At 52.9% G+C, this 141,671-nt stretch overlaps 3 protein-coding genes across 4 annotated transcripts; all 3 read right to left on the bottom strand.

The window, feature by feature from the left end:
- Positions 1 to 10,168: 10,168 nt before the first annotated feature.
- Positions 10,169 to 22,036, bottom strand: Tas1r2 (taste 1 receptor member 2). Its single transcript, XM_070037011.1, has 6 exons — positions 21,855 to 22,036; positions 18,758 to 19,058; positions 14,818 to 15,585; positions 12,916 to 13,125; positions 12,285 to 12,408; positions 10,169 to 11,100 (listed from the first exon to the last, which is right to left on the bottom strand). Exons 1-6 carry the CDS (start codon positions 22,034 to 22,036, stop codon positions 10,169 to 10,171), a joined length of 2,517 nt encoding a protein of 838 aa, XP_069893112.1.
- Positions 22,037 to 26,316: 4,280 nt separating this feature from the next.
- On the bottom strand, positions 26,317 to 48,997 carry Aldh4a1 (aldehyde dehydrogenase 4 family member A1). The gene is made up of 15 exons (XM_070037818.1): positions 48,895 to 48,997; positions 41,674 to 41,767; positions 41,214 to 41,306; positions 40,275 to 40,322; positions 39,313 to 39,468; positions 37,928 to 38,077; positions 37,777 to 37,851; positions 36,858 to 37,045; positions 35,229 to 35,302; positions 34,228 to 34,424; positions 34,084 to 34,131; positions 33,754 to 33,906; positions 33,298 to 33,419; positions 32,515 to 32,633; positions 26,317 to 27,507 (listed from the first exon to the last, which is right to left on the bottom strand). Exons 1-15 carry the CDS (start codon positions 48,960 to 48,962, stop codon positions 27,395 to 27,397), a joined length of 1,698 nt encoding a protein of 565 aa, XP_069893919.1. The 5' UTR covers positions 48,963 to 48,997; the 3' UTR covers positions 26,317 to 27,394.
- Positions 48,998 to 51,097: 2,100 nt separating this feature from the next.
- On the bottom strand, positions 51,098 to 99,425 carry Iffo2 (intermediate filament family orphan 2). 2 transcript variants are annotated; one of them, XM_070037816.1, is made up of 9 exons: positions 98,515 to 99,425; positions 67,728 to 67,788; positions 66,010 to 66,105; positions 64,768 to 64,908; positions 63,341 to 63,480; positions 58,706 to 58,826; positions 58,492 to 58,584; positions 57,166 to 57,296; positions 51,098 to 55,425 (listed from the first exon to the last, which is right to left on the bottom strand). In XM_070037816.1, the coding sequence occupies exons 1-9, from the start codon at positions 99,168 to 99,170 to the stop codon at positions 55,320 to 55,322; spliced, it is 1,545 nt and encodes a 514-aa protein (XP_069893917.1). In that variant the 5' UTR covers positions 99,171 to 99,425; the 3' UTR covers positions 51,098 to 55,319. The 2 variants fall into 2 exon arrangements, with proteins under 2 accessions (XP_069893917.1, XP_069893918.1); XM_070037817.1 differs by lacking the exon at positions 64,768 to 64,908.
- Between the last annotated feature and the right edge of the window lie 42,246 nt (positions 99,426 to 141,671).

Here is a 141,671-nt window from a genome sequence, read left to right as displayed (position 1 = left end):
CAGGACACTCAGGATCTCGTCTACACCCGTGCAAGGCCGCAGGAGAGGCGATACGAAATGACATGCACTGACATTGCCCGACCTTTGAGACTCGGTGATTCCCACCTCCCTGGGCTGCTCCCCATCTCTGCGGCCCCCACCCTGCAGGAAAAGCGTGGGGTGCAGGCGGGGGGGGGGGGCGTAAGGGAGGCAACCCGCACAGCTGTCTCCCCACATCCAGGATTAGCGTTCTCCCAGGGCCGGGAGGAAGCAAATCACATTCTTGAGGGCCTTATGTCAGGCTCCCTGTGCCAGCCCTCCCCTCCTCCCTCCCCTCCCCTCTCCAGGGCATGGAGCCGGCCAGGCTGGGCCGCTGCCTCCTCCTCCTCCTCCCTCTCTGCACAGTGGGGCCACAAGATGCACCCCAGGGCCCACCACTGCCTCAGCTCCACCTCCCAAGATCCCCTGGGGACGCCGTCCTGTCACTGTCCCCCCCTCCTCAGCAGCTGGGCCAGGGGAGGTCCAGAGAGGCTGAGAAGGTCACCTAAGGTCACACAGCAACCATGTGACCGAGCTGGGATTCAAACCCAGGCCTCCCAGCATGCGGCGTTTCTGGGCTTAACGGCACTGACGCGTCCCGTGGATGAGCGTCAGCCCCGCGGTCACCCCTCCCGTGACGCAGCGCAGGGTGAGGGTCACAGCATGGCTTTCACCAGGGCTCCGTGGTGTGGAGCGGAGGCAGGGGCTGGAGGACGGGCAGTGGAGGCATCAGGTGGCCCCACGCTGAGATGTGGGCCTGGGGGAGCCAGGGGCCCCCAAGTGCACCTGCCAGTGTGCTATGAGCCCCGCATGGGAGGACGGGCTGGATGCGGATGTTAAAACCACAGCTGGAAGCCGGCGCCGGTGGCTCACGCCTGTCATCCTAGCTACTCAGGAGGCTGAGATCTGAGGATCACGGTTCAAAGCCAGCCCAGACAGGAAAGTCCGTGAGACTCTTATGTCCGATAAAACACTAGAAAAGCAGAAGTGGTGCTGTGGCTCAAGTGGTAGAGCGCTTGCCTTGAGCTGAAGAGCTGAGGGACAGTGCTCAGGCCCAGGGTTCAAGCCCCAGGACTGACAAAAAAAATGTGGGAGAGAACCCGAAGCCCCTGGAGACGTGGGGACCCCAAGCCCAGGATTCTTGTGGGTCTTGAACTCAGGACGTGGAGCTGACCGGATTCGAAAAAGTTATCGCTTTGTTTGGAGTTCGTTCCCTTAGCGAGCGTTGGAGTGGCGCGGCCGCTGTGGGCCGTGGGAGCGGCTGGGTTAGAGGAGCCGGGCAGAGAGAGAGTCCGCTCAAATGGAGTAAGAAATCATCCCAGAGGGGACACGGTAGCCACAGCCATGGGCTGGATGCCAACACCCCGTGCAGCTGGACAACCTCGCCTCCCCAGAAGACGCCAGGAGGACTTCCCGGAGGAAGCAACAGTCAGCCCACACCGAATGCTAAGTAGCACCGGGCTTTAGCCAAGAGAAGGCTCCTGGGAAGTGCTGGTGGAGGCCATGGCAGGTGCAAAGGCCTTGGGACAGGAATGTTGCCCCCTCCTGGAAGATCCAGAGGGCACACCAGTGCAGCTGGGGCAGGACTTCACAACACAGGGGGAAAGGTGGCTCTGGGAGGAGCGGCGGGAGCATGGGAGTGGGGCAGGGCTCTGTCCCCCCAGGATCCTGGCTGGAAGAGAGGGCTCGGGCATGGTGAGCTACCGCAGCAGGAGGCCGGCGAAGCAGCCCGAGCGCCGATGGGTCCGATGCAGTGTGCAGTGAACACCGGGAGCGGGGATTGCGCAGGGCGACTCCGCTGCTCGGCCTGGTGTCTGCCTGGCACAGGGACGCAGACACCTCCCTGCCAGCTCGTCATGGGCATGCGCCACCCGCAGCCGCTGCACCAGGGCCAGCCCAGCCCCGGGGGCAGGCAGGGAGCCGGGGAAGGAGAAGAGACGCCACCTCCACTCCTGGACAGGACCCGGGGCCAGGGCATCTGGGGCGGGAGGGGGGGCAGGTGATGGCCTGGGGTCACCCAGGGTTTGCTTTTCGGGGCTCCTGTGTGTGCTACCAGCTCAGCACCCTGAGTCCGGACACCTGCTGACAGACAGATGCAAACCAGGACGGCCAGGGGCAGGATGGGGGCTGGCGGGGGGGGAGGGGCTGCATGAGGGTCCCGGGTACCCCCTCGGTGTCCCCCACGATGCCGCCTCCCCTCAGATCGCATGGCTCTGTCTTCCAAGCGGGCCCTGAGCTCATCCTCGGGGCGTCCTGGGGGTGACGTCACATCTCAGGGTGTTCTGGGGGTGACGTCACCATCGGAAAACGGGGTCCACGCACAGGCATGTTTCATCCAGTGCCACCAGCCACGGCCTGAGGCTCTGAGACGCTCCCGATCTACTGTCACGCAGAGGGAAACTGAGGCCCCAGCAGGCAGCCCCGATGGGGGAGGGCAGCACGGCAGGGGGCGGGCGATGCTGTTGGGCAGCCCCTGCTCCCCACGCCCTCCCCCCGGAGGCCCGGCGCTCTGCCCCTGGTCCTGGGGTGCCGGCAGTGTGCAATTAGCACCCAAACACGGCCAGACACGCGTGCACACGGGCACACTGTGCCCTCTGCCCAGAGGGACGTGGTGCTGGTGTTCCTACACACCGAGTCCGCCCGTGTGTGCCCACAGGGGCCACGCGCACCTGTCCAGTCTCCACACCACACCTGGGCCTGGCGGCCCACACCACAGAGCTGCTCCCACGCCAGGCCACACGTCGGAAGAGCTCAGAACGATGGACGGCCTGCTGGCCCCTCTGTGTCTTTTTGTCTGTCTGTGTCTGTCTGTGTGTCTGTATCCTCTCTCTGTTTCTGGCTCTGTGTGTCTCTGGCTCTGTCTGTGTGTCTATGTGTCTTTCTACATGTCTGTGTCTGTGTCTGTCTGTCTGTGTGTCTATGTCTGTCTCTGTTTCTGGCTCTGTGTCTGTGTTTATCTCTGTGTGCCCATCTACATGTCTGTCTGTGTGTCTGTGTATGTGTCTGTGTGTCTATGTGTCTGTGTATGTCTGTATATCTGTGTCTACATGTCTGTGTGTCTGTCTGTGTATGTGTCTGTGCCTCTATGTGTTGTCTGTCTGTGTGTCTGTCTGTGTGTCTGTCTCCGTGTCTGTCTGTGTGTCTTGTTCAAGCTCCACCAGAGCATTTCCATAAACTGGGACTGGGATCCTGGCAGGCCCGGGAATGGGGACAGCGGCGCCATCTGCTGCCGGCTTCTGGAACTGCCCTCCGGAGAACGCACCCCTGGCCGTGGGGCTGCCCGCGTTCGGTGCCTGCACCGCACAGGGAGAGCTGCACCCAGGCGCTCCCCGCTTTTGTGGGCGGGGAAACCGAGGCCCGGAGTCAGAGTGTGCAGAAGCCCGTTGGCTACCCTGAGAAAGAGGGTCACGGGATTTCACAGATACCTCCTCCTTCTGCCTCACAGCTCAGGATCTGAGGGGACAGCGACGGAGGCAGCGGGGAGACGGAGGCCAGGGGACAGAGACGGTTCAGTGGCCCCGCAGGGAGGCCCTCCAGGCCCTGGTTCCCAGCCCAGAGCTCTGGCCTCCAGCAGCACTGCCTCACCAGCCCCCCGCGGGGAGGTGAGCACCCTCTGGGGTGTTTTGTTACGGCTCCAGAGCTGACTGAGACACCTGACCCCGGGCCCTGCCCGTCCAGAGCAGATGGTGGCGCCTCCCCCAGGACCGCCCCTCCCCTCCCACTGCCTGCAGCCGCACGGCCCCGCTGAGCACTGCACCACCGGTCAGCCTGGGCCGCCCGGCTGGGCACCCCCCCTTGGATCCTGGGGAGTCCCAGAGATCAAGAGTGTGGTGGGAGGAGGGCAGCCACGCCCCCTCCCCACAAGCTCTGCGCTGGCCCCGTCACAAGAACTTCCAGCGGGAGGGGCTGTCCCCCCTTCCCGACAGCCTCCCCGGGACCCCGGGGCTGGGCGGGAGTGGACGCAGGCCTGGCTGTGGTTCTGTGGGCAGCGCGTGTGCCGGGGGGGGGGGGCAGAGGGAGACGCTGGGCTGCGGGGCCCCCAGCCCCGGCCCGGGCGTCTGAAGATGGGATGGCTCTCCACGGCTCCCCGTGACACTTGAAGGTCCCGCCTGGCAGGCCCCTGCCATCTTGCAGGACAAGGCACATGGCCAGAGCTGGGCAGTGGGATGTGGTCTCCCAGGCAGCCCGGAAAGGCACGGTGGCATCTCCCTTCCCCACTCTCGGTCTCCTGGCTGGAATGCAGAGGTGATGCTGCGGGCAGGTGCAGCCAGTTTGGACCCAGGGATGGAGGGTCTTCCAGGGGCTGGCAGAGTGACTCACCTTACGCAGCAGGGAGCAACGTCTGTGAGCATTTGGGGGTGTCCCCTTGACCCTTATTGGACAACTCCTCTGCACTGTCCCCAACACCAAACGATCACCCCCCGGTTCCGCCCTGGCTGTGCTGCCCCAGACAAGTCACTACCCCTTTCTGAGCCTCGGTTTTCTCTGTGGGAAAATGTCATTTTGTTTTGCCAGGTGGGTTGGTGAGGCTCGATCAAATGCCCCCCCCCCCCCACCTCGCCACCCTGTAGTCTGAACACAGAACCGTCTCCTCCCACGGTGACAGTCGGTGGGCTCTTGGCTCCCTCCGGGCTGCTGCGGCCTCCTACAATGGCTGGGACAAGGTCATCCCTGGGCCCGGCTCCAAGGGTTGAAGAAGAAATAACAAATGAACAGGGCTCTCCGGAGCCTCGGTCTTTGGATTAAAACACCCCCCAGGTGGGCAGCCATGAGGCGTCAGTGGGGGACTGTGTGAAAGGCCCACACAGCCTGCGTGTCGGGCGCTCCATACTTGGCACCCATGGAGTCTGTAGTAATGGCTCCTTGTCTGTGGAAAACACCTTCATCTCACTCACCAGACCCGAGCACGAGCCCTGTCTGGACCGAGAGACGTGTGGGGTGCGGTGGGCAATCGCCCCGTTCCTGGGGGGCCGGCCATGTGTTTCAGACACCTGCCAGCACCGTGCTAGGCACAGCCTGGCGTGCTGGGAGAAGGGGCAGGGACGGCGCAGCCTGGCAGCCTCTCTCAGGAGCCGGGGTTTCCGGGCGTGGGCTCGGGGCTGTGGTCACTCAGGTCGACAGCAGAGGCCACTCTGAAAGGCAGGCCTGGAGCTGACCCCGACTATGAATCAGGGAAGGAGTTGTGCACTCTTCTGTGAAGTCTTTTCCCTGAGGCAGGGGCTCAGAATGGCTGGAACAAGACTCTGAAAAACCAGGTGTGAATGGGAGAAGAAAAGAAGGAGGAAAGAGGAACAGAAGGACAGCACGAATACAGTACAGAGGAATAGAACGGCAGTACTTGTCCATTCAGACAACTTAAACTGGTCAATGACAAGACCAGGCACTGGTGTCCCTCCCTACGGGGGCTTTGCCTGCCTGACTCACCAGGCTCAAGGTCACTTGAAAGGCAATGTGGGCAGGGGTGTCACATCCCATCTCCTAGCAGAAGAGAGAATTCAGTCTTTGAAAGTATGAGACTTGGGGATGTTTGTCACAAGAGCATAAGCTATCTCCACTGACTGATACACTGGGCCATGTGTGAGTATTTCATCCCAAAGCAGCCCTGACCAGGCACAGCTGTCCACCCCTGTCCAGGATGAATGCTCTCTGAGACCCCAGTGGATGCTTGAAAACCCACATCACTTAGAACCTCCCAAGACCATTTTCTTATTTGTCCTCCCCCACAGAGCTTGGCCACCCCAGCACGAGGGCTTTCTTAAGTCAAAAATGTTGACAGCCGGCGCCGGTGGCTCACGCCTGTATCCTAGCTACTCAGGAGGCTGAGATCTGAGGATTGCAGTTCAAAGCCAGCCCGGGCAGGTAAGTTCGTGAGACTCTAATCTCCAATACATCACTAGAAAACCAGAAGTGGTGCTGTGGCTCAAGCGGTAGAGTGCTCGCCTGGAGCTGAAGAGCACAGGGACAGCACCCCAAGCCCAGAGTTCAAGCCCCACGACCGACAAAAAAGAAAAAAAAATGTCAGTTGCTGGTGGTTCACGCCTGTCATTCTCCTAGCTACTTAGGAGGCTCTGAGGATCGAGGCTCAAAGGCAGACGGAGCAGAAAAATGCACAAGACCCTTAGCGCCAATTAACAGGCAAAAACAAAACCAAAAACTGAAGTGGAGGTATGGTTCAAGAGGTAGAAGTCCATCTTGAGAAAGAAAGAAAAAAAAGCCAAGTAGAAGCACAGGGAAGTCAGTTCAGTTCAAGACCCAGTAGCAGAGAGAGAGAGAGATGGGGAGGGGAGGAGGAGGAGGAGGAGGAGGAAGAGGAGGAAGAAGAAGAGGAGGGAAAAGAGGAGAGGGAAGGAGGGAAGGAGAGAAGGGAAGGAGGGAGGGAGGGAAGGAGGCGCAGGCTGGAACAGAAGGAGAGCCTTGGAACTCTATCTTACAGATGAGGTTAGCCAAGTGCTGACAGCTTAAAGAACCGTGTCCAAAGCAGTTGTAAGCTAGCGACGTTGGGACGTGAGCCAAACCTGTGGCTGGGTGGGGCAGGCTCACGTTCCCACTTCACAGACCGGGAAGCTGAGGCTCCAAGCGGAAAAACCGCCGGCCAAAGCAAGCCACGGAGTACTGGCCCTTTGTGTCTTCTCCTCCCCCTCCCCCCCTCCTCTCCCCCCCCCCCCCCGCCCCTTCCCCAGAACATGAGTCCGGCCCCTGGGTGGCGGCAGGAGGCCCTCCCCCTGCCCAGCGGGGCTCAGGAACCCCCTCGGAGAGCTCCAAGCGTAGGAGCCCTGCCCGCTGCATCTGCCCAGGCGCTGCTCCAAGCTCTTCGCCACTTGTCGCTATCTCCCGCTTCTGGGCGGGAGGCTCTGGTTGGCATTAGCACCCCGCGCCCCGCAGTGGTCCCAGGCAGGCCCTGGGCTCCATCCAAAAAGTGTCAGACTCCGCCAGGCCGTCCTGACGACTTATCTAACGTGGAACATCAAATGGTTTGATCTGCCAATTAGGCGCCCCCGGAGCTGCTAACTGGAAGCAGATGGCTCTGTCCATCACGGGCTGGGAAATGTGTGCTCCCCACGTCCCCGCCGCACGGGGCCCGCCCCGGGCACCCCGAGACCAGCCTCCTCCTGGGATGGCAGGCTCAGCCTTGTCCCCTGCACTGGAGGACTGCCAGGGGGGGTATGTAGGCCTCAGTGGCTCAACCCAGGGACCCCCAACTCCCCCTGGGTCACAAGCTCTGCTAACCGCCCCCCTGGGGTCTCCCTGCGTTCACAAACCGGGTTGTTCCTGCCACTGAGCTTACATCCAGGCCTGCAGAGGCGCAGGGTTCGGGGGAGGGGGACACAAACCACCTGAGGGTGTCCTTTTGCCCCTTTGGTGGCCAAACCCACCCAACGTCTTCAGAGGCTGCTCCCCCACCGAAGCCAGGGCTCCCCCTCCTCCTCCTCCTCTCACCTGCAAAGCTGAGGTCCCCAGGTCCCAGGCCCTGAGGCAGAGTCCTGGCCTAACTCAACGTCCACTCAGTCCCCCTGATACACACACCTTGAGCCCCCCCAAATCCACATCCTTATACTCATGCCAGGTGGCCTGCCCCTCACCCCCGCTGGGTGGCCGAACCCAGAGAAGGGGCAGAGCAATGGCCACTGGCTGATTCACGGGGTGCACCGGGGTGGATGAATGATTGGAGGCCTGGATGGGGGAATACCAGCCCCCGATGCCCAGACCTGAGCCCCGCCCCGTGGGGTCTTCCCGTTCCCACCCCACAGCCCATTCCTGCGTGCGTCCTTCTCTAGAAAGCGCCTGCGCTGGGCCCGGGGCCCCCCTCGCTGCATGGCCATCTTCATGGAGCAGGTGGACAGAAGCCCCCCCCCATATTGTTTCCCATCTCCAGAGAGAGGGAAACAAGGCAATCCACGCATGGCACATTGCCTGGGATCCGTGTGAGGCAGAAAAGGAAAATGAGGGACGAAGCCTCAAGAAGATCCCGGAAGAGCACTTTAATCAGAGGGAGCTGTCTGTGCAAAGGTCCTGAGACAGACACATGGCTTCCCCACCCCTGCGTCCTCCCGCCAGCTCCCTGAAGCGTGGGTCCCCCGGGCTGGGAGATGTCCTCCCACTGCGTACTGCAGCTTCCAGGCCGGCCACTGGGCTTATTCCACAGAGCGGTGATTTCTGTGTAGGCTGGGGGTGGGACTCACATCAGTCAGGTGACCTGGACGGGAGAACCCCCAGACCTGTTGCCTCCCTTCTGTCCACACGGGGTAAGGAGGGGTCACAGCAGTGGTGGTACCTGGCATGGCCGGTCCCCTGCTGCCCTCGTCCTGAGCCATGGGGCGGTGTGGGGCCTGCCCACAGGAGACGGGTCTTGTGATCATCTTGGGTCTCTGAATTCCCCAGGCACTGATTTGAAAGAACGGGCTGGGGAGGGGGGAGGCGGGGGGGGGGGGGACAGCACAGAGCATCCACGGACTCTGGGCCGTTGCATTGGCATTGGTAGGAAAACTGCTCTGCACACCAGGTTCTAACGTGGCTCAGGGAGAGGAGCTGGCCCACCCGTCGGGATGGAAAAGCAGCCTAAAAGTAGGAAGTCCAGCCCCCAAGGAGCAGGTACTGTAGGCCAAGACCCCACGGGCCCCCCACACCCTGAGAGTGACGGGTACACTGAGGCCCGGGCAGCAGCAGGCCTGTCCGCTCAGGGCCACTCGGCTTGTGGTAAGCCACCCTGCCAGGGGCCGTCCAGGCTGCTCCTGTCACACCGTGGACACTCTGACCCGTTGCCCGCCTGCCGGAAGGGTGCCCGCGCGTCCCTGTGGCAGTGCCGGCTCCCTGGTGAGCTGTGAGGGGCCCCACTGGGCGTCTGGGCACAGGGAGCTCAGGGCCACCCCTTCCCCGGAGGAAGCCGCTCCTCCCGGCACCCTGACTGAGCTCCCGAGACCTGAGCACCCAAGGCCAAAGCCAGAGCATGCCAGGGTGGGGGCGGCCTGGAAGGAGGCCCTGTTTCCTAGAGATTGGTGCCATGGGGTATGGCGTAGAATCCAGACATGAAAAACAAAAGGAGGCCCCGTACCATGGCTCACGCCTGTCATCCTAGCTACTCAGGAAGCTGAGATCTGAGGATCGTGGTTCAAAGCCAGCCCTGGCAGGAAAGGCTGTGAGACTCTTATCTCCAAGGAACCACCAGCAAACCAGAAGTGGCGCTGTGGCTCAAAGCGACAGAGCGCCTAGCCTTGAATGGAAAAAGCTCAGGGACAGCGCGCAGGCCCCAAGTTCAAGCCCCACAACCTACCCAAGATACAAAACCAAAACCAAGAGGGAAGGAGGCTTTCCTTACAGGCTCCCTCGTGGTTGGGGCCGTGTGTACCCGCAGGGATCACTGTAAGAGAGTCTCACACGCCCAGCAGACAGCCAGGCCACACTGCCTGGAAGGAGCAGAGCCGGGGCTGAAGCCAAGGTCCCCCTGAATCCTCATGTCCTTTCTCTGAAAGCATCCCTTCCCAAGATCCCAGAAGCCGCCTCTGTCTGAGCTACTCAGAATCAGAAGCAGTGAGGTGAGGAGCAGCAGACAGCTCAGGAGAAGCCCACAGCCCCGCCCCCATTCCCCTCTGCCTTGACCATGAGACCTGCCTGAGCCTGCAGGCGCCCAGCATGGCCACCAGATGGCGACTGCAGGCTACTAAATCAGACTTTATCCTGGAGACCACTAGGTACCCGTGGGTGGATTTTTTTTTTCTGGCAATTGAAAGGGCTCAAGGGAGAGAATCAATGTGTGTGTGTGTGTGTGTGTGTGTGTGTGTGTGTGTGTGTGTGTGTGTGTGTGTGTGTGTGTGTGTGTGTGTGTGTGTGTGTGCGCGCGTGTGCATGCGTGCGTGCAAGCTTGCCCATCCTGGTGTTTGCACTCAGGGCCTGGATGCTGTTTCTTAGGCTTTTTTAACTGGGACTCTTAGATCTCAATCTCCTGAGTAGCTAACATTACAGGTGTGAGCCACGGGCACCCAGGGGATATTTTAAACACAAAGTGGGTAAAATGGCTAGGCTGCAGAGAATCTCGGATGAGAGAGCAAGGTTGGGGTGGGAAGGCGGGATGGGAGGGGAATGGGGGGGGACCGCTGGCATTCCTGGGCCCCACCCCCACCCCCCAGGCCTGGGACCCCAGGGCCCGCAGGCGGGGCTAGTCCATCCTCATGGTGTAGTCCTGGATCATGCTGTTGAAGTAGGCGGGTGTGTTGCGTTCTGGGTAGAAGAGGATCAGGTAGCATTTGGGGCCGAAGTACCCCAGGCTGATGGCCAGGAAGTTGAGTACGGTCACCAGGAGGTCCAGGATGGTGACCAGCACCCCGTTGTGGACAGCCATGAAGGTGCAGAGCGAGACGGAGGTGGTGAAGGAGAAGGCCATGCAGAAGGTGATGAACTTGGCTTCGTTGTAGCTCATGGGCAGCCCCTTGCCCATGTAGGCGAAGCTGAAGCCCGCCACAGAGAGAAGCACATCCATGCTGGTGTTCAACAGAAGGCCCAGGCGGTAGTTGGGGTGACAGGAGACGATGGTGACGCTGGGGTCGTCGGGATCGGTGTGGCTCGTGGGGTCGACGGTGGGGGCTGCCAGCATATTGCCCGCCACCAGGGCCGCCTTGATGGCCGTCATGAATGCCACAGACACATAGGCCCCGTGGCAGCGGACCCAGAGGCCGTAGGCCCGAGGGAGGCGGCTGGCCATCTGGAAGATACAGACGATCTGGAAGGAGCGCACGGCGACGCAGGAGATGCAGACGGTGAAGCAGAGGGTGAAGAAGGCCTGGCGCCAGAGGCACGTGAAGACGGTGGGCGGCCCCACGTACACGGGCACCATGCCAAAGGCCAGCAGCAGCGGCGCCAGCATCACGAAGCACATGGGGCCCCCTGCCGAGCGCACCATGGGCGTCCGGAAGTGCCTCCAGAACACCACCAGGATGGCCAGCGTGCTGAAGAAGCCCAGGGCGGCCAGCACCGCCACGATGATGGTGGATGCCTCGTGCCACTGCAGGAAAGCCAGCCGCCGCCTGAAGCAGGAGGCGGTGTTCCCGTGAGACCACATGGTGCTCGGGCAGGGCTGGCAGTCAAATTCATCTGCAAAAGACCACACAGAACTCCCGTCGGCGCTGCCCCATCTCATGGAGGACACACGCAGCTAGGTGAACTCATCGGCCCAAGTCCCAACACCAGTGGGATACAGAGCGGGACTGGAACCCAGATCTCTGAAGATTACCATTTGTCATTCCTTCCTCTCTGGGAAGAGACATTCAACCACTCCCTCAGGAGTCCATTTAATGAGCAACGCTCTGAGCACGGGCTCTCACGGCAAAGGTGGAAGGTGATGGAGAAATGGTTGAAACCCTGGCCCCCGACCAGCTAGGGAAGAACAAACCTTCTATAATCCTGCCCAGCCCCAACCTCACGCTCAGGGCTCTGCCAGGCACAAGGCCGGGGCTCTCATCAGCAGATGAAACCATGCACTTAACCACTCAGCTCTGAACTGCACTGAGCACCAGCCTGGAGGTGATGCTGTCCCTGCCTTCCTGGCGTGTGTGTTGTTGGGGACAGATGGTGTTTCTCCCATTAAGGAGACATTGCATGCACACACACGCGCATGCATGCACGCACGCTGGTGTGATGATCAGCCATTCTGTGCTCCAACTGCACGGGGCACTTGGGTAGGCAGATCCAGGCCTGTCCCTGTCCCTGTCCCTCAGAGCTGGGATTGCTGCTTGCCTGTGTCAGCCAGTGGACAGACATTCATTCTGTGACCTGGCACACAGGCCCAGGCTGTATGTGTGGGGGGAGGACCAGGGAAGGTCCTGTAGCAAGGGTCTGAGGTCCCTCCTTCCTCTGGCCCCCAACCAGCCAGGGGCTTTTACTCCACACCAGCTACCGGGCAGCTACAGGACTTCCCCGACACTGACAGTCCCTCGGAGAGACCCCAGAGACCCTGCCAAAGGGAGGAGACTCCGGGAGAGCCCAGGGCGGGTGGGCACAGTGCACCTGCAGGCTCAGGGGGAGGAGAAAGGAATGGGCGAAGCAGGAGACAGGATGGGGGGAAGGGAATGGTGAGGAGGGGTGGAGGGAATGAGGCCCGAGGTTGGCAGTGTGGGGCAGAGCACACGGGTGGGGCATGGCAGGGGGTGGGAGGTGGCAGGGTTGAACATAGGTGTGGTCACGGCCTGGGAGGGCAGGAGTAGGGATGGGTGTGGCTGGGGCGGGGCCTGGGCGGGGGTGTGGCCTGGGCGGGGCAGGGGCGGGGCCAGGAGCCATACCTGCTGTTTGGTTGTAAAAGGTGCCCGGCGGGCAGTCGTGGCACTCGAAGCAGCAGGGGTGGAGGCCTATGGCCTTCTTCTTCTGCCCAGGCAGGCAGCTTTTGGAACACATAGACACGGGGACCTGGCGGGAGGGGAGGAAGACAAGAGACTCTGAGCCCCATGCCCCGTCTCCGGGGAGCCCTGCCTGCTGGCCCCAGCAGACTGCTGTAGGAAGTTTCGCCAGCACCTCCATTTTCCTCTGGCGAAAGCACCCGGATATTAAGGGAGGAACTGCCCAAAGCTGTGAGAGGACAAACTGAGAGGATCACATGACCAACCTGTACCTCCAGGGCCTAACCCATGCGGAAAAGGGGGGTGGGGCAGCTCTTCCCCCTAGGCTGGATAGGGGACTGCAGCCTTAGCCAAGGGCCTGGCGCACAGACACAGGTCCAGTAAAGAACTATGTGGCACAGGCTCTGAACCCCTTGATCTCCCCCCACCCAGAGCCGCTAAAGCCTGAACTCCACAGTTTCCAAGGACCCAGGCTCTCCACCCCAAACGGAGACAGCCCAGCAGCTGTTGCTGGTGAGTCTCTGGGTGCGCCCTGGGGAGAAGGGTCCCACCCTCTGCCCTGCCCCTGGGAGCTGACACTATTGTCGCCTGTGTGCCAGGAGACGTTGCCGATGGGCACCAGCTGCCGCTGCCTGGGAGAGTACAAGGCCACGCTCTTGAAAGGATTCTGGCTCAGGTCCCATTGCCACTGGATGATGTCCAGGTACAGGGGCATGTCGCCTTGCTGGTCGAAGAAGATCTGGCTGTTCAGGAGGGTGAAGTTGACATCCCACAACTCTCTGAGGAGCTGGAGAGGAGAGGGGGGTCAAAGGGAAGGAAGCAGGCTGGCATCAGAGGTAGGGCCAGACCTGGACGGACGGCCACCACCCCACTAGCCTTGGTCTCCACACCTGCAAAAGGAGGACTTCCTAGTCCTGGGAAAACAGCCCAGTTCAGAGCCCCGTGGCTCAGAGCGCTGGCTCAGGGGCCCAGCCTCAGCTCTGCTGTGTGCCTTGGATCTATTTCTCACCCTCTCTGTACCTACCTGTTCCTTCTTCTGTCTTCTGGGCTCCAGAGCCGTACATGGGTTGAAATATTTTAGGAGTTGAGAACAACACCTGAGAAGTGCACTCCTGGCTCCTGAGTAGCTGGCACTCGCTCTGTTCCCCGGATATCAGCTGGGTCTCCCCACAGGACCCAGAGCTCACAGGTGCCCCGGAAAGCCAGCTGGGATGCTTGGCTCTCTGACTCTTTTCTGTCTCCCTACAGTTTCTTGTCTTTCTCCATTACCATTGCCACTGCTCAAAAAGAAAACCAGTGCTAACTAGGACACATACTGGCCTGGGCATCCGAATTCCAGGCCCAGCTGTGCCCTCCATTGACCATGTGACTGGGACAGTCACTGAAGCTACCTGGGCTGATGGGTCAAAAGGCTCCATTCTGCAAGCCCGTAGTCACTCGGCCATCTTAACTCTCCCTCCACACGCAGGAGAACCCGCTGGACTTTGCTTTGGGGACCCAGAGCTCATCGTGCTGCAGGGACTGAGAGAGACAGGTGTCCAGAGAGTTGGGACCTGCTCAGAGGGTGAGCAGAGCTCCACTCCAGAGGTCCCTGGACCTCACACAGGGTGCCGGGCCTGAGGGCACTGGTCCCAGAAACAAGAGGAGGGGATGCCATGCAGGTGGTCAGCCTGAAGATGGACAGCAGACTGGAGGCCCCTGGGCAGCATGCCCCACACAGACCAATGTACAGTGACCAGTGACCTGGCCAAATGCAGCAGAGCAACCTGGGACTCTGCTCCCAGGGGTCCAAAAGCACAGTCCCTGGGGTTCTTCTGCACATGTGGGGACTCGGGACCCCATTTCCCCTCCTTACCAAGCCCCATCCTCAGAGCTGTGAACATCCACCACCCAGCTCACCTCTCCAGCCTCCTTCTCCCCTCTCCTAAGGTAAGCGCTTGTCAGAAACAGGGAAGTCAGGCACCGGTGGTTCATGCCTGTCATCCTCTCTACTCAGGAGGCTGTGATCCGAGGATCATGGTTTGAACCCAGCCGAGACAGGAGAAAGTCCACGAGACTCTTATCTCCAGGGAACCACCAGAAAGCCGGAAGGGGAGCTGGAGCTCAAAAGATGGGACATCAGCTTTGGGCAAAATACCCCAGACCCTGAGTTCAAGCACATGCGTGTGCACGCGTGGACACACACATGCACACATACGCGTGCGCACACACACATGCACACGCACACGCATGCACACATGCACACATACACACGCACGCGCACAGGTGCGCGCACACGCACACACACACGCACACACACGCGCACACACACAGAGTGTGGACCCCAGGAAGGAGTTGCGGTTCTGGAGGTGGAGGCCCGGGCCTCCCTGCATCCAGGCCCCGCCCCGCTCCTGAGCCAGGGGGCGGGGCAGAGCAGGCCCCTGCGGTCTCCGTGGCAACGGCGACGCCCGGCCGCCCCGCGCAGGCGCACAGCCCTCACCTGCCAGGGGCGCACGGGCCCCGGGGCGCACGCGGTCCCGTTGCAGCCCAGCAGCCGGTGCAGGGCGTGGGCCACGGCGTAGACGGCGGCGTACACGCTGAACACCACGCGCTCCCCGGAGAGCGTGAGGAGGTCTCCGTAGGAGGCGGTCTTCCAGGGGCAGGTGTCGCACTCCTGGTTGCAGGTGCCCCGGCGGCGGGGGTCCGGCGGGGACGGCGGGGACGGCGGGGGCCCGGGCCGCCCCGCGCGCCCCGCGCGGAACTCGCTGAAGCCCGGCACCGGCACGCCGCGGATGGTGACGCCCAGGAAGGTGCCGCAGCGGCGCAGCCCGTCCAGGCCGTGCAGCTCCGGGTCGATGGCCCAGGACTCGGAGGCGATCCACACGGCCCCGGTGAGGCGGGCGCGCAGCACGGCCCGGAAGAAGTCGTGCAGGGCCACCTCGGGCGAGAAGACCACCACCACGCGCGCCGTGGACCGCCGCAGCTTGTCCAGGACGGCGTCCAGCCGCGGCGCGCGCGCGGGCGCGGGCAGCACCTCCTGGAAGGCCACGCAGATGTCGCCGCCGCGGGACAGCCGCTGGGTCAGCAGCTGGCTGTTCTCGCGCCCGTAGTCGTCGTTGCTCGTCAGCACCACGATCCAGTTCCAGCGGAAGTGGAGCATCAGCTGCACCATGGCCTCGATGTGGTGCGTGGCGCTGGGGACCGAGCGCAGCGAGGCCGGGTAGCGCGCCTTGTCCCGCAGCTCCTCCGTGATGGCGCTGTAGCTGACCTGCAGGGGAGGGGCTGCTGAGGGCCGCGGCCCAGGGGCAGGGGAGGGGCAGGGGAGGAGGGGGAAGGGAGGGGGAGGAGCAGGGGAGGGACTGGGGAGGGGGCAGAGGAGGGACAGAGACAGGAGAGGGAAGGGGAAGGGGAGGGTCAGGGGTAAGGAAGGGGGAGGGCAGGGGAAGAGGAGGGACAGGGACAGGAGAGGGAAGGGGAGGGTCAAGGGGAGGGAAAGGGGAGGGATGGGATGCTACCTACTGTGTGTGGGAGGGGGGCGGGGATACCTAGGGGACGTGGAGAGTCGAACCCAGGCTATGGGAACACATCCCCACCCTCCTTGTAGCAACTTCCTATGTACTGTCCAGCCAAGAGTTTAGCTTAGTCTTTCTTGCCTTGCCTGCCTGCCTTGCCTTCCTGTCTTCCCTCCTGTCTTCCTTCCTTCCTTCCTTCCTTCCTTCCTTCCTTCCTTCCTTCCTTCCTTCCTTCCTTCCCTCTCCCTTCCTTCCTTTTTTATGCCACAACTAGGGCTTTCATTCAGAGCCTTGAGCTCTTTCTTAGCTTTTTTTGCTCCAAGCCTGGCACTCTACCACTTGAGCCATAGCTCTACTTCCAGGTTTTTTTGATGGTTAGTTGGCAGTAAGTCTCACAGACTTTCCACCCAAGCTGACGTTGAACCTCAGTCCTCAGATCGCAGCCTCCCGAGGAGCTAGTATTACAGGCATGAGCCACCACTGGCACACCTTCCATGTCTTACTTATTGAGCACCTACTAGATGTCTCTGAACATGGTGGCTTTTCCCCCTCCCCACATCCTCATTTGAAGCCGCCTCATCTCTTCCTTCAGCCTCCCAGGCTCCACTCTCTTCCCCACGCTCTGGTTGTTCTACCTCTTCAGATGGAAGACCCCAGGACATTGTACCCCAGCCTTGCTTCTCTTCCCTCAACCCTCCTTCCTTTGGCCATGCCAAATTCCTACTTTAAGTAGCATTTCTGGCCAGCAAACCCTTGTTCAGCCCTAGCCCAGATCTCTCTCCTAAACTTCAGACTGCCTGCCTCACATCTCCAAATCCACTCCCACTGTCACTGAACCTATTCTCCCCCTCACCTGACCGTCTGATTGATAGTCAATCCAGTCTTCCTGTTCCTCAGGCCCAAACGCTTGACTATCACATCACCCCTGCCAAATTCCCTCATCCTCAGGTGGATTGGTCTTCAGCCTGTGCCCCTCTGGACCAACCACCTCCTCACCCTACCCTAGCCCAGCCACCACTACCCCTGGCCTGGCAGGCGACCCTGTCCTCCACCTCCCCGACCCCATAGTCATAGGTGGCTGCCAACCTGATGCTGGGTATCCACATTCCTGTCTGCTTCCACAACTCCTCTAAGCAGAATTTACCAACAATGAAAAAATCCTTCGGTGGCCCCCAGGGGGCTCCACCGTGCGCCCAGAGACCTTACTCTCCAATTTCCTCTCCTCCTGCCCCCCCCATCCCACCCCACCCCCACCAGGTCCCACCCACTAGTCCTAAGTACATCTGGTGCTTTGCACTTGTCGTACACTTCTTTTTGTCAGGTCCCCTCCTAGATGCCCACACAGCTCCCTTACTCCCTCACCCTCTTTTCAGTCTTTGTCCAGTTGCCAGAAAGCCCACCTAACTAGCCCATGAACAGTCACAATCTCCTGCCCCAACATGCCTGACCCCCTGCCCCACTCCACTTTGCCCTCGAAGCCATTGACTTCTAACGTACCATTATTTATTTGCATTCAATGTCTGTCTCTCCCTACACTGGTTCCCAGTTGTATCCCCCGTACCTACAATACTTCCTGGCACAACACGAGAGATGCTTAAGACATTTCATTACTTGCATGAAAGGATGAATCCAGCCCCTTGGCTAGATGTTTCACATAAAAATATTAAGTCAGGTGCAGGGCACTGGTGGCTCACGCCTATAATCCTAGCTACTCAGGAGGCTGAGATCTGAGGATCATGGATCAAAGCCAGCCCAGGCAGGAAACTCTGTGAGACTCTTATTTGCAACAAACCACCAGAAAACCAGAAGTGGTGCTGTGGCTCAATTGGTAGAGCACTCGCCTTGAACTGAAGAGCTGAGGGACAGCGCCCAAGCCAGAGTTCAAGCCCCACGACTGGCAAAAAAAAAAAAAAAAAAAAAAATCAGGTACTGGTGGTTCATACCTGTAATCCTAGCTACTCATGTGGCTGGGATCTAAGGAAAAATCTGTGAAACTTTTTTTTTTCTGGTCCAGTCATAGGGCCTGAACTCTGGGTCTGGGCACTGTCCCTCAGCTCTTCAGCTCAGGGTTAGCACTCTACCACTTTGAGCCACAGCGCCACTTCCGGCTTTTTTCTTTTTGCTTATGTGGTGCTGAGGAATTGAACCCAGGGCCTCAGGCATGCAAGGCAAGCGCTCTACCACTGAGCCCCCTTCCCAGCCCCTGAAACTCTTATCTCTAATTGACAACTAAAAAAACCAAAAGTAAAGCGGTGGCTCAAGTGGGAGAAGGCCAATGTGAACAAAAAAAGCTAAGGAACAGCATCCTGCCCTGAGTTTAAACCCCATTACTAGCAAACATATACTTAGAAAAAGAAAATTGTAACACATACTGAGCACCTACTGTCAGTCTCCACACTGAATACTTCAGCAACAAGTTCAGTTATTGTAGCAGCCTACTGTGTGCCGGGTCTTAATATGCTGGCTTCTCTTTAAATGAATACACTCCATGGGACTAGGCCCGTTCAGTCACGATGATGATCATAATTACAACCACAATAGCCATGCTACCAGAATATTCTTTGAGGACATCCTATGAGGCAGACCTGGGCAGGACAACTGAACACAGGAACACGGGGCCTTTCCTAGTTACCATTCACATGCAGAATGCTACATCATGGACCACCTACTGTGTGCTGGAAACTCATCCATCTGCAGACAGTCTGGGATGGATTCCCTCATCATCCTGCTTTTGGGTGGGGAAACTGAGGCTCAGAAGCGTTAAGAGACTTGTCAGAGGCTTCACAGTGGCTGAGAGGCATAAAATATCCCGAGTCCCTGCGTGTCCCTCCCAGCACCCTCATGGTTGGGGGGGGGGCGGTGCTCAGAGTCCCCTGGAGAACAGCCTGCCTCATGCCCTGCCCCTTCCTCCGGGACCCGGTGTCTCACATGGGGAAGGAGAAGCATGGAGAGGAAGTTAGCCACTGTCTTGGCAGCCTCAGAGTTGTCGGGGCCGATGATGGCCACCACGCGTGGGACGTAGCGGTCATAGTTCCTGAGGATGGGCAGGAAGTAGTCCTCCTGGGCCAGCAGGTAGAGCACAGGCTGGATGTTGTTGAACATGTAGCAGATGTCCACGATCTCGTAGCCCAGCCGCACACCGGGCAGCAGGCTGCTGCGGTTGTTGATCTCCTCCACCGCAAAGCGCATGGCCTGCATGAGGTTGTAGCCCAGCACCTTCATAGTAAACCTGGATGAGCCAAAGCCAGGACCGGGGCAGGGCCACAATGAGGACCAGTGGGGAGGGGAGAGCCCACGGCCCTCCTTCCTGACACAGGAAGGCCATCAAGAAGATTCTAGCACCGTCACCAGATTCTTTCACTACACCACACCTCTAGGCTCACTGTTTATGTGACCACATTGACACTGAGGTCACTACATCCTGTGATCTCTAATGCTGTCTGCCCGTGACCACTACCACCCACAGTGACCTCCATTATCCACCACACATGTCTGCCCATGACAACCACCATCCATAATGGCCTCCATCATCCACCACACTGATGGCTGCCCATGACCACCACCACCCACAGTGACCTCCATCATCCACCACACTGATGGCTGCCCATGACCACTACCACTCACAATGACCTCTATCATCTACCACACTGATGTCTGCCCATGAGTACCACCAGCCACAATGACCTCCCTCATCCACCACACTGATGTCTGCCCATGACCACCACTACTCACAATGACCTCCATCATCCATCACACTGATGTCTGCCCATCACCACCCACAGTGACCTCCATCATCCGTCACACTGATGGCTGCCCATGAGTACCACCACCCACAATGACCTCTATCATCTACCACACTGATGTCCGCCCATCACCACCCACAGTGACCTCCATTATCCGTCATACTGATGTCTGCTCATCACAACCACCATTCACAATGGCCTCCATCATCCACCACACTGATGTCTACCCATGACTACCACCACCCACAGTGACCTCCATCATCCACTACACTGATGTCTGCCCATGACCATCACCACCCACAGTGACCTCCATCATCCACACTGATGTCTGCCCATGACCATCACTACCCACAGTGACCTCCATCATCCACCACACTGATGTCTGCCCATGAGTACCACTACCCACAATGACCTCCATTATCCACCACACTGATGTCTGCCCATCACCACCCATAGTGACCTCCATCATTCACCACACTGATGTCAGCCCGTCACCACCACCACCCACAGTGATCTCCATCATCCATCACACTGATGTCTGCTCATCACCACCACCACCCACAGTGACCTCCATCATCCATCACACTGTCTGCTCATCACCACCAGCACTCACAATGGCCTCCATCATCCACCACACTGATGTCTGCCCATGACTACCACCACCCACAATGACCTCTATCATCTACCACACTGATGTCTACTCAGCATCACCACCACTCACAATGACCTCCCTCATCCACCACACTGATGTCTGCCCATCACCACCACCACCCACAGTGACCTCCATCATCCACCACACTGATGTCTGCCCATGACCATCACTACCCACAGTGACCTCCATCATCCACCACACTGATATCTGCCCATGACCATCACCACCCACAGTGACCTCCATCATCCACCACACTGATGTCTGCCCATCACCACCCACAGTGACCTCCATCATCCACCACACTGATGTCTGCCCATGACCATCACCACCCACAGTGACCTCCCTCATCCACCACACTGATGTCTGCCCATCACCACCACCACCCACAGTGACCTCCATCATCCACCACACTGATGTCTGCCCATGACCATCACTACCCACAGTGACCTCCATCATCCACCACACTGATGTCTGCCCATCACCACCCACAGTGACCTCCATCATCCACCACACTGATGTCTGCCCATGACCACCACCCCCCACAGTGACCTCCATCATCCACCACACTGATGTCTGCCCATGACCACCACCCCCCACAGTGACCTCCATCACCACTGTTCTCCCCACTACCATCATCAGCTGTTAGTCCTAACACCAACATCGCCCTTGTCACCACAACCACCTTCACTACTATCTTCCCTATCACCAATATCACTACCACCGCCATCACCACTACATCTATCACCATCACCACCATTATCATCACTATTACCATCAACACCCCCTTGCCACCATTACCACTAACACTAAATCACTAAAAACCATCCACCACCGTTACCAACATCATTATCACCATCACCAGCATACTTTTAGCCATTTTATTATCACCATTATTACTGACATCAAGACTATCTACATTGCTATTTCTGCCACAGCAGGACCATCATCATCACGGACATCAGAAAAGCCAACACCAGGCCTGGCGCCATTACTGGCACCGCCACCCACACCATAGTCAACCCTTAGTCAGCTTTTACTCTCACTTTCCTGCCCCTCCCCGCCCCCAGTGCTCTACCTCCTCTGAATAAGGTCACTATTTGCTAATCCCAGGCTGGCTCTGGGGGACTCAGTCTTCACAATTGCAAGAAGATGGGCCACTCCATCTCCAAGTGATACTGAGGGAGGGGTGGGAAAGGGAGTCCCTATAATCCCAGAATCGCCCCCTACCCACCCAACCAAGTCCTTGGAGAATGCAGAGCTCCCCTCCAGAACCTGCTTCAGAGAACCACATCCGGCCTTCCCAAAGGCTCGGCCTAGAGCCTCGACTGGCCTTGACAAGGGCTCACTGGGAGTCCCCCAGTTCCTGGAAGGGATGCGGGGGGGGGTCGATGGTCTCTAAGACCCCTCTCTCCTGGGAGATGTGGTACCAGGCTGGCCCAGGTCTTGGCGTTGTGGAACACCACCGCTAAGGATTTCAACACCCTTGACTCCTTGAGAACCCCTGGGGGCCAGCAGGCTGGTCCAGGATTAGGGGAGGGATGAGGGGTGAAGCGCATGCATCCTGGGCCTGGCCTCCTGGGGACCACCACACGGGCTGCAGCGCCCCTCCCATGCCCACACACAGACTCACTTCCTGCAGGTGGGCACCTGCAGGTTGTCAACATGGGAAGTGCTCTTCATGTTGGCGTGGAGGGTGAAGAGTCCACCCAGGAGGAAGTCCCCGGCCAGGTAGAAGTCCGAGTTCTCCATCGGCTCCCCCAGGACCCACAGCAGGAAGAGCAGCAGACACAGCCTCCTTACTTGGGGCCGCATGGCTGTGCACTGGCAGCATCAGGAGAGCCTGGGCTCACCGCAGAGCTCCACACCAGGCCATTTGCACAGACATTTACATAGTGACAACCCTGCCACTGGCCGCGGGGCACCCAGGACAGGTGAGGAGCTTTGAGGGCTCGGGGGGCAGGAAAGGAGGCCGGAACCAGGATGATTCATTGTGAGGGCCCAGTGGGGCCTGGGGAGAGCGCGATTCAGTGATGAGGCCATGCCCAGCCTCTGCACGGAGCCAGGAACGGGCTCCACCGCCCTGGCGTTTAGGCGTTTAACATTGCAGAAGTGAGCCACACAGGTCTTGCCAGGGGTCAAAGTAAGGTGGTAGAAGACCCCAGACTATAGAGCCTGACCAAGCTGGCCCCTGGTACAGGGTAATGGCCCACAGGGCATTCATTAAGCAAAAGCCACCATCACCCAGACTCAAGTGTCACCACAGCATTGGCCATCCATCATCTCCTGAGGCTCCCAGGACTGGAGACAACCACTAACCCCATTCCCCAGAGGAGAAAATGGAGTAACTGGGAAGATCAGGAGCTCAGTCTACATCGCACAGCTAGCAGAGCAGGCATCAAAACTACACAGGACAAGACAGTCATCCTAGCTACTCGGGGAGGCTGACATCAGAGGATCAAGGTTCAAAGCCAGCCCAGGCAGGAAAGTCATGAGACGCTGATCTCCAATTAATCACTAAAAAGCTGGGAATGGAGCTTTGGCTCAAGTGGGTAGAGTGCAGATGCCTTGAACACAAATTCCCAGAGACAGTGCCCAGACTGAGTTCATGCCTCAGGACACACACACACACACACACGCACGCACGCACGCACGCACGCACGCACGCACGCACGCACGCACGCATGCACGCGCGCGAAAAAGAAAATGAAAGCCCACAAAAACGATACAGGACACTCTCTGGTGGGTGAGGATGGGAGGAGAGCGCTCAGCTCTGGTCCCTCAGTCTCACCAACAAGCAGGGGCATGACAAAACAGAAGGTTGCCATCTTAACACCTGATCTGGGACCGGTAGCTCACTCCTGTAATCCTAGCTACTCAGGAGGCTGAGATCTGAGGATCGCGGTTCAGAGCCAGCCCAGGAAGGAAAACCTGTGAGACTCTTAGCTCCAATTAACCACCAGAAAACCAGAAATGGCACTGTGGCTCAAGTGGTAGAGCACTCACCTTGAGCTGAAGAGCTAAGGGACAGCACCCAGGCCCAGAGTTCAAGCCCCAAACCAAAAAAAAAAAAAAGTGACTACCCAAGGAAGTAGAAGGAGGGGAAGGAGATAGCTTCAGGAATTAGGGACCCACTCTAATCAGACACCTATGACTACAGAACTCTGCTTGGCTCATTTCCAGCCCTAACAATGCGTAGACCAGCTGGAGTCTCAGGGTCAAGCTGGACGGCATCACCAGTGGCCGTGTCTCTGGCCATCATTGCTGTGGCCCAGGGGCCGGGCTTGGGGAAGGGGCTGCAAGGATAAAGAGGTGGCAGAAGTCTCAAGACCACCCCCCATCCCTGCCCAGTGGTCCAGAGGACCTGCCATCAGGACCTTCTTTGCCGTGTGGTCCTTGACACACGTGTCCAGCTTCAGTTCCTGCTGAGGCATGTCTGGCACCCTGGAGGTACCTGAACATCCAGGCTCACTTGCAGGTCACATGGGCTCTGCTGTGTGACCACACGAGGGACCCCACCTCTCTGAAACCGTGTCTTCTCCACTGACACGAGACTGATGATAACTCCAGCCTCGTGGGCTTGGTGCAGTAATTAAATACCACACTCCATAGCAGACCACAGAGAGGAGGTGTGTCAAGTTCAAGATGGACCCTCGTACCAGGCTCCAGTGGTTCACACCTATAACCTTAGCTACTCAAGAGGCTGAGATCTGAGGATCGTGGTTCAAAGCCAGCCCAGGCAGGAAAGTCCTGGAGACTCTTCTCCAATTAACCAGCAAAAAGCCAGAAGTGAAGGTATGGCTCAAGTGATAGCATACCAGCCTTGAGTTTAAAAAAAAAAACAAACCCAAAGCCAAGTGAGAACATGAGGCCCTGAGTTCAAGCTCTCGTACCAGAGCCAAAATAATAATTAAAAAAGGTTCAATTGTCCCACGAACAGGGTCGTCACCAGCTCCCTGGCTGGCATGAAATACCTTCCTGTGTCATAAAATGTCCTGACATTGGGCTGGGAAGATGGTTCAGTGGTAGAGCGCTTGCCTTGCATGCCTGAGACCCTGGGTTTGATTCCTCAGCACCACATAAGCAAAAAGAAAAAAGCCAGAAGTGGCGCTGTGGCTCAAGTGGTAGAGCGCTAGCCTTGAGCTGAAGAGCTGAGGGACAGGGCCCAGGCCCAGAGTTCAGGCCCAATGACCGGACCCCCCCCCCAAAAAAAAAATGTCCTGACATTATCCTGAAGGATGCTAGATAAGCTACATCCCAAACTCAGACCCTCACAACCTCCTTCCTGAATTCTCCATCAGCCCCAGGCTGACTGCCCAATCTCCAGTTCTCCCCCCCTCCCCCTCCCCCCCAGCCCCCTGCTCCCTGCTGGCAGCTGAGAGCCAGGGTGCAGTCCTCGCCTAGATCCTGGTCCCCCAGCCAGGCTCTGCTCCCTCATCGTCCCTCACCAGCCCACTCTTTCCTGCTTCATGAGCCCCAAGCCACAGTCACGAGGCTCCTGTGGATTGGGGTTCCTGCAGGATCCATCTGGAGTGGCACCCAAGAAGACCATAGCCACTGGCTCCATGAACACCTAGGGGTGGCCTAGTCAGCCCTGCAGGGCCTCCCTGTCCCCATCTGTGAAATGGGTATCACTGGATACACTTCATGTCCTCACACAGTGTGGCGTGCACAGTGCCTGTGCCCAAGTCTAGGCAGGCCTCCAGGCAGATACAGGAGTGGGTGAGCTAATGAAAGCAGTATGATCATATATATATATATGAAGGTGAGTTTGTCCAGCTGGATCCTCTGACCTCTGCCCTGACCTCCACTGAAGCTCCAGTTGCCTAGTGACCCCTCATTTCCTTAGAGAGCATGCTTGACTTGACAGCCCAGGTCCAGCGGCAGCAGGGACGTCCGGCCACACGCAAATGGTCCAAATTCTAGGCCCAAGGCTGTGTCTGCGTCCCTGCCCACAGCAGGAAAATGAAGGGGCTCCATGGGCATTACAGGCACGGGGACTTGGCTCTGGTGACTATGCAAAGATGTCTCAGGTGCTCAGCAGGACACGGGGGTGGCAGAAGGAACAGAGACAGACAGCTTTGAAGCAGAAGTGTCCACTTACAGCAGCAGTTAAATGGCAGGGGCAGAGGGACTTGAGGTCAGGGTCCTGGCAGCAGAGAGCAAAGGGACACAGCCTGCAGCACTCAGACCTGGTTGAAACCCACCTTCCTAGAGCTGGGCACCGGGGCTCATGCCGTCACCCTAGCTACTCTGGAGGCTGAGATCTGAGGATTGCGGTTCAGAGCCAGCCCGGGCAGGAAAAGTCTGTGAGACTCTTATCTCCAATTAACCACCAGAAAACCAGAAGTGGAGCTGTGACTAAAGTGGTAGAGTGCTCACCTTGAGCTGAAGAGCTGAGGGACAGCGCCCAGGCCCAGAGTTCAAGCCCTAGGACCGACAAAACAAAACAAAAACAAAAACAAAACACCTTCCTACTTAACTAGCTGTGCAATCTTGGGTTACCTACTCCCCAGCTTCCATTAGCCCTGCCACAGATACAGAACAGCAGCCCTGTCACCAGCAGGCCTGCATGAGGGCTGAGGGTGTGCTCACGGCAGAGTGCTTGCCTCGCATATGTGAAGTCTGGGGTTCCGTTTCCCAGACACACAGACATACAGACACACCGTCCTACACCAGGGAGCTCATTCTTCCTATTCAAGCCTTCACCACCTTAGCAGAATGGTCTAGAATGTTTGAGCAAATACCAGGGCACTGGAGTCCAGCCGAACGAACACACAATGTGATAAGGGCTATTACAATGGGTAAATGAGCAATATTAACTCACTTCGTTGTGTGTGTGCACATGTGCAGGAATTGTTCTCATTTATAAATGATAAGACAGAGCTCTAAGATGGCCTGACATTTGGCTCCCTAGCCAGGGGCAGTTAGGTCCTGCCTGCCACTTCCCCGGGTGCAGCCCCTTTCCCATCCTGCAGAGGGCACTGTGCCCACCAACGGACTACACAGGGGCAATGCTATCAGGCAGGCCTGGAGGGAATGCAGCCAGCAGCCCCACCCGCCCCTCCTCTCCTCTAGGAAGACCACGGCTTGAATCAAGTGATAGACATTTTATTGGGTGGCACTGGGCGTCCCCCACTGTCGCCTCACAGTGTACATTCAGTAGTACCGGCACCTCTAGCCTGCACCCCAGCCCCCCCAGGTCAGAAGGAAGCCCAGCCTGGGCAGGCCCAGGCAACACTGGCCCTGCCCAACTGTGGGCTACGGTGAGAAGTGGGGCCATGGGAGGAAGGCACAACAGCTCTGCGGAGGCCCCATGCATTTGTCCTTGAGGGGAGCCCAGAATTCTCAGTCCCCTAAAAACCACCCTCAAAGGTCACGCCGTGGAGACCCCTGACCATCCAGAAGCCAGGCGGGAGGAGCTTGTCCCTGGGCACCACCGGACCGGCCATATCCAAAGAAAAAAACCGCTGAAGGACTGGTCCGTGCTGGGCAGGGAGGATCGCATTGGCCATGCGTCAGTCTGGAACAGAGGGGAAGTCCCGAGATGGGCTCTGGGAGGCGGGGCCCGAAGAGCTAAGAGGCAATTCCAACAGGATGGAGTCCCCCAGAGCTTTCCAGAGTCTCAGGCGGCATGGAAGGACAGCCCACGGCCACCCTGGGCAGGTGGTGGGGCATGGCAGGGCTCCGGCGGAGGGCAGGCCCCCTGTGGGAAGGCACGTGGGTCTAAGGCATATGGCTGGCGGGGCACCCTTGGCTGGGAGGGCTCTGTCCAGCGGTGGGTGGGCAGGCCGGCTGGCGCCACCTGTGTCCTGCAGCACAGGGTCACACCTCACTGGGGACACCCAGAGGGGCCTCTGTGGGCTGCCGGCAGGGTCCTGAGGACGGTCCCTCCCCACTCCCAGGTCCCGGAACCACTGGGCCCAGTGTAGGCGAGGGAAGGAGACAGGTGGGGAAGGGCCGGGCACCAAGGTGGCGGAAGGGGAGAATGAGTGGCCCCGTTCCGCCCAGCATGGCCTCAAACCCATTCCTGAACAGGAGCTGGTGGCGGGATGTGTAACAAACTCCACAAGGCGGCTTGTGACGAGCAAGAATGGGGGTGGAGGGGTTTCCGTGTGGTGAGGCCATCGGTCTGGACGGACAGCAGCAGGTGGTGGACGTGCCTGGCGAGGCTCACTGCATGTATGAGTAGCGCCAGTCCCCCAGGGGCTCGTGGGTCTCCTTGATGACCTGGGGTGATGTCCAGCGCAGGAGGTAGTGGGGGCCCCCTGGCTTGTCATTGGTTCCTGTGGAAAAGATGGTTCTGTTTGTTTGGGGAGATGCCATGGCTCTGAGCAGAAGGGCTGCCCACCACGGAGGTGGGAAGCCATATGAGGGGTGGACGTGAAGTCAGACCTGCGGGGACGCTGAGATGCAGTAAGGAAGGAGTCTGTCTCCTCTGCAAGCTCCTGAAGCCCTTGGAATTTATGCTAATGTACACTAATGAGCCACACCTAGAAGATGGGGGCTGGTTGCCAGGGAAACCACCCAGGTGGTTAGAGGAGCTGGCACTTTCAGTCCCAGGTCCACTGGGCAGTAGGGCTGGTGGCTGGATTACTCACCATGGCCAAATGATTTGACCAGCAGTGCCTTCACCATGAAGCCTCCCAAGTCCTCCAAGGGACTGGGTTCTCAGCACTTCCAGACAGATTATTAACCCACATGCAGGGACAGAAATCCTGTGCTTGGGAACCTCCCACACTTCGTTCTGTGTCCATCTTCATCATCTACACCCTTCAAAATACCCTGCACAAGGCCTTAGAGTCCCCAGAGGACTTGAGAACATCCACAGGACCAAAAGAGAAAACTTTCCCCACACCTAGAGTCTGCAAACTTCCACACAGGGCAGATCGAGTGGCCAGTCAGCGATCACTCACCCAAGTCTAGCCCAAGACACATTACAACCAAGTGCTCAAAGGTGAGACAAGGGGTTCTCAGGGCTGCAAAAGAAAACCACACAGAGGGGTGCCCGATCTGCCAGCCAGCAGCCAGCCAGCAGACTGCTCAGAGAGGCTGTACAGGCTCGGGGAGTGGCAACTGATGCTCACAGTGCAGAAGGAAACACGTCTGCCAGGAACACTGCCACCAGACACATCCTACAGGAAACACTAAAGGGAGTCTAGGCTTGGGGGCAGCGAGCTTGCCTCATACGCATGGGGTCCTGGATTCCATCCCAGTTCTAAAATGAAAAGAAAAAGTAAAAGGAAAGGTGAAAAGACCGATGAAAGAAAGAGACACTAATGAAGGAGAAGAAAACATGGCTGGGCATAATGTCACATACCTGCCACCTCACACTTGGCAGGACGAGGCAGGAGGATCAAGTGTTTGAAGGTAGACTGGTTACACACAGTGAGACCTTCTCTTGGATAACAGAAATGAAAGGAGAGGGGAAGGAAGGAGAGGATGGACAGGAAGAGAGGATGGATAGAAAAGAGAGACGAATGGAAGGGAGGAGAAATAGGGGGAGGAAGAGGATGAGAAGGAGAGGAGGAGGAGGAGAACAAAAGAGGAACTTCAATAAAACTAGAAAGCCAGTTACAAAATGGTCATAGTTTCTATGGTTTCCAGTTTCCAGTCTATCTGCAGATAATTATCTTGAATGTAAATGGATTAAATTCTCCCATTAAACATAGAGCAACTGAAGCAGGAGAAGTAACCAAGACCCAATCATATGTTGTTTTCAAGAAACTCACTTTACACGGACTGAAAGTGAAGATATTCTATGTAGGAACCAGAAGCATGGTAGAGCACCAGCTGTGAGCAAAAAAACGATGGAGAGCATGAGGTCCTGAGTTCAAGCCCCACTACCAGCACACACAGAGATATTCCACATGAGTGGAATCCAAAGGAAGCTGGAGTAGCCATACTTATATGAAACTCAAAACATAAAGCAGTCAAATGAGATCAGAAAGTCTTCATATAGTGATAAAGGGATCAAGTCAGCAAAAGGAAATATTAACTCTAAATATGTGTGTGTGTATATACACATGTGAACAATACTAGGGCACTCAAATATACAAAGCAAATATCTATAGAAATAAAGAACAGACTCCAGTAATGGATGGATCATCCAGAGAACTGGAAAACATTAGAATTAAACTGTGTCCTACACCAAATGGACCAAATGCAAACCTACAGAAAGAACATTCCATCACACCTTCTCACAAACACACAGAAGGGTCTCTAGTATAGATTGTATGTTAGGGACAAAACAAGCCTCCCCCTCGCCCGCCCCTCCCCAATACAAAAAGTGTTGTTGCTGGGGATCAAACCCAGGGACTTATGATCTGATCTGAGCTCCATTCTATTTAATTATTCACGTGCTTACATCTTTTCCCGGGACTTGGGTTTGGACACTGAGCCTTAAGCTTTGCTAAGAAGGTACTCTACCTCTGAGCCACACCAGCAGCTCAAAACAAATTAAAACAGCAGCAGCAGCAGCGACAACACCGAAATCACACTGCTTATCTCTGTTCTGGCCATGCCGCAATTGAAGTAGAAATCAATCACAAGTTAAAACTACAGACAGAAATCACATGACTCACTCCTGAACACCAAATGGATGGAGGGGAAAAAGCAAGCAAGAAACTGAAACATTTCTCTAAACAAACGAGAATAGACACAGAACACACCAAAACCTAGAGACAACAAAAGCAGTCCTAAAAGGGGATTTTATAGAAATCAACACCACATCAAAGACCATGAGAATGTCTCTAATGAAAAACCCACCACTGCAGTTCAAGGCAGTAGGAAAACAAGAACCAAACCCAAAATTAGTAGAAAGGAAGAAATAACAAAGATCAGAGTAGATATAAGTGAAATACACTAAAACATACATAAAATACCAACAAAGGAAAGAGTGTAGTCTTCAAAAGATAAAACTGACAAACCCTCAGACTAAGAACAAAAGGGGGATGAGGTAAATAAAGTCAGACTTGTAAACAAGACAAACTGACACCAGAAAAAATACAAAGACACTCACCTAACCAAGATTGAATCATTATGCAATGGAAAAACCTCATGAGACCAGTAACAAGTAATAAAATCAAATCAGATACTGTCTCTCATCAAAGAAAAGCCCAGGGCCAAACAGCTGAATTCTTTAGGATTTAAAGAATGAATACAGATTCTTCTTCAATTACCCTGGATAATGAAAAGAAAAGACTTGTGAACACATTCTCTGAGGCCAGCCTCCCACTGATACCTGAAGTCAAGCACTGTACCACAGCAGTAGCAGAAAGGAATTTGTAGACCAATGTCACAGGCGAGCACAGATACAAAAGGGTTCAAGACAATAGTAGCTGAGTCAGCCAGAAAGAGGAATTCACTCTAGGAATGCAAGGATGGCTCAACAATAACTCTCTCTCTCTCTCCTCTCTCTCTCTCTCTCTCTCTCTCTCTCTCTCTCACACACACACACACACACACAAACATGAAACACCACATCAACAGAATGAAGGACCAGAACCACATAATCATTTCAACAGGTGCATAAAAGGCATTTGATAAAATTCAATACAACCTTCATGACTAAAAACAAGTATTAAAGGAACACAGCTCAACATAACATAGGTCATTTACAACAAGCCAACAGCCAACATGGTATAGAATGGGTAGCATGAGGAACTTTTCTCTGGGGCCAGCAACAGAACAAGGTGCCCACTTCTGACACTTTTGTTCAATGCACTGATGCAAGTCCCAGGCAAGCAATCAGGCAAGACAGAGTGATAGAGGACACTCAGAGCAGAAAAGTGGAAGTCAGGCTGTTACTGTTTGCAGATGACAGAATCTCATATAGAGAAAACTCCAAAGACTCCATAAAACAACCCTTAGAGCAAATGAGCAAATTTAGCCAAGTTGCAAGATACAAAAGCAGCATATAAAAGTTAGTGGCACTGCTCTACACCAATAGTGAATTTTCTGAAATAGAATTTTAAAAAAGCAACCTTATTTATAATAACAACCAAAAATCCTAAGATACCTAGGAATAAATTAATGGTGGAGATTTAACCAAAATTTCAACAATGAAAGCTGAGAACTATTGCTGAAGAAACTGAAGGGGACACACAAAAGGAAAGATTTCTATGGACCAAAACAACCAATATTGTGAAATGTCCATTATTATTATTATTATCCAGAGCAATGTATAGATCCAATACAATCTCTATCAGAATGCCAATGATGTTATTCACAGAACTAGAATAAATGTCCTAAAATTTATACGGAACCAAAGAAAAAGGAAAAGAAAAGAAATAGCCAAAGCAATCTTGACTAGATGGGTAGGTGTAAGGCATTATAATTACCTGACTCTGAAACATAAAGTTGTCATCAAAACAGAATGATATTAGCATAAAACTGATCCAGATAAATGAGACAGGACAGAACCTAAAGTAAAGCCACAGATCTACAATCAACACTTTTTTTTTTTCAAGAATGTTAAGAACATCCTGTGTTCTAAACATTGGAATCAGTCTTTCCAATAAGTAGTACTGGGGAAATTGTGTATCCACGTGTGAAAGAATGAAGCTGGACATTTCTCATCAGTTGCAAACACCAATGAAAGACCCACAGCTACAAACGAAAATGCAGGGGAAATGAAAGGTGCCCTACAACCACTAAGAAAACATGAAGAAAATAACTCAAGACATTGGAATGAATGAGGATTTCTTTTAGACAAAACAAGGCAAATGCAAAGACATCAAACTATAAAAGCTTCTGCACTGCAAAGAAACCAATCACCAGACGACACACACGGTAGGGCCTGCAAGGAAATGGTGGTGCACTGTTGCTAGGGTTTGTTTGCACACTCAGCAAACATGGAACAATACGGAGTTTCCTCCAAAGGAGTGTCTACCCCACTGGGTAGACACTGGGTATTAGCCAAGGCCTGACGGGGTCTGTGTCCCTGCAGATTAGCAGAGGTCTGACTACTGTGGAGTCTGCTTCCTAGGCTTTAGCCCTGGCCCTGACACAAGAGCAGTGGCTCCTCTTAGCCTCAGTTTCCCCATTCACGAAGTGGAAGGCACCATACCTATGTGATGTTCAGCTAGGAAGTGTGGGTGCTGGGCCGCAATCTCCACACACACCCACACACCCACACCCCTCCACGCCCTCAGGAATGAGGGCGTGTATAATGGGAGAAGGGTCAGCTCCTCACTTCCTCAAAAAGATCCATGCGCAACAGGTCCCACTCCTCCAGCAGCGCTGATGCTAAAGGTCTAGGGTATCTCCACTGGGAAGGGGGACCCACTCACCAGAGGCCCGGGACCCCCCAAAGGGCTGCTGGCCCACTACTGCGCCAGTGGACTTGTCGTTGACGTAGAAGTTTCCGGCGGCGTTCCTCAGCACAGTTCTAGCCTCCTGGACGACATCCCTAGGAGGTAGGGCTGTGGTCAGAGCGTCCCCAGCCCCTCTGCCCCTCCAGCCCTGGGGCCCAGATCCAGCCTCTACCCCACTGCCCTTCCTGGCTTTCCAGTTCAGCTTGAGACCGCACCTGGGCAGGCTGCTGGCCATGCAACATGACCTCTGAGCCTCAGCATCCTCTGGGAAGGGCAAGCCTTGCTCCCCACAGGAGGCTGACTGAGGTCAGAATGTCTGAGCCAGCAGTCTGGCTTGGCCAGAACGACCCCCAGAACCCTTCTTCCTGGGTTCGAATCCCACCACTTCCTCTTTGTCCCTCAGACACAGTGGCTCCCGTGCTACAGAGGACAGAGGACACCCAGGGCTACACGGTGGCATCCAGCAGACCCGCCTCTCCCTGGCCTGCACACGCCACTTCTGCTCTGCACACGCGGCCCCATCGGGCCCAGGAAGCCAGCCACAAACTCTCCATGCCTGCGCTCTAGAGACTCGGGCAATGTGGGCTCCAGGGGGCCCAACATCTGTATTTGTACCGAAGAGCTGAGATGCCTATGCTGCTTGCCTGCCCATCACACAGGGGACAGGGGAAGGGAGGGAGAGCAGGCAGAGGGGACAGGGGAAGGAGAGCAGCCAGGGACGGACAGCGGGACCAAGGCTCCGGGGCTGCAGCCACTCACTTATCCTGGGCAAACACTGCCCCCGTGAGGCCATAGCTGGTGGTGCTGTCGACCAGCTGCAGGGTCTCCCTGAACTTGTCATCAGGGTAGACGTACACGGTCAGCACAGGCCCGAAGATCTCCTGGGGGAGAGGCTGGGTCAGGTCCTCCCCAGACCCCTCCCTGCCCCCCAGCAGCCACCTTGGGCCCGCGCAGAGGGCCAGGGCTGCTTCCTGGTTCCCTCGGGACAGCAGTGTGCCTGGCCATATTACTCTCATCCCACAGAACATCCCAGAATTTTCTGGTCTGTACAAGGGGCCAGGGCTGGGAATCGAGAGGCTCCTGTGCAGCTGGCACCAGTACCACCTGAGGAGGGCTTTCTTTCCTCAGGGCTCCTTGGCCTCCCAGAACCTCAGCCCTGTTCCCCAGGCCGGCCAGGGTCTCCGCCTGGTAAGATTCCACCCCCTCCCCCGTCACCTCCTTCATGATGGGGTCCTGCGGGTCCTTGCTCTCCACGACGCAGGGCTCCACGAAGTAGCCCACGGAGTCGTTGCACGCGCCCCCCGCCAGGACGGTGAGGTTGGGCGAGGAGCGGGCGTGTGCCAGCCACTTCTTGATGCGGGCAAAGGACTGGGGGGTGGAGGAGGGGGTGTCACAGACAGGCCGGGGTGCAGCCCCCAGGCTAAGAGGGAAGAAGGGGCGGGCTGGAGCTCCAGGGAGCCCTTTCCAAGGCTGCAGCAGTGCTGGGAGACCCCAAGCCAGAGACCCTCCCTGCTCCCCGCTGGCCCCTAGGCCCTGGTTCCACACCTTGGCGTCAATCACTGCAGAGAAGAAGGTTCTGAAGTCCTCTGCTGGCTGGAAGGGAGGGGGGAGAAGGGGGGAGGGTGAGACAAGGGGGCTCCCTCCCTGTGCCCCCCTGCGGAGCCTCCCGCTGGGCGGCAGCCGGCTCACATCGCCCACTTTGATCCCTCGGAGCTCCTCCAGCAGCCGCCCTTTGATCTGCGGCCACAGGGAGGCCGGCGCGTAGAGGCGGGAGCAGGCCGAGCACTTCTGGCCACCGTACTCGAAGGCCGAGCTCAGTGTCGCGCTCACCACGCTGTCCACATCCGCGGAGCGGTGCACCAGGTGGAAGTTCTTCCCGCCACACTCTACAGGGGACGGGAGCGGGCGAGATTCAGGACGTGACTAGGGTTGGGGGGGTCCTGCTGGCCCCAAACCCAGCCACAAACCCTGACCTGGAGAGACGGGAGGGGCAGAAATGGGGCGACGCCCCCCCGGGACCGCACCCCCAACCCACAGGTGGGAAAAGAGGCCGGGTGGGGGGCAGACACTGGAAGTCACCAGCTCCAGGTCATCGCATTACTCTTCCCATTTGAAAGACAGGGGTACCGTGGAGCTGGGGCTCCAGGCGCCCAGGCCCTGGCATCAGAGGCCTCGCTCTTGTCAGGGGGCCGGAGGGAGGGGCGCTGAGAACAGGGACCACCACCTCTGCAGAGGCTCCCGTCCACATCAAAGATGGGTCTGGAAGCCAAATAGCAGGGCCGGCCCCTGCGGACCGCGTTCCAGCCGGCTTAGGTACGGGTCTGGACCCCTCCACGGGCCCAGCCAGCTGCCAGTGGCTGGGCCTCACACAGCCCTTCCCCACACTTCCCCAAGACGTGCTCCATAGACGCTTGGTTCTTGCGGCCTGTACACATGGGTCCTACAGTTCTTTGGAAAACACGGCACGGCTATTTCCCACGAGTGTGCAGTGGTTAATCAGAGAGCATTAAAGGCTCTGAGAACTCCTGCAGAAGAATCTACTAGGCTTGAAGCAGATACTTGACATCTCTCGGTGAGGAGGTACAAACAGAGCCTGGCAGCCCCCCAACCCGCTTCATTTCTTCACACCCAAGCCCCTTCCCAACATCTGCTGCTTTCACACCTGGAAGAGGTGGGGGAGGGGGGCTTACCTCCGGCCAGGCGTGGGAAGGTGTGGAACCTGTCCAGGTTCTGGGCAACCTGCTTCCACAGGTGTTTGAAGGTCCTAGAACCAGAGGATCGGGCGGGGGGTCAGGAAGCCAGGCTTAGCCCATGGAGGATGGGGGCTGCCACCCCCTTGCAGGGCGGGGACTGGCCCTACCGGAGGCAGGGGCTGAAAAGCTCCAGGACCAACAAGCCAGAGGGAGGGCAGGGACCCAGTGGTGGAGGGCTGGGATGGAGACGCTGGTAGATACCCGAGGCTGTGTGATCTTGGGTTAATCTCTTAACCCCTCTGAGTCCCAATTCTGCACCTCACCTAGGAACTGAGGGACAAGCCCGTGTAGCAGGGCTGTTCTGCGGTGAGCCCCGATGAGGGTCAAGGACACATGCTACACCTCACGCCCCCCAGTGCTGGGGCCCTAGAGGCCAGAGGAGGAGGCTCCGGGGAGGGAGATGGTCCGCGAAGCTGAAGCCCCGGGGCGGGGACGGTCCGCAGAGCTGGCGCCCCAGGCCTCCTCCCAGGCTTGGACTGTGACCAACCTCAGCGCCACAAAACAATAAAAATGCTAATCACCCCGGAGCTGGCTTCACAGTCCCTAATACTAATTTATGACTTTCCCAGCTTTAAGCCCCACAGCTCATCAGAGCGTGGCAAATGGAGGCCGGCCGGCTAACAGGCAGGGACCCCAGGGGCCGCCCGCGGCTGGCAGAGCCGGCCTTCCGGGAAACAGCCCTGCTCAGCAATTCTGACACTGGCAGGTCTCCCCACTCCCCCTGCACCCCCCCCAACACTGAGCAGGGAAGGGGCCTGTAGAGCCCGAGGCCAGGCCGGGCAAGGGGGAACACTACACCCAACCCAAGCAAAGGCTCCTGGGACCAGCGGCCACCTTGGGCACTGCACTCAGAGGCTCGTCCAGCCTCAGCCAAGCCCCCTCGCCCTGTGTCCATCCTTGTGAGTGATGGCCCTTCGCTCAGAGCCTGCTGGCTCCCGTGGACCCCCAGACGCGCCTGGCCCCCACACAGGCGCTGCTCTGAGTCCTACCAGGTCCAGGCCACGCCCTCCCCTGGCTACTATGCACTAACCAGTCAGTACCAGGGACAGAGCATGGCGGGGTGGGCGGGGCCTGCGGTGGGGCGGAGTGGAGCCAGAGACACAGAGACAGAGTACTGCCGGTGACCAGCGGCTGGCCACAGGGAACGCAGGCCAGTGGCAGAGCGGCCAGGCGCTCGGGGAGGGTGGCATTTGCATTCTACGTGAACCGTCGCCACACACAGGGCTGCGGCATCACGGGCAGAGCGCCCAGGGCAGGCATGGCAGGGGCCACGCCAGGGCCACTGTGCACAGCATCGGCCGCTCCCTGCTGCTAAAGCCTTCTGCAGCCCCCGGTGCGTCCCCAATAAAGTCCAGACGCCTCTGTGGGGTCTGGGAATCCCATTGGCCTTGCCCCTCGCTCACTGCCAGTCTTAGCGGGATCAGGAAACTCCTGCTGAGTCAGTGGGGGTGCATGGGGAACCCCAGAACTCCAGCCACAGGGCTCAAGTGCACCCCAGAGCGCATCCCCGCTCCCCAGCTTCTTTCCTGCCTCCTCCCCCTGGCAGCCCATCCCCACGCGACTCACGGCACACTGCCTGTGAAGTTGATGCCACAGAGGTGCTCCGAGCTGGTCACGGTGTCCCCGAACACGGGGCCGTCCGCCGGCACAAACTGGATGATGTTTGGGGGCAGGCCGGCCTGGCGGAGCACGCGGTAGACAGCGTAGCTGGCCAGCATGGCGGTGTCGCTGGGCTTCCACAGGACCACGTTGCCCTGCAGGAGGAGGTGAGCGTCACGCACAGGCCCAGCCCATGGCGCGGGCATCCCTCACCGGGGAGCACCATCGCTGTCTCCCCGCCCCCCGCTGCAGGAACCCAGAGCCCTCGCCCTGAGGCCCTGGTTCTGCTCCTCGGCCCCGACTCTTTCTCGAGGAGCCTGTGCCCCATTCTCCATGCTCTGTGCACCCTCTGGGCAAGGCCAGTCGAGGGCTCGCAGGCCCTCGGGCACACGTCCCGGTTCATGAACACAGGGAGGGTGGTGCCCATCCGTGCATGCGGACACATGGCACCCACACTGCACACGTGGGCATCGGCCACCTTGGCTGGCCAGGGCTGAGGCCTTGCCCTCCTCCTGCCCAGGCTGTATGAGGGCCGGCCTGCGTGCGTGTGCCCCATTGGACTGGGCGCCTGGTGAGGACGGCCACTGCACTCCAACCGTGCTGGGGGAGCCCCTAGCCCTGAGCCACGTGACCTGCATGTTCACATCCCGTCCACGGTTCACCCTCCAGCGGCACACGGTGGGCGCTGCAGGTGAGCCACCGCCCTGCTGTCCTCGGCCACCAGACCTGCCTGGTAGACTGAGTCCTCACGACCCCGCCTCAGAGCTCAGAGCCTGTCTGGACCTCCCACAGAGACGACGCTAGGATTTGAACCAGGTATCTGAGCCTAATGCTCATCCCAGCCCGGCTGCCGCCACTGCACTTCCCAGCGTCCCACGGTCCTCACCATCAAGGCCGGCGCCCCGGCCAGGTTGCCACCGATGGCGGTAAAGTTGAAGGGTGAGATGGCGGCCACGAAACCCTGGGGAGGAAAGAGCCAATGAGGCCTGGCCGGCGATTTCCAGCACCCCACGGCCTCACCGCCTGCCAGCCGGTACCTCCAGCCCTCGGTACACCATGCTGTTGGTGCTGGGCGGTGTGCTGATGGGCTGCTCCCCCTCCAGCTCCATGGCGAACTTGGCATTGAATCGGAAGAAGTCGATGAGCTCAGCGGCGGCGTCTATCTCAGCCTGGATCACTGTCTTAGCCTGCAGCGCAGGGGAGGTGGCTCAGCCGCAAGACGGACACGGTCAGCCCTTCCCCCATCGCAGCACGAGCTGGGCTGGAAAGGACCCCAGTTCTCAGGCACCTGAACCTCAATCCCTAGCATGAGATCTCCTCTAACTGCTGGGACCCTCCTGGCCACCTGGGGTCCCCGGCGGGTGCACAAAGTTAGGAGTATTGGGCCAAGGAAGCCAAGCTAAGTAAGATGTGCACCTTACTTTCTGAAGCCCCAGAATTTCAAGCCAAATAAAGCGAGAACTCAATCTGACCACAGTTGGCCTGCAAACCTAGGCACCCAAACCCGGAGACAACAGCCAGTGTGGGGTGTGCAGCTGCCACCCCACCTCTACACAGCAGAGGGCGCCCCCGGCCTGGGCACAGGGGAGCAGGTAGGAGCCAACCATCAGACCCAGTTGGCAGAGATGGCACCCTAAACTAAGCTTCTAAATATAGCAAAACTAGCTGAGCGTCGGTAGCTCACGACTGTAATCCTAGCTACTCAGTACAAGAAGACTGAGATCTGAGGATCGCGGTTCAAAAGCCAGCCTAGGCAGGAGTCTATGAGACTCTTATCTCCAATAAACCACCAGAAAACTGAAAATGGCACTGTGGCTCAAGTGGTAGAGTGCTAGCCTTGAGCTGAAGAGATGAGGACAGCGCCCAGGCCCAGAATTCAAGCCCCACGACCGACCAAAAAAAAAAAAAAAAAAGGCAAAAAGGCAAAACTGACCCTTTCCTCCATTCCTTCCTCGCCATTAATGAAGAACTTCCAGGGCTGGAAGTGTGGTTCCGTTGGTAGAGAGCTAGTCAGTGAGGGAAAGCAACAGGTGCCAAGTTCAAGTTCTGGTCTCATACATTTTTTTTAAAATGGTGGAGGAGAGGCGAATAAAAATGTCCTAGGATTCTAAAAGACCTCATGGAAAGCCCAGAGAAAGCATCCCGAGGCCGGTGGGAGCTGCGGGATCCAGGAGGCAGGGTGCGGGCACAGGGCAACTGCCCGTCAAACCTGACAAAGGCCCTGATGGAGTGGAGCGAGGCAGAGCAGGGGAGGGACCGTTTACAGTCTGCCTCCTCTGGAAGTTTCCATTCCTGAATCCTAGCTCCTAGGCCTTGTCTCTGAGGACACCTCCAGGGCTCCAATAGCGCTAGCACCCAGAGCGTGATGGGACCCGGACATCTTCTAGTGCTGAGCCTGGGCCCTCCGCCCTCAGCCCCTCACCTGCCCCAACATGGTCTTGGCCAGGACCTCAGCCCTGCGGGGCCCGCTCAGGAGATCGGCTGCCTTCAGGAAGATCTGGGCCCGGTCTGCGAGGGGCTTCAGGTCCCACTCTTTCCTGGCAGCCAAGGCAGCCTGGATGGCTTTGTTGAGCAAGGCCTGAAGGGAGAGGCAGAGGTCAGGGCTGCCCCCGGCACAGGAAGGGCCCCGGAGGAAGGAGAGGGAGGAGAGAGGGAAGGCCACTCCACCATCACCCGGCCTGGGCCCACAGCTGCAGACAGCATGCCCGTCCACCACTGGCTGCTCCCCACGCACAGCCTGTCCTGCTGTCAGCCTGGGTTCTCAAGGACCTAGCCGGCTGACCAGCGTAAGGAGGCCTTGCCCCCTCGCTTATGGTCCAGGCGAGGGCTTATCTTATTCTTGGGCCCATCGGCCTGTGAATCTACTATCCACAGGTTCAACAGGCCCCGGCTTTGGGGGCATCTCTACACCCTGACACTCCTGCTGCAGATACCCCAGGTTTCCCTCCTTCCTTCCCTCCCTCCCTCCACATGACATCAGCTCCCAGATCCTGCTCAGGCCACTCAGCTCCGGCCCACAGGCGCCCCCGGGTGCCAATCCCTGCTTGCCTTTCCATCTCTGTCCCCAATTGCCCTGACTCAGCCTTCCGGCATCTTTCTCTTCCCCAAGCCAAGTTCTCCTCCATCACAGTGGGCATGTCTGGAGATGTCCCAACCCTGACCAAGGCAGCTCACACTTGGCATCAGTTAACCTGAGCATGTCCAGACCTGTCACAGACCCTGTCCAGGGACACCCTCAGTGCCAGTGGCCCCCAGCTCACCCCCACCCCCCTCTGTCAGTGGCCCCAGTCCACCCCCCAGGGCCGGGGAGCCACTGAGCTGTACCCTCACTTGAACAACTGGCAGCCCAGTTGCAAACAACCCCACCCAAGTCACCAGACTCACCTTGTCTGCATAGCAGAACTTGGCTACCTTGTGCCTGTGGTTAAAGGGCTGAAAACAAGAGAGAGGTGGGTTCATGTGGGCACTGCGCCTCTGCCCTGCCTGTCCCCTGAACAGCACTGGGCACTGCGCCCCTGCCCTGCCTGTCCCCTGAACAGCACTGGGCACTGGGCCCCTGCCCTGCCTGTCCCCTGAACAGCACTGCACCCCTGCCCTGCCTGTCCCCTGAACAGCACTGCACCCCTGCCCTGCCTGTCCCCTGAACAGCACTGCACCCCTGCCCTGCCTGTCCCCTGAACAGCACTGCACCCCTGCCCTGCCTGTCCCCTGAACAGCACTGGGCACTGCACCCCTGCCCTGCCTGTCCCCTGAACAGCACTGGGCACTGCACCCCTGCCCTGCCTGTCCCCTGAACAGCACTGGGCACTGCACCCCTGCCCTGCCTGTCCCCTGGTATCGGATGTGAGCACTGCGTGCTTGCCCCGGTTGGCATGGGGAGTAGGACCAGGGGATTACGGACAAGTTCTTCCAAGCCAGGTCCAGCATAGGTCCACCTGAGGTTTCATTCACCAAGGACCCAGGCTTTACTCTCCCCATTTAGACCTGGGAGATTCCTGGTCTGCCTGAAGTGTCTGCCCGCCTCTGAATGGACAAACTCCAAGCAGGGAAACGGGCCCAGCCCTCTGCGTCAGCCTCCACACCCCCATGAGCCCCAGCAGGCACAGGGGCAGATGTGGGGCTCTTCCTGGTCCTTCTCACCACAGACAGGACTTGGGGGCTGGACACGGCAGTTTTATAGGTTCATGGCTTTAGAATCCTGTGAGAGCCCTGGCCAGCAGAGCAGCAGAGGCAGAGTCCAAGGGCTCCATGGGGAGGGAGGGGAGAAGGGAGGGGGGGTAGAGGAAGTGGGGATGCTGGCCCGCTGTCAGACCTCAGACGTACCGACACCTGGTACTGGATGTCCGATGTCCACACCTCCTCGTCCCCTACCACACACGGGATGGCTTCTGTATGGCCCTTCAGGTCCTTCAAGGCCTGTGGAGGGAGGGACAGGAGTGTGGGTGGGTGGGAGGGCACTCTGGCCCCCTCCCCGAGGTGGGGAGTGTAAGCAGCACTGCCCAGGGGAGGGCCGGGGGAGGGAGCATGCCCCCCTCAGCCCCGGTCACAATGCAGGAAGGTGAGCCAGGGTCGCCAGCTCTTCCTATGCCAAAGATAAAGCCCTGCGTGTGAAATGTGCGCAAACTCTCACGACTGCTCAAAGCTGGGCAGTGACCTCTACAGGCTTAGTACTCAGCACCTGCTCAGCGTCTCCACGCAGGGCTGGGGCAGGGTCAGTATCTGGGGGCGGGGGCTGCCCCTGCCCCAGGCCTGCACCCTCCGAGCCCACCCATTCCCCAGTTACCTTCTGCAGTGCGTCTCGCTCAGGGCTGCCGGGCGTGAAGGCCAAGATGGGCTCATTGGCCACCTTCAGCGGGGAGGCATGCTTCCACCGCAGCCTGGACACAAAGGCAGAGCAGAGGACAGGTCAGCAACCACCACTACCACATGCCTCTTACAGAGTCCCAGGCTAGCTCAGAGGCCTGAAACCGAAGGAAAACACAGGGCCTGCAAGAGAGAAGGGGGCCCAGGGTCCAAGACGCAAGTCCTCCCTCTGCCACTGTGGCCCCTGGGGCATGTGACTTGCAGCTCTGAGCTGATTTCTACAGCTGTCACACAAGAACGATCCTACCAAACTCATACAGCGGTCTGTCGTTTAAATGTACAACTGCAAAACAATGCTGACGTGTACTCCACACACAGAGGGCTCCTCCGGCCCCCGTCACTCAGCGTGAGCCTCTGAGACTCTCATGGCAACACCAATGCACTGCAGGTGGTCAGGGCGTGCAAATGAGGAAGGCCACCGAGGCCCCCTCCCAGGGACAGGGAGGGTGGCTGGGGCGGGGGTCGGTCCGGAACCACTTACTTAACTTCTGCGGGATTTGAGTGCACTGACCAGGCACTGGAGCCGGATGATGGAGGCCGGGCTTTGTTCCAAGCAGGGTGCTGTTCTCCAGCGGGGGCAGCCAGCTCCCCCACCCCCCCCACTCCAACTCAGTGACAGTCCCGGGCACAGTGCGGGTGGCACAGTGACCCCAGTTTTATTTGCTGACCACATAAGGAAAGGACTCTGTGCTTCATTTTAGTGTGGTCTTGGAGCAGGCCGTTGGCTGGCGGTCTCTGAGCCTGCGTGTGCTCAACAGGACCAGGGCCTGGCCATGGGAGAAGGGGACCAGGAGAACTTACGCCAAAAGGGTTTCACCTTCCTAGAAAGGAGTCGGGGCTCACAGAGCCCCTCAGGAGGCCTGGAGAGAAGTGCAAAGCGGGGACCATGTGGGCAGACAGGCCCCAAGATCACTGCATGAGCACCCCCACCCCCGCTCCCCACTTTCCAGACTCCACAGAGGGGCAGTGTCCAAGACAGAAACACATGGGACAGTTACACAAGGGGCCCAAGGAGGGGACTGAAGGAGGGCGGTGGCAGAAGGGCTGTGCAGGAGGTGACTAGCAATGGACACTGGAAGGAAGCTGAGGCCAGACCTCAGGGAAAATGCATTCCAAGAAGAGGACAGGGAGGGCACCATGGCCCGGGAGGCACAGGCGCAGTCACAGGGGCCTGAGGCCGGCGAGACCTCAGAGCAGGACTCAGAGTGGGAAGGGAGCGCGGACCGCTTCCCCTCCACCGACACCCCAGGAGCCCAATTCCTCAGCCCCACCTTCCCCTGGCTGCGGTGGGAAGAGTGGACAGGGACAGATCGGTGCTGTGATCCAGCCCTGCCTCCCACCAGCTGGCAAATCACTGTCCCTCGTAAAAGGGTGAGGCCTGGCAGGCTGGCACCAGAGGTCTGACACAGCTAAGACCGAAAAGCATTCCCTTCCACCTGAGGAAGAATGAAGAGAAGTGGTCCTGAGTCTGAGAGCCTGCGGAAGCAAGTGTCTACCTCCTGGGACAATCTGGAAGGTTCCAGTTGGGCGCTAGGCAGATGAGTCCACTGCGGCCCTCTGTGGGACGGGGTTGCTAGTGAGTGGTGGGCAGGAAAAGCCAGGCTCCAAAGCAGACACACATGCACACGTGCTCAGGACCTGTTGGACAGCACTGTGTGCCAGACAGGGACGCTCTTTCAGATCGCTGGCCTTTCTCCCCTCTCAGGCCAGGAAAGCAGATACCCAGAGAACCCCACAGAGCCATCACACTGGCGGTGAGCGGGGGGGGGGGGGGGGGGGGGGGGAGGGAGGGGAGGATAGAGAGAACACTAGATTCCAACTGACTTCCCAGCTCTGCTTTCCCTGTTCCCAAATCTGTGGCCTTCTACTGAGAGGCCCCCTGTGACCCCAGGATCACATGAGCTCATGGTTTTCTCTGAGCCTTGGCCAGGTGTGTCCAACCATCAGAGTGTAGCTAGAATACACTAGTTCAAAGTTCAGCCTCAGCTGACATTAGCCAGAAATAAGCCGGGCAACCCAGGAAAACTCTGGCTCATGGGGCATTTAGTCATTTTTTTTGGGGGGGGTCCAGTCGTGGGCCTGAACTCTGGGCCTGGGCGCTGTCCCTCAGCTCTTCAGCTCAAGGCTAGCACTCTACCATTTGAGCCACAGCGCCACTTCCGGCTTTTTTCTTTTTGCTTATGTGGTGCTGAGGAATCGAACCCAGGGCCTCATGCATGCAAGGCAAGCGCTCTACCACCGAGCCACCTTCCCAGCCTGGGCCATTTGGTCTTAACATAAGCACAGCTCCCATCGGCTTAGGAAGGCCTGGAGATGATCATTCACCAGACTGGGCCTCTGGGCAGGACTGCATCCCTCATTTGTTCCTTCCTGCAGCCAGCTCTCATTTATCCACATGGCGGATGGAGATCAGTGGACAGAGTCCACCCACAGTGTCAGTACCACCCACCCATTGATGTCCCGCCCGTTCGCTGAGCTCAGGAGGGCCTGGCTCTGGGGTGCAGGCTTCAGTTCTCTGCTGTGGAGAGGAAACGCAGGACAGGATCTGAACCCAACCTAGATTCCCCTCAGACATTCCGCTCTCCTGGGGACCCCACTGCCGGGGGCCTGGGACTGACACTGCCCCTCCCACCCTCTGCAGATACTGGAGGGGAGGGGTGCTTGCAAAGGGTGGAGCAGTAGGAGATGGCAGGCGTGCTGGGAGCTGGGAACCTAGAGGGGAAACGCAGAAGAGAAAGCAAAGAGGCATCCTGCAGCCCCCTCTGCCCCGTCCCAGACAGCGGTGCTAAAGCAATAGCCCGCCCCGAGGCCACCATCCCTAAGCCACTCCACAGCCCCGCCACACGTAACAAGCAGGGTGCATTCTGGGAAACAGGTTAGGTGTGCCACGTCACTGGGGCGGCCTCTGCGTGCAGGGGGCTGTAACCACCTCGGAGGGGAGGGGGGTGCTGGCACCCTAGGCCGTGCTGCTTTATAATAAACTTCTTTTTCTTTTTGAGACAAGGTCACATCATGTTACCCAAGCTGGCATTGAATTCAAGACCCCCCTGCCTCCACCTTCCAAGTTCTGGAACACCCTTTCTGCTTATGTGGGGACCCCACAGCTATGGGCTGGGACACATCACCCTGTGGCCAGGGCGGTAACAGGTAGATACCACCACACCTGGCTAAACTAACTTCTTCTCTGTCTCCTTCCTTCCTTCCTTGCTTCCTTTTCTGTTTCTTTTCTCTTTCTTTCTTTCCTTCTTTCCTTCTTTCTTTCTTTCTTTCTTTCTTTCTTTCTTTCTTCCTTCCTTCCTTCCTCACCCCCCTCTCTCTTTCCTTGCCAGGCACTGGTGGCTCATACCTGTCATCCTAGCTACTCAGGAGGCTGAGATCTGAGGATTGAAGTTCAAAGCCAGCAAATCTATGAGATTTTTTTTTATCTCCAATTTAAAAAGCTGCAAGTGGAGCTGTGGCTCAAGTGGTAGAGCACCAACCTCAAGCAAAAAAAGCTAAGGAACAACACCCAGGCCTTGAGTTTAAGCTCCAGTACTGGCACGCGCACGCACGCACGCACGTGTGCACACACACACACACACACACACACGCATGCACATGCACACACGCACGCACACACACAAAGATTAAGAAAACACTAGAAGGAGAATAGCAGAAGATAGAAAATGTATAACACAGTAACCACACAGTGGCTTGTTACCACTACGGGGTGTGAGGCGCTGAGCATGGCTATGTCCTCTGCTCAGTCCCCTGGCAGTGGAGATGGGGGGGGGGGTTAACAGCAACTTACATCACAGACCTGAGGACTGCGTGACCAGCCCAGGTTACAACACTGCCAGGCAACTCCAGTTCCCAGCTCCGTCATAATCCCACAGGACCCTGGGGTGTGTGTGTCCCACTGCTGACCAATGCATCACCACATGTGACATGTAGACGTCACTGCGGGAGACAGCTCAAAACTATTTACTGGCTTCTCAACTCTCTAAAATAAAATGTCAGAGTCCTCACAAGACCATAAACTGGCTCCCCCCCATACCCCATTTGTCACAATCCAGCCACCCCATCTTTTCTGAGGCCCTCACCAGGCTGCCACACACAGCCTGAATGGGGCGCCTGTAGGGTCACAGCCTCAGCTGGGGACGACTGTCATTACAGAGCTGACTGATCTGGTGAGCTCCCACCAGGCCAAAGCTCCATGCAGCGGCCTGTGTCCACTCTGTCCACCGCCGACCACCCAGCCTCACGGTCTGCCTGCCTGGCCCACGGGACGGAGTACCTGAGAAAAAGCTCAGCAAGCTTGGGAGGCAGACATGGTGTCAGAGCCAGTGCCAGGCCCCCAGGACCGGACTTGCAGACCAGGGTTCTTTCAACATCACCAGGCTGAATGCAGGTCCCTGAGGTCCCCAGTGGCTGGGGAAAGGGGTGGTCAAGGAGAAGAGCTCTAGAAAGGAAATGCTGGGCAGGTGAGCCACCTGCTTCCCTGCTATCTGGGGCCTGATAAGACAAATCCTCCTTATCACTGTGATTAGAGGCCCAGCAGGCAGCCAGGGAAAGTGCGAAGTGCTGGCCCGGGTGGGCGGGGCACAGAGCTGGGGAAAGCAGCAAACACTGCCCAAGGAGCACAGTGAGGAGGGGACTGAGTGAGTAGTACTTGGACAAGCCACCAGGTTCGGGGACCACCTCACGAATGCACCCCGCAGATGTACAAGGGAGCTGCTCCTAGGACCTGCATTTTACAGATGAGTAAACAGGGCTTCTCAAACGATGCTCCCTATTCATTCTGTTCATTCGTGGCTCACGGTCACAGCATGTTAAGTGACCAGTCAGGATCGGAACCCAGGCCTTCCTCTCTCAGGAGACTCTGTCTGTATGTCCCGTCCCGCCCCCACCGCCCCAGGAGTGGTGGGTAGAAGCTCATTTCTCAGCTGGGGGGGGCCGAGATGGACACTGGCTTGGCTGATGCTGCTTGGCTGTCCTGCCACTCCGCCCAGGGGTCTTTCCCAGGCTATACTGTCAGGTCAGCTAGGAAAGGTCTGGGGACTGTGGAGTCCCCAGAAAGGCCAAGTGTCTGTCCCCTGTCCCCAGCAGAAGCTCTGAGTCTGCCAATGAATTAGAGAGGGGAGGGGCTCGGGGATCTGAGTTCTTTTGGTTGTTCCTCAGTGTTTGTACTCAGGGCTGACACCAGGCAGCCCACTTGGGGGCCGGGGTTGGGGGTAGTTCAAGGCGGGGGGCAGTACTCACAGTGCAGCATCACTTACTGAGCTCGTTTAATACCCATGACTACCCTGTGAAGTGGCCATTGTTATTTTCCACAAGACAACATAAGACAGCACAGAGAGGTTAAGTAACCTGCGCAGAGCCACAGAGCTGCTAGAGGTGTTTTTAGTGCATTCACACTACCACCTATCATGAGGTCAGATGTTGAATTTTCTTCCTGTGATGTCATGTCAGCCCTCAAGAAGCTTTGAATTTTGAAGTATTTCAGATTTGGGATGCTCAATCTATGCTGGCAGATCAACCCATTTTTATGTTGCTTAAAAGAAAAAGTTAAAAGGATAGAGTCATCAAATAGACAACAGAGGCTATTTCTTGGGATTTAAAAATAAGTTTTGTTGCTCTGGCCATATCTTCACAACGGACACATATTAAACAATTTTTTTAAAAAGACGTATTACCAAGCATTCTTAAAAAAAAAAACAAAAACGGTTGAGATTCCTGGCATTGAAGGCAAAAAAGGAAACACTACTACTGGTTCCTCAAAAGAGATGGTTTTTACACCTAGGACAATGAACTATCACCAAAAGTGATCTCCATGCATTCAGACATGGTACATGACAGATGTGTCAAATAAATGGACAAGTGAGCAAAACTCTTAGAATCCAGCTCTCAAATGAGGGTGAAGATGACAACTAGCCAATATCTGAACGCCTTTGTTATTGCCAGGATGCAGGGGTTAGGGTGCTACTAGCATCAGGTGGGCAGGGGCCAGGGACGCTGCTGGGCATCCTACAGAGGAGCCGCCCAACAAAGGACGGGCAGCCTGTCCCTCAAGTTCAAGATGCCAGGCTGAGGAGGCCTGGTGGGCTTCTCTGAGGCCAGCTGCACACTGTATTTGGAAGAGGTAACCTCACCTGGGGAACCTCTCCCTCCCCTCCACTCAGGAGGCCTCATAATCAAGAGCAGGAATCGGGAGGGGGACCCACTGTAACTAAGTCTCTGCAGCGCTGGGGATAGGGCGGACCCCTGCTTCTGCTGCAACTAGATGTCTATCAGCTGCAAGATGGGGTCAATCCGGTGCTTATCAGCTGTGCTTGGTAAATGTTATTTCCGACTTTGCTTTGAGAACATAAGATGGCTTTCTAGCACCTTTTCGAGGGTCTATGTCTGTGCCTTTCCCCCTAGGCTACCCCTGCACAGATAAGCTCAGCAAACCCCTGAACTTCCTAAGATGAATCCCACCTGATGGGGCTTCTCCGTGGGGTTTGCAAGAACGAACCTCAGAGTACAGGAAGAAGCCTCACACGGGGCTCAGCCCGCAAGCATGCGGAGCCCCGGTCTGTGTGGGTCCATTTCGGTTAGGAGAGGGGTCCTCACCCCCCCCAACCCCTCCACGTTCTCTTCCCGGGTTCCTCCCCATCCCCCCCCCCCACTGGGGACGTACAGAGGTGCAACTCACCCACGCCATCCCATGGGGGCAGGGAGAGGGCCACTGATTAACTCAGAAGCCGCCACGGGCGGGCCAAGGGGCGGCCAACAAAGCTGGACGGGGCGGGGTTCGGGGTGGGGGGACAGGGGCCGCCGGACCTCGAAGCGAGGCCCGCAGAAACCCCCGTGCGCGCGCGCCTCCCGCAGGCCCACCGCCCGGGAGCCCCCCGACGCAGGGCCTCCGTGCGGCCGGGGTCGGGACGCCCGGCCCGGGCCCTTCGGGCACTTGTCACCGTGAGAGTGGGCTGAGCCCACCGAGGAGGCCGCTGTCCCAGCGCGGGACGCGGGTCCGGGGCGCGTCCCCTCCGTGTAGGGCACGGGAGGCCGCGACCCGGCGCGGAGCGCAGCCCCGGGGCCGCACCGGGGACCCCAGCGCCCCGAGGTCCCGCAGGGTTGAGCTTGCGGGCCGCGCCGACCCGGCCCGGAACGCACTCACCCAGCCCCGGTCCAGGCACCGGCCAGGCGGCAGCAGCGCAGGAGGAACGGGCGCGGCGGAGGCAGCATCGCGGCGGGTGCGCGGCGCGGCCGCAGCGTCGGCCCGGCGCGGTTTGACGGCGTGACCCCGCCCGGAGCGTACCACTCCGCGGGAGGGGGCTCCCGCCCCGCCCGCCCTCGACCTCGGTTGCTCCTCCGTCATCGCTCTGCCGCCCCTCAGTCATAGTGCAGTGACACGGTTTATGACAAGGGCCTTGCGTGTCACGCGACACAACGGACTCTGGGAGAGAAGTCCTAAACGACACGCATTCTCTCCCCCTCTCCTTATGGTATAACCCAGGGGGGGGAGAGGGCGTGAGCATGATTGACCAATCAGAGTCAGGGATTGAGGCCCCCGGGCCAATCAGAGGAGCAGTCTGGTTGCAGGCTACTGGAGCCGGGAAAAGAGGTCTGTTGGAGCCGGTGAGAAAGCAGACGCGGGACGCGAGCCCAGGCCGGGTGTAGGGTCCGCGGCTTCGAACCGGCTGATCCGCACCAGCGGTGCCCGGCGGGTTCGCGGCCCTCCTCTCCCGCTGCTTCTCGGCGGGCGGAAGGCTGGAAACCCGCCATCCTCCTAGACGGCTCGACTCAGCAGGCCACGCCCCGGCCAACTTCTGGCCCCAGTCCGAGGCCACAGGCCTGGCCTGAGCCTGCCTGGCCTGCAGCTTTCGGGCCGGAGCGCTGCGGGCCTCCACCGCCCAGCCTGGCGCAGGCCCAGCCCCCGGTCCAGGGGCTGCGACCTTCCATGATCTGGTTAATACAAGACCAAACCGTAGCTCGTCCGAGCTTGTTTGTCTCTGGCTACAAAGCGATTGCACCGCTCACCCAGGTTAAAGTTTGTGTTCTGCACGAGTTGTTTGATGTACAATCGAACACACTTGTAACTTGGATTCTGGTCTTATCTGATAAGGACGTCTTAGGCACCCACTGTAATCCTAAAATACCGTTAGGATTTCTCTCCTTCGGTTCTAATCATGTGCTTCTGTTTCCTCCAGCAAGGGTGAAAATGAACCTGTCTTGGAGTCCCTCCATATGCTAATTCTGGCTAGAACACTGAGCCAATTACATAGGCTCTTTGGATCTGTTTCCTCTTCTGTAAAATGGGGGTAGAGGCCCCGCCCAGGGCCCACCAATCTGCTGCAGAAGCTCAAATGTCATCATCTAAGGCCTATGTGTGTACCTGTGTGTGTGTGTGTGTGTGTGTGTGCGCGCGCGCGCGCGCAGGTCCTAGGCCTTGAACTTGGGACCCGAGCTTTTGTGCTAAAAGCTGGCACTCTACTACTCGAGCCACAGTTCCACTTCTGGATTTTGTTGTTGTAGTTGTTAATTGGAGATAAGAGCTTCACAGCTTCATCTGCCTGGGCTTGTTTTGAATCCTTGGATCCCAATCTCCAGCATAGCTGGGATTACAGGAGAGGGCCACCATCGCTCAGCAAAGGCTACTCTTTTTCCTCCAGATTATATCACTTAACACACTTAAGAAAGTTTAAGCAGAGAATGAGACTTAGGAAAGAAACTAGGTAAGTACCAAATCAGCTGGCATTGGTATGAGTCACACCAGGTGATCTCAATTCACGTTGGAGGTGACATCACCCTGAATGTGGACATTAACAAGAAGTATCTAGAACACTAGATATTCAATTCCAGAGCCCCAGGAAGTGCAGCCCCTGTGGGCACAGTAGGGAAGCTTGAGAAATGGGGGTTTTGTGGTTAACAAGACCTCAGTTCCAAATCCACTTGTGCCAGTTAGCCTGTGATCTCTGTTATCCAAAGGTTTTCTTGTGAGGAGATGCAAATGGACAAGTAATGGGAAATTTTCCTGTTTATCATTCATTGGTTAGAAAGTTTGGCCAGATGCTGGAGGCACATGCCTATAATCCTAGCTACTCAGGTGTATGAGATCTGAGGATCAAGATTCAAAGCCAGTCCAGGAAGAAAAGTCCATGATGCTCTTATCTACAATTAAACACTGAAAAGCAAAAAGTGGAGGTGGCTCAAGCGGTAGAGGTGCTATCCTTGAGTGAAAAAGCTCAGGCCCTGAGTTCAAGGCCCAATACTAACAATAAAATATAAAAATAAGTTCTAGCTTTGGTGTGGTTCTCTTAAGTCTCTTGCCTTACTCTCCATCACTGTAATTAAAAAAAAATACACCATGAATTCTAAGACATTTTACTTTATTTAAAAGAAGCCAATATACAGGATATAAAGGGCACAATATTTACAACAGTACAGTAAACAGGTAGGATCAGTAGTCTTTCAGTGAATAGAAACCCCTCCCCATGATGTTAGACCCAAGTGGCAGACAGACAACAGTGGGATAGAGCAGGAACAAAAACCAGAGAGATGCTAAAATGCCCACAGAGAGGTCTTGGTAGGGGGCTTTGCCTCATTTCCTTGAGAGCTTTGGAAAGATGGCGGAATGGTGAGGAACCTACCCAAGTGTAACACAGCCCATCTGAGCCTGCAGACCTCTCACTATGGAAAAGGCCCTCCCAGAGAAAACTTGACTTTCCCCACCTCAGAGCCAAGCTCAGGGTCCAAGAGGAAAGACCCAAGTCTGGGGAACCTCTAGTACCAAGGTCCTTTGAAGGTCCTCTGGAACAGAAGGGCTGCAGCCCAGTTGTTGAAGTTGGTACTTTCAGGGCTGGTCTCTGGGCATCTTTCTGACAGCCTGAGACACATTAAAACCCAGGCCCAAAGGCAGCCCTGTGTCTGCTCCCTGAACCAACCCTTGTCAACTACACCCTGCTGCTTAACGCCCTCCCAGCACAGCTGAATTGTAGTGATTCTTACCCCTTTTCTCTGCTCCCACCTCAATTCTGAAAAACCTGCAGCCCACCTACCCCCGGCAATGCCCCCTTCCAAGACATCCAAGGAACAAAGGGGTCAGGAAAGAAGCAAACCCTGCTGAAGCTCCTCGTGGGTATAGATGAGCAGAGGGAGGATGGACGGCAAGACAGGGTGAGGGGTACTGATTATATTTGATCCAGCGGCAACATGCATGATATTTCATCCACAGAAAAGAATGCTGGACTACCACGACTGCCTACCCTAGATTAAAAACCCTTTCCTTTCATAAAAATAGAAGAGAGTCTCTTGCTTTATAAATAGATTATGTTTAGCTTAAGTTACACCTTATATTATCCCCAACCCTATCCCCTCTCCTCCCACCCCAAAGCAAAGTGGTTGGACTCTCCACAGGTCAACTGAGCTCAAACCCCAGAGCTGAGTCCAGGCTGGACAGGTCCTCCAGGGCCCTCAACACACTGCCATGAGAAAGCAAAATGAGTCTCAAAAAGAGTCTCAGTGGGTGTGTGTATGTGTGTGTGTGTGTGTGTGTATTTCACAACCAACCAGGAAGCCAAGAGGATTCTATATCCCCTGCCACTCCCCAGTCCCCTGTGTGTCTAACTCCCCCTCCCCAAACTAGGAGAGTAAAAGGGAGCAGCATGGAAGAGCCCATTGAGAACAATCTCAAAATACCAGTGTCAATATGACACTGGACTCTATTAGAAATAGAAAACGAACAACAAAAAACAACCTAAGTATTTACAGCTTTACAAAGGACGGACCAGTTCATCCCAACTGGGCCGGGTGCTGCCCCAGCAAGCGGTGGGGTCTTGGCAAGCTGTGGGCTCATGGTGAGGGCACAAACAGGGCCCACTGGCAACAGACTTAAAAACACTTGGAGGAGTGGAAGGCAGCCAGGCCGAAACCCAGGAACCAGCCCCGGAGGCAGGCCCACCACACGCTGGCTCTTCCTCCCTGGTCTTCCTGCCCCAAAGCCTTGCTCCACAGAAAGAAGCAGACATTGACAGCCAGCAGAAAGGTGCTCTCAGGCCAGTGCCTCTCTGGCATCTGGGCAGATCCAGAGCACCTTACAGACCAACAACCTAGGTACAGAACTGGGAAAGAAAAAAATGATATCCCAGGCCACCAATGGCCATAGTAACCGTCATACTAGTAGGATAAAGATATGTCTGTCACCCTCCCACCACCTTGAGCGACCATCCAGGGCTGGCTCCTACTTGACTGTGTGACTCCTAAACCCCACCAGCAGATGCCACCCCAACCAGCCCTAGGCAGAGGAGACCCCACAGAGGCAGCCATCTTCCTGCCCTTGCAAAAAACGGAAAATCTTTTCAGCAGCTGAGGTCTAAGCCGACTGGCTCTGATAACCTTTGGTTAAAATCAAAACAAAACAAAACAACAACAGTAACAAATAAAATGGTTATGTATGAACCCTGTAACCTTTAGAACAAGGGTTGGTAGGTGGGTAGGGGGCTGTCCCTCCAGTACCTGTTGAAAGGAACTGTTTGGCTAAAAAGAGACGATGGAAGTCCTGCAGCCAGGCTGCAGGGGGACAAGTGAGCTATTTCCCCCCAAATAGGAAAAAAAACCAAGGGAAAAAACTGCATGAGAAAGGCCACCAAATTCTGATAAGTTACACTACACTCACTCCCAGTCGCTCCACACATACATGAGAACTATGTACACTGGTTTTTTAAGACACATAACAGATGGAGACCCCTAAAAGTCGGCAGTACCCTGTAGAGGAAAGTCAGGGAACTACCATCCACTCCAGCCACAAGCCCCCTTCTTCCTCCACCCATAGACAGACAGGGTGGTGAGTTCCAGGCCTCTGGCACATTTGTCCATTTGACCTCTAGGGGGAGCCTCTGAGCCAACAACAACAACAACAAAAACCCCACCAAGATGGGCAATCACACCCACTGTTGTGGGCACACAGAGAGAGAAAGAGAGAGGAAAAAAAAAAAAAAAAAAGGCTGGGCGTGGTGGCTCATACCTGTAATCCAAGTTACTCAGAAGCTAAGCTCTAAGGATCATGGTTTGAAGCCAGCCTGAGCAGGGAAGTCCTGAAAATCTCATCTCCAACGAACCAGCAAACAGCCAGAAGTAGAGCTGTGACTCAAGTGGCAGAGCACTAGTCTTAAGCAAAAAAAAGCTCAGGGATAGTGCCCAAGGCCTGTGTCCAAGTCCCAGGATCAGAACAACAACAAAAAAAAGTTTTTTAAAGTAACACCTGCTTGCTGGGCCAGTAACCAGTACCTAGTAGAGACTCAGTGGATGAGACCCTCTCAAGCTTTGGGGAGATACTGGCTCAGGTTAACTCCCCGTTGTTTGGTTACATGGATGATGTTGAGAATACGCAGAGCGAGGAAGGTCCTTATTAGGGCTCCTACTGAAGCCACCTCCAGCCCACCGGCAGCCCCCATCCCTCCCCTTTCCCTTTCAGATGTCCCCCTCTCTGCCAGTGGCCAAGCAGCAGGCAACTTGGGGATGGCGGAAAAACAAGATGGTGGTGGGCCAGAACTGACCAATGGACAAAGTGGGTCCCAGACCTGGCCCCTTCAGACTTTCTCACAGAGAAATTACGGTTCTATAAACCCCCCATGGTTGGCTGGAGAGGGAAAGGAGAACATCAAGTCATCAGGACAATAAAAGACTCTCTCAGCCCAAACCCACCCCCACAGAGGTCCCAAAGAAAGCAAGCAGTCAGGTGAGCTGGGCCGACCACCCACCCCTGCTACTTCTCACCCTTAAGGCTGTGAGAGAGACGCCCCAACATCAGCCTCCCTCCCAGCTCTAGGGGACACCAGAGGTCCAGGAGAGAGGCTTCCTTCCACAATGGTATAAGGCAAGCTGCTTTTAGTTGTTTTGTGTGGGGGGGGGGGTTGTTTTTGTTTTTGTGGGTTTTTTTTTTTTTTTGCATAGTAGTTTAAACACAGTGAGGCTCCACCTTCCCCTCACGGTGCCTTGTCCCTCTACTTCGCCACTAGATCCAAAAAAGAAAAGAAAAATTGGTCTTCCCTCCCCTCCTACCACCTTCCTCTCTTCAGTGAGTAAAAAAACATGGGAGATGCCCCCATCCAGGTCTGCAAGCAAACAGTTCCTTCCTAAGGAAGGCAGAGCATCTCCAGCACAGAGCCAGTCAGAGAAAGGGAGGGCAAAGCTCATGGCCAATCAGAGGAGCAGGTGGGAGGGTAGAAAACCATATGATGCCACGCCCCCAGGCCCCACCCTCACTTAGAATTTTGTATAAAAACACCTGCTAGGAATAATTCTTTGGAGCTCAAAGTGGCTCAGCTTAAGGGAGAAGGCACAGTGACAGGCATCGTCGCACAGAAGTCTGCATTAGTAATGTGGAGAACAATATAAATTGACAGCACCATTCCATGGGTGGGTGAGTGGACGGAGAAGGGGCACTGATGGGAGGTGGGTGGTGAAAGGTGAAGAAGGAAGGAAGCAGCGGTCCCTTGGGGCCTCCAGAGGAGGGAGGACAGTGGACAGTCTGTGTGGTGAAGGCTGGAGCCCACTCCCAGGAGCCCTCATGGCCCCATCACCAGGTGTGTGGGACCTCCATCATCAGCTGACCATGGGCTCCACATCTGCCTCCCGCTCCAGCTCATCTTGGATCTCATCTGTACTTCCTGAGTCACTGCTGGCCACAGAGCTAGGCGACGGTGAATTCCTGGAAAGGAAAGAAAGTACTGAGAAAGCAGCTTGTGGGAGGGGGAGCTCCTGAAGGATACAGGAGCAGGAAACAACCACTCCTCTAAAATTTACCCCTGAAGGTCCTATCCTTAGACTCTGCTTTCCTCAGGACACTTGAAGTTCATGAGTTGAATGAGGCTCTGGAGACCTCCAGGGAGCCCCGCCCAAGCCTCTGCTTGCTCTGGCTGTTTGGCTTCTCTAGATGGGAAATTCCTTGGGAACAGGAATCATGGATAATAAGGGTGCAACCATCCACCCCAGGTCCAGGCACCAGTAGATGCTCAGTCAACATCCCCCCCCCAATAACTCAGAGCCCACAGGAAGGCTAGAGAGAATGGACATTAACAGTACCGCTTGAAATTCCAGCTCTGTCACAAATGCCTGCGTGCCCTGGGCAAGCTATTCTACCTGCTTATAACGACAGAGGGTTCTGAGGGATTCCATGAGCTAAAGGTACGCCAGGCTGAACTGCAGCCTCCACACCCTCTCCCACAATGCTGTGCTCCTCTTACACAGAAGCCATTCATAACAAGAAAAAGAATGACAGGGGCTGGGAAGGTGGCTCAGTGGTAGAGCGCTTGCCTTGCATGCCTGAGGCCCTGGGTTCGATTCCTCAGCACCACATAAGCAAAAAGAAAAAAGCCAGAAGTGGCGCTGTGGCTCAAGTGGTAGAGCGCTAGCCTTGAGCTGAAGAGCTGAGGGACACCGCCCAGGCCCAGAGTTCAGGCCCTACAACCAGACCCCCCCCCAAAAAAAAATAAGAAAAAAAAATGACAGTCAACACATGTCTGAGCTTTGTGCCAAGAGTTTTCCATCATCAGTGTCTGTCCTCCAATAGGACTGTATGTCCTAATGAAGGGACTCTGTCTTTGTGTCCTAATGAAGGGGCTCTGTCTGTGTGTGTCACGCTGGATGGACACCAGTCTCCTGGGAGCAGATCCATCTGGCCAAGAGTTAGGTGATAAGAAGAAAGGAAAGCCACTTCCTTGAGACACAAGGAGCCTAACTGACAGCAGTAGGGGAGTGTTCTAACTAGCTCCTCCACCCCCAACTCAGCAGACAATGGGGCAGAAGCTCTGAGTTTCCATCACCTTATCTTCACAGCCCTATACACAGTAGTATCTGTACAAGTGATGAGGACAGGGCTGTGGTGGGAGACTCATGAATTCGATATGTAAGTTACCTAGCAGATAGTAAGTGATAATATGGAGTAGATGGATGGATAGATGGATAGACACATGGATGATTGGTGGGTGAATGATGGATGGAAGATGAATGGAGAGATGAGTGAACAAATGATGCATGGCTGGATGATGGGTGGATGGATGGATGGAGAGGTGTGTGGGTGGATGGGTGAGTGGATAGACAGTGGATGGATAGTGGAGAGGTGGATAGATGATAGATAGAAGATAGGTCGAGGGATGCTGGCTGAGTGGATAAACAAATGGGGTATAGATGGGTGGGTGGATGATGAGTGGGTGCGTGGGTGGGTGGGTGGATGGAAAATGAATAGTTGGATGAATGGAGTAGGTAAAAGGACATGTGGATGATGGGTGGACAGATGGATGATGGATGGATGGATGGATGGATGGATGGATGGAGAAATGGGTGAGTGGATGAATGGGTGGATGGACAGATGGACAGAAAGACTAGGAAGACAAAGCATGCCCAGAACTTCCCCGAAGGACTACTGAATTCCCAGAAGGACAAGCCCAACCTGTCCGCAGAGCCTTTGATGAGCCGGCGGCAGGTCTCCATCTGCACATCTAGGCCTCTCTTCATGCTGCACATCTCCATGTACTCGTGCAGGTGCCGGTTCATGTCACTCTTGGCTGTGGCCAGCTCCAGCTGGGAGGACCCAAGGGAGAAGAAGAGGAAAGACAAGTCATGTCAAGGCAGAGCCTCCCTCCTCACCGCCTCACCACTTGGACACCGTGCTCTCTGGACTTGCCTCAGAGATATACCATCCCTGGCTCCCTGCTTGCTGTATGTACATTGGTCCTTAGCCCCTAGAAGTGTTTCTGCGTCAAAAGGGAATAGTTGCTTAGCAACCCCAGATGCAGCCTGCCATACTAAGACTCACTCAGTTTTGAGCTTAGCATCTGCAGGCTCCATTATATTGTCTCTTTTTTCCTCCACTTCCAAATGTTTCTTCCTCCAGGAAGGCATCAAGCTTTTCTTTCTCCAGCATACTCATTTATAGACCAGGACTCAGTTTCTGGCCAAGAGCCAGAAACAACCTGCTTGAATGCTGCCTCGGGGCAGTGAGCCTTGACCTCATCTCCTCCTGGGTTGGGAGCACAGTTCCCACAGTGTTGGGGAGGACTTGGGGAAGGAGCTTGCAACAGGCTCACAGTGCTACCATCACTGATGTCACTCAAAAGTCAGCCCTGTGTCAGGCACCAGTGGTTCACACCTGTAATCGTAGCTACTCAGGAGGCTGCGATGTGAGGATCACAGTTCAAAGCCATCCCAGGCACAAAAGTCCATGAGATTCTTATCTCTAATTAATCACAGAAAAAGCCAGAAATGGAGCTGTAGCTCAAGGGGTAAAATGCTAGCCTTGAGGAAAAGCTGCTGAGGGATAGTGCCCAGACCCACAGTTCAAACCCCAGAATGAGAAAAAAAAAAAAGTCATCCTGATTATTCTGGGGTCATAATCTTAAGTAACTAGCTTTCTTTCTTAGTTTACTTTTTGAGATACAGGCATGTTGGTCTTGACCTCACTCTCTTCCTGCTTCAGCTTCCAGAGCACCTGAATTACAGTCCGATGCTAGCAAGCTCTGCTCAAGTTGCTCAAGTGAGTAATTTCCTTAAAAAAAAAAAAAACTCTGAGGCAGGCAGAGATCACTACCTCATTTTACAAATTAGAAAACTAAAAAGAAAAGAAAACTAAGGCCTTGACAAGACTTGGCCTCAATGCCAAGCAGAGACTCTGCAGGCTCCCAACTCCTGACCCTGTGCCAGCCAGGCTCACAAAGCATCGGATCACCAGGGTCTCACCCATGTGGGCCTGGGGCAGGCTCCCAGCACGAGCCCTCACCTCAATCTGCCCTATGGTTTCCTGATACTCCTTGTCTCTCGTCTTGAAGAAGGACTCAGTCTCGTGGATCAGGTTGCCCAGGTTTTCCTCTTGCTGGGGAGACACAAGAAAGGGGACAGTTTGGTTGGGAAGAGCAGGGATAAGGGATCATGGGAAGGAGGTGCCCTAGACACCCCCCACTCCTGGCCCTGGGAAGCCCAGGGCCTGGTCTCACCTCACCCTGCAGGTCAATGGTCGGGTTACAGTTGGTAAAGTCTTCCCAGAGCAGAAGTGTGTCTTCATTCTCTTCCCACGTCAGGCTGTCGCAGTCATCATCAAAATCAAAGGTTTCCCGCCTATGGGGTGACACGAGAGGACATGACTAAACAGAAGCCAGTTCCAGGGCCATCCAGAGGACAGCATGGCACAGCTTCTCTTATAGACATACACCTGTACAAATGCCCTTAGAAAAGGCCTATCTCTCTTATCCACAAAGAACCTAACTCTCCTAAAATGCAGAATGTATTTGTGTTTTATTTGTTGATTAAAAGTATATACTTTTAGCTGGGGACCATAGTTTATTCTGTCATCCTTGCTACTCAGGAGGCTCAGATGGAAAATCACTGTTCAAAGCCAACATGAGCAGCAAAGTCCACAAGACTCAATCTCTAATTAACCAGAAACAAATGTTAAGAGGCATGGAGACATGGCTCAAGTGGTAGAAGGACATGGAAGGGCAAGCATCAAACCCTGAGATCAATCCCCAGTACAGGCAAAAATAATAAATTAAGTACACACTTTTTGGGCTAGAGTTGAAGCTCTAGTGGTAGAGCACTAGCTTAGCATATACAAGGTCCTGGGCTCCATTCCCAGCACTGCAAAAAATATATACATTTTTTTAAGATGATAGGCTTTATTTTCTTAATGGAAACTAAAGGTAGTTTCTCTCAAGGCCAATGTAGTGGGTTTTTACTCATATCCTTTGTGTTCCCACTCTGAGCGCAGTGGCTTATATCCCCTGCAGCTTGGAGAAGTCAGCTTTACTAATTCACTTTACACAGATGAGAAAAACCACAGCTCAGAAAGAATAAGTCACTTGTCCAAAGCCACACAATAAATGTGTAGCAGAAACGGGAGCTGAAAGCCAGATCACCTGTTTCCTACAGCCTTTTCCTCCACATCAAATCATCACCAAGAGGCTAGGCATGGTGGTGCATGCTATAATCCCAGCTAACCAGGAAACTGAGAGCAGGAGGATCCTAGTTTGAGGCCAGCCTGGGCAAAAAGTGAGATCTCCATCACAACCAACAATGCAGATGTGGTAGTGTGCACCTGGGATCCCAGCCATGTAGGAGCCACAGGTAGGCAGGTCATATCACAGGCCAGTCCTGGCCCCAAACTCAAAACTCTAACAACAAAATAAGGAATGCAAAAAGGGTGAGAAGTGTAACTCAGGTGATACCGTACCTGCCTGGTGATCATAGAACCCTGAGTTCAAACCCCCACACTACAAAACAAAAAACACCTCACCAAGCACCCATTATGTTCTGGGCTTGGTCTCGTCCCTCAGCATATATTAAAATGAAACGAATTCTAACCTCAAAACAAGCCTGTAAGGTAAAAGAATTATTGTTCCCATTTTACAAGTGAGGAGACAGGCAGGCTCAAGGCGAGTAATTGGCTGCTAGACTGATACATGATAGAAAACTAGCTTTGAATTCAAAATCAGAGTAATTTTAGGGATTCCTAATTGGCTAGAATTGAGAATTTAGTGACCAATCTCCAATTTCCCCCAGATAAAAGGTTCTCAGGATATACCGGCTATCTTGGAGGAACCAACATACCCACTATTCAAACTGGGGAAGGCTGAGTTGTTACACACGCTGGTGGCCCAGGAATGTGGGATCCAGCCTCCAGACTTCCACCCCAAGAATCTCCCCACTGCCTGAACTCCCACTCCACTCATTCCTGGACCACTAAACACAGGATTATCTTAACCACACCATAATGGGACGATGGATGGGAACCTCTGGTCCAGGATCCAGGAGACTTTCTGATTTAAAAGCTTCCTAGTGCGCCCCCTGGAGTCAGGCCTGGCTGGTGCCTGGCCTAACCTCAAGCAGTTCCTTCAGGAGCAGTTCCTTCAGGAGCCTGTAGGTGGCTCTGTGAGTTAGAGACCAGAGCTGGGGGCTGGGAAGGGGGTGCGCTGGGAAAGAGGCATTGCGGTAGCCCCTTGGGTCCATCCATCAGCAACACATACTCCACTCCTGACTTCATTTCCTTTCCACTGTCTGGGATCTGAAGGAAAGCCTTGCCAAGGAACAGAGACAGAAAGGACAAGAAAGGGACAAAGCAGTGATCCATGACCTAGATGCCCTCACTCCCACCCCCAGGCCCACGGCTGTCCTTGGTACAGGCCAGCAGTAAATTCCTCCTCAGTTTGAGGCCCAACAACTGATTTGGCTCAGGAAAAAAAAAAGGCTTTGACATGGGTGTGTCATTCAAAGACTTCAGTAGAACTGGTGATGGAGAGGGGGCGTGGGGGGGGGAAGAGGGGGGAGGCAACCCAACACAACTCAGCTTCTGGCTTGGGTCTGGGCCCAACACCAGTGGAGAAATCGGGAGGAAAGCCAAAGCCTGCAAAGGGTGGTTCATGGCCACCTTGTTCTCGGCTGCAGGACTGAATGGGGGGGGGGGAGGGGCAGGGGAGGCCATGATCAAAGTGATCAGAGGATTTTTTTTTTAAATTTAGGCAACTAGATAAGCAGATTGAACCTGACTCAGACCTGTCATCATCCAGGTATACACTTCTACAAAGCTGCTTCCTACAGGAAGAAGTATTGGCCCAGGGAAACTCCTGGCAGATTCCAGAGGGTTTCTCTGCAGTTCACCCCATTCCTGGTGAACTTACAAATTCTAGATAGACTCCATGAAGATGAGGAAAAGGACCTTCAGAGATGCTCTTTATTTTGGGGGGGGGTGTTGCGGGTAATTGGTATACCAGTCTCACTACATAGTCTAGACTGACCTCAAACTCATGATCCTCCTGTTTCTGACTTCTGAGTGCTGGGATTACAGGTGTATACCACCAAACCCATTTGGAGAAACCTTTTAATTCAACCTAATGAAACTGACCTGGGGATCGCTTGTACATCCCACCTGGTCAGGATCAGGAATGCCCAGAGTAACATTCAGAACAATAGACCCCAATCATGGCTCTTTTTTAAAAGCCCCACTTGTCAGGGGAAGATAATGGGGTTGGGCACAGGAAGGGAAGAGGACTCATGTTAAAAGATTAATCGAGAGTCTAGGGATGTCCTTCCCACTCTCAAACAAGTGTCCAGAATGCCACACCGTCGCAGGTCTGCTTAAAGGAATATAGGCTGGGGAGGGAAATATCAGGTCAGTAAACTCCCATCCCACTCTGTCCCTATCTTTTCTATGCATCATTCTGGCTTAGCAGAAAATCACCCAAGACAGCAACCATGATGCAGCAGAGACAGAAGAAGTATACTTCTTCCAAGCAGTAAGACAGCTGGTGTGGGAGGACAAAGAACTTGGAGGGCCTGGCTCTGTTCTAATTCTTTGTGGTCCTCTCTGAGCAGTTCTCTCATTAGTAGCCTGAAGAGGCTGATGGTATGATCTTTGGACCATCATGTGAAGCTAGCCTTAGGGCTGGAGAGTTCCAGGTTAAAGCAGAATTTGCAGATCTAGGTGCTCAACAGCAAAGGCTCCAAAAGACAGCCCATGCGTGCCACTGGGCTGGGAAGAAAGGAAGAACCCAGGGACTAAGTCCCACCACTGCCCAGAGCCGTACCGGTCTCTCCCCTGATCCCACTTTAGGGCACTATAGAGATTAGAGTCCAGAATATCACACTGAATAGGCCAAGACCACAATGCTACTGTGCCCTAAGGCCAAGTACTCCCAGTGAGGTTCCCATACCCCAACTCTCTGTTGGATAGGGCAGGGGAGCCCTGATGGGCAGCAACTGCCAGTTTCCTTCAATGCTGAATTTTCAGCTACTAACGGGACCTCACGGAACCTGCACACAGGCAGCACATTTACATAGCCAGCTTCTGCAAGCTGGTACCAGCTAGAACCAGCCACCTCTGACTATACCAGCCCAGATTCTGGGCAGCAGCTCCTGGTGAGAGGGTACATGGTAAAAGCAGGCCTGGTCTGCTTTCCTGTAAGATACTGGCCAAGTATCTCAGCCAAGTTGCTGACTTCCTCAGAGCCTCAGTTTCCTTGTCTATAAAAGGGAAGTCAAGTCAGCCAATTGCAGACCTGTAGTATGCTCCATGCATGGGAATGGGGTGGGACTTCCTGTGGGTACATGTGGTGAACTCAGCCAGCCCATTAACAGAGATTGGAGGAAGCAAGCCAGCCCACCAAGTGACCATCACAGTGCACTGGACCTTTCTAGATTCATGAAGTAATCAGGTCCAGGCTCTTCTATGCATGACCAGAAAGGGCAATGTCCAGCCCTTTAATCATGTGGGCAGGAAAGACTCCCTCAAGTAGGGGGTGATTCCCTCCCACTCCTCTTTGGTGGGGAAGTTTCTAAAGAAAAGTTAAGAGAAAGGTCGCAGCTGGTATAAATGATCATGGCCAATGGAAGTGTACAATTCATGTCAACAGTGCCCTGTGCCTCAAGTTTCCTGTCAACAGTGCCCAGGGAGTCAGTGCCTGCTCTCAAGCTACCTAGAGAGACCGAAAACATGAAGCTTCCCAAATGATCACTACTGAAAACAAATCCCAATCCTTCCAGAATACTATGCTGACCAAACCGAATACATCTGTGGGATACTCAGCCCAGGCCTTGAGGGTGCCTCCTTCCCCCAAGCCTTGGTCATCTGGGCTACTCACAGCTGGTTAAACATGCGTTTCATCTCATCTGTGATGTTCATGGAGCCGACCTCATCATCAGAGAACCGGTTCACCTCCCCGTCCTGCTCAGAGATGTCATCGTCCGAAGCCACTTTGCGTTCTTTCTTTTTGGGGACCACCTGGACCGGAAGGCAAGAGATCAAGGTAACTATGGAGTTTTGGCTGGGATGGAGGGGAGGGGTGAGCCAGCAAGGGAACTGGCATCCCTGGGAGGATGTGGGGGGAAGTAGGTCATGGCTAGGGCCAGTCATTGCAGGGAGACAGGTGTGCGGGTCTTCTAAGAAGCAGGCAGCATTGGCAGAAAGCATGAAGTGAGTGACATGCAGGGTGGAGAAGAAATGCCCAGACCAAGCCCTGCCCTGGAAAGGCCTGGTGGTTGGGCTGGTTCAGCTCACCCCTTCACCAGAAAAGCAGTCCCAGGATTTGGAGTGAGGGAAGCCAGACCAGGCCCTAGTCACCTGGGCTACCTCAGAGCCAGCCAGAGAGATGAAGCCTTGACCCACAGATCCATGCCACCCAGAGCCTCATCCTCTCCCATGCAGAGGCATGGATGGGGGGCCTGAGGCTCACCAGGCTTCCACCCTGAGCAGACAAGACACGAGCAAATGAGTGCCACATGGATCTCCCCAGCAAAGGGGCGGCGAGGAGGGGTGCGGGTGGAGAGCGCCCCAGGAAGGCGTAGGCCGCCTCACTCTCATCCAAAATCACACACAAAGAGCGACGACACACCCTACTGCCCTGGGCTCAAGCAGAAGCCAAACCACAATCCAAAACTCGGAACACAGCCTTCGGAGAAAGAAAGGTACCCTCAGTCGGCTGGGCCTCTCCAGAGCACAATCCACTGGTGACTGTTTTCTCAGGGGCACCCACCCCTGCACAGTATAGGTCTGGGGGTGTCAAGAGACTCTCTGGAGAAGTGGGAAATAATCAAAGGCCAGTAACTCCTCTTCCAAATTCGGAGGCCCAGCTGCCAGAGCTCAAGCCAGGTCCTCCAGTTGTCCACTAGCCTGGCCAAGGATCCCCTACTAGCATGAGGACAATGTCCCATCCTGGCACCCAGAGGTTTAGCAGGCAGCAGGGAGGCAGTGGGCACAGTGTGGGCTGGAGCATGAGTCCTGGAGGGTCACGAGGCCTGAGGCCCGGCTCAGCTCTGCCATGTCCTTCCTTGTACACAGTCCATCACCCCTGGGGACTCGGGCTCCTTTGTGTCCATGTGACACAGAGCAGTCACATCTGGTGGAGCCAGAGGGGCCTCCAAGTCCTTGGGTTTGGGGAGGCCGACGCTGCCTCTCAGGATGGGGAGTGAATGGGACGTGGATGATGAGGGGATTGGCTGGCGGTGGTGGGGGCCAGGGCTGCTCAGGGAGGGTCAGGTTTTGGCTGGTGAGCGGGGTGGCCCCAGTCACCTGGAAGATCTTGGACACGTCTTCCGAGTTCCGCTGCTGTGCGACATCGCACAGCTTGGCCGTAATATCGATTCGGCGGCAGATGTCCATGTCCACCTTCATGGCCTTTTCTTGGATCTTTGTGTCCAGGTCTGTCATGGGCTGCAGGGAGGACAGCAGGGGTTACGTGAGCGAGGGGTGGAGCAAGCAGGAAGGGCCTGGCTGATAGGTGGGGAGACCCCTAGGTGTGAGGGGTTCCTGGAGACTGGGTTGGGAGGGGGGGTGTTGATCATTTCCTGGGAGTGGAGGGATGATTAGCACTGCTCAGGGTGGGAAGGGGCAATGGAGGCCTTGGAGTGATGAGGTGAAACCGCGTGTGCTGACTCCGCAGAGCTACAGAGCACCCTCTCAGCTGGACATGCCTTCAGTCTTGTTGGAACAAAAACCAAAAGAAAAGACCTTCCCACTGTTGAAAGCCGGCCCTTCATTTCCCACCACATGCCTGCCAGTCCCCACATGGCAGGCTGGCCCTGCCCCTCGCTCTCTTCCAGCCTGTTCCACAGCTGGCAGCGGGAGGGCACCTGGAATGGGATGGGGTGGGGTCCTCCTGAACCCAAGTGGGAGGAAGTCAAGTGGCTCCCCCTGGGGCCTTACAGCATCTCCCAGATACACCCAGCCACCAGCCCTCGAGTGCCAGGAGCCAAGCCAGGCTGTCACCCAGTTCAGGCTCCTTGTCCTTTCTGGCGGGCTCTGTGTGCACCCTGTCCAGTGCATAAAGGAGGCCTCTGCTGGTAACAGCTGCTCCCACCCAGGGCCAGTGACTCAGATGGGCTCCAGATGGCCCAAAGGATGCACATGGGCCACTCCCAACTTGACAAAGCAACCCTACTGGAGGCTCTGGGCCCAGGAACCTCTCCGGCTGGCACAGCCCAGACCACTGTCACCCCAGTGCCAGACCCAAGGCTGCATGGTGAGCTGGGAAGGAGCCGAGCAATACACACAGACCGTCAGAGGAGCCTGGGGAGGGCAGATGGGTTAAGCAGCAGATTAATGCATCTCTACTCAGACCGAGGGAAGCAACGTGGGGAGGACAGGGTAGGGAGGGCGTCTGGCTTCTGCTGCGTCCCTCATCCTCAGGACAAACCAGGCAGCCAGGACTCTAACTAGAAGCTGAGCTTGGAGCCTCAGAGTGAATGAAGCATTCTGCATGATGAGGGGGTGGGGGGAGTCATGATGCCTAGGGTGGCAGCGCGTGGCACTTACGTCACTCATGAGCCCCTTGAACACCACTAGCTCAGCCTTGAGCCGCTCGATCTTCTCATTCATCTCCTCCTGGATGGCCTCAGCTTCCTGTGCTGCCTGCAGGTGGAGATGGGCAAGCTATAGAGGAATCCTGTGGGCAGGAAGGGGCTGGACATCTGGGTTTGGGGCTTTGGAAAGGGTGGCAGGACCTGTGTGTCAGCCTGGATTCCTGCTAAGCCCTCTGACTATCCCTAACACTTTTCCAAGGATCATTAATAGCAGGGGAAAATCTACCTTCCCAGTACTTCAGAAACCCAGGTTGATCCAAGTAACATTCCTATTTAACTACCTCTGGTCTCAGAACCAGCCACGTCATCTGTGTAATCAAAGGTGAGCAACAGAGGCATGTGTAGATGTTTGCATGGAAAATATGAGAAGGCCACACACCAACTGATAAGCTGTGCAGAGTAGAACTGCAGGCAATTTTTATTCTGTTTTGTTTTAGGTGTTTTTTTCATTTTTTTGTTTTGCTTTTGCATATATGAATTTTCCAAATACCTGGTCATGAACATGCTAGGTTATGAAAGAAAAAAAAATTACCCTTGAGCTGGGAAGGTGGCTTAGTGGTAGAGTGCTTGCCAAGCATGTACAAAGCCTTAGGTTCGATTCCTCAGTACCACATACACAGAAAAAATCAGAAGTGGCTCAAGTGTAGAGTGCTAGCCTTGAGCAAAAGAAGCTCAGGGACAGTGCCCAGGCCTTCAGTTCAAGCCCCAGGTCTGGCAAAAAAAAAAAAAAATTCTTTTTCTCATCCTTTTCCTCCTACACATTGCTAATTATTGTTCTCTCCTTAAAGCTAAGTGTTTTAAATATCAGAAAGTAAATTTTCATATTGACTTTTTAAATTTGGTTTGGTTGTACTGGGGATTGAACCTAGGGCTCTGTACAAGCTAAGCAAATGTTCTTCCACTGAGTTCCACTCTTATCTAATGCCCTTCCTTTGGTGCTGTGGCACTCTACCACGTAAGCCACAATTCTACTTCTAACATTTTGCTGGTTAATTGGAAATAAGAGTCTCACAGACCTTCCTGTTCCAACTGGCTTAAACCTGCAATCCTCAAGCTCTCAGCCTCCTGAGTAGCTGGGATTACAAGCATGAGCTACCAGTGCCCAGCTTAAAAATGTTTTGAATGGACTTTTTCATGCTTCTTCATAGGGTTGCTACTCCATAGCTCCCATTGACAGAGAAGAAAAGAGAATTCACAAAGTGAGGTTTGTTCAGTGCCCAACACAGGCAGGTGAGCAGCACAGCCCCAAATTCAAAGCCACCACCATAGCAACAAGGAGACAACAAAGCCTCAGAGTTCACCATGGAGCCTGCTTGGGAAGCAGCCCACATGGTGACGCGCCCACCAGCTATCTCCAAGTATCAGTCACAACTTAGGAGACCTACAAGCTGAGGGCACAAGGGCTTAGAAACCTAGCCCAAGCCTCGGATGGGGAGAGAGGCTGAAGCGGAGAGTCATTGGCCCTGGGTCATCAGCAAGACCCAGGTTTCCCTGCTCCTATGCCCAAACTTTTCTGCTCCACTGTGCTGGGCTATCCCTAGCCATTAAGTAGAAGAGATGGAAAGGATCTGTAGGCTCACAGAGGAGAGGCCAGGGCGGCAGAGGCTTTGGTCACATGGCCATCCCACATGTCTCTCCTGGACCTCTCAGGACCCCTGAGGGCGATCTTACCTCCTGCAGTGTGTCCACCATGGTCTGAAGGTTCATGCGCTTGGCAAGTTCCTCCTCCCACCTGTAAAAGCCAAGAAGGACAAGTGGTCAGAGAGTGGCCTCGTGGTGCCAGTCCAGGGCTCAGTGTCCACCCAGGTTGGGGAGGGACTGAGCATGAGAAAATCCATCCTGCATGCCCTCCAGGAGCTCCCAGACAAGAGATGGTGGGAAAGGAAGGCATTGAATGGCGCCAACCATAACCAGGTGGCTGCTGGGCACCATTGGCTCACACCTGCAATCCTAGCTACTGAGGAAGCTGATATCTAAGGATCTCTGTTAGAAGCCAGCTCAGGCAGACAAGTCCATAAACCTTTTTTGTTTGTTTGGTCAGTTGTAGGGCCTGAACTCTGGGCCTGGGCGCTGTCCCTCAGCTCTTCAGCTCAAGGCTAGCACTCTAACACTTGAGCCACAGCGCTACTTTTAGCTTTTTCTGCTTATGTGGTGCTGAGGAATCAAACCCAGGGCCTCATGCATGCAAGGCAAGCACTCTAGCGCTGAGCCACTTTCCCAGCTCCCTCCATAAGACTTTTATCTCCAAGTAAACATAAAAAAGAATCCTACATAGCAATTGAGCTCAGAGATGTCAAATGTCTGGCCCCAAAGACCCATGGCTAGTCAGTAAGTGAAGCCCAAAGTCAAACCTTGATCAGTTTAATTACACTAAAACAAAACAAATACAGCTCTCACTTCATTGGCTTTATTTATTCATTGGCTTTATTTATGATATGCCAGATCCTGTTCCTAGAACATTCTGGGTATCGTTTTATTCATGTATTGAAGAGGAACAGGAAAGGTCACAGGGGTGCACCAGGATGATGCACCCCCAGCATTATCTGCAGTGCATGAAGAAACAGCTCCCTGAGACTGGCTGGCTGACTGCCATGATGATAAAACCCTGACTCCCAGCATTGAGACATCTGTTCTACCAGAGGTAAACTCAGCCCTCCTACAGTTAGTTCTATAGCAAAAGTGCTCCCATTATCCTATGATCCAGGTAAAGAAAGCAGGGCTCAGAGCCACACACTCATGGGAAGGGGAGGATACCCCCTCCCCCCGCCCCAGAGGAGGCTTCGGCCTGAGTGCTTAGAGACACCCCCACCCCCAGGCCAGGAACCTCCAAGCCTGAATGAAGGTCCTAAGTCTCTCCCAGCAGCATCTCCTCCCTCCCCCATCCCAGGACAGACAACGGAGCTTCTGTCTTCCCTCAGTCCATGCTGCTGTCCCTACATGGCTGAAGCTCTGGAGGATGCTGCCGGCCAGCTAAAAATAGGCCAGAGGGGAGGAATGGAGGAAGAGTGGGTTACGTCACCAGCTTTTGGAAACAAGAGAAAACGGATACTGTTTGCACACAGAGAGGAAAATTCCTCCCCTCTCCCACACAAGACCAGTAGGCCCTAGCCGAGCTCCTGGAGGACAGGCACACAGGCCAGCTCACTTCAGTCTTTACCAGCCTGGCCCAAATCAACTGTGGATCCAGGGTACGGACATGAGGGGCAGGGGCTGAGGCTGAGGCCTCTGACAGCACTAGGGGAGTGGGAACGGGGGGGAGGGGGCGGGGAGGGAATCTCAGGGCCCATGGGACCAGTTTGTACAGAGAAGGAAACTGTGGCCCAGAGTGCACACATCATCTGCCCAAAATTGCTCAGTGTATCAGGGGCAGAGCTAAGCATTCAGCCTCAATGCGGGGGGACAGGAATGCCAAGTAGGGAGAAGCTACCAGGCCATCTTCATCCCTCTTGGCAGTAGGGAGGGAGCACCCGGGGCCACCCAAAGGAGGGTAGGCCTTAGGCTGAATTACCTCCTAGAGACAGCAAGTTCCTCTGAGGAGGGGGAAGGAAGGAGATGACTTGGCTCCAAAGACTCTAAGCAGGGTACAAGGGAGCATCTGAAAGGCAAGGGAGCGTCTAAAAGTAGAGATGCCTGCAGCCTGGCCTCACTCCTGGGTCTCAGCAACAGCAGGAGCAGCTGAGTGGGGCACAGAGGGAAGAAGGATGACACAGGCAGTTTCTTTCCCATTGGCTCCTGGAATGCCCCACCCCCCGCACCCTCTTTTGAGCAACCATCCAATGCAAGTGGGGAGGGGGGTCGTCCACAGACCCGTGCACAGCTGGGGAGAGTGAGGCCCCCAATCAATTCAGGACCTCTGGTATCAGGACCTCTACTCAGTAACAGCCACCATTTGTGGGCTCCACACAGGAGCTAGTCCTTATCCCCAGATCATCTACTTGAGTATGAATTATTATTCATACGCTAGTGTGAATTATTAACACTCTCAGGTAATGATTTTTTAAAAATACAAATTCCTTGTGCAGATGAGAGAGCTAGGGTCCACTGAGGTAAAGCAACTTGTCTAACTCAGCTAGTAGGCAGGGAGCTGGAACTCAAATCTAACTCAGCCCTAAAGTAGTGAGGGTAAAACTAACCTGCCTGGGAACTACCTGGCCATCTTTTCCGATTCAGCAGATCCACAGGAGGCAGACAGCTCCGGGGTCGGGGTGTGGGGGTGTGTGTGTAGGAGGGGGAATGCTGACATTTTTTTGTTGTTGTTGCAAGGCAGAGACTTGAACTCGGTAGCAGAGGATTTGCTCCTGGGCTGGCACTCTACTAATTGAGCCACACCTTCAACCCCAGCTGACAGCATTTTCAATGGCCAGGCTCTGGGGGGACCACACTTTTCATTACTTCCTCCTCCTCTTCTTCCTCCTCTTCTTGCTCTTCCTCCTCCTCCTCTCCTCCTGCATGGTGAGCACACACACACACACACACACACACACACACACACAATTTCCCCATGCTGCACACTGAGGATGAGTTTGCACAAATGATTTCTTTCCCAAACCAGGCTGGGTGGGCAGCTGGCTGGCTGCCTCCTGGAGGTGGAAGTCAGACCCCACAGGGGACAGCAGCTGGCTGCAGACTGAGCCTACCACCCTGACACACGGCCCGCCCAATGCATCAGGAAACCTGGCTTGGCCAACTCCAGTGTTGACAGTGCAGAAAATCTCTGTCCTTCAGCTGCCAGGCTGCCTGGGGTGAAGGGCCAGATGCACGATGTATCTGTTAGGTTGCCGCAGACACCCTGCTTTCACTGCAACTCATTTCAGTCTCACTGAAAACTAGTCAAACGAATTGTTGGCTTTGACATTTCACACACCAGACACCACCTCTTCCCTAAAAGACAGGGTTCTGCAGGGAGGGGAGCCAGTTCAAAAAGGACAGAGCACAGGAAGGCACTGGCAGTCTGTCACCAATGCCACCGGAGGGGATGCTGTTGTTGGTCAGAGTTTTGGTGGATGTTGTGTATGTGTGCGCATATGTGTGTGTATGTCTCTGTGTGTGTGTGTGTGCGCGTTTGCGCGCGCACTTGCGTGAACGTGCACTTGTACTGGAGCTTGAACTCATAGCTTCTCACTCTTGCTTGGCTTTTTCCACTGAAGTCTGGTGTTCTATCACTTGAGCAACACCCCCACTTCTGGCTTTTTACTGGTTAATTAGAGATGAAAGTCTCATGGACTTTCCTGCCCAGGCCAATTCTAAACTGGGATCCTCAGATCTCACTCAGCCTTCTGAGGAGCTAGGATTATAGGCATGAGCTGCCCATGCCCAACTTTGGATGTTTCCTTTAAGCCTTTGCCCTCCCTACTTGCCAAAGTGGCAAACATCTTGCCCTCAGTCAACACTGCTGGGAAATAGTAATGCCTGGAATCAAACCTGTGTCTGGTCCAGTCCAAGTCCTGAGATGCCCACGGTGGAAAGCATTGCTGTGATTGCAGCTGACCAAGGCTGGCTAGGGTCACCTTGGAGAGATGACCTTGGAGCATGACCTTCTGTTAAGTTTCCCTCAGCTGCTGCTGGACAGTTGGAACTTCTCCTCTCAAAGAGTGGATGAGAGAAGAGGGGGTACTTGCTGATTATTTTCTGGCGTGTTCATTTAGGTGCCAGGTCGTGCTTCATAAAACATCAATTCAAGTCCCCTGAAGGAGGTCTCTATTTTGCAGTTGAGAGCACAGAGAACGTAGGTAACTCTTCCCTTCCTCTTCCTTCACCTCTGTCTCCTGAAATCCTATCCCTTCTGTCAGGCTTGTCTCAAATATCATCTCCTCCCTGAACCTGGTCTACCGCCAGTGTTTTCCCTCTTGGAGTAACAGTGGCTAGAGGCAGGATCTGCTCTCCCCCAGGCAGCCTGACCCACAGTGCTGTCCCACAGCACATGCTCTGGCCCAAAGAAGCCAGCCCTGACCAGTGTGACAGGGAAGTCACTACCATCTTCTCCCCACACCAGGGTCTGCTGACATCCACGCTGGGGCTTCTCAGATGCCCTGGGCCCCTGAAGTAGGATGGAGCAAGGGATGTGATACTTGGTTTTGGAAGGAAATGGGTGCAAAGGAGGAGCTAGGGCTAACGCTAGGGTCCAATTAGGCCAGCAGTGCATTAACTTTGTTCGAACTACCGCTCCAGGCTGTATTCCCCAGACCTAAAGCTGGTGAGGCACTGAGTTGAAAACACTGATTGGACTGGATGGAAGAACGAATGGGCAGATCCAAGCAGGGCTCATTTCCCTCCCACCGGCTCATTCCCCCAAGCCACCCTTTTCCCCAGCCAAGCCTCTCCCCTTCTAGCCTCCTCATCTTTGATTCCCTCCCTGAGAGATCAGGGAGCCAAATCCCTAGCACAACACTAGCTGTGTCCACTCCAGATCCTCTCCTGAGAGAGACAGGCCAGGCCTGGGGAGGGTGAAGCTGGACAGGAAGCAGGCAGGGAGCAGGACAGACCTCCCTCTCCCACAGCCCTAGGGGAGGTAGGGACAGCAGGACAATGGATGCCGGGAAAGGAAATGACAGCATCTCACTGAGTGTTGGGACCTGCCATCTTAACAGGCACACGTGGGAGGCCAGTGGCCAAGAGGGGGGAGGTGGCAGCCAGATGTGGTCTCTCTGCATTCCTGAGGAGCTACTGCTGGGACCACGTGATGACAGATGAACGGGAAGCCTCAGAGGAATGGGGTGCAGTTTCAAGGCCAGCCCCCACCCTGCCTCACCCAGCACCAGGGCCAGTGGTTCCCTTCCCCCATCAGTTCAAAGTGACACTCAGGCCCTGGAAAGGAGCTTCAGAGCAAAGCCAGTCTGAGGCGGAAACTGAGCTGAAGTCTCTGGCAGAGGGGCTGACTCATGGGGTTTTCACTTCCTGTGGTATTAGAGGAGGCTTTTTAGGAGATTGGATGTAGCCCTGGCAAATATTTAATACTGAGATTCAGGACAGTAGATACAGTTCAATTACTACCCTACCACTTTCCATCTCTGTGACCTTAGACTAGCCGATTACCCTCGCCAAAGGAAGTTGAGTTTCCTTTGGAGAGCAGCGGAGCACAGCTGGGCAGTGCGGATGGGCACATCTGCGTGGTATCCCTTCCTGGGGATCAGAGCTCTGTGGAGATGGTGGGGTGAGTGGTAGACTGGAGGGGCAGGCAGGGTGGGCAGGGGCTGCCAGACGGAGCCTTGGAAGGGACCTGTGGGCTTCCCGGCTGTCATTTCCGGTGGGGATGGGTTGGAATGTTCACTTAGAGGTGGGAAGCACCCTTCTGAGGATGGGCATGAGACTCCCAGTTGTAGCCTAACCCAGCATCTCAGTCTGGCTTCCACAGCCAGAGAAAGCAAAGGAGGGGCCTCAGGGGATGGGAAGGAGCCAAAGGAATGGTCCACACCTTGCTGGAGAAGGGCAGCAGCCGGCACACCCAGGCCAACTCACTCAGGTGATGAGAAACTAGCTCAAGTAAGGCTGGGCAAGAGCCATCAATGGAAAACTTCATTCTGGGCCAAGCGTGGGCCTGGCCTGGGGTGGAGGGCAGGTGGGGGCAGACAGCAGTTTCCTTTCTCAGTGTACGGCCCTGAGGCCCTGGGCTCCTCCTTGGCGGGGGGGGGGGGGGGGGGGGGGGGGAGAGACAGCGCTGTGCTGGAAGCTGTGGCTCTGATCACAGAGGACTTTGCCTGGCTGGTGCTACCTGCCCACAAGGGAACAGGAATGCTACACAGTACCCTCATGGGCACTGCCTTGGCCAGGGCCTCCCAGCACAGCGCGTGCCCTTCTGCACTGGGGAAGGACCAGGAAGTCACAGAAAACCTAGAGCTCCACCAGCTCCCCACTTCCCTTTTGGGGAGCTCACCACCCTCAACTGAACTGATATCCTCATTCCCAACCACCCCCTTTCACATCAGAGCCCAGGCAGACACAGAATTCAGCTTTAAAAAAAAAAAAAGGGCCGTGGGAGGGGGCGGGGCTGGGACACAGACAGAAGCCACCGCGCCAACCAGGCAGCTAAGTGCTGAAACACTTCCTCTTCGCCTCCCAACTTCCTCCCACTCTAAGTGAACATTCCAACCCATCCCCACCGGAAATGACAGCCGGGAAGCTTAAGATACCTGCCAGCCCACAGGTCCCTTCCAAGGCTCTGTCTGGCAGCCCCTGCCCACCCTGCCTGCCCCTCCAGTCTACCACTCACCCCACCATCTCCACAGAGCTCTGATCCCCAGGAAGGGATACCACGCAGACGTGCCCATCCGCACTGCCCAGCTGTGCTCCACTGCTCTCCAAACGAAACACAAATTAAATGCCAACTGATCGTCTCCGCGGAGGAAGTATTAATTTAATGTGAACACTTAACCAGGGCAGCCGATTCCATTACGGGCAGGCGGCAAACGGCCTGGGCAGAGCAGTGCATGGGCTGCAGCTGGCAATGAGGCTGCCGGAGGAGCCAGCAGACCACGCACGCTCCCCACCCCCCATACCAGCACACTGCCACCCACACAGAAGCAGCAGCTTCAAGGAGGTAGCTACGGTCTGGCAAGGAGGCTCACAGGGAAGAAGCTCTGTGACCAGGCTCTGAGACCGGAGATACCATTCCCAGTCCTGTGAATGAGCTATGTCTCCATCCTGGGCCTCAGTCTCCCCATCTAGAGCAGGATATCTAAGAATCTGTTGGGACATCACATCTGCAGGGTTATGAGCCAACCCCGCCTGGAAGAGGTAATATCCCACATCATGAAGCCGCTGGTCCTCACCAACAGGCACCCCCAGGCCTCCTCTCCCTGGTCAACAAGCAGGGAATGGGGGCAACATGAACTGAACTGACTCATTCTGCCAACAGGTCCTGGCCACAGGCCGCTCAGGCTTTACAGAGTCCAAGATTCTAGGTGCCTCCAATGTCCCAGTGACCACAAATACCCTTAGCCTGGAGCTGGGGATCTGGGCTCTCTGTGGGAAGAGGCCTTGCAATAACCAGGAAGGAGTGTATGACCAGCCTCTAACTGACCACCATAGCTGTGCTCATTATGTAAAGCAGCTGGCCACATGCACAAAGTCCTGTATCTACTGTCCCAGCTCAGCTGGGTGGCCTTGGGCAAGGCTCTTCCCACCTCTCAAATCACTGTCCCTTTAGTGATACCGTAATGTCAGGGAATTCTCAGGGCCCCCCTGGCCAAGCTAGAAACCAGCTTTTGTGGTTCCTGGGCAAACACTGGCATGGACTACAAAGATGAGAAACTACAATATCTCAAATCAAAAGCCAACCATCCATCCAAGAAGTCAAACCAGGGTATAAGGTACACAGAAAAGCAAGGGACCCTGGAGCCAGAGGGTCCTGTACTCAAATCCTAGCTATGCATACATACAGAGCTATGCAGCTCTGTGACCTCAGGTTTGTCACCTACCCTCTCTGGGCCTCATACTTACCATTCACCTCACAAAGGTTTTGGTTTGTTCATTTGTTTTGAGCTAGGACTTGAACTCAGGGCCTGGGTGCTGTCCCTGAGCTGGTTCACTCAAGGTTAGCACGCTACCATTTGAGTCTCAGCTCTATTTCCAACTTTCGGTAGTTGCCAGAGACTTTCCTGCCTGGGCTAGCTTTGAACCACAATCTTTAGGTGTCAGCCTCCTGAGTATCTAGGATTGCAAGTGCACCCAGCATTCACAGAGGTTTTGCAACCATTTCACGGGTGAAACATGTGAGGGGTGTCCACAACAGCGCCTGGTGTGGCCTGAAGACAGTCGGGGTCTCATCCTCACCCTCATGGCCCACAGTGTCAGTCACACAGAAACTGGCGGAGTGCCCAGGGAAGGCCGTCTGACCCCAGGGCACCATGCCACAAGGTGGCATAGACAATGGTGGTGGTGACAAGCCAGTGCCACTCCTGGCTGAGAGACCAGAAGGACACAAAGATGGGACCACAAAGGAAAAGAAGCCAGGTGCCAGTGCCACCAGCAAACAACTATTGCCTCCCTCCACAGCCCTAGATGGACCCTGATAAATAATGGGCACTGTCTAGTACTTTGAGGTCCATCCCAATGAGGGCCACTGTGGCAGGCGAGGTGCAGACGGGAGGGCCTGGCCAGCCTGATGCCACCACCCCGCAGGCACAAAGCAGTTCAGGGCATCCTTCTGGGCCAGGTACTCGCCTGGTGGGCAAAGTGGAGACCACAGACGCCCAGATCACCTGTTCCAATGCCACGCTGAGGTTTCAGTTGTTTTATAGGCCAATTACCCAGTGTCCCTGTCTGCCCAGATTCCCAGGGTCAGTGAAAACAACTTTGGAGAAATGGCAGCTCCAGAACGCTCATTCATAATCCCATAATCCAGAATGGCACGCAGGGTAGCACCCTCTCTCAAGCGTCTCTGACCAGAAACCACACCCAAGCAGAGCCTGCCCCCACACCCCACGCCATTCTGAGAAAGAAAGGGACTGAAGAGTCCCATGGTAAAGAGGAATCTGTGTCCCAAATTGCAGGGTACAGGGACAGTTCTGGAGTACCATTTCCAAACTCTGCCAGGCTTGAGGTCACACCTGTCCCCATCCTCCAGGGAGCCCTCCTGGGCTACTACACCCACCCTGGCATCTCAAAGTTTGGGTCCTACCTTCACTATGCATCCAGAGCACTATCAATTTCTACCTTCTTGCCTTTCCCAACAGCCCCCACTCACCCAGGAGAAGGGAAAGATGTGTGTTGACTGTACAACACCTACTAGGCATCATTAAAGGCTCACCACCTCTAGTCTTCACAGCAGCTCCATGAGCCAGCATTTAGCATCCTGTGAGAACACAGAGGCTCAGACAAAAATGCTCAAGGTCAAACCCAAGTCTGAAGCCCTCTGGCCTCAGTGGTAAGACAGCACCTCTGCTCTATAAGCCCCTCCCCACCAGCCCTCTCCAGGGGCAAGTGGCTCAGAAAATGCCAGATCACATAGCCAGGGCCTGGTGCCCAAACCTCTGCACGCAAAGTCACGGTACTGACTTGGACAAGAGCCACACCGCGGGGGACATGCTTCACCCATGACCTTCACTTCTCAAGGCTTGCAAACCTGCGTGGAGAAAGGCCTGTGCCCACAGCCACCTCCACACTAAACCAGCTAGAGGCGGTTCAAGGGGAAGCCAAACCTATTAGCTTTAGAGTTGGGCAGAACCAGGTCCAAATCCCTACACTCTAGAGTATGTGCTTCTGGGCAGATCACTTCCTACCAATCTCCTGGCCTCCCCTTGTGACCATCAGGAAGTGGGGATCGCCAGGGGCCCCCAAATAAATGAAAGTTCTCGCCCCTTCCCAACTCTCCCTGACACTGGCCAGCTCCTGTCTTCTGGGTCTCCATCTCTTCATCTGGAAATGCTCTCAGCCTCTATGCAGTTTGGCAGGACTGGAACTCGTGGGTGGATGGGGAGAGACTGCAGTTTATGTATCCTCGGGTCTCTATCACTGTGGGATGGCGGAAGGGGCAGAAGCCCCCTGGGTGCCATTGAGCCCCACCTTTAAGAAGGTGCTAATGGAATGCTCACCTTGTAGGTAGCTGGGGCCATGAGCAGCTAGACAAAGCACTTGGGACTGGGCTCAGCTCCTAACAAATGCTCAACGATTTGTCACAGAACCAGCCATCCAGTTGGGTGGCAGCTCCACCGAGTAGACTGGCCAGGGCACTGGGCACCAGGCAGCATGGGGGTGCCAAATGAACGCCCTGCTGCTTTGGCAATACATGCACCAGAGGACGACATCTCCTCCCTGCCTCCCACTCAGCACCACATCCAACGAGAGAGGAAAAAGAGTCTCCAAGAGAGGGTGTGGAGCCTGGGGTGCAGAGTATAGAGCACCTGCCCCACAGCTCAGCTGGCTCCTGCTCACACTGTACCTTCCATGCCCAGGGAAGGGTGGGAGCCACTTCCCACATGCCCACAGCAGCCAAGTGCTGGGCTCAGAAGTGCTCCAAGACCTTCCACCACTGAGAGGGGAGGCAAGTTCCAGGGCTCCTCCCAGATGGGGGTGTCTGGCTTCTCTAGTGCATCGGGGAGCCCTGGCTGGGCACTGGTGCCTGGGTCCCGGGCACAAAGACCCTTGGGGGATCTGGAGATGAAAAGTCCTCTTAGCTGTGCCCAGGGGTGAAGGGGCCACACCTGAGTCACCCTTCCTCAGGGCACCTGGGGACTGGAGGGAGAAAAACACCAACAGCCCCTCACTGGGTGGCAAGGGGCAACTTGTCACTCTTGTCTCCTCTGCGTCTTTTTTTCTTAATTGTGGTAAAGTGTACATCACTTTGTCCCAATTTTACCATTTCCAGTATACAGTTCGGCAGCATTTAATATATTCGTTGTTACACAACTATCACCACCATCCATCTTTGGTGGAAAAAAAAAATTTACCTTCCCAAACTATAAATACAAACTACCTATCCCCCACCCCCCAGCTTTCCACTCTCTGTCCCTTGTGAACTGCTATACTCTACTTTCTTGGGAAAGTAGAGTCACAGTATTTGTCCTTCTGTGACTTGGTTTTGTTTCACATAGCATCATGTCTTCAAGGTTCTCCCGGGTTGTGCCCTATGTCCTTACTCCTGTGATTTGGGCAGGTGTGTCCCCCAAAATGTGTGTGCTGGAAGCTTGGCTCTCAGGGTGGTAATGTGGGAGGTGGTGGGAGCTTTAAGAGACCCTGGATCAGTCTCTAGGGTCAGCCTAGTCACTCCCCAAGCTGGCTTCCTGTGTCATAGCTATCACCCCCGTCCTGCCTGAGATCCCCTGACTACTCCGTCCGTCACACTGCAATGCAAGCAATAGGGCCTCTGCCACAGCCAGCGTCCTGCTATTTGGACTTTTAGTCTCCAAAACCAAGAGCTAAGCAATTTCTTTTTCTTTTCTTTTTTCCTAAGTAAGTTTTCAGCTTGGAGGACTTTGTTTTAGGAACCGAAAACAAACAGATACACTTACCCTTGGTATCTTTTTAATTTTAAATGATGTCATGTATACTTTAGACCTGAAGTCAAAACCACTTCAGTTCTAAGAAGACAAAAATACCTGCTCATTTTCCTGTAGTTTTAAATTGCAGGAACGTTTAACAATACTTACCCTACCCACCACACCCCCCCCCCGAAATCAAGTGAGCCAAACAAAGAATTCAAAGCCCGCTGAGCCCTCCTGTAACCACTGACAAAAGCTGGAAGGCCTCCCAACTTTTCCTTGGGGGATAAGTTTTGCTAGTGAGACTTAGGGAAAGTGGAAATGGGATTCCACCACACAGGTTCCAAGAGCATCTTCTCCACTTATCAATACGAGGCTGTGACCTCCTGAGCAGGGGAGACACAGGTGTTATGACATCACAGATGACGCAGGTGGTGTGACATTACAGATGTGACATCATGGGTGTGACAGCCCCAGCCCCAGCAATGGAAACAATACCAGAAGGAATATCATGGATGACACATTGGGCCAGAAACCCCCAAGTGCACTCCTGTGTCAAAGGGGCTTACTTGAAAAGGGCTTTTTCTGTAGCCAAAGTGCAAAGTGATCCTAACTCATCAGAAAGCTAAAATCTAAGAACTTAAGTTTGAAGCCATCCCAGCAGACAGTACTTTTATGAAACACTATTTCCAAATAACCAGCAAAAAGCCAGAAGTGAGGCCTGGTTCAGGTGGTAGAGCACCAGCTGTGAGCAAAAAAGCCAAGCAAGGGCATGAGGACCTGACTTCAATCCCCAACAGCAACAGCATAAAAGGCTTTTATGTACTTCTAAAGTGCAGTATGTGACAGTAGCTGCCAGCATCTGGTCCAGTCTTCCTTTGCACATGCACACATGAGCATGCACGCACTTGCGTACACACACACACACACACACACACACACACACACACACACACAGAAAGAAAAACAGGGGTCTCCCCCCCCAGGCCCTGCCACAACATTGGTCTGTGCCTCAGTTTCCCCAGGAGTCAAAATGCTGCCTCTCCAATAATACCACCCTTCTTTGTGGGTGGCTCTCAGGCTTTAAGTTGGAGCCAGAGCGAGAGTAAGATCACGCTCATCCAGCAAATGGCTCAACAGCTTTTCTCTGAGAGGTCTGAGGTCCCAGGCAGTAAGTGGTAAGCCCTGAAGCAAGCAGCCACAGGCCAGGTTCAACAAAGAAGAACCCACCCTCCCTCAGGAAACACAGAACAAAGCCCCACCTCACACCTCCAAGCTGTATCATGCCCAAGGCCTTACACAGGGTTCTCAGCCCTGAAGGGCCTTCCCCTCCACCACCACCCATTTCTTCCTCTCAATATCTAATACCTTCCACAGAAGCTAGCTTATACACCCACACCCTCTGGCCTCTTAGGACAAGGGGAAGTGTACTACAGAGCCCGGGGCAATAAGGGACCAGGCTCATTTGTTACCCTACTAAATGTATCCCACACAAGGTCTGACCCATCACAGCCACGACTCTAGGGCTCAGCCCAGAGCCTGGTATACAGCAGGCACCACAAATGTCCCTGGATAAAGTCCTGGCAAATATCACTTCAAAGGTCTTCCCTGGGAGATACAATCCAGAGCCAATAGATTCCTAAGACTCCACAAGCCTTGAACATGGCTTCTCTGCTCACTCCTGGGAGCCTCAGTTTCCCCAGACAACCTCCACAGCCCAGGCTAACTCCATTACTCTCCTCACTCCATCTGGAAGCCTGGGACTCCTTTCCCAGTGGACATGCACCTCTCAGCCTGCAGGGCTTCAGTTCTTGCCTCCCAAGTCTCTAGAGACCCAGGCAAAGGAGCAGGAGGATGCAGGTCAGTGTTCAGCAGGGTGTGGAGCCTCACTCAGGGATGTGTTTATAGCCTTGAGGGAAAACAGCAACTCCAGGCTATTTTGGAAAGCTAATGTGCACCTTGGGTCTCTCCATTGTTTATTCCAAGTGACCGAGAGGCTGAACGTGAGCACCAGGCAAGACTGTCACCAAGCCCCATCAAACCCAAGTCACTCACTCCAGCAGCCCCAAGATGGCCTTGAGGTACTGGTCCTCCTTCTCTGCAGCCTGACAAATGAGGGCTTGACGGCCAAGCAGAGAGGCCAGACAAAAGTGGGATTCCCCCCTCTGGGTGTAGAGCAGGGCTTTGCAGCCTTGAGCAAGGCCTCTGTCTCTTCCTCTACAAAATGGAGGTGAAGAGGACAGTGCTCCCACCTGAGTTAACAGAAGGTAGACAGCACCAAGTGATTCTGTAAGGGTGAAAGAAAAGGAAGAGCACAGAACACAGAGCCCCAGGATGTTCGAGGGCCACTGGGACACCGGGACCATCCACAAATGAGAAGCCTGAGGCTCAGAGGGGTGATAGAAGAGCACAAGATCACACAGAAACCTGGGATCCTCTGTGCTTTCTGCAGGGCTGTTGACAGAGGGAGCAAGACATTCCCGAGTAATTCAGGGAGGACCCCAGGACCTGCCAATTATGCGTGGGGTGTGTGCAACCAGGGATGGTTGTGGGGGGAATGCCTGTAAGTATGTTCCGGTAATTGTCCTAACTGGCAGGGAAGGGGCAGGCTCTAGGCACAGCCGGACAGGTAATTAGACTGCAACGGCCCATGCCAAGCGAGGGATTAGTGACTAAATATGGCTCATGGGATGATTGCTTTCTCTTCTTTGCTTTTTTTCCCCTTCATTCTTGGTTGTTGTCATTCCTTGTGTATGTGGTACGTGGGGACTGAACTCAGGGCCTTGCACTTACTTGCTAGGAAGATTCTACCATCTAAGCCACACCTCTGCCCTAGTGGCTTTAGTTATTCTTTTCAGTAGGATCTCATGTTTTTGCACAGCCCAGCCTGTCTGATGTCAGACAAAGCTGGGATGGCTGTCCCGCCAATCTGCCTGTTGGGAAGGCTGACAGAGCGTCCAGGCCCTGAGCTTGGCTTGGATATGCCCCCCCTCCATTGGGGCTTTGTCCTCTGGCTTCCTTCTCCCCCATGTAGGAACTGGGCTGCTGTTTGGTACCTGGAGTTCCCAATAGCCTAGCACATAGTAGGCCCTCAAATCGTATTTACCAGATCAAGTTGTGAGCGGGAGCCGTGGTGCGAGTCCTGCTCCACCTGCATGTGTGGCCCCACACTGGGGCTGCCCTGTGACCCCGGGCCCGTCCCTCGACCATCTGGGCCCACCTGCTCAAGGAAGCCCGGGAGATGCTGCGGGTCAGCCATGCCAAGGACCCTTTCCTAAGTGGGCCCTTTCCTAAGTGCCCCAGCCTCACAGAGACAGAGGCCCCCAACAGCAGCAGGCAGGGCTCCCTCTGGTGACTTTGCCTTGAGACAGATAGGACACAGATGGTGTGGTTGGCCGAGGGGCCCAGACACCAGCTGGGAAAGCAGCCACAGCAGGCAGAACTACTTAACCCTTTCCTGTCCCAGCCCCAGGAGTGGTGTCCTCCCGGCAGCTTCCTTCCTGATGTACCCAGGCCTCCACCTGAGGAGGTGACGGCCTCCCTACAAGGTTACAAGGAAACTCAGGATAGCTGGGATCAGAGGGTGTGTCACAGCATGGCTCCAAGGGTAGCTGTGGAGCACCAGGAATCTGCCAAGCCAGCGATGCCAGCCTGTGAGGCACCCACCCCCGCCCTGTAGAGCTTCATGGCCCTGACAGCTTTACTTCAGGGATGGCTGCAAGGGACAGTTGTTGGGACAGGAGCTGGAAAGCCTAGGCCCTGTTCAGGCAAGGGACCATCAACTCTGCCAGGCTGGCTAGACAACAGTAGCCACGTACCTTAACCTCTCTGAGCCTCAGTTTCCTCATCAGGAAGGGTGGGCCTGGGCTCCAGTGCCACTCCTTCAGAGGATTCCATGGAGAAGGGCTGGGCCTTCCTCCCAGGAACCTGCAGGCTTGAAGGACCAGGCAGTTCCTGCCTACGGGGCATGTCCCAGCACGCACGCACGTATCTGCTGCCTCCTCCAGAGGGTGACAACAGGGGATTTAGATAGGAAGAAGGTCTGCTGCTGAGCTTGGGTGGGGGCAGGGGAGTGCAGCTTAGAGTACTACCTACCAGCTGATGCCCACTCTACCCACCTCCTGGCTCTGTGGAAAGCCACGCAAGAGGTAAGGCAGCAGTCAGAACTACGGCCAGAATACAAGGTAGCACTTCTCACTGGGACTGGCTGGAAAAGGATGCCAGGGGCACGCCCAGGGGCAAGCCCCAGGCAAAATGGTCATCAAGGACTTGTGTGGTCCCAGTTCCACAGTGTGAGAGGATCAGATGATCTCGAGAGACCCAGGGGACAGCAGGTTAGTGCCCAGCAAGGAAAAGCCAGCCTGACGCAAGAGTGACGTTTCAGAGCAGAGTACGACCAAGCTTAGCTCCAGCCAGAGCTGCGTGCACCTGGGTGCGTCTTGGAGTAGAGGCTGTGGGGGGGGTTGAGAACACATGAAACCAGCTGTGGAAGGAAGGGCTGGGTGACAGGAACAGGAGGGCTGCGGTTACCGCAGAGAGACCAGAACAGGGGATGCTGACATGAGTCTCGGCTCCGAACGTGTTGTATAACCTTGGGCAAGTCAGTGCCCCTCTTCTGAAAAGGGAGAAATGAAACAATCTCTTAAGGACTCTTCTAGCTCTGGACTGACAGTCATTTGTCTGGAAGGCTTCCTAGGCAGCACTAAAACTCCCACTGTGTGTAGCATCATCACCAAAAGTCCCAGCATACAGCTTGAGCACAAGGGGCCTGGAAAATGATGAAGAAATGAATGGATGGATGGATGACGAATGAATGAATGAAAGATCATGTGGTACAATCTTTAAAAAAAAAAAAAAAAAAGATCCTAAGTGTCCCCTAGGATGACACCTTACACCTGCCCTCAAGATCTTCCTGCAATCACTTACCAGTGAGTACCAACCCTCCAGTGCCCAGTGCCCCTCTAACATGTGCATACACACACACACACACATGCACGCACACACACACACACACACACACACACACACACACACACACACACACACACACACACACAAAACACATGCTCCAGGCACTGTGACTCAACTCTGAATCCTGAGAAGAGAAATTAAACCATACCTCTCCCAAAGCCCCAGAGCCCATCTGCTCCAACCTTACCCTCAGGGGGTCCCAGCTTCCCAAAGCTGAGTGTGAGATATGGCTCCTGGATGCTGATGCTGGAAGCCAAAGAGACCTGAATATGCGTGCCAGCCCTGCTACTCTCTGCCTATGACTAACGCCAAGCGGTTTCACCTTCTGAGGCTCAGTCTTCTCATCTGGACAGTGGGTGAAACCACAACCATCTTCCAGGAGTGTGATGAGGCTTGAGAGAATGTGTCTACACAGATTAGAGCTTAGACAAGCGCCAGACCTGTGCAAGGGTTGCTCTTGGCTCAGGAGAGACTCCAAGCAGGAAGCTTAGGGCTCTGCTGTCCCGCCCACCTGGTTTCCCACCAGGGTTTCATCACCAGGGGCGATGGGCCTGATCTTAGACCTGCAGAAGGTACAAAGCAGCCTTTGTCTCACCTAGGAAACCCTAAACCACTGACATCAGCCCTGGAAAACACTGCCAAGCCAGCCTTCACCTCTGCCAATGTCTGGGAGGAGGGTATCACCCACAAGACCTAAAGAGAGCCCTTATGTCCGTGAGCTCCAAGAGTCCTCTGCCTGTCACCCTGGGGCCCTGAGGGCAGACAGCTACCTGGCAGCCTTCCAACTCCTACATCTCAGACCCAGGGCAAGGGCCAGGCACATAAGCCCATTTCTCAGCCTGGCAGAGTGAGCCCAAAGGCAAACTGTCAGATGTGTTCAAATCCCAGCCTGCCCTGCAAAGCAGTAGCAGGACCACTTGAGGCAGCTTCCACAGCCACCCAGAACATTCCATGACCTGCAGGGAGACAGAGGATGGAGACACACACATCCCTACCTGCTGCCTACCTGGAAACCACAGGCTCCAGGGGACACTGTGCCTTTCCTGTCACCTCACACTGACAGAGGTGACCTCCTCCTTGCTGGCCAGGAGTTGGCCTTGCTGGGGAGAGGATGTATCATAACACAAAAGGCCAGCCTGCCCCTGGGGAAGGGGAGGAAGTTGGCAGTCCTCCTAGTGTAGGAGACTGAAGAGAGCCAGGTTGGGTGGGGAGGGCAGAATGGGGAAACTGAGGGACACTTGGTACTCAGCCCATGTCATCTCATTGAATCCTCATGACAACGTACCAGCTAAGGTCATCAAACCCACTTTACAGATGAGGAAACTGAGGGTGGGACCGTGACCACTCTCCCACTAGGTGAGAGTCCAGCCCCGGGCCAGCAGTGGATACCTGTGAAGAGTAGGCACAGCTGGTGCTTTTATGCTGATTATCGCTATTATTTAACGATGATTATTGCTGCTACTACTGCGCTAGCATAGATTAGTGCACAAGGCTAGGTTTCATTGTGAGAGTTCCACACAAGTATACAATGTATCCAGATCAAACCCACCCCCTCTATCACACTCAGCTTCTTAAAACAATTTCAACAGGTTTTATTGTAGCTATTGTTTTTTAAAGCTTTAATTGTGCCTCAGGAAGGAACAGCCTATAAATCCGAGGCCCCTTGACCTTGAAGCCAGGCAGCTGATGCCAGCTCTGCCAGTAGCAGCCTGCCCTGCTTGGCCTTCAGCTGCCCCAGGTCAGATAAATCCTAACATTTTCTTTTTTTTTCTTTTCTTTTTTTTTTGGGCGGGGAGGGTCCGGTCATGGGGCCCGAACTCTGGGCCTGGGCGCTGTCCCTCAGCTCTTCAGCTCAAGGCTAGCGCTCTACCATTTGAGCCACAGTGCCACTTCGGCTTTTTTCTTTTTGCTTATGTGGTACTGAGGAATCGAACCCAGGGCCTCAGGCATGCAAGGCAAGCACTCTACACTGAGCCACCTTCCCAGCCTTTCTTTTCTTTTCTGTTTTTTGGGGTTTTTTCTTTTTTTCTTTTTTTGTCTGGTCCTGGGGCCTGACCTCTGGGCCTAGGTGCTGTCCCTCAGCTCTTCAGCTCAAGACTAGTGCTCTACCACTTGAGCCACAGCGCCACTTCTGGCTTTTTTCTTTTTGCTTATGTGGTGCTGAGGAATCGAACCCAGGGCCTCAGGCATGCAAGGCAAGCCCTCTACCACTGAGCCACCTTCCCAGCCAATCCTAACATTTTCGATGTTCATGTTTGCTTTAAAGTCAGGTCTAAAACTGATGGCTATGTAATAGTAAGACATTGCATGTAAAGGCACATGCTGGAGCTGGTGGCTCACGTCTATAATCCTAGCTACACTCAAAGACTGAGATCTGAGGGTCAAGGTTCGAAGCCAGCGCTGTACAGAAAAGTCTATGAGACTTTTTACTTTCAATTAACCTGCAAAAAGCAGAAGTGGAGATGTGGCTCCAGTGGTAAGAGTGTTAGCCTTGAGCAAAAATGCCAAGTAAGAGCACAAGGACCTAAGTTCCAATACTGGAACCAAAAAAAAAAGACACATGCAAATCCCAAAGTGCTATCTGTTGGCCCATATCCTCTGCCCATCTGACACTAAGGTAATGGCTTTGCCTGGAAGCAAGGAACTACATTAATGACCCAGGAAAGTACCGTAGGCACCCTAGTCTTAGGAAGTAAAAGGAAGTCTCAGGGGTGAGTATACACACCTGTTTCCACCTGCATCTGATCCCAAGACCTGGACCTGAGAGCCCTAATTAGCCAGCAGTGACCTCTATCTAGGACCTGATAGGCAGAATCCTCTGTCTCCCCCCCCCCATGAGGGCAAGACCCCAGTCCATACCACAGAAAAAGGAACTGGGGAGCCAGAGGCAGGGTCCTGGCCTTGAAGGTTCCCAATTCTCAGTATATACAGACACAGGCACACACACAGAAACACACTGACACAGACACAGACACAGACACAGACACAGACACAGACACACACACACACACACACACACACACACACACACACACACACACACAGGTTCACCAAGCCCCAGCAGTAATGACCACCCACCAGGGTATTGCATCTGGCTGAGACAAGGACCATGGAGAGAAGGAGCCAGCTATATAAAGGAGAGGGCAGAATCAGGTATAGTGTTACCTGCCTGTAGCCTCAGCCCCTTGAGAAGACAGAGGCTGGAGGACCTAAAAAAAACAGAGACTGTGGTTAGCTTAGTGGTACAGTGTTTGCCTAGCAGGCTCAAGGCCCTGAGTTCCAGCTCTAGCACTGAAGGAAAACAAAACAAAAAAAAAAGCAATGAAGACTAGAGAGATTAGATTAGAACAAAAAAGAAAAGAGGGATTAGAGAAAGAATGAGAGGCAGCAAAACAGAACCTGAGAGCCTGGGAGGAGGGAGAGAGAACAGAAGAAGAATTAGAAAGAGACCAGGACAAGTGCTGGCTGGGTCCACCCCACAGCAGAGCCCAGGGCCAGCGGCAGCCTGTGTCCCAGCCTCTGCCTCCTCCACTGCTACTCTGTCTGGATCTTTGAAATGCAACCCAGTGGCACACCTTCTGGGAAGCCTTCCTGGACTAGCCACATACTGCTTTTGGTGTTTTCTGGAATCCTGGCATGTGCGACGCCTCAAAGTCTCACCAGGATCCCACCCAGAGATCCAGGACTATCTGGTCCTGACTTTGCAACAAGCTACTCCTCCTCCATCCCTCATCCCTGCCTTCTACCCACGCCTGCAGTGGGCCAGAGCAGACAAGGGTTCCCAACAGGCCCTGGGATGATGCACTGACTCTGCCCAGAGAGAAGCCGGTCTGCCAGGGAATTTCACAAGGTCCACTTAGACCGGCAGCTCTTCCCTTCCCCCAGAAGGCCAACAGAAGGCAGCAAGCCAAGAACTGCCTTAAATAACCCGAGTAATAAAAATGGCCAATTAAAGAGGGCAGACGGCAACATGTCCAGTGCAGGGGGCTTCTCATCCAGAAGCAGATGGGCAGGGGCTGCACAAACCTGCACGGCCCAAAGTCACAGACAGACACACAGTGAGAAAGCTGAGTAGACATCTGCCCCTCCTCCCACCCCGCCCCCCAGCCCCATCCTGCTCAGAGACAGCCCTGCCCAGCACAGCCACATGGTCCAAGCCCTCCAACGCCATTCCATGCCCACCCTGCTCTCCCTCCAGAAACCCCAGCCCTCTCCAGAGCAGCTGCTGGGACCTGGACACCACCATCTCATTGCTCCTCATGCAATTCAATATGATGCACCCTCTACACCCCCCCACACACACCCCAATCTCCGCTGCTCAGATTCATGACACGGAGGAGGCTCAGGTCTCAGTCCATAAGCAGTGGAAACTGCCTGCAGCTGCCTCTCCCCCCCCTCCCCCCCCGCATCTGAAGTCTGCACACATGCTTTGCTCCAGGCTGCCGCACTTAGAAGCTTTCTGTCCAACAACCCATGCCAGCTGCCCTCAGGGTCCAGGAGAAGAAACGGCCCCTCCCTTATGAACAAAGCATTCTGTGAAGCTTGGAGCTTGGAGCAGTTGTATTAAAAGTTGAGAGAGGAAACAGCCATGTAAGTGGGGTCTGGGGCTTCTGATGACCCCATGCTCGCCAGTTTGCAAAGCACATTCCAGGTACCTCTAAGATGGTCTTCAAAGGGCCACAGGAGCCCAGGCGACTCACAAGAAGGCTCAGAGATCCAGGAGCTGCTGAACACGAGGACACAGCTGCAAATCTCTACCAGCCGTTTGTAGGCTGTGTTTCCAGCCCAGTTTCCTCAGTGTCTGCCTGGCTTAATTTCAGCATCTCTAAAATCCACTAGGAGCCAGGCACTAGCGGCTCACACCTGTAATCCTAGCTATTCAGGAAGCTGAGATCTAAAGATCATGGTTTGAAGCCAGCCTGGGCAGACAAATCTGGGAAACTCTTATCTCCAATCCATCAGTAAGAAGGAGAAAGTGGAGATGTGGCTCATATGGTAGAGCACCAGCCAGAAATGAAAAAGCCAAGCAAGAACATGAGGCCCTGAGTTCAAACCCTAGTACCAGCACCAAATAAAATAATAAATCATATGAACATATAAACATCAAGAAGTAGAAGCATGTTTTGGGAGGAAGGAAGGGTGAGGAAATGCAGTCATATATTCAATGTATATTATGTAAAAATCAAACCTGAGATAGGGATGGGAAGGGAAAAATAGGGGAGAATAATGGAAGGAGCAATATTGATCAAGAAGCATTGTACTCATAACCTGATTTCTAAATTGCAATATCTTTGTATAACTACTTAATAAAAAAAAAAGTTTAATGCAACAAAGCTAGGCACTAAGTGGCTCATGCCTGTAATCCTACCTACTCAGGAGGCTAAGATCTAAAAGCATGGTTTGAAGCCAGCCTGGGTAGCAAAGTCCCAAAGACTCTTATTTCCAACTAACCACCAAAAAAGCCAGAAATGCAACTGTGGCTCAAGTGATAGAGTGCTAACCTTGAGCAAAAAAGCTCAGGGACAGCACCCAGGTCCCGAGTTTAAGCCCCAGGACTGGCACTGGCATGCACACATGCGCACACAGATGCGCGCACGCACGCACGCACGCACGCACACACACACACACACACACACACACACACACACACACACAAAGTGCAGTAGAATAGATTAACGATACTACCCAATCACAGGGCGGTTCCATGAAGTCAGTGTATATAAACTGCTTTGTAAACTGCTTTGAATGGACTTGGCAAGGGATAAATGCTATGTAAATGCTTGAGAAATTAACTAATAAAGGTTTATTGGGCTCCTGCTATGCACAGGCATGTCTGAGCAGGCACCTGTCACGTGGCATTGTCACATGATACTGCCACATGGCATAACCCACTTCCCTGTGTCAGAGACTCAGCTCCGAGGGCCTGGGCTGGTGTCTGCTTCCCCTGGTAGCCGGTACAGGGCCTGGGGCATGATGGGTGCTCAATTGTGAGCTCAGAACTTACGGTCAGACCTCATACCCAGAAGGCTCAACTTCCCCAGAAAGAAGCACAAAATGACTGTGACAAGTTCCCTGTGTTCTGGCAAAGGTCACAACACTGACTGAAAGCAAGAGTCAGGCAGTCCCCAGGCCCAGGCAGAGGCCAGCTGCCAGCCTGCCCAAGAATAGTGTCCTCTCCTGCGTGGACCAGTGGATGAGTAGTTCTAGCCACTGCCCTAGGGAAACTTGGGCTGGGAGGGAAAAAAAGAGGCATTAATTTAGAGTCTGGAACTCACAGCCAGCGTGGCTTGCTGCATACCTGGGGCCAAGTTTCTTCTCTGAGCATGACTCCCAGCCTGCATTGCTGCAGGGCTGGCACGAGAACACACAGAAAGTCCCGTGTATTTCCCGCCCCATACAGGGTGCCACCTTCATCTTGAGCTCCTCGCCACCCAAGGTCCCCCATTAATTATGATCCTCTCTAAAAGTAGGAGTTTGCACAGGCCTGTAGGGTGGCTCAGGGGCCTCATCTGCCTGCTGTTGCCCGTGATTCATTTGCTTGTCAAGAAATAATTACCATAAAGTGACAGCAGGAAATCTCCTGACGCAGCGCCACCCCCTCTTCTGCCACCCACCGCGGCAACGTTATGACAGGTGCCAGGAGACCCCACTCCTGGGCCCCCTCTCACCTGAGGAGAGTGGCAAACTGAGGTGGGAGGGATTAAATGGCCCTCATCCAATCCAGACTACTCCGGTCCCACTCACAGAGACCACACAAGTCTTCGGAGGTGCTGGGCAAGGCCACCTCCCCATTGTGCCCATTCCCAGGGGGGCAGAAAGAACAAAGCTCTGGCTCCCCACAGGCATGTCAAGGATGGAATTCCACAGGGCTTCAGTGGACCCTGTGGCCAGGCTTACCACTAGATGAGTGACCACTGCCCTGTTCTTGCACCAGTGACAGGATGAGAAGCCCATCCTGCCCAGGAAGTAGGTATCAGTGCATGGAATGGGTAGAGGCCAAACAGAGACACAGACCCACTCATATCAGCCCCTGAAGTTCCCAGGCTGGTCCAGAAGTTGCCATGGCAAAAGAAGTGGACCTCCTGCTCCAGATCCAACCAGCACCCAGAGCTGGCTCAGCACACACACACACACACACACACACACACACACACACACACACACACACACACACACACACACACACACACACACACACACACACACACACACACACACACACACGCAGCCCTACAAAGTCTTTCACGTGATCCTTACCCACATGTATTATTACCTACTGCACCATATGAGCCCAGTGACTCCTCTCCCTGTGCTCAGCATCCCTATTTCACTGAGACTGAGTCTGGGAGAAGCCTAGCCCAGCCCAAGCTCTCTCAGCTTTTCACTCCTGAACTGGGCCTGCACCTCCCACACCAGGGATTGGGGTGTTGATTCATATTTCACCCAATTAATGTGTGGGGACAGATGCCTGAGTCTTCTGATTCCAAGTGCAGACCTTCCTCTCTCTAAGCAGGGCCAGATCCCTAGATGCTCAGTCTGTATCATCTGACCCCTTTGCCTCTGGGTGCCGGTAGCATGAAGTAGCCAGACCTGTAGCCCTCCCTCATAACACAAATATTTACCCAGCAATGTGGACTCTGGATGGTCGGGCTGGACTCTTGGAGCACCAGAAGAAAGAAGGGGGCCGCTCCCACAGAGCTGATAGTGGAGGGGAGCAAACATACCCCAGGCAATTCTGACTCAATGGGTTGAGGAGGGTTGTTGTTGTTGTTGTTTTAATGTGGGAGCAAGTGGGTTTTCAAGACACTTATGAAGTAAAGTCAGAAAAGAGCAGGGCTCAGGGAAACCTGAGGCCTGCCCCAGGCCTCAGCCATCCATGACACAGAACACCTATGGAACGCCAGCCCAGACTCATCTCCCTAGTACAATCAAAATCAAGAAAGCAAATGCGAAGTGCAAGGCTCCAGGATCCCCGGATCTGTGGCGGGGCTAAAATCAATTCTTCTGGAAGGCAGTGCATCCCACAGCAGCAAAGATCTATCCTTCTGCGTCCTTCAAATAGCAACATGACATGGATGGGAGGGTTCGAGAGAGCCTGGGTATGTATGTGTCTATATGTATAAGTGTGTGTGTGTGTGTGTGTGTGAGTGAGCACGCATGTGTGAGTGCACATGCTGGGGGAGGGCTGTGCATCTGCTGGGCCACAGAGAAAGCCTCGCCTCACATTCCTCTAAGAAGGAATCTTCCGAGTCAGCTGTCTCCCTCCTTCCTTTGCTTTTCTAGGACCACACTCTCTGCCCTCCTCCTGTCCCCCTTCTCCCCCCACCTCCGCCCCTAGCTTGAGGCTCTAAGTATCCTCCCTAAATTTGTCTCCAGCCATGAAACTCAGTAACCCAGTCTTCCAGTGAACCAAGGACCTGGGTGGTGGGGGCTGGTGTGTTCCTTCTAAAGGAGGTTAGGACAAAGGGCTGAGAGAAGGCAAGATTTCCGGAGGCACAAATCACTGCTAGAGTGGACCAAAGCCCTTCAGAGATTCAGGAAAAGAGGCAGCCCTGCCTCCCTCTGCCCCAGCACCATCTCTGGTGCCTTCCCTAGGACCGAGAGCGGTGATGTGTCCTGAAATGGATTTGTTGGGCAGCCAGGGCTGTGCCCGGAAGTCCTCGTAAATTAAAGGAAAAGATTTGTGGAGGGAAGAGGGGTGGACATCTGGGGAGCCTATCAAGCCAGGGGGACCTTAATACAGGGGCTATTTATTCCTTCTCAGCCCAGGGAGCCACATCAGTATCCTTCCTTCTGTACACAAGAGGAAATCATAGCTCAGGCTGCTCAGGGAAGTTAAGCAATTTGTCCACAGTCACACAGAAAGTAGCAGGGCCAGAATCTGAACCTTTTCCACCTTCCCAAGCTGCCTCAGAATAAAACAAAACAAAAACAAAAATAAAAAACAAAAACTCATCAGTAAGAGTTTTAGGAAGAACAAAAGTGTTGATGGAAGTCACAGAGAGGGGAAAGCCTTTTGACAGCTTTCTGGGGTAGTCTTTAGGCCATGGGGCACTCGAAGGCCAGCGCCCACCTGCTAGAGGGCCTCCTGGGGCTCCAGCTTACCCACTCACCACCCCTTTTGGGACACCTCCATTCTAGCTGTCAGCCCAGCCCTTTCCGGCTCACAGTCAGAAATAGCTGTGACAAAAGTCCCTCACATCCCAGAAAGGGGCTTTTAAAATATATATATATACTTAAAACAGAGGCAAAGGAGGAAGGTCTATTTAAGGCCTCAGTGGATACAGATGGTATAGGCATTGTGTGGGGCAATAAGAAAAGCTCTGAAAGGCAGGTAAAGGGCTTCCAGCTGTGCTGGGTGCATAAGCCTGCTCTGGGCCTGTTTCCCCATCTTTATAATGAAAACACACAGCTGAGTCAGCAAATTCTCTCTCTCTCTCTCTCTCTCTCTCTCTCTCTCTCTCTCTTTCTCTTTCTTTGTTTCTTTCTTTCTTTCCCTTTAACAGCAGAATCCTGTTTTCTTTTTTTTTTATTGTGAAAATACTGTACAGAGGGGTTACAATTACATGGGCAAGATAGTGAGTACATTTCTTATCAAGCATTATAGCCTCCCCCTTTGTTTCCCCTTCCCATCCCATCCTCCCCCCCTCTCCCCCACCCAACCTCCTCCCCCCCCTCACTGGACCCATTGCAACAATGAGACGTACAAGTCCTTTGTCGAAAACAGAATCCTGTTTTCAAAGTGAATCTTCCTCAGACCATCACTGGGAAGTCGGATGGAAATGCAAATCTCAAGTATTCAGCTTCCCACTGTCCCCAGGATTGTCCCAAGGCATCTTGCTTATGAGTTTGAGGGCTCTGAAGGACCCACTTGAAAACTACCAGGCCAAATGATCCTGTAAGTGTTCTAGCCTCCCAAAGGACCCTGGCAGTACCCTGAGCAACAAGGACAGCCCAGTCAGGAGCCTCACAAGGGGAACAAAGCCAACCAACTCCAAAGCCCATTGGGCCTGGAAACAAAGCAGGGTACAGGGGTTGTGGACCAGGACCAATATCTCCCACCAAACTGTGACAACTTCCCCCACTGCCAGGCTAGATGGACCTGTTTCTTGACAAGCTCAAAGCTGTCCTGCTTCCTCTGCCAGCCAATGAAGACAGAAGAAACCATTGAAACAGCTTAGCCTGGGGATGGATGGCCTAGGCAACAGCACTGCCCGTGTCCCAAGCATGGACCCATTACACAAGGCAGAGAGGCAGGAGAAAGACAAGGATATGCCCAGAACATGGCATCTCAGGAGATAAATAGATCAGTTGTGAGCCACAGGCCCGAACCACTGAGCAAGCTAAAGGGAGCACCCAAAGGAGCCCCCTTGATATAAAAGTGGAGGCCCAGAGGCCCAGAGAAGGAAGCACAATATATAATGTGACACAATATATAAGGACAGAGCCCTGGAAGGCAACTCAGAGAACTTTCCATCTGTTTATAGAGGCTAACTTCAGCAGTGATTTCCCAGGGAAAAGCCCCTGGCTTGCAAACTCAGATGGAATAGTTAGTGGCAATGGGTGGTGACAAAGCAAAGTGTTTGTTTTGGTTTCCAAATCAACACTTGACAACCTTGTCCTCCTTATAGTTTCAGTGACCACATCTCCCACGTGGTAAAGAGCTGGTTGAGCCGAGAAGGAAGTCAAAGAATAGTGAGCAGGGCCAGGGCTAGAGCACTGAAATCAAGAGCTCTAGTTAGGGCTGGCGTTTGCAAGGCACAGTTCATGGGCTACTGGTGGATGGCAACTAGATGATGTGCAGTGGTACATGGTCTACATGGTCTAAGTTTTCAATCCAGTGGTTTCATAGGTGAGTGGATAAATAAAGTATGATCCATCCATCCAGTAGAATCTTATTCAGCAATGAAAGGGAACATCTCATACACACAGTAACATAGATGAGCCACCAAACATTATCCAAGCCAGACACAAAAGACTATTCATATTGTGATTCCATTTATATACAACATCCAGGAAAGGCAAATCAATAGAAATATAGAACAAATCACCAGTTACTTGGGTTGGGGCAGAACAATGCTGGAAATTGAACCAGGACTCATGTGTGCTAGGTAAGTGCTCTGCCACTGAGCTACAGTCCCAGCCCAAACTCAGAAGGGGGGGAGGGGGAAGGAGGGAGGGAGATAGCCATAACCTGCCTATATTAGGCCTCTCTAGTTCACTGCCTTTTCTGAGCTTATGTACTTCTAGGTAGTGAATTATTTACTATGATTATTTCTCACTGAATTTCAAGTCTGGGAAGACCACTGGAATTTATGCAGCCTAGGGATTTTTTAACTTTTTAAAAAAGTTGACTGTATGTCCATCCTCCTCTGAAAGAAAATGCTTATGAGAAGCTCTATCTACCAACCAATAAAAACAAAATGTTACGTGTATAAATTCATATTGCAGATTCAAATACTTAACAGTGGCCTATTCTAAATCTGATCAATATGATTGATGAGACTATTTTGATGCATTAACACTGAGCCTAGAGACTGGGGATGACAATTCCACATGCAGTTTAAATCCATCTCCACTTTTGTCTACATAGCATAAAAAAGATTGTGTGGTGGTTGGGTGGGTGCTGGAATGAACTTTTATCACTCCAACCCCCTCTAGTCTGCTCTGTGGGAGGATTAAGAAGATAAAGCCAAGTACCAGAGGCTCTCTGCTGTAATCTTAGCCAATAAAGAGGCTGAGGTCTGAGGAGGTTCAAAGCTAGCCTGGGGGGACAAACCTGAGAGAATTTCATCTCTAATTAACCTCCAAAAAGATGGAAGTGTAGCTATGGCTCCAAGAGGTAAGATGCCAGCTGTGAGTGAAAAAGCGAAGAGACAGCACTGAGGCCCTGAGTTCAAATGTGCATGCAGGCACACACGCGCGAACATGCGTGCGCACGCGCGCGCACACACACACACACACACACACACACACACACACACACACACACACACACACACACGGAGGGACTTGGGCCCAGCTTCCAGGGCACAGTTTAGGGAATGACAAGGATGTCCTGCTCAGTGCAAAGCTGTGGTTCCAAATGCAAGTGGCCAGGTACAGGAATTGTTTCAAGCTGCTTGCTTAGTAATATGGTAATCCTCTTCAAACAGAAGAGGAGAGAGATGCTTTAACTTGAAGCCAAATACTGAAAAATTAGCATGGTAGTGAAATAGCATTAAGAAAAATGAGTGAGAACATAATTAAAGCTATCTTAATATATTAACGTACGTGTGTGCGCGCGCTCTCGTGCACGTAAACTGAGGCTTGAACTCAAGGCCTCCTGCTCTTAAGTGGCTTTTTTGCTTAAGGCTGGTATTTGACTATTTGAGCCATACCACTTCTGGCTTTTTGCTGGTTAACTGGAGATAAGAGTCTCACAGACTTTCCTGCCTGAGCTGGCTTCAAATCATGATCTTCAGATTTCAGCCTCCCATAGCCATGACATTTTTTAAAGAATCATTTTTATCAAGTATCTAAGGAACCTGTAAAGCATCACAGGGAAAGGAACACAGAGCCCAACCACCTTGCAGAGGTACAGAGGAATACAAAGCCCAGGGAAAGGAAAAACCCAACCTGAGCCTTAAATCAACTTCAGAAGAAGACAATCATTCTACCTCACAAAACAATGGAGGAAAGGAAGGTGTGCACGCTATTGCAGAAATGCGGGAAGAGAGACGCCTGCACCCCACCTGTCTCAGCACCCCACCTGTCTGTCTCCACAGCACCACCTCATTCCAGGCCAGCACTGACATCACACCCCACACCCTGGGTGCAACCTCCAAGGTCCATTGCTCAATGCCAGCCCATCTCCTTCTAAACCTGGGCCTAATCCTTCCTATCACCTTGGAAGCCAGGTCCCAAAAGCACCCACACAACTAAACAAACAAACACAAGCTTGTGGCATGACTACACCATCAAGAGGAGCAGACAGGAGGGCCTGGCCCACCCCTCCCTGAGTCTCACCATTTTAAGCAAGTGTCTCCTGCTCTATCCACGGGACCGAGGCCTGCATGGGAGTCGGGGGACTTGGAGACACGTCTGCACCCTGCTAGCTTGACAAGGTGTCTATGAACTTGACCACTTTATTTACACCTTGGAATGAAGGAAGCACTTCGGCTGGAGTTTACTATCCCTGTTTCTCTGATGAGGAAACATGCTCTCCAATGGTTTGCCAATCTCCTCGGCATTTAAATTCTCCCCTGTACACACTGGCCCGTTCAGTGTGAAAGAAGACTCAAGCCCAGTACTCAGTGGTGCTGTGCAGGGGATGGGAAGAACAGTGGAGCTCAATTCAGAGCTCTGACACCTGAGACCACAACCCAGGTCCAGACAGCCTCTCCCCTAGCCAGGCCAGACACACTCTTCTCTCATCAGAAAGCTGAGCTGGCAGCATCAGCCAGGCCAGGCCGAAGGTGGTAGGAAGCAATATCGTTTCCCAGCCAGGGAATCTGGGCTAGAGAAGAACACACTAGCCAGGCTAGCATGCAGTCTGCCAGCTCCCTCCTGCTCCAGCCAGGGCCATTGATCTGGATGCATCCGATAGCCATTCTTCCAGCTCAAGGTTATCTTCATCTTACCACTGAGTTTATGGGAGTCAGTCAACCATTAGACGGGAGGAGTATGGAGGAGATGAGGCCTGTGGCCAGTCTGATGGAGTCTGCTCCTGCAGCCCAGGGAGCTAGACCTTACAGAACTGGAGCCACACAGCCAGCCCTGGCCCAATGAGGGTGGAAGGGAGGGAAGCAGGGACAGAGCCATCGTCTTCACACACAGGATAAATTTAATTCAAGGAATAAAAGGGAAGTAGGTGGGTTATCAGTTTTCCTCTCATTCATGAAGGGAGGAAAACCTATCTCCTACATCTTTGGGGGGTAAAGTCACAGGTTCAAATCCTGCCTTTGCCATGCATTAGCCAAACTACTGAGAGCAAGCCTCTTCGCATCTTAGCGCCTCAGTTTCCTCATCTGCAAAATGGGGCTGAGACCGTCTTTCACTGCATTATCACAAGAATGAAATGAGATCACAAGTCGGGTTATCTTTGGCCCACACCTGTAATCCTAGACACTCAGGAGGCTGAGGTCTGAGGATCATGGTTCAAAGGCGGTCTGGGCAGAGAAGTCTGTGAGACTCGCATCTCCCATTAACCACCAAACAGTAGAGCTGTGGCTCAAGCGTAGATACGGCGCCAGGCACAGTGCCCAGGCCCTGAGTTCAAGTCCCAGTACCGGCACAGACACACACAAAAACTGAGATCACACACGACGTCGCTGGAATTACGTCCATAGGAAACACTGTGTCTGACCGGGTGACGGCACGGCGGTACCCGGGCTGTCGTCAGAGCCCGCCCCCATTCTTGGATCCAGATAACTGAGTCTTCCTCGCGCGCGCGCGTGTAGGGAGGGAGGTCGGCCCGCAGCTCCCAGCTGCCAGGCCCAGCTGCCCACCCCGCCCCGCCGCCGGCACGCATTCCGCGGCTGCCGGGGACCCGGATACCGTTCCCCGCGATCGCGGGGGGGGGGGGCACTCACCTCCGTTTGTACTCGTCGCGCTCCCGCTTCACCTTGGCCAGCACGTTGTAGAGCGCGCGGATCTCGGGGGTGATGGTGTCGATCTGCACGCCCACGCCGTCGGGGTGCACCCACGACACGCCGGGGCCCTGCACCGTCTCCACGCCGCCGCCGCCCGTGCGCCGCACCTGCGTGTAGCTCCAGATGGTCCCGGGCAGGCGGCCGTAGTGCTGCGGGTGCGAGCCGCCGCCGGGGGGCAGGCCGCCCAGGGCCACGGTGTTGGCGTTGGCGCCCAGCGCCGCGCCGCCGCCGCCGGGCGGCCGCAGCAGCTCGGGCCCGGTCTGCACGGCCTGCTCCCGGGAGAAGGTCTTGTAGCGCAGCCGCCGCTCGCGCTCGCTCTGCTGCTGCTCCAGCTGCTTCTCCAGCAGCCGGTTGCGCCGCTCCAGCTCGTGCACCTTGGCCAGGAAGCAGCGGAAGCGCACGTTGAGCCCCTTCAGGAGGTGGATGTTGGAGCCCAGGTCGTCCCGCAGCGCCGCGGTGACCGGCGACGGCCCGGGCCCGGCCCCGCCGCCGCCGCCGCCGCCGCCGCCGCCTCCCGGGCAGCCCCCGCCGCCGCCGCCGCCCGGCGGGCAGCCGAAGGCCAAGGCCATCTCCCCGAACAGCAGCGAGTTCACCATGCGCCGGCTGCGTGGCTCAGGGCCTCGGGCCCGCGGCTCCAGGTGCGGCTCCAGCTCCGGGCAGGGCTCCCGGCGCGGCCGGGCCAAGGCGGGCGCGGGCTCCAGCGCGGCCGGCCAGGCGATGCCAGATGCGCGCCAGATGCGGCCTCCGCAGCGACGGCGGGCCGGGCTGCGGCCGGATGTGGGCGCCGAGGCGCGGGCTGAGACGCGACGGGCCCCGGGGACGCGGCGGAGGCTGCGCGAGGCCGGCGAGGATCTCGGGTCCCACCGCCCCGGCTGTCAGAGACGCTGTGGAGCGGCCGCGGCAGCCGCGCGCGGACGACTCCCCGAGGACCACGCCCACTCTGCGGCGGGCCCCGCCCCTGTCGTGGCCGCGCCTACTCCTCCACCCTCTGCGGCGGTTCCCCGAAACGGAGGCTCCGCCCCCCGGGCCTGCAGCGTCAGGCCACGCCTACACCCTGAGGCTCCACCCATGCCGGGCACCATCGTTCTCTCATTGGCCTGGACCGGCTGCTGCAGCTCTGGCTCCGCCCAGCTGCCCAGCTGTACCACGCCTCCCCAGTGTGCGGTGCCCAGAGTCTGCCCTGAAAGACGTGTACCGCAGAGCTGCACCAGGGACGCTTTCTCGGGGACCGCGGCAGAGCCAGCCCGGCCTCTTAAAGGAGCCCGCAGCTTCGGCCCTGACTACTTCTCCCCCGTCGCTGCGGGGTCCCCGCTTCTTCTGGTAATCAGGCTCCTTTGTCCCAATTTCCCCCTACCCCAGATTCCCATCGATGGCGACCTGGATGGGCCGAGGGACCCCAGAATCAAGAGGTACCACCGGGGTTGGGAAGGTGGCTCAGTGGTAGAGTGCTTGCCTTACATGCATGAGGCGCTGGGTTCGATTCCTCAGCACTACAAAAGCAGAAAAAGCTGGAAATGGCGCTGTGGCTCAAGTGGTAGAGTGCCAGCCTTGATCTGAAGAGCTGAGAGACCGCGCCCAGACCCAGAGTTCAGGCCCCACGACCGCACCTCAGGCTCTCATCCCCACTCCAGCCGGGGCAGGCCTAGATACTCCTTTCTCTGAATAAAAGATCGCCCCCACCCGGTCACCTGGCTCCTGAGATCTGATTAAGGCTCTAGGCCTCCAGGGCCCGGGGAAAATCAAGACCCTGGGTCTGGCTTCCTGTGAGCTGCTGTGGCTTTCCACTCTCAGGACAGCCTGCCCATCACCACACACAGGCTGACACAGCTGATCCTAAAACTGGGGCTCCATTTCATCCATGCATTCATTCACTTACTCATTCGTTTCCACACCTACCACCCTAAAGGCCAAGTAAGTCCTCCAGCAGTCTCGTGGTATATCCTGAACCAGTGTAGCATATGCCTACAAGCATCTTCACATCCATTTTACAGTGGCTGAGACCTGAGTAAGGTAACCATCTAACTCAATATGTATGCTGGGGGGGGGGGTCAGTTGTGGGGCTTGAACTCAGGGCCTGGGTGCTGTCCCTGAGCCTCATGGTGCTCAAGGGGACTTTTCTGCCCCAGCCAGCTTTGAACCACAATCCTCAGATCTTAGCCTCCTGAGTATCTGGGCATGAGCCACTGGCCTGTTTTGTTATGTTTTGTCATTGTGCCAGTACTGGGGCTTGAACTTCAGGCCTGGGCACTGTCCCTTGGCTCTTTTTTGCTCAAGGCTGGTGCTCTACCACATGAGCCACAGCTCACTTCTGGCTTTTTTTTGCTGGTTCATTGGAAATAGTCTTACAGACTTTTCTGCCCAAGCTGCCTTTGAACTGTGATCATTTTTCAGGTCTCAACCTCCTGAGTAGCTAGGATTACAGGTGTGAGCCACTGATATCCAGCCTCATTTCTGCTTTTTTTTTTTTTGGTTGATCTCGTGGGGCTTGAACTTTGGGCTTGAGCGCTGTCCCTGTGCTCTTCAGCTCAAGACAAGTGCTCTACTGCTTGAGCCACAGCGCCACTTCCGGTTTTCTAGTGGTTTATTGAAGATAAGAGTCTCTTGGAGTTTCTTGCCCAGGCTGGCTTTGAACTGTGATCCTCAGATCTCAGCCTGCTGAGTAGCTAGGATTACAGGCGTGAGCTACCGGTGCCTGGCTTTCATTTCTGCTTTTTTATCTCCACCACAAACCTCAGCGGAAAGAGATTTCCACCTCTGAGTGGCTGTGGGTTGCTCACTGTGCACTTAACCAGATATGTGGCATGTTCTAGATTCTTTTGGCCACCTTTTTTCCATTGGCATTTAATTTTTGTGTGACTAACTTGTGTGTTTATCTTGTCTCTTTGTATGTAAGCTTGAGGATGGGTTCCCTGTCTAGCAGGGACAATATCTTGGTGTTCCTGGTGACAAGAGACACAAAGGAGACCGGGACTTGCTCTGGGGTGGTGTTGTGGCTGGGGTTTCGACCTGATGTATTTTCTGTTTGGCCACAACTGCAGTATTTCCCTCCCTACATTTGCTCCCTGTCAATGTAGACTCACATTGAAGCTATGAAACTCACCAGTCTGGGAACCTCTCTCCCTCCCTCTTCCCCTCCCTCTCCCTTTCTCTCTCTCCCTCTCCCTCTCTCTCTTTCTCCTAACACAATCTAGTCATTTAACTCTTTTATCTTTCCATTTTGATGGGAAGAATAGAAGAATCAAAAACCCTCTGCCTTGAAGCACTATTTTTGGACTCCTCCCCAAAGGGCATGAGGATAAAATTTGAGGATCTGAGACCCTGGAATGGACAGAAGTTCTATCTTTATGTCCACTCATTTCTGAGCTGTTGAGCATTTTCTTTGATGAATGTAGGCAGTAAGTAGAAGTCTCTGTGATTCTATCACTGATGGAAATCACAAATATTTCTATACATGTAGGTAGAATTTAAGGCATGGTGGTTCTGAAAGTCCTATAAGAGTCACTACTCTCTCTCTCTCTCTCTCTCTCTCTCTCTCTCTATATATATATATATATATATATATATATATATACATACATACATACAGATATAGCTATAGAGATCAAGAGGATGCTGATGGCTTTCTCCTGTAATCCTAGCTACTCAGGAAACTAAGATTTCAGAACTAAATAAAACCAGATCAGGAAAAAAAAAGTCTATGAGGTTCTTATCTCCAATTAACCAGCAAAAATCTGGAAGTAGAGGGCTGGTTCAAGTGGTGGAACACCCACTTTGAGTGAAAAAAGCTAAATGAGCAAGTAAAGCCAAGTCCCAGCTCCAGTACCACCACACACACACACAAAATTAAATATTAGGAAATCAAACTCAGGGCCTCACCCATGCTAGACAATCACTCTACTACTGCCAGCCCACATACCCAACCCTAAACCTTTTTTAGTTAATTATTAATAAAGATGCATATTTGTTACTGTAGCATATGTGTAACATATCTGATATTATATTACTATCACCATTTTTCTTTGACCTATTCATTGTAATTACATTGTTTCAATTGCATGTGTTTGAGTTTCACCCTAATCCATTTTTATGTATGTGATAGTACTGAGGCTTGAATTTAGAGCCTGAGTGTTATCCCTTTGCTTTTTCATTCAAGGCTAGCACTCTACCACTTGAACCACTTCCTCTACTTCCAACTTTTTGGTAGTTAATTGAAGATAAGAGTCTTATGAACTTCCTTGCCCGAGCTAGCTTCGAACCATGACTCTCAGCTTTCAGCCTCCTGAATAGTAGGATTACAGGATTACAGTAGGAGGCACTAGCACCTGACTCCTAAAGCATTGTGTGTGGAGGGCTTGAACTCAAGGTCTGAACACTATCCTTGAGCTTTTGTGTTCAAGGTTAGCACTCTACCACTTGAGCCACAGCTCCACTTCCAGCATCTTTTTGATAGTTTATTGGAGATAAGAGTCTCACAGACGGGACTGGGAAGGTGACTCAGTGGTAGAGTGCTTGCCTTGCATACACAAGGCCTTAGGTTCAATTCCTCAGCATCACATAAGCAGAAAAAGCTGGAAGTAGTGCTGTGGCTCAAGTGGTAGAGCGCTAGCCTTGAGCTGAAGAGCTGAGGGGATAGCACCCAGGCCCAGAGTTCAGGCCCCACAACTGAGAGAAAAAAAAAAGAGTCTCACAGACTTTCCTGCCAAGACTAGCTTTGAACTGCAATCCTCAGATCTCAGCCTCCTGAATAGCAAGAATTATAGGTAGAATCCACTGGTGTCCATCACTTTAAAAAAAATTAAAAATGACTCCAAAGAGGGTTTATGGTTTTCAGCCAACTACCTAGAAATCCATGGGGAAGAAAGGGTTCAGAAGCCATGCCTGGGCTGGGAAGGTGGCTCAGTGGTAGACTGCTTGCCTAGCATGCATGAAGCCCTGGGTTCAATTCCTCAGTACCACAGAAACAGAAAATGCCAGAAGTAGCAATGTGACTCAAGTGATAGAGCACTAACCTGGAGCACAGAGAGGCTCAGGCTCAGGGACAGTGCCCAGGCCTTGAGTTTAAGCCCCAGGACCAGCAACGAAAGAAGCTACACCTTGGGAGTGGCTCCTTGCACCCTCTCCCAGGAAAGATCTTCCTTCCATCCTACCCTGAAGTTGGGGTGTAAAACCCTCCTAGGAGGGCAGCCTTGTCCTGAGTATTGGGAGACTCAGACATTCCTGACCATGGACTGCACATACGCTTGGTCACCAGTTCTTCCCGAAGGCTGAGGAAAGTGCTGGGAGGCAACTTCTAGAGACCTTGAGGCCATCCCGGGGTGGCCATGGGGCTCAGGGAGAAATGGCTGAGCAGAGAGAGGCCGGAAGATCTGAAGGAGGCTCGTAAGTGGCACTTGAGCTTGAAGGGCTTGGAGAGACAAGATGGGTACAAACTAGGCAGCTGAAAAGAAGCTCCACAGCTACCGAGGAGCAGCAGTACGTTACTGCATGCCTCACGCCTTGTGGGCAAGAGAATAAGGGAGGTTCGCCAAGCAGATACACCTTCCAGCTAGGCGACCAGCATGAGTGAGTCCCATGCCTAGGACCAAAGGGTTTCCTAATTCAGTACATTCTGTTCCAAAACACAGAAGGCCTGAGCAAACTGGATGAGCTTTTTTCTTCTTCCAGCCCTTATAGATCTGGAAACTCTGTGTCTGCACGTGTACATACAAGTGCCAGGAATGGGGCTTAAACTCAGGTCCTTGCCATCTTGCTCAGCTTTCTTTAAGTAAGACTGGCACCCTACCACATGTGCCAAACATCCACTTCCAGCTTTTTGCTGGTTAATTGGGGATAAGAGTCTCATGGGCTTGCCAGCCCCCTGCTGGGCTTCAAACCCCAATCTTTAGATCTCAGTCTCCTGAGTACTAGGCCTACCGGTATGTGAGCCACCAGTGCCCAGCCAGACCTAGAAAATTCTGAGGCCAGAAATCCTGGCTGTCAGTGGCCACCCCATTCAGTACCTAATAACTAGTATGATAATAATGTTCCCTTTGTTTTGCCTAAGCAAGTGGGGAAACTCACACACAGCTTCCACACATGCACCAAGAACTAGGAGAAAAAATTCAGGCCCCACAATCCCACACCTCGTAGACTTCTCTGGAGCCCAACTGGAGTTGTCCTGCCTGAGTCCCCACTCCCACCCCTTGCTCTCTCTTCCATTCCCTACCCACAGGCTTCAGTTTCTAGAACATTCCTATAGGATAATTCCATAAAGGATAATGACCCAGAGGGAGGGTGTGACTGGAGGTCCCCCAGATGCTGCAGGTGAAAATTAATCCTATAAGCAGAACAGGCAGACTCTTGAGCTATTACAGCTCTCCTCCTTCAAGGAACAATGAAGACAAGAAGAGCCAAAACAACAACAATAAAAAAAAAACATAAAATAAAACTTTGGCATAAAGGACACCTCCTCGCTGGGCACCAGCAGAGATCCGTCCTTCATGGCAGCTCCGGGCTAACACAGGGCTTAAGCTTCTGTTGGCACAATTATTTCTGGGTGGGTTTGTCTTCCTTGGAAAGGGTGTGGACTCTTTTTTTTTTTTTAACCAGAGCCAGGGCGCCACAGTGTCCCATTGTCTTCGCTGACGCTGCTGACCTTGGTGAACAAGACTTCAGGGAGACCTGGTTGTTTCTGGTTGTTTCTAGTACCTTCTCTGGGCCACCTCATGGAGAAGGCCTCAGGAAGGCCAGTCTGGGTTCGAAGCAAGGAGTCCAGAGCCCGGCGCTCTTGATCATTGACCATGTGAATCTGGCAATGGACTCAACTCGCTGTGCCTCAGCTTTCCCCCCTGGGGAGTGGGTGATATATTGGATAGGTTTGAGGGCAGTGCAAGCCCCCATGTACAGAGCTCTAGTGATCACAAGCCAGGAGTCTATCTAGTATGCGCCAGGCCTGTCCTAGTGAACAGGTAAAGTAGTTGGACCCAAGGCCCCCAAATAGCCTGGCAGGTAGAAACCAGATGCAAAAGAGATGTTTTCAGACCATGGTGTCTCTGCCCCTCCCTAGCCCCTTCTAGTTTCTATAACCTTCCCATGACCCTGGGGAGAGGGTTTGCCGAAGGGACCTGCAAACAATTAACAACCAATTGGAACGTTGTGGAATCCTATCAGACCAATAAAATATCACCTTCCAAAACACCTAATCATCAAAGGAACAACCAATAAGAGCCCAGTCCAGGATATAAGAACCCCCCAGACTCAGCCACTTAACCAGAGAAGAGAGAAAGAGGGAGAAGAGGAGAGAGAGAGAGAGAGAGAGAGAGAGAGAGAGAGAGAGAGAGAGAGAGAGAGAGAGAGAGAGAGAGAGAGAGAGGGAGAGGGAGAGGGAGGGGGGAGAGAGAAAGAGGGAGGGAGAAAGAGGGAGGGAGAGAGAGAGAGCTGAAGAAGAGAGGCTAGATGACTAGCAGAGCAGTGGTGGCCACGACATTCAAGCTGGATTCTGTTCTGAGTAAAGTTCTTCACACTCATCCTCCATCGTTTCTGAACTTCATTCTTCAAGAACAAGACAAGAACCCAGCGAGACACAGTGAGGAGGGTCAGCAGCGCCGGCCGTGGAACTGCAACACTGGCAGGCGCTGGCTGCTGCTGAGCTGTGACACTGGCAGGCGCTGGCTGCCACCCTTGGTCTCTGCTGGCTGCTGAACCTGAAGGGTTGTGTGGGCTCTGCTCACCATAAACAACAGCAGAAAATTCTGTCGCTAGGCAATGCTGAACTACGCCAGGCAGCCAGGCTCCCAGGTCGTGTTGGATCGCTCCCCAGGGAGCCACGGGTGTGGAACGTGGGAGTCTTGCTCTCAGGCCCTTCTAGGCTCTTCACCCCATCTCTCACACCAATGCTCCATATAAGACAGACGCTTCTTCCAGATGGAGAAATAGAGGCTTGCAGGGCAGAACATGCAATTCACTTCACAGCTGAACTTTGAATGAAGCCTTGAACTCCCTCTGGGTCCCTCCTGCTCTGTCTGTAGCCCCTTCTACAATATCAAGGGGGACTATAGGAATGAACTGTTGAATTGACTCTGGGGCAACCCGTTAGAAAGTGTGGGAAGGTGCCAAACAAGTGGAAAGAGGCACAAAGAAATGGAATACAGAAAAGAAGCATACAGAAGTACCATCAAATTCATTAACCCAGAGGGAAAACAGCGCCATGCCCCTCCTGCCTCTGGGCCTTTGCACATGCTGACCCCTCCAGAATGCAGCCTCTGTTTTGCGAGCTGGCTGGCTCTTGCTCATCCTGCAGCTCTTAGCTTTGAAAGCCCTACTTCATTGCTTTGTTTTGACTTGGTACAGAGGCACAACTTATGTTCAGTACATACACAACCACTAAATGTCTGGCTGGGTGAATTTCTGCATACGCACATCTTCATGTATTCAACAGACCACTTCCCAGATGGCAGAAGGTACCCTTTCAGTTGCTAGTTCCCAAAGGTGCATGGTGTTTTCATCCTAGCTTCCCTTCCCGCCTCTTGTAGAACTTCATGTACCTGAAAACACATGTACAGGAAATCACACATGTATGATGTATACATGTATATTCTTGAATATACACATGTCTGTGCATATGTTTTGCGCGGTGTGCTTCAGTGGTTTGCTTTTTCTTTGCTGTATAGTATCCCATGGGTATGAAACACTTTAGGATGGACTTCTTGCTTTCCACTGCAGAGGGACACCTGGGTGTTTCTTAATCTGAGGACATTAGGAGCAAGCTGCTGCCAACCTTCTCCGATGTGTTCTGGGTGAACTCCAGGCACAGCCCTGGAGTCAGAATCACTGCATTACCAAGTGTGAGCATCCTCAGAGTTAGCAGATATTGGCCGCCATTTCGGTTTCCCACCCCAAGCGGTAGTGGGTGTGAATTCCAGTCACCCCACATCCTAGCCCACTCTGGCATTGTGAGTCCTCTGTGTTCCAGACCTTCTGGTGAACAAGAGGCTGTACTTCTTTCTAGGAGCCCCAAATCAGGAGGGGGGCTCCCGCACCCCCTCCCAGGGGCGCCTGTTATCTCTCTAGGCTGTGTCTGCCAAACCCCCTGTCTCCTGAAGGGAGGAAGGAGGTCTCCACCTGACCCACAGCTCCCTTGGGAAGGAGAACTCGTTGACCATGGCCGCTAGTCCTCTTCCAAAAACCCTGTCTGGCACAGCCAGCAGTCCGGTCCCGAGGGTGCAGGGCCTCTCTCCTCCACATGTCCCAATTCACTAGAAACCCAATGCTTGGTGAAATGGCGTTTCACTGGGGGTTTGATCCTGGGCCTCTTGGACCCTCAGTTTCCCCACCAGTCACATAGGAATGCCACCCCACCCCCCTCTTAGGTTTTCCTGAGAGCCAGGGAGAGGCTGCATGTGGCATTCTTGGGGAAAGGCCTGGCAGAGGGGGCAGGGTGGCCCTTGGAGGTGCCCAAGCCTGCAGCCCTCTCCCGGAGCCACAGTGTGATAAAGGGCGGGATGGCCGTGTGTCCTGTGTCCTGGCCCACACCAGCAGTCCAGCTGGGCGCCGGGCTGCGCTTGCTAGGGCTCTGTCTGCCTCACCCGGGTCCTCGTGAACCCGAACAGCAGGGCCGTGGGTGGGGTCTCTGTGCTCTGCTCACACCTCAGGATGACACCTCACCTGCTGGAGGAAAGCACCCTTATGCCCAGCTTACAGATGGAGAAACTGAGGCTGGGAGCAGAAAAGCCAGGTGACCAAGAGGCAGTTATCTCCTCTACTGCAGGACATGGAAATCATGGGTCCAAACTCCTGATGCCCATCCTGCAGACAGCACGAGGGCCACACAGCCTCAGAGCAGAGGAGTCCATGGCAATGTCGGGGACCAGAAGGAGGGGGTTAGTGTCAGCTGGACCCTGGGGATTCCAGAAACCACGGGTGCGAGAGGTGGGGACATGTCCTGTCCCTCCTTGAAAGCTGGCTTGGCACTACCAGACAAGTTTGCTTCATCCTGCTGAGATTTTGTGTTTTGGAGGGGGGGGGGGTTGTGGGGCCTGAACTCTGGTCCTGGACACTGTCCCTGAGCTCTTCAGCTCCAGGCTAGCACTCTATCATTGAGCCACAGTGCCACTTCCGATTTTCTGGTGGTTAATTGGAGATAAAGAGTTTCACGAACTTTCCTGACTCAGCTTGCTTTGAACCACGATCCTCAGATCTCAGCCTCCTGAGTAGCTAGGATTGCAGGTGTGAGCCACCAGCACCTGGCTAATTTTTTTATTGTTATTATAAAGGTGATGTTCAGAGGGGTTACAGTTACGTAAGCCAGGTTAAAAAAATGTTTTTCTTTTTGGACATTGTCATCCCTTCCCTTGCTCTCTCCCAGTTTTTACCTCCCATCCTCTCCTACAAGTCATACAGTTCATTTTCTATATAGCATCTAGTGAGTACTACTGCTGCATTTGTTCACTCTTTGTCCCCTCCCCATTTCTGTGCCCTCCTTACCCTCCCAAAGACAGATAAATGACCAAATAAGACAAAAAAGAAGGGGCTGGGAAGGTGGTTAAGTGGTCGAGTGCTTGCCTTGCATGCATAAGGCCCTGGGTTCGATTCCTCAGTACCACAAAAGCAGAAAAAGCTGGAAGTGGCACTGTGGTTCAAGTGGTAGAGCGTTGATAAAGAGCTGAGGGACAGGGCCCAGGCCCAGAGTTCAGGCCCCATGACCAACTGAAAAAGAAAAAAAAAAAAAAGACAGAAAAGAAAACAGGGCTGTGAATGTGGCTCAGTGGTAGAGTGCTTGCCTTGCATGCATGAGGCTTTGGGTTTGATTCCTTAGTACCACATAAGCAGAAAAAGCTGGAAGTGGCACTGTGGCTCAAGTGGTAGAGCGCTAGCCTTGAGCTGAAGAGCTGAGGGACAGTGCCCAGGCCCAGAGTTCAGGCCCCACAAGTGACCAAAAAACAAACAAACAAACAAACAAACAACAACAAACAGGGAAGAAAAACCCTCTTGTTTCCATTTCCTGGAATTCATTTAGATAAATATGATTTGATGTGATTAGATCCTGGGCTGGTTTTTTGAACTGAGGTCCTCAGATCTTAGCCTCTTGAGTAGCTAGGACTACAGGCATGAGCTGCTAGCGCTGGGCTCACTCAGACTTCTTGTCTGTAAGTGCTCTGTCATCACAGGTCAGCTCTCAGAGGAAAGCATGCCAGGCGCTCTTGGTCTCATGGCCCTATTTGGCTGAAACAAAGGTCCTAGCACCCGGACACCTCCTGGGAGGTGTGTGCAAGCAGAGGTGAGTCAAAGCCCTCTTCCCGAAGGAACAATGTTCTGAGCCTGTCTCCAGGCCGAAGACAGAGCTGTCTCCCTAATTGTCCTTAGCACAACTTGGGACATCCTCACCGTGCAGAAGTCACCATGTCAGCTGGGCGACTTCCCCAGTGGCCATTTCATAACTGCAGAGGCCTCTGATGCTTTGCTAAATTACACCTGCCTGCACCTGCCAGCTCAGCTCAAAACAGCGCAGGAACCAGTGTCCAGCAGCAGGCAGCAGCCCAAGAAGGATCAGCACGACCAGCAGGCCACCGGGCTTAGGCAGTTCAGCAGAATAACACTAGGCTACTGACTGGTACAGAGACAGAGTGAAAACGTATGTTAAAGTGAACACGTATAGTGGCCAACACAGGAAAATGCTGGGCACGGTAAGCCTGTAATCCTAGCTACTTGGAAGGTAGAAATGAGCAGATGAAGGTTTGAGGCCAGCCGGGGCACAAAGAAGTCCATAGGACTCTGTCTCAGCTAATGGCTGGCACAGTGTGGCACACCTGTCTGCCTCAGCAACATGGGGAAACATAAGGAGGAGGCGCGCAGCCTGCCTGGGCAGAAAGTGAGATCAGACCTGTCTTCCAACTGTGATCCTCAGATCTCAGCCTTGTGAATAGCTAGGATTATAGGCATGAAGCCACCAATGCCCATTTTTTACTTGGATCCCACACTCCTTGGCTACTTCCCTTTGTCACATGAAGAGGCTGAAGCGTAGAAAGGCTGAGAGCTTGTCCCTAGAGCCCGGGGGGCCTGGGAAGCCCAGTTCTCTGCTCAGCCCTTGACACTTCCTCCCCTGAGAGAATGTTGGGGGACCACACACACAATGCTGCAAAATCATTTTGTTTTTGTTTTGTTGAGTCAGGGTCTCAGCATGTATCCCAGGCTCTCCTTGGGCTTGAGATTCTCTGGCCTTCACCTGCTGGGATTACAGGCATGCACAACCATACTCCCCTGTTTGGGAACTAAGAAACTGGGGGTGTCTTCCTTTCTTTTGCTTTTAGAAGCAAAGCACTGTCAGCCCTGTGTACCCCTCACCTGTAAGCCTGTACCCTCCCTTGCACGAAGGCTGGAGTCACAGCACGGGGCCATGCTGCTGCAGCTGGGACTCCACAGACACCAGGCCACCACCATCTTCCTCCTGGCGCTGTTAGCTCTCTCGGCTAACTCCTCAGCGCCTCACAAGGATTGTGGCCTACTTTTCTTTTGACCTCGGGCTTTGGCGCAGCTACCTGGCTGCCATTTCTGTCTCTTCTCCACAGGCCACTGACTCCACCATCAGCCTTTTGCATGATATCCACTGGCCTGGCCCCATTCTCTAGAAGTCATTACCAAGCTTCTCCAGGGACGCTGTCTCTGTCCCTGCTTACTGCAGGATGCTGGGCCTGTGAAGAGGACAGGACACAGTCCATGCGCTGACCAATGGGACCTCAGCCTGCTGGAGGAGGCAGACTCTTCACCGACTGTGGGTCAGCGACGTTTTCTAGGAGCTATGGTAGAAAAGTCTATAGGGGGGCTGGAGGGATGGGCAGGAGGCAGACATGGAGCGAACACTGAGTCAGAACCGTGGAGGGGCACATAATGTGAGACCAGCGAGAGCCATGGCAGGAGGCAGCTGCAAGTGGCCTGAGTTGCCAGGATGGAAAGGGCAGAACTGGGATGCAGGCGCGCCAGAGCCTGAGGACTTGGCCTGCCGCGCAAAGGACCCAGGCGCTGGGGATTGTCGGGTCAAGTCTGTGTTTCAGAATGCTGCACCTGGTCATCTCTCATGAGCTCCAGCTCAAAACCTCCCCTTTGAGGTGGTTCCCAAACCATTCATTCCCTGTTCCTGAAAGAACCATATCCTGCCTTGCCTCTAGCTCAACCCAGAGCCTCTTCTACTCCTCCTCCACCCCCTGCTGCTTCTCCTCCTCTCCTTCCTCCTCTCCCCTATGTCCTTCTCCTCCTCCTCCTTGGCTAATCACCTTCCTTCTGCCCATCTCCTTATTCCCCATCTTACGTGGTCCTGTATTCTACCACTTCCCAGTCACTGAGTGGACTCTGCTCCTGCCTGGGGTGGGCCCTTCCTGGGTGTCTGACCTCTTGTGCTAGGTAGGACACAGCTCTGTCAGCTGACCCTGCCAGCTGGACCAAGCACAGCATTATACGTTATACAAATTTCAACCTAACCTCAACATGGCTTTTCCCAGTCCCACATCTTCCTCCAGCCATTCCTCCGAGCATTTCACAGTCAAATGTCACAAGGCAGATGTGCATTTTTTTTTCCTGTAGTGATGGCAGACGTGGTGGTGGAGGACTCAAATATGCCCCTCCCCAAAGATTTCCCGGCACTCCTGAAACCTGTGAATGTGACCTTATAAGGCAAGGGGGAGGTTTTCAAACAGTTGATGAAGTCATGGTGATCATAGGGTGAGAAGAATTAGTGTGGATTATCTGGGTGGACCCAAATGCAATTATATGCACTCCATATTATAAGAAGAGAAGCAGAAGGCAGGGCGTGGTGACACATACCTGTAATCCCAGCTACTTCAGAGACTAGAGAAAGGGGATCATAGCTCAAGACCAGCTGGGCAAAGTCATTGGCAAGCACTATGTGAAAAACAAAGTAAAAACAAAAGGACTGGAGGTGTGAGTCAAGTGGTATAGTACCTCCCTAACACGCATCAGGCCCCGAGTTCAATACCTGGTACTATAAATGATAAGACGCAGAGGGGGTTTGATGGCACAGAAAGTTTATGTGAAGATGAAGCAGAGCGGGATTTGAAAATGCTTCTCATGGAGGCTGTTATGGTGCTGCCACAAGCCAGGGAAAGCTGGTAACCTCCATCTGGAAACACCAAGGAATGGCTTCTCCCTGACCCTCCAAGGAAGCTCAGCCCTACTGACATCTTGTCTATTCACCCAATGTCACCAATGTAGGAGTTACAGCTTCCAGAGTGATGAAAGAATAGATTTCAGTTATTTTTAAGCCACTAGGCTTGTGGACATTTAGTACAGTAGCCACAGGAAGTCAATACAATAAGAAAGAAGCAACAACTAAAGAGACAATGGCTAACTATGCAGACACTGGTGGCTTGTGACTGTAATACTAGCTACTGAGGAGGCTGAGATCCCAGAGATTCATGGTTTGAGGACATCTCAGGCAGAAAAGTTTGCTAAACTTCACCTCCAAATAACCAGCAAAAAGCAGCAGTGGCCAGGCACTGGTGGCTCACACCTATAATCCTAGCTATTCAAGAGGCTAAGATTTGAGGATCAGGATTTGAAGCTAGCCCAGGTAGGAAAGTCTGTGAGATTCTTATCTCCGATTAACCATCAGAAAATCCAAAGTGGTGCTGTGGCTCAAAGTGGTAGAGGGCTAGCCTTGAGCAAAAATCCCTCAGAGACAGAACCCAGGCACTGAGTCCAAGCCCCATGACCACCCAAAAAACAAAGCAGAGATGGAGGCATGGCTCAATTGGCAGAGCCCTGTCCTTGCAAATACAATTGAACTATCAGATCAAAGAGACACAGTAAATCTCAAGCAAGATGAAATCTTTTTTTAATTATGTTTTTATTATCTTTAAAGTAGTGGTACAAAGGAGTTACCCTTCAACCAATCAATTTATGTATACAATGCATCTTGATCAATGTCACCCCTTTTTATCATGCTCCACATCCCTTCCAACCCAACCTTCTCTTCATTAAGATGAAATCTTACTCCCACAGTTCATATATCCTTCAGGAGTGCATGCCAAAGAACAACCATAACAGCAGCAGATTAGCAACAAAGAAACAAGGACTAAGGGGCAGCCCACTTTTCAATGATAACAACTGTAGCTAAAAGACAATGGAACATCATTTTCACAGCAGGGTGGGAATGTGTCTGGGAAAAACAATCAAGATGTATAGAGCCTGTAAAACTATGTTTTAAGACCAAAGACAGGCATTTCAAACAAGCCAATAATGAGTGTGCTGACTACGAATCTTCACCAGAGGAACTTATGAAGGAAAATGATCCCAAAAGTAAGTTCTTAGACTCAAACAGAACAATGGAAAGGAGGAAGAGGCAGTCACAGAGGTAAATACTAATAATTGTTAACTAAAGACTATAAATCTGTACAAATAAATTCATTCTTCAGTTCCATTCTGAATAATATTTTAAGAAAAAAATTCATAGCCTAAGACATTCTTTCTGTAATTTTTAAAGAAATTATTTATAATTTATAAAAGCAAAGGGCCCAAAAGAGCAAGAACATTCCCAAAAAAGAATGTCAAGCCAGAGGAAATGGCTAATGTCTATAATTCTAGCTACTCAGGAAGCTGGTAGTAGAATGCCAGCTTTGGTTGAAAAGGCTAAACAAGATTGTGAGGTCCTAAGTTCAAGTCCTAGTACAGATATAAAATAATATAATAAATAATATATACAGGGTGCTAGTGGCTCATGCTTGTTATCCTACTCAGGAGGCTGAGAGCTGAGGATCAAAGTTCAAAGCCAGCCCAAGGGGGCTGGGAAGGTGTCTCAGTGGTAGAGTGCTTTCCTCACATGCATGAGGGCCCCGGGTTCAATTCCTCAGCACCACATAAGCAGAAAAAGCTGGAAGTGGCACTGTGGCTCAAGTGGTAGAGCGTTAGCCTTGAGCTGAAGAGCTGAGGGACAGTGCCCAGGCTCAGAGTTCAGGCTCCACTACTGACAAAAAAAAAAAAGGATTTGTTTTAGAGCATTTGTGTTTGGGATGGTGAGATACTGGCTCAGAGATGAACACATGGGCAGGTAGGTCAGACTAGAGAGTCCAGGAGCAGGCTTCGGCTTGCTCCAAGGAAATATGATCTGTGGAAGACCTGGTTTTGCAAAAATGTGGAAGACAGACTATTCAATAAACAGCCAGGGTGGTTGCTTATCCCTATGGAAAAATGAAATCAGACCTTTATGCCAAATCAGTCCCAAGTGGATTAAAGACCTCAGTGTACAACATAAACACTTTCAGAAGAAAATACAGGAGGCTATTTTGGTGACCTTAGGAAATGAAGAGCCTTCTTTAAAAAGACATAAAAAGTGCAAACCATAAAGGAAAAATATCAATAAACTCTATCATGTTAAAGGTAAGAACTTCTAGCCAGGCGCCAGTGGCTCATAACTGTAACCTTAGCTACTCAGAAGGCTAAGATGTGAGGATCGAGGTTCAAAGCCATCCTGGGCAGGAAAGTTCATAAGACTCATCTCCATTTAACCACCAAAAAGCCAGAAGTAGAGCTGTGACTCAAGTGGTAGAGTGTTGGCCTGGAGAGAAAAAGTTATGGAACAGCATCCAGGCCTTGAGTTCAAGCCCCAGTACCAAAAATAAATAAATAAGAACTTCTGCTTCCAAAAATGTTCCATCTAGAAAATGAAAAGACAAGCTATCATTTGGGAAAACAACCAGGTAATGCATGTGACTTAGAACCAAAAGACATTGATTGCTCCCGAAGAGTCAAAGAAATAACAGACAAAAAAACTTAAAACCAATCAAATCTTGCACAGACCAGGAAACAAAGTATTGTCAGTAAACATGAAAAGATGCCAGCCTCATTAGGAATCAGGGAAATGCAAACACAGAGCCTGTAGGATATGCCAATATACACCCACATGATTGGCAAAGAGTTTGAGTCTGACAACACCAAGTGGTATTCGAGCTGTGGAACAATGCGGGCTCTCATGCACTTCCTGGAAGAGGGCAGATGCACACAAGCATTTTGGAAAGCAACGTGGCTTTGTCTAGTCAAGTTCAGACAAATGGACCTTACCACCCAGTGTTTCTACCCCTGCATGCGTCACCAAGAGACCCTTCCACCAACAGATGTCATGGTCCGTGGTTTTTAAATACAACTCAGCACACCACAGGCATGAAAATGAAGGCAGACCTTATCAGGAAGGCTACGTTCAGTGACACAGGGCATCACATGAACATAATGTGAGAAAAACACACATACCCGCTGTATGAAGTGCCTAGGGTCTCATTGTATTTCTTTGAAGTTCAAGAGCATGCCATCACCGGGTGCCGGTGGCTCACACCTGTAATCCTAGGTACTCAGGAGGCTGAGATCTGAGGATCACAGTTCAAAGCCAGCCTGGGCAAGAAAGTCTGTGAGACTCTTTTCTCCAATAAACCCTTAGAAAACCAGAAGTGGCGTTGTGGCTCAAGTGGTAGAGCACTCACCTTGAGCTGAAGAGCTGAGGGACAGCTCTCAGGCCCAGAGTTCAAGCCCCACAACCAGCAAAAAAAAGCATACCATCTAGGTAATAGATTGTCTAGGATTGCATGTATCTGTAAGAAAAAACTTTGGCAGGCAGGGGAGGGGAGAGTGTTAAGAGAAGTCTGGTACTTGAACTCAGGGCCTTGTGTGCACGCTCAGCTTGCTAATGGCTGGTGCTTTACCACTTGAGTCATGTCTCCAGTCTTGCTTTTTGTTTAGTTGGAGATGGAGTCTTATGGACTCTAATGCATGGGCTGGCTTCCAACCACGATACTCTGGATCTCAGCCTACTGAGTAGCTAGGATTACAGATGTGGGCCACTGGCGTCTAGCTCAAGAAAACTTTAAAAAAAAACTTTTTACAGGGCAATGGAATAATGAGTGCAAAATTCAGGGTAGCTTCTGCCTCTAGATGGGAGACAAGCCAGAGGGTGGAGGCAGCGGGAGTTTGGGAATTTGTTATGTCAGCTCTCCTAAGGCGGATTTGAACCCATAATCCTCGGATCTCAGCCTCCTAACTAGCTAGGATTGAAGATGTGAGCCACTGGCAGCCAGCTAAATGTTCATCTTTCTATCACCTAAAACTTGCAAAGAAAAGAATGGCAGGGAAAATCCAGGAAGAATGGTACAAACCAGGTGGTGGATTCCTTAGTGCAGAGTAAGCGGCGAGCGGGTCAGCCTGGGCTTTGGACTCACACGTGTGTGTGTTGGAAGCGGGAGGGCAGGGGCAGGATAGGCAAAGGGGTCCTGGCAGCCACCCCCACTTCCAAATGTCCATAGATAACTGGAGAGAAATCCAGAAAGCATTTTGCATTCCTTAGCAGCTTCAGGACTCTGTACAGCAGGAGGTAGAGAAGACTTGGGCCGGGTCTCACAGAGTGGGGACCTCATGTGTCTATGTTGGGCTCCTTTCTTGGGCCAGTGACTGGGGTAGCCACATAGCGCTGTCTCTGGCTGGCTGGACCCTGTGGTCATCATTTGAAATCCTTACCTTGTGAACAAGACTTACGCTTCCACTCATTTTTTTTTTGTCAGTCATGGGGCTTGAACTTGAAGCCTGGCCGCTGTCCCTCAGCTCTTCAGCTCAAGGCGAGCACTCTACCACTTGAGCCACCGTGCCACTTCCGGTTTTCTGGCAGTTTATTGGAGATAAGAGTTTCGTGGACTTTCCTGCCTGGGCTGGCTTTGAACCATGATCCTTAGATTTCACTCTCCTGAGTAGCTAGGATTACAGGTGTGAGCCACTGGTGCCCAGCATACTTCTACTCTTGACTGTGCTCTGAAACTTTAATTATGTAAGTCCGTGTGTGTGTGTGTGTGTGTGTGTGTGTGTGTGTGTGTGTGATGGTGGGGAATGGGAGAAGGGAGACAGACAGAAGCAGAGAGGGACAGAGATTGAATTCAAGGCAACTCCCCACCCCACAGGAGACTTCCAACAATAGCCCCTCTCATTTCCAAACTTCAACAGTAAAATCAACCCCTCCTAGCCTTTAGGCTGTTCTTACTCAAACACCCCCACACTCATAAGCCATAACCTCACACCCAGCAGAGCCAGATGTAGGCTCCCCACAGATTTTTCCCAAGGTCCTTGTCCATCCAGTGAGCCACTGGACCAGCTGAGGAGGGTGTGTGGCCATGGCTTCCAACCACCCGGCATCAGATCCACCTGTTCCCATACAGTTTTCCATTTGGCTCAGTGCTGGGTCCCGCACCACCCTGTGTACACACACCCTGGCTGATGTGTTTATGCACCTGGGTTACAGGTGAGCTCCTTGGGGACAGGACCTGAGCTGCCTTCACCAACCTGTCCCAAAAGCTGAGTGACATGCTGGGAACACAGCATGTCAATAAATCCATGCAGCAGCGTAAGCACTCTTTACATAAATATGTATTGTCTGTGGGTAGAAATAGGTCACAGATAAGATTATCATAAAATAAAGGAATTTCAGCCAGGCACCCTTAGCTTATACCTGTAATCATAGCCATTCAAGAGACTGAGATCTGAAGATTCCGGTTCAAAGCCAATCCTAGCAGACACAGCCAAGAGACTCTTATCTCTAGTAAGCCAGCAAAAAGCCAAAAATTGGGTTGGCTCAAGTTGTAAAGTGCCAGCCTTGAGCAAAAGCCAAGAGCAGGAGGCCCTGAGTTCAAGCCCCAGCATAGGCACTAAAAAATACAAATAAGTACCAAGTAGTTTCCAGCCCGAGGATCACTCGGAGCTTTAGCAAGGCTGAGACTCTTATCATAGTGGGAGCAAGATGAGAGGAGACATATTTGGGCTCTACTCCCAGAACTGCTGCTTTGGAGAGCTGACATCTTCTTGTGGAAGTCGGGCAGGCAATGGAGTAGACTTGGGAACTCTGATGGACCCAGGAGACCCGGGGCCTGCTCTGGGTGACCACTCCACCATTGGGATCCAATGTGTGGGGTCAGACTGGGTTACCAGAGAAGGAGCCTCTTGGAATATGGCTAGTGGAGATTGAGGAATGAGATTTGAATATCTATCTATCTATCTATCTATCTATCTATCTATCTATCTATCTACCTATCTACCTACCTATCTACCTACCTACCTACCTATCTACCTACCTAACTACCTACCTATCTATAATTTATTTATTTTTGTGCCAGTACTGGGGCTTCAACCCAGGACCTCACGCTCTCACGACCTGGCTTTTCCACTCAAGGCTGGAGCTCCACCACTTGAGCCACAGCTCCAGTTTCAGCATTTTTGGTGATTAATTAAAGATCAGAGTTTCAGAAACATTTTCCTGCCCAGGCTGGCTTCAAACTATGATCCTCAGATCTCAGCCTTACTTATTTTTAATTAATCGAAATCTACAAACAGTTATACAAGCCAGTCACTAGAGTTTTTGGTTTGTTTCTGCTGTATTGGAGGTCAATGCAGGCCTCAGGCACGCTAGCTCACCAAGCTCTGCCTCAGTCCCCAGGACACTGGGTAATTAATGTTCAGAACATTAAATATGTTTGGGGCAACTTTCACATGTGAACAGAGGAAACACTGGGAGTGAATTTGCTCAAAGTATAAAACTGAATATGAAAAATAGTGTAATATTTTTTATATTAGTTATATGTTGTGATAATAATGTTTTGGGTCTAATGGACTAAATAAAATATAGTAATTAACTTGGTTAACAGTATTAAATAAATGAAACTCAGTTTTAAGTTAATTAAAATTAATATCATCAATCATTTGCTTACAGCATGTATATTACAAATTTTAAGCTTATGTGTGAACTCACATTTTATTTCCACTGGACAGCATTGGAGAATCTCATATATATATAAGCAGTCAGATGCTAATTGCCTGATACCTGTAATCCTAGCTTCTGACGATGCTGAGATATGAGAATCAAGATTTGAAGCCAGCCTGGAAAAGCCCATGAGACTCTTATCTCTAATTAACCAGCAAAAAAGCCAGAAGTGAAGTTGTGGCTCAAGTGGTAGAGTACCATCCTGAGCAAAAGAGCAAAGGGAGAGTACCTAGGCCCTGAGTCCAAGGCCCAGTAATGGCATACACACACACACACACACACATCTATAAACAATTTATATGAAACTTTGAATTCTCTCAACTTGCCTGTCTGGCAAAATACCTTTCCTCACCCCTGCTTTTGGGAAAATTGCCTCAGGCAAGAGCTTTGTCCTAGTTTTAGGGAGAATTGGGTTTTCTGGGACTGGCCGATCAGAGAAGAGAACCCTCTTTGGCTACTGTGATTGGTTCAGGCATGACATGACTGAGCCACTGACTGAAAGTCTGCAGGTAGGTAGGGTCTTCTCTGTGGTTATTGAGGGAGAAGGATGGAGCTGTAGACCTGCAGGCTGCCATTTTGTTCCTCTGAGACAACAGCCTTTCTGACCACAAAGTTGACTCAGAGAAGAGTGTCAAGAGGGAGCAGAGTCCAAGTCTGGCACCTGGAATCAAGATCTGTCCTTAGACTTTTTGGTTCCATGTGGAAAAAAATATATTCATTTCCTTTCCAGGAGAAGGTGGATAATTATATCACAGAGAGATTAAATCACATTTTAAATCATTAAAAAATTTTCATCTTCCTGAAACCAGTTTGGATTGGAATTATGTCCTTCAATCTATCTTTTTTTTAAAATTTTTTTATTGTAAAGATACTATACAGAGGGTTACAGTTACATGAGTGAGGTAATGAGTACACTTCCTCTTGAGCATTGTTACCCCCTCCATTGTTTTCCCCCTACCATCCCCTCCCTCCCTCCCTTCCCCAAGCTTCTTTTTTTTTTTTTTTTTTTGATTGTGATTAAGTGATTACTTAATTTCCGGTAATTCACAGTATTGTGGAATAATGATGCTCGTTTAAAGTCACAAGTTCATTCTAACTTTCCTGGAGCAAATTGTCTATCACAGTCTGTAATATATAACGGTGCTCACATGTTATATACCATATATGTGATCAGCAGCATGGGGATATTTGGTAGTGGTTCAACCATCAATCTATCTTTTTTACTTAAGTTTGAACCTGGGGCTTTCACTTGCTTGGTCAATGCCTTCATCCTTGCTTCTTTGTGCTTATTTTGGGAGATGGAATCTCCATAATCTTTTCTGCCCTGACTAGCCTCAAACCTCGATTCTCTAGAGCTCAGCCTCTTAAGTAGCTAAAATGATGAGTGAACCACCAGTACCCCCCCCAACACACACACACACACATCAATCTTGAATAACATTTGGACCAACTTACTTGCCTTCTCTACTTGGCTCAGTGGATCATACTCAAAAGCTACCAGGCTGCTCTCAACCCTTCATAATGTCTGGGCAGTTGGTTCTTCCCCTCCCTTTCCTGGACCCCACCTCATCCACCGTCCCATGCCTCTTCTCCTGTGACCGCCCATCAGCTTTGGTTCTACCAAGCCAGTTCCAATGTCTTGTCTGCCGGGTTTTTCCCAGGCCACCACCTCACCGGCTTCCCACCCTGGCTCCTGCCTTCCTAGGTCTGGCAGACTCCCCATCTTTTAAGACTTAACTGCTGTTGTTAAAATCACAATGGCCTCTGCACTGCCAAATCTAATGATCACGCTTCTTGTGCAGCTTTTTGACTTGGTTGCACACAATCGACTGTTCTTGTCTTCCTACACCCTTCTCGTCTCCCTCTTTCTCTTCCATAATAACTCGTGCTCCTCCTCTGACTTCATGGGCCAATTCTTCTCAGTTTCTTCTTCCATTTATGTACTCGCTCATGTCCCCTTTCAGCAAGTATTAATTCCTATGTGCTAAGTCTTTATGCTTCATAGAAGGCAGTGAATACAACAGAACCCCTGACCCAATAGAGTTGCATTCTAGGCAAATCTTTATGTATTCTTTAACCCCTAAGCTCAACATGCAAATGATGACTTCCTTGTCCTACTTCATGACTTTCAATCCTACCCACATATTGGTGGCCTTCAAAATATAACTCTAGCCCTAGTTGAGGGCCCCCCCTCAACTCTAGACTCTTAGATCCAACTGTCAGTTGGCACACCCACTTAGATTTCTAGGGGCTATCTCAAACGTAACTGTGTTGAAGACAGAAATATGGATTCCTCCACTCCCAGCCCAAACCTGTTTCTCCACCAGTCATTTTCCATTTCAACGATGCCACATTCCACCCAGTTACTCAGACACAAGCCCTACAGTCATCCTGATTCCTATCTTTTCTTCTCACCCTTCCCAATCCATCAGCAATTCTGTCAGCTCCACCTCCACCTCCACTTCTTTCTCTCTCTCCCTCCACCCCTTGTGCCTCCCTAGACCATGGGGAAAAAAAAAAGCCTACCAAATTCATTCCGCCTGATCTATTGACGCCCAACACCTGGATCCCTTCACCATACCATAGCCCAAGTCATCTCTTAAAAACATAAATCAGGTCCTGTTTCTCCTCTCCTTAAAATGCTCCAGTAAACAGTGTGGGAGAAGATATTTGCAACATTTACAAGAGACAATGGATTAGTAACTCCAATATATAAACAACTCTCACAGATCAATCAGAAAATAAAAAGACAGCCATGTATAACATTGGCCAAGGGATGCAGACAGACAATTCACAAGAAAAGAAATCCCAAGAGCCAACAAATAGAAAGTTACACATTTAACCTCCCTAGTCATCACGGAAGCACAAATTAAAACAAGTTGCATTTTACACCCAAAACATTGTCAATTAAAAAAAAAAAAAAAGCTGACAAGATCAACTGTTGGCAAAGGTACAATGAAGCAGGAATCATCAGTGCTGCCAGTAGGAAAATAAATTAGCGTGACAGCTCCAGGGAGCCAAGTGGCAAGTTCTTGTACTGTAATGCTAAACATGTGTCTATCCTGCCATCTCCTAATCCCTACTTTCAGATGAGGTGTGATCATACAGAACAGGATGCATTCCATTGTAATCTATCCAATTCCTGCTGTCAACCCAAGTCAATAGAGAAAGTCGGCTGTTTCTCCCCAGGATCACAGGCTGATTGGGAGATGCCCCGGCTGCCACTCCCTTCACCAGAAAAAGAGCATACTGCATTGAGATAGCCTGGGACAAGGTCAAACCCCAATCTCAAAGCACACCCAGTTCTGGCATCCTAGTGACTCAGAAGGTTGAGATCGGAGGATCATGGTTTGAAACCAGACTGGGCAGGAAAATGGATGAGACTCTTATCTCCAATTAACCACCAAAATGTCAGAAGTAGAGCTGTGGTAGAGATAGAGGGGTAGGCTTCAGGGGAAAAAAGAAAAGAAAGAAAAACTCATATACAGCACCCAGGCAGAGTTTAACCCACAGGATTGGCACACACACACACACACACACTCACGCACACTCCTCCTGGTTTCTACTAAATACAAATCAGTTTCCAACCAAAGTAAAGTTGAAAAAAAATCCTAAGTCAGGAAGGATCTATACAGCAGTTACAAATACAGTTCAAATTTCCTAGGCCTGGAGATGTTTGACACATAGACAGGAACCGACTTGAACTTCTTCTTAGACTATGGTCCTCATCTGACCCTAGGGAGCCTTCTGGAACATTCCAGCTTCTCTGTGAGCACTGATTCCTCCTACATGGAGACCCAAACAGAAGGAACCGTGGCAGCCAGACCCACACCTGCTCCAGAGAGTGAGATTCCGTTGAGCAATGTGGATACCCACATAGACCAAGAGTTCTGGTTTTGAGGTCCCGGAGCTTTTTCTTCACCAGCAATGAAATTCAGACAGCAATGAATGACTTTCTCATGGCCAGTTTGTCCTAGACCATGATGGAATCTCAGCCCATCTCTGTAAAAACCCAGACATGTGCCACGCCAAACACAGCCTCCAACTTCTGAACACCAGACCACCCTGGACAGCACTGATGACTCCCCTGTGGACGGAGAGCACAGAACAGGGATGACCAAGCTGACAATGGAAGGCAGGGACTGCCATGGCTTGTTCCCTCATTTCTCCGCCTTTTGTACTTGTCCACGCAAAATTTGTGCAAAAATGAGTCTTATAAAGAGTACAATGTTGGGCTGGGAAGGTGGCTCAGTGGTAGAGCGCTTGCCTTGCATGCCAGAGGCCCTGGGTTCGATTCCTCAGCACCACATAAGCAAAAAGAAAAAAGCCGGAAGTGGCGCTGTGGCTCAAGTGGTAGAGCACTAGCCTTGAGCTGAAGAGCTGAGGGACAGCGCCCAGGCCCAGAGTTCAGGCCCACAACCGGACCCAAAAAAAAAAAAAAAAAAAAAGAGTACAATGTTGATTTAAAAGAAAAAAAAAATTACCTAACCTATCCCGACATGGATCAAGTCTTTTTAGAAGGAAAGAAATGGATACTAGGCAGGGGCTATCATATACCACATTGCTTCCATTTGTGCAAATTTCAAAGAAAAATAGCAGCCAAGCCAAGCTCGGGTGCCTCATGCTGGTAATCCTAGCTACTCTGGAGGCTGAGATCGAAGGATTGCAGTTCAAACCCAGCCAGGGCAAGAAAGACCATGAGACGGGCTGGGAAGGTGGCCCAGTGGAAGAGTGCTTGCCTTGCATGCATGAGGCCCTGGGTTCGATTCCTCAGCACCACATAAGCAGAAAAAGCCAGTAGTGGAGCTGTGGCTCAAGTGGTGAGCGCTAGCCTTGAGCTGAAGAGCTGAGGGACAGCGCCCAGGCCCAGAGTTCAGGCCCCACAACTGACAAAAAAAAAAAAAAAAAAAGAAAGACCATGAGATTCTTATCTCCAGTTATCCAGCAAAGAGACAGAAGGAAGGAAAGAAAACTCGCTTTTCATCTTGCTCAAGGTAAAGTCACTACTTCCTGCTTGGGACCAAAAGGCACCTTCCTGTGACTTCTCCTCCATCTCTGACACTCATAAGCCTCTGCCTTCCTGTTAACTTTAGTCTCTGTCTGGTCCTTCACCTTTAGCTTCCCCCAAACCCTCCCCTGTCACTTACAGTCTCTTGGCTTATTTCTTTTTCTTTCTTACTTTCTTTCTTTTTTGTGTGTTGGTACTGCGGCTTGAACTCAAGGCCTCATGCTCTTGCTTGGCATTTTTGTTCAAGGCTGGCACTCTACCACTTAAGCCATGTCTCCACTTCTGACTTTGTGGTGGTTAATGGGAGATAAGAGTCTCACAGACTTTTCTGCCCCAGCTGGCTTCAAACCAGGATCCTTAGCTCTCAGCCTCCTGAGTAGCTAGGATTATAGGCTTGAGCCACCAGAGCCCAACTTCTTGGCTTAGTTCTTTGTCATCACCCATTAGACTGTAAGTTCCAGGACAGCAGGATTGTTTCCATTCTTATTCATGGCATATCCCCAAGGGATGCTATTTAGAAGGTGCTCGATGCGTGTTTGTTGGATGAATAGATGCGACTTCCTCCAGGAAGTCCTCCCTGAATTCCTAGAGTCAGAAGCACCCTTCACTCTTCATTCCCTGAGTCTCTGGCCTGGCTCTGTCATTCGTGTTTCCCCTGTGATTCTGGAATGTCTGACATCATCTGGGATCTCAGGGGAGCCAGACCCAGGTCACACGTGTGTGCTTATTATGTTCTCTGGAGCAAGGGTTCTCTGAGTTCACAAACTCACCATTTTCCTGACCCTGCTGTTGTCTTTCACCTGGGTTGTTATCGACCAGATCCTCCAGATGATGGGCAGCCTGAGGAAGGGACTGCCAGGTTTACCACTGCTCCCCACACCAGGGCAAATAATGGATGGATGAATGGATGGATGGATGGATGGATGGATAGATGGATGGATGGATGGATGGATGGATGTTTTCAAAGCCTGGTAACCAGGCTCACACTTGTTCTCAGACATCTTAGAAGGCTGAGAGAACAGAAGTTGGAACAAAGAGAAACTAGAAAGCTGCCCTCAGAGCAAGAATAACTTGGTGCTCAGCTCTGGAGACAGCCAGAGTCCCAAATGGGGCTCCTCCTGCCCATCTAGCCCATCCAGACTGAGCCCAGCTCCCGGATCCAGTCCCATTTCCACCCCCAGTCCAGGGATGGTCCCCCATGCGGGTCAGGCCCTCCTCCTTCCTCCTCCTTCCACCCTGGAGCACAGGTGTTCTGTGCAATCACCAGGCTCCCCAGCCCCATGGAAACCCCACAACAAGCCACCAAAACAGACTAAACCCTCCCAGGAAAATCAAGGGGCGAGGACGGTGCCTCCTTCACCAACACCTTAGGAATCTAGAAATTCCGGTGGGGCCAACTGGGCCTCGGCGTGGGACATCAGGCCTTCTTCCATGTAGGGACTTCCCAAGCGCCAAGGTGAATCCCCGCCCACCACAGGGGCCAGACTTTGTCCAAGGCCTCGGTATCCCACCATGTCCTCCATGCTGGCATGGGGGCAGGCGCTCTTCCACCCAGATGGCAGCCACCGCCAGCGGGTTTGCTCCTTCTCAAAATGTATAGCAAATGACACCATGTACATGATGAGATATGTAGGTATTCAGTATACAAAGCAGAAAGCTTCGAAGGACAAGATATACATACATATATATATATATATATATATATATATATGCTTACAAAACAGAAGTCTGTCTTGTATACACACACCTTTCCCCATCTCCAGGGCAAAGATCTCTCTCTGAGATGTTCACAAATGCGGCCAGGCCCTTGGGCATGGTGAAGAATATTTTCTACTATTCGTTTCCATGGATACACAGGCCTATAGTGTGCCAGGCCCTGGGCTATGTGACCTACTTTGTCTGCTTGGGTGTTTGGTTGAGATGGGGTCTTGCTATGTTACCCTGGCTGGCCTTGAACACCTAAGCTCAAGTAATCCTCCTGCTTTGGCCTCTGAGTTCTGGGTTTACAGAACTTGGCCAACTCTCTACATTTGTTTAAAAGTTTAAAGTAGTTATACAAAGGGTTTCCAATTCAACACATCAGGCTATGAGGACAATGTCTCCTGACCCACGTCACCCTTTTCCATCATCCTCCCCCATCGCTCCCAGTTCAGGCCACACCCTGAAATGTTTCCATTTTTCATACGCACATGGAATATACTGACTGCATTTCCCACCTTCCTCTCTTCAGTCATGTGCTCCCTCTCCTTGTCCTCCTCCCCATCCTCTACATTTTTATACATTTAATCTTCACAATGCCAATGAACCCCATTTGGCAGAATGGGAAATTAGGACAGGAAAGGCCATGTGACTTGCCCAAAATCCTTACCTAGCCCACAAGTGGCAGAGCTGAGATTCAAATAGGGCACCTGATTCCTGTGACATGAACATCACCTTAGGGTCACTTTCTGTGGAGCCCGTAGGCAGGGCCATACGAGATTACTAGATCCTCACAGCAACCCTAGCCCGAGGCTCACCATCACATTCCCATTTTAGGGATGAGCAGAGACCCAGAGAGGCTCAGTAGTCTACCCGGTGACACACAGGGAGGTACGTGATGGGCAGAACTCATGCCTAGCCAACTCCAAAACTTCCCAAGCATGGAACTGTGCTCCTAGCCGGGCAGAGGCTAGTCTGGTTTGGTCACACTTCCTGCTCTTGAGTCAAGGTCCAGTGAACTCCATCTATAGGCTTCTAAGACAAACCCACATCTAAAACAATGACCAGCTAAAACAACTAGTCTGAGCTTGGATGAGTGAATGAACTCAGAGATCCATAGACATGTGGGTGAATGAATTCTTTCTTTGCAAAAAGTGTCTGTGTTTCCTCCATGATAGGCCGGTTCAGGTGCTCATGACAGCGGCTCCCCAGGGTGCGGAGGCCTCCTCTGTGGGTGGTGTGAAACCCGGGGTGCGCAGTGTGCTTCTGGAGGAACCCTGCCCCCGCCCTCTCATATCCAGTCCCCCATTTCCACAGAGAACTTCCCCTACCTCAGGGAGATTGCTACCATTTCACAGGATGAAGGCCCTACTGTGCCGCGAGGGGAAGTGCGCTGCCCAGTCACACCACGGTCCCTCCCCCAGCCAGGGTTACTGGATGCGATTATCGCGGGCCTGTCCCAAACCCACAGGCCCATAGGCCCACAGGCAGGCAGCAGCATCCATCCTCCCCCTCATGGAGAGAGAAATGAAACAGAGACAAAGACAGTCCAAGGTTCCCAGTCAAACAGCACAGCCAGACCAAGAGAAGTTCTGGGAGCTTTGATTGCTGCAGACAGGGCTGGGCCAGGGACCAGGCAGAATGAGGGGCCTCACACGGTTGGCAAAACAGGCAAAGCCCAGGAGCCTGGGGGGACAGAATCAGCCACGGCCCCACCCTGCAACTCTTCCTGGTGGTATACAGCCTCATCAGGGAGTAGGGCAGGGAGGGCAGGACTCTCTCTAAAGTGGGCACAGGCCTGCAGTACCCAGCCCCCAAGGCAGCCCAGCCTGGCCCTACCTCGTCTGCCAGGCCCTCACCAGACAGTGAACACAAAGGGCCTCTCAGGCAGACAGACAATTCAGCCCTTTCAGACCAAGGGCCGGGATGCTGGGCAGCATTCCTGATCACTGTTTCTCACCAGCTCCTGTAAGTAATCACTCTGAGTTACCACTCAGAACAGTTGAAGCTCCCAAAAGCAGGCTGGGGCTCCTCTGGAGTAGACAGGAAGCTGGACCCTAAGATTCCACATTTCCTTGCAGTACAGGGGATGCTCTGAGTACACAGAGCCCACAAATCAGAGTGCCACAGAACCACCGTGCCAGTAGCTGGATCAGTAGCCCAGGAGGCTGGGAGTCATGCACACCACCAATTGTTCAGACCACAAGACCTCAGAAAATGAGGGTCCCCACACCATCAACTCTTAAAATCCTAGAATGGCCAGCCCAAGGAAGCAAAGCTTCCCAGGACCATCCATCATCAGTCACTAGAACCCTGCTGTCCAGGGCAGGAAAGAGCCTTAGACATCATCTCAGCTGAGGAAACCCAGTCAGCTGACCAAGTTTGTAGCCTGGGGCGGGTACCCAAGCCTCTCTAGCCCTGTCCTCGCTCCATTTGAATAGAAAGTGGACAAGGGAAGCAGCCTGAGCTCCCAGCTCCCCAGACCCACCTCTGACAGTATTGAGGGCCTGCGTTCAAGCCCTTCCAGGTGTTGCCACTTGAGGCTTTGTGAACCCCAGTGCCCAGATGATGTGTTTAGCGAGTCCAGACAGGCCTGAATTCTTTCAGGCAAGCCCTGTTTCCCCTGCCTAATAAGGGAGGATCAAGCATCCTCATGATTTTACCTGGGATTCTGCCTGCTGGGGACCACACAGTGACAGAGAGCCACTGTAGGTCACTGCAGGGACCTACAGAAAACACAGGTTCACTTTCTAAGGGCCTATCATGTGCTAGAATGAGAGACATTACTAAGAGAGACCCTCCACCCACCTCGAACTCATATACATACATAATACAAATACACATATTTGCCAATATATGGAATTCTACTCAAGACAGAGACAGAAATTAAGGAAGGTATCATGAAAAATGAGTAGCATTTAGACTGAGCCATTAAAGAGCTTTTCTGTTTATGTTTCTGATTTGATTTTGATGAAGCAGTAATATTTCCTTAGCTTTCTACCCCAAATGAGCAACATATGCAGAACGACTTCTTCCAAACATTGAGAAACAGCAAGGGAAGGATATAGTTCCTTAAAAAAAAAAAAATTCACAAAACCACACACCAGAATGCCACAGAATGTGCCAGCAGAAGCCAGCAGAAGCACAGGCAGTTAGGATCACACCACTGACTGAGTCACAGAGCCTTGAAAGTGAGTGTTCATTAATGATGAAAATCCTAAAATCACCAACTCAGAAGCACCGGCTTCCAGAAACTTCTACGGATGAAGAAAATAAAATTTGAGTGAGAAATTCATTGGACAGGATGAACTGCAGATTAGACACTGGAGAAGAAGAAAAGGTAACTAACCCTGAAGATACAGTGATGGAATTTATCTAAACTACAGTGGAGAAAGAGGGAGGACAAGGAGAGGAAAAGAGGGAGGAGGAGGAAGAGAGAAAGGAAGGTAAAGTAAGGGAAGGGAAGAAGGGAAAGGAAGGAAGGAAGGAGGGAGGGAAGGAGGAAGGGAAAGAAGCAAAGAAAGAAGTAACGAAGGGAAGGAAGGAAGGAAGAGAAGAAAGGGAGAGGAAAACCTTGAAAACAATGAAAAGAGTCTAATGACCTATGAGGAGATATTAATGTATATAACTGGAGTTCAAGAAGGAAAGAGGAAGTGAAAGAGAAATGAGAACATATATTTTTAAAATAATGGCTTAAAACTTTTAAATTTTGGTAAAAAAAACTATAAACCCACAGATCCAGAAGCTCAATAAACTCCCAACAGGATAAACATAAAAACTAATCTCCAAGATATCTCATGAGCAAATCACTAGAACCAATGATAACAATAAAAAATATAAAGAGAAAAGGATATGTGGTATACAGATAACAATGAGTTAGTGCAGACTCACCCATCGAAACTATGCAGGCCCAAAGACAATGGAACTTACTGAAAGAAACTCCCTGTCCCCAGGAGTCCGCCTATGGACAGCAACAATATCTTGTAAGAAACAAAAGAGATAAAAGAAAACTTTTCCAGACAAAAGAGAACTGGTCCCCAGCAGACCTGAGTTACAAGAATTAGGAAAGGAAGTCTTACAGAAGAAGAAGGATGGTACTAGGTGTCAATTCGACATACACAAAGGACCAGCAGGTGCCCGAGATGGTAAATATGTGTAAAGGTGTGCTCTTCACTTTTCAGTTCTAAACCGATAAGCAAAAAGGGGAACCGTGTATGGTGGAGTTCAACAGGTACACTAACAGAAAACATGCCACAAGACCACAGAGAAGATATTGGAGGTGGAAATGGATGGTTACAAGTTTCTTTAAAGGTTTGAAAAAATTTCACAGGGAAGCCATCACCCTGGGCCTTTTCTCTTCTTTTTCTTTTTTTTTCTTTTTCTTTTCTTTTCTTTTTGTCTGACTGTCATGCAGCTTGAACTAGGGGCCTAGGCATGGTCCCTGAGCTTTTTCACTCAAGGTTTTCTGGGTTTCTGGTGGTTAATTGGAGGTAAGAGTCTCACAGACTTTCTGCCCTGGCTGGCTTCAGACCAAAATCCTCAGATCTCAGCCTCTGGAGTAGCTAGAATTACAGATGTAACTCACCAGCCCCAGCCCCTTTCCTATATTCTTTGTGTGCACACACAATCCTAAAATCCTAAAATCAGACGAAGAAGACTTCAAGGCAAGGATTACTATCAGTGATTAATTAGGACATTTAATCATTAAAAGAGAGAATATAAAACTCCTGTCTTATTGGAGAGCTTCAAAGTACATGAAGCAAACAAAAGACATACCTGAAAGGAGAAACACACACATTCACACATCCAGGATTAGAGCTGGAAATTTCCACACTCCCACAACCCACAGCATGGAGAGACAGAGAGTCTATAGATGGACAGAAAGTCAGTGGGGATGTAGGATATTGGCCTTCTGGCAGCCAGCTTGACCTCATTGACCTTCACAGAATACCCCACCTGCCTGCTGAGCATACATTTCAACTAAGGGTGCACAGCACGCTCACCAAGCCACACCACTTTGTAGCCTGGGTATAAAACAAGCATGCACACGCTGAGGGACTGACATCACACTCTGTTTCTGGACAAAGAGTAAGGTAAGGAGCATGAGGCTCTCGTAACGAAAGGTGGAAAGGTGGCAGGGAGTCACAGGGGAGGTGGTGCTGACCGGTTGCCGTCTGAGTCTGGACACCCAGCTCCTTTCAAATAGGCCAGGAGTCAGGAGGAACTCTGGGTCAGCCTTATGTCAGGAAGGACTACAGTCTCATCACAGGGAGGAGTAGGCCACAATGGCTCCAAGATGAATCCTGCTGTGTTCTCCCCTCTCTGCTTCCCAACACCAAGCCGACCTCATGTTCCCAGCCGCCCCCCACCTCCCCACCCCCCGCACCTGCTCTTCACCAGCCCTCTCCACACTGTTGTAGAAAGATCCATCCGAGCTAATGAGTCTACTCAAGAGCTCTGAGTGTCAATCCCAGTCTCCCCTTCAATGCCTGTGGTTAATTGGCCACAAGTCCCGTGGACCAACCTCTCATTGATCTTCCAGGCTCCCCGTCCACCCCCCCCACCTCCTCCACCACAGCCAATGTCACGTCCAACCCTCACTCCTCGCTCCACTTCCTCTACCGCCACATCACCCATCCCTTCAGTCCACTCCTGCCTTCCATCCGGCTCCACCCTGCTGCCCAGGGAGACTCAACCTCTTCATTTTCCATGACTTCAAAGTTACATAACGAACTTGGCACCGGTGGCTCACGCCTGTAGTCCTAGCTACTCAGGAGGCTTGAGATTTGAGGATCACAGTTCAAAGCCAGCCCAGGCAGAAAAGTCTGTGAGACATTAATCTCCAATTAACCAGCAAAAAAACCAAAAGTGGTAGAGCACCAGCCTGGAGTAGAAAAAGCTAAGGGACACTGCCTAGGCCCTGAGTTCAAGCCTCAGTACTGGCACACACACACACATACACACACACATACACACACACAGGTCACATGATAAGACATAACATTTTGGGGGGGGGGTGGCAGTACTAGGGCCTTACATGCTCATTTGGGTTTTTCTCTCAAGGTTGGAGCTCTACCACTGAGCCACACCTCCACTTCTGGCTTTTTGCTGGTTAACTATCTGTCTGATTTGTCTGCCTGGGCTGGCTTCACACTGAGATTCTCAGATCCCGGCCTCCTGAGATCTGAATCAACACGCATCAAGACATACTTCCCGCCAGACAAAACCTAGTACAAGTAAGCAAAACTCAAAATACATTAATACAAGGTAAAAGCGGAGCCCCCATGATTCACAATGTCAGCCCAGCTGCCTGGGAGGCTGAGGTCAGAGATCACGTGCCAGGGCAGAAAAGTCCGCGAGACTCGGTCCCCATGGGGGTGGAAGCCGGTGCAGGGCACCTGCCCGTCACCACGGCAATGACAGGAAGCCTCTAGGAGGCAGCACGAGGCCCAGGCTCAAGCCCAACAGGAAGTAAGACCCCATGTCTTAGATACGCAGCAGAAAAATAGGGCTGGAGTTGTGCCTCTGTGGCCCCAGACCCCACATTCCTCACGTACCTGTGTTCCCCACCATGTCTCTGCAGCCGCACCCCTCACCTCCTAGTTCATGAGACCCAGAGCGAGGGCCACCTTTGCCAGGGAGACCCCCCATACATGGCAGGGAGGTGTCCTCTTCATTCCCACAGTGCCCTGTGCGTCCCAGCACGGCCACATGGACCGCAGAACTCTGCCATTGCCTGATTCACTCTAGGCAACCTCCGCGAGGCCAGGCGCTGACCAGCGTGGGACCTGCCACACGCAGCAACTCTGTGTACATGGTGACAGGGGAACAACACTGACAGCAGTCGGGTAGGGAGAGCTTTGCGCATGCATGCCGGCTCCCTTAACATGAAGACCAATGGCTGCACAAGTGCTGTACTGTACCCTCCACACCTGACAGGCAAGGAGACGGAGGCACAGAGAACTCAAGGTACCTGCTGAGGTTGCACAGCATATAAGCAGCAGGATTGGGATTTAAATCTAGGTAGAGTCTATGTTATCTTTCTCTGTGCTTCTGGGGTAAAGAAATGAGGGGAGTGAGAGAGGGAGGGAGGGAGGGAGGGAAGGAAGGACTTCAATCTTCCTACTGGTGCTTCCTTCCCTTTGTGGCTGAGAGGACAGGCATATACCACCGCACTCAGACATTGATTGAGATGGATGAAATGGAGTCTCAAGAACTTTTCTGCCCAGCAAGCCTCTAACTGAGATCCTCTTATTTCTGCCTCCCCAGTGGCTAGGATGCCAAGCTTGAGCTACTAAAGCTGGCTTCTGTCTCTGTTTTGATGGATCCCTGCTCCAATCCTAAGGTCCCAGGAGCCACGCTGGGATCCATCGCCAATCCCACGTCCTCGTTCCCACCACAAGTCAGCAGATGCACTTAAAAGGAAGGAATAGACAGACAAGTGGCGGGGGGGAGGGGGGGCAGGCTGGAGGAGGCGGCCGCTGGAGGCCAGGTCAGCCCCAGGTCACTGGGCTCCAGCTGTCTGAGAGGAAGAAGGCCAGCAGTGTCCATTGCAAGAGAACAAGCGCGACCTTGTTCTCGTCTGTGCACCCCAAGAGCAGACGGTTCGTGAAGACACCTCAAGTCTGGGCTCTGACTTGCCCTGTCACCCTGGCGGGCTTCCTGGGTGCCTGGCCGGAGGCAGCAGGAGGTGTGAGGACTCCAGGGGCCACCAGGAAACAGCAAGCTTCCATTGTTCCTGCAGCTCGGAGAGAAGCTGGAGCCCCCCCCCCCCACTACCAGAGCATCTGATCTCCTCTTTTTAAAAGTCCCTGCACTACAAATCACCCGCAGCTGTTACAGGACCCTGGGAGGGGGCACGGTGTATCCCTGGCAGAGCTGTGACCCTGACTTTCTCTGCCTCCCCCAAAAGCTGGCACTTCCCTTGCGGGAGGCTGAATAGAGGAGTCCAGAAATAAGCAGGGTCCTCGCTGCAGGTCTGGGTGCCTCCTGCCTCCCACCCCACACCGCCAGGGCACAGACACCTCTCGGGCCCTCCTGCCCTTGGCTGGAGGCCCCCGGGCAGGGCAGCTTCTGTCTCCGCGCCCCAGTGACTCTGGGGTCAGCACAGATCTCAGAACTTGGGATGCTGGAGGCACCCGTGCTCTCCACCTGCCCTCAGTTCCAGCACTGGTTGCTGATAGCATTAATTCATAATTAACCAATTTCCAAATCACGTGCAGCTCTGATCTCAATGGAGAAAGGGAGGGGCCTGTGGATGGAAAGTCTCCCTGTGGGCCAGGCACTGGTGCTCACACCTGTAATCCTAGCCACTCAGGAGGTGAGATAGGAGGATCATGTGTCGGAAGCCAACTCAGGCAGAAAAGTACATGAGACGTATTTCCAATGAACTAGCAAAAAGCCAAAAATGAAGGAATTGCTCAAGTGGTAGAGCACCAGCCATGAGTAAAAACAAAACAAAACCCGCTAAGGGACAGCAAGTACCCAGGCCTTGAGTTCAGGCCCCAGTACCAACTTAAAAAAATAAAAATAGAAATACAATAGGTAAACAAAGAAATAAGTAAATGAAAGTGGCCCAGTGAGTTCCCCTACTCCTCCACCCCCTCCCAAATGGCCTGGTCTGTCCCCTACACACACACACACACACACACACACACACACACACACACACACACACACACACACTCGCACTCAGCATCTGTATCACTGGAGAGCAGGCAGCTGGTGCTAGGCACTCCTGAGATGTCTGAAGACCCCTTTTTTCATTGCAGGGCTCTCCTGCAGACCCTCCCCCTCCTCCAGACCCTCCCCCTCCTCCTCACTCCCCTCCACCCTCCCCCCGCAGTCCCGGTCCTCAGGAACTTCTGGCTGTCTGGGGACCATCAGTGACCACACAACCCCCTTGCTGATGGCCTCAGGATGGGATGGCAGTCTGTCACAGGTGCTTGTGGTCAGGAATGTCTGTCCCCTGCAGCCCCTCGGTCCCTTCTGGTAACCAGACACAGCAGATTTCTTCTCCATCTTTCAACTGACCTCCAGTGGCAGTGGTTCTGAACAATGTTTAGGGGTGCATGGCTGGGGTCTCCCTAGTTCTCCTTGCCCAGTCTGATGGGCTGCCCCAGGTATGGGCTGATGTGGATGAGCAATCGGGGCAGGGGGGGATGCTTGCAGGGGAGCGAGAGGGTTGGGGCAGAAAGCACAGGTGTGCGAGCCCTGGAGGCAGCCTGTAACCAGGCAGCACCATGTTCACAGCAAGCAAGCTGTCTACCCACTTCTGCAGGGAGCCCAGCGCCGTGGGCCGGGGAGGCAGACCTCTCCTCCCTCCCCGCCGCGCCCCCCCAGCACGATTCCCATTGCTGCAGAGGACTCTGGACCCTCAGCAACTTCAAGGGCAAATGACAGAAGGGCGATGGGGAGAAGAAAAGGGAATGGTTGTAGGAGCTGCTGGTGGAGAGAGAGGTGGGACAGACAGACCAACACACGGAGAGAAACCAGCATGCAGTGGCACTGGTCCCGCCTGGACATGGCAGAAGGCGTGCGGGGCGGGGCGGGGCGGGGGGGGGGGGAGAGGCCCCAATAAAGTCCTTATAAAGTGAAAACTTGGAGGTGAGTCAGCTCAGCTCCATCACCGCCAAAGTATTTTCTTTTCAGCTCTTTTCTACAAAGCCTTCCTGTGGAGGTGAAGTCATCATTTGGTAAACACCGCCTTGCGGTCAATTTCCTCTGAACTTTTGCTTTTGTTGGACTTGCCAAACCTCGAGGGGAGCTGGCATCGCAGGGCAGAGCAGGGCAAAGGCCTCTGGCTGAGTCAGAGGCCTGGATTCAAATCCCCACGCTGTCCTCGCTTAGCTGCAGGACGCTGAGGCACATGGCCCTGTATCAGGGCATGTTCCTGTGTTTGTGAATTCAGCACTCGGCTGCATGCCATGCATACATGCTAGGAGAAAATGAATGACAGGAGCATAAAGCAGGCTGTGTTGGGGGTGGAGGGGCAGGGGCAGGATCAGCAGGACAATAGAGAAGGAGAAGGAGGGTGAATATGGTCAAAGTCGTTTATCAGCATATATGAAGTGATGATGTTGATGCAAACATGCATCTTGATGTTCAATACATTGTATCCTGGTATATGATGTCTGGTTACATTGTATCCTGCTTTATGTATGGAAATATGGCAATGAGACCCACACTTGTGAACTAATGTATGCTAATAAAAAAAGAAAAAGAAGCTGAGCACCGGTGACTCACGCCTGTAATCCTAGCTACTCAAGAGGCTGAGATCTGAGGATGGCCATTCAAAGCCAGCCCGGCAGGAAAGTCCATGAGATTCTTAGGTCCAATTAGCCACCAATAAGCTGGAAGTAGAGCTGTGGCTCAAAGTGGCAGAGCACCAGCCTTGAACAAAAGGTGCTTAGGGACAGAACCCAGGTCCTGAGTTCAAGCCCCATGACTGATCAAAATAAAGAGAGAGAGAGAGACAGAGACAGAGACAGAGACAGAGACAGCGACAGAGACAGAGACAGAGACAGAGAGAAAAGAAAAAGAAATACATAGCATTGTCCTTCATTGGCTGGACTGTTGTGTATGTGCATGCGAGTGTGTACCACACACTGGCATTGGGGCTTGAACTCAGGGCCTGGAAGCTGTCCTGTAGCTTTTCCACTCAAGGTTAGCCCTCTACCACTTGAGCCACCGCTCTACTTCCAGCTTTTTGCTGGTTAATTGGAGAAAAGAATTTCACAGACTTTTTCTGCCTGGGCTGGCTTCACACTGCAAGCTGACCACACACAGGGCCACTGGATGCTCTGGTCCCCACTGCCTCTGGTGATTTAGATGCCAGTCAAGTCTCGGGTTAAATAAAGGTCACCAGGAAATGACCAGCTCACACTTCACTGGAAACCGGGAAAGCAGTTCACACACCATTACTGACGGGTAAGAGGGAGCCAAGAGTAAAACTGGCGCTGTAGACAAGCTCAGGGAGCATCTCGGGCCCATACTAATGTGGCAGCAGGAGGCAATAGAAAGCAAGATAGACACTTAGTGCAGACCAGTCCTCACCGAGTGCCGAGTGCCACTGACGTCCACTGAACTAGATGCTGCCTCCCCTTTCCTCCCACCAGAGCCTGTCTGTTCTCAAATGGAAAGAAATATGACAGTGGCCATCAGAAGACTTAAAAGTCCCTGTGCTTTGGCCACATCATTCTCCAGGTTTAGTCTTCTTTCTGGGGGTGTCAGCTGTGGGTTTGTTTGTGTGTGTGGGGGGGTCATGGGGTTTGAACTCAGCTTGGCCCTATCCCTGAACTCTTGTGCTCAAGGCTAGCACTCTACTACTTTGAGTCACATGCTCCATTTCTGATTTTTGAGTGGTTAATTGGAGATTAAGAGTCTTACTGGGACTTTTCTGCCTAGGCTGGCTTTGAACTGCGATTCTCAGATCTCAGCCTCCTGAGTAGCTAGGATTACAGGCGTGAGCCACAGACACCCAGCTTTCAGCTGTGGTTTTGACCAGTAGTTTAGATACAGGTATCTCCACAGGAGAGTTATTCATGTTAGTAACATTTAGAATAAATTATAACCAATGGTCAAAAAGAGAAGCAAAATTCAAACTAGATACACTGAACTTCTGGTTCCTTTTTTTTTAGTTTCTAGAAAATATCTTAATGAATAATATACATAAAAAAGAAGTAAGTTGAATAACTTATATATTGTTATTGCTTTGAATGATCAAGAATTGACCGCACTGACATTTGTTACTAAAGTGGTTTTCTGGGACCACGATAACAAAGTCCTGCACACTGGTAGTCTAACATGATAGAATTTTATTTCTCACAGTCCCAGAGATTCAAATATCCAAATCAGCAGGTTGATGCTCCAGTACCTCTGTCCTTTCTGGTTCCTTTTTAATAAAAACAAGGTGAAGCCAGGTGCTGGTGGCTCACACCTGTAATCCTAGCTCTTCAGGAGGCTGAGATCTGAGGATCACAGTTCAAAGCCAGCCTGGGCAGGAAAGCCTATGAGACTCTTATCTCTAATTACCTACCAGAAAAGTCAGAAGTGGAGCTGTGGTTCAAGTGGTAGAGCACTAGCCTTGAGTGAAAAAGCCATGTGAGAATACAGAGCCCTGAGAACCAACACACACACACACACACACAAATGTGGGGAAATGTTTGTGATTAAAACTACCCAGGGGAGGGGCTGGGAAGGTGGCTCAGTGGTAGAGCGCTTGCCTTGCATGCCTGAGGCCCTGGGTTCGATTCCTCAGCACCACATAAGAAAAAAAAATAAATATTAGGATATTTAAAAAAAAAACTACCCAGGGGAAATATACAACATTGCCTATTTATAATAAGATTCTAAATTGTGTGGTTTTCAACCATGTCTATCCCAACAGCTGATTTCATTCTGCCTTGTTTTGTTAAGTTGCTTGCCTATCTCTACTCTAGACTGGATATTCTCTGAGGACTCCACAATGAAATTTGTCACTACATTACAGGCTTACATCCATAATCCTAGCTACTCAGGAGGCTGAGGTCTGAGGATCACAGTTCAAAGCCAGTACAGGCAGAAAAGTTCACGTGACTCTTATCTCCAATTAACCACCAGAAAAGCAAGAAGTAGAGCTGTGGCTCAAGTGGTAGAGCACTAACCTTAAGCACAAAAGCTCAGGGATAATGCACAGGTCCTGAGTTCATGCCCCAAGACAGGCAAAAAAGCAAAAAGAAAAATATATGTGTCTGTTTTCTGCTACTATGACAAAATGTCTGAAGTTGGATACTTACGAGGAGAAGGCACAGACTTAGCTAGCAGGTTGGAGGCAAGAAATCCAAGTGTGTGACAGTGTGTCCAGAAAGCCCTTGTCTAAGCCTCAGCGTTGAGGCTGGAAATGAAGGCTGCTTCTCAGGCAAAGGGACTGAGATCCCCAAGACCCACTCTCTAGGTTCCCCCAACAAGGATGCAAACAGCAGCTTCTGGTCATCTAGAACTTGAGCAAAGTTCATCAGGGAGGAAGAAAGCAGGATGTTGGGATGACAATTCACAGCAAAGCATGGCCCTGGGGAAAAGACCGCCTCCTGGAATTCACTATTGGCTGTATCTATGTCTGTCATCCCAGGCTGGCCAATGGCTAGTCAGACTGTTACAGCCACAGTCCAAGTGAAAATTTCCTTTCTCAATAGATGGTGTTAAATGATTGTTGATAAAGAACATAGCCCAGCTCCTGGCAAACAAAATAAATTGTAATTTTATGTAATTTTGTACACGGGATATAAATTAGTATAAATAAAATTGATGGCATGGTGTCAGATCGTAATTATGGTAATTGTTAATTACAGTAATAAGTGTTGTGGTTAGATGGGTATAAGGAGAAGCAAGGTTGTTTCTCTTTTCATCTGAACAAGGCTGTCTGTCCAATTGTAGGAATGAAAAGAGTAAATGGAGAAGGCCAAGCACTCGCTTCAGGCATGCTAAGGAGGAGAAGCCTTTGCTGAGTGCCCGTCTTCTCTGGGGGCTCTGAGCTTCTTCATTAGCTGCTGCTTTCATTGCTAGCAAAGGCGGTCAGGGCTCAAGTCACCCAGGAAACTAAGCAGGGCCCACGCCACCCGAGCTGCGGCCATCCACGCATCGCTGTTCATTTAAAGCTTTGTTGTCTCCTTTGTAGAATGGAGGAAACAGAACAAAATCAGTTTGGCCAGTTTCTGCTCTATAGTTTTGATAACTAAGGATGGGATGAGGCTGTAATTCAGTGATGGTAAACTATTACCTGTCTAGGATGTGTGAGGCCCTGGATTCAATCCATAGCACAAGACTCAATGATGAATCCTCCTCATGTCCCCAGAAGCCATATAGAAAAAGATATTGAGGGGCTGGGAAGGTGGCTCAGTGGTAGAGTACCTGCCTTGCATGCATGAGGCCCTGGGCTCTATTCCTCAGCACCACATAAGCAGAAAAAGCCGGAAGAGGAGCTGTAGCTCAAGTGGTAGAGCACTAGCCTTGAGCTGAAGAGCTGAGGGACAGCACCCAGGCCCAGAGTTCAGGCTCCACAACCAAAAAAAAGATATTGAAACTGCGGAAGAAAAGGGAGGACATTGTCCAAAAAGAAATGTTCTCTTTGCCCGACTTGTGTAACTGTAACCCCTCAGTACATCACCTTGATAATAACAATAACATTTTTTTTTTTTTTTGTCGGTCGTGGTGCTTGAACTCTGGGTCTGGGCGCTGTCCCTCAACTCTTCAGCTCAAGGCGAGCACTCTACCACTTGAGCTACAGCCCCACTTCCGGTTTTCTGGTGGTTTATTGGAGATAGGAGTCTCACGGTCTCTCCTGCCCGGGCTGGCTTTGAACCGCGATCCTCAGATCTCAGCCTCCTGAGTAGCTAGGATTACAGGTGTGAGCCACCAGCGCCCGGCGCAATAACGTTTTTTTTAGAGCTGGGAAGGTGGCTCAGTGGTAGAGTGCTTGTCTTGCATGCATGAGGCCCTGGGTTCGATTCCTCAGCACCACATAAGCAGAAAAAGCTGAAAGTGGCGCTGTGGCTCAAGTGGTAGAGCGCTAGCCTTAAGCTGAAGAGCTGAGGGACAGTGCCCAGGCCCAGAGTTCAGGCTCCACAACTGACAAAAAAAAAAAAAAATTAAAGAAATGTACTCATTACCTGACTTATGAAGTGGTAACTCCTCTGTGTATCACCTTTATAAGCAATAAAAGCTAAAAAATTAAAACATTAAAAATTAATGATACAAGTATGATCATTATTCTTTGTAGTATCAAAAAAGGAAATGACCAGGCACCAAGGGCTCATGCCTATAATCCTAGTTATTCAGAAAGTTGAGATCTGAAGGTTGTAGTTCAAAGCCAGCCTAAGCAGGAAAGTCCATGAAACTTGTATCTCCAATTTACCACCAGAAAACTGGAAGTGGTACTTGCTTAAAGTCATACAGTGCTAACCTTGAGCAAAAAAGTTCAGGGAGAGTGCCCAGGCACTGAGTTTAAGCCCCATGACTGAAAAAAAGAAGAAGAAGAAGAAAGAAGAAGAAGAAAGAAGAAGAAGAAGAAGAAGAAGAAGAAGAAGAAGAAGAAGAAGAAGAAGAAGAAGAAGAAGAAGAAGAAGAAGAAGAAGAAGAAGAAGAAGAAGAAGAAGAAGAAGAAGAAGAAGAGGAAGAAGCAGCAGCAGCAGCAGCAGCAGCAGCAGCCAGGCACCAGTAACTCATGCCTGTAATCCTAGTTACTCAGGAGGCTGAGATCTGAGGATCTCAGGAAGGAAAGTCCATGAGACTCTTATCTCCAATTAACCACCAGAAAACTGGAAGTGGCGCTGTGGCTCAAGTAGTAGAGCACTAGCCTTGATCTGAAGAGCTGAGGGACAGCTCCCAGGCCCAGAGTTCAAGTCCCATGACCGACCAAAAAAAAAAAATGAAATAGCTCATGTGTTTCACAATAGGAATTGATTAAATTAGAATTTTTTATATAGTAAAATAATGTGTAGTATTAAAATAATGTTTTGTTTGTTATTTGTTTTTTTCTACGGTACCAGGGTTTGTACTCAGGGCCTCACACTCTTGCTCAGCCTTTTGTGTTTGTTTTTTAGTTGGTTGTGGGCCTGAACTCTGGGCCTGGGTGCTGTCCCTCAGCTC

The sequence above is a fragment of the Dipodomys merriami genome, unplaced genomic scaffold (genome assembly GCF_024711535.1).
Source record: "Dipodomys merriami isolate MVZ:Mamm:240054 unplaced genomic scaffold, mDipMer1.0.p SCAF_28, whole genome shotgun sequence".
NCBI classification, from domain to species: domain Eukaryota; kingdom Metazoa; phylum Chordata; class Mammalia; order Rodentia; family Heteromyidae; genus Dipodomys; species Dipodomys merriami.
This window is presented reverse-complemented; position numbering and strand designations above follow the sequence as displayed.

Excerpts from the sequence above, each read along its gene's own strand:
- Tas1r2 (XM_070037011.1), bottom strand. The coding sequence starts at position 22,036 with ATGCGGCCCCAAGTAAGGAGGCTGTGTCTGCTGCTCTTCCTGCTGTGG. Across the intron at positions 12,409-12,915 it reads GGCACACAGGCGACAATAGT|GTCCCCGTGTCTATGTGTTC; the intron begins GTCAGCTCCCAG and ends CCCTCCCGCCAG. Across the intron at positions 11,101-12,284 it reads CTTTTACAACCAAACAGCAG|ATGAATTTGACTGCCAGCCC; the intron begins GTATGGCTCCTG and ends GGTCTTTTGCAG.
- Aldh4a1 (XM_070037818.1), bottom strand. The coding sequence starts at position 48,962 with ATGCTGCCTCCGCCGCGCCCGTTCCTCCTGCGCTGCTGCCGCCTGGCC. Across the intron at positions 39,469-40,274 it reads AGTTCTGCTATGCAGACAAG|GCCTTGCTCAACAAAGCCAT; the intron begins GTGAGTCTGGTG and ends CTCTCCCTTCAG. Across the intron at positions 37,852-37,927 it reads TGGTGTACCGAGGGCTGGAG|GGTTTCGTGGCCGCCATCTC; the intron begins GTACCGGCTGGC and ends TTTCCTCCCCAG.
- Iffo2 (XM_070037816.1), bottom strand. The coding sequence starts at position 99,170 with ATGGTGAACTCGCTGCTGTTCGGGGAGATGGCCTTGGCCTTCGGCTGC. Across the intron at positions 66,106-67,727 it reads TGGTGGACACACTGCAGGAG|GCAGCACAGGAAGCTGAGGC; the intron begins GTAAGATCGCCC and ends CTCCACCTGCAG. Across the intron at positions 63,481-64,767 it reads ACGTGTCCAAGATCTTCCAG|GTGGTCCCCAAAAAGAAAGA; the intron begins GTGACTGGGGCC and ends CTTCCGGTCCAG.